The following is a 122638-nucleotide window of genomic DNA, read 5'->3' on the forward strand; positions in this document are numbered from 1 at the left end:
TGTTATTTCCTCCACTTTAACGTTATTCGTTAAGTTTTAAAGTCATAGAAAAACGTAAAAAAGGGTGAATTGATTCTCAAGCAGTGAACCATTATTCTCATAGAAACCGTGCTGTGTTTGGTTGCTTGTTTTGGGGGGATTGTAGGAGTTTCAAATGCATGAGATCTTCCCAAAAGCATGTTTGGTTGTCATTTACACCTTTGACCACTAGACAACTTCTAGACATCATTATTGGTTTTTATCTTAGGTGGCGCCTACGTGGCGGAGATGTTCCCTCCATAATCTTCTCCCCTTTTTTCACCAAAATGGAGAAATTTGTTCAGGGAATTAGGAGAAATTCTTGTCTTCTTCTTCTTCTCTCTCTTCCACCTATATTTTGATAATGACACCCTACTTCTTCCGCTAATTTCCTCGTGCAACCAAACACTACTCGCAAATCTCCCCCCTAATATTCTCTCCAATCTTCCAGTCTCTTCCATTATTTTCTAATTCTCTCTTACTTATTTTTCTCCTATTCTCCCAGCCATCTACAAGCAACCGAATAGAGCGGTCCGTTTAGGGGGAAATATCATTTCCCTTTCTTCTCTCGCACACTCATTTACTTGTCCGAGTTTCAGAAGATCTGAGAGAGCATTTTCGGAACAAGGAAGCTCTTCCATGGCATCACCCATTCAACAAGACAAGAAAAGTAACCGCTCTCTCGCTCTCTCTCTCTCTCTCTCTCTCTCTCTCTCTCTCTCTCTCTCTCTCTCTCACACACACACACACACACACACACACACACACACAGAATTTCGTTTGAATTACAGAGCTGATCAGAATTTCTGTAAACAGGAACAAACCCTAAGGCCCTGTTTGGATTGAAAGAAAGTCATTTCTGATGGCAATATTTATCTTGAGAAAATTTCCCCACGATTTAGAGGGAAATGATATGAATTTGGTTAATTTAGAGGGATATTATTACAAATTAAAGGTCACTCTATGTTAAAATTGAAAATGTTCGTTTCAAGCTATCTCTTTTTTTGTGTGTCAAAAAAGTAGGAAAATTTGGAATTATTTTTACTTTTCAAACTTTTCCAAAAATTTCTGCAATCCAAACAGGCCCTAGGGAAACACTTCGATTTTAACAGTTATTCAGATCTGAAATTCAACCAATTGAAATTGAAATTTTTGAAAGAACCCGTTTTCAATTTCTGGTGAGCGTCTTTGATTCTATATTCTCAAAGAGTCATATCAGTTAGTTACTTAAAATCGTAGAAGAAATTCAGAAATCTAGGGTTTAATGTCGATGATGTGACAAACTAGTTTGATTAGCAAGTGCATTGGATAGTTGAATCTGAAAAAAATTTCACAAAATTTTCCATTGTACTTGAATTTTTCTAAACCTTCGTTTCTTGTGCTGTAAATTTCACGCCTTTGTACGATCAGAATTTTTAGTTTTAATCTTAGGCCCTGTTTGGATTCCAGGATTTTTCTAGTAAAGTTTTGAAAGGAAAATATTTCTAAAATTCCCTACTTTTTTTAACACATGAAAAGAGATAACGTGAACCAGCTGTATTCAATTTTAACTTGGAAAGACCTTCAATTTGTGATATTATCCCTCCAAATTAACCATAGTAAAATAATTTCCGTGAAAGAAAAAAATTTCTCGGGAAATTTTTTTCCATCAGAAAGGTTTTTCTTGCAATTCAAAGAGGGGGCCTTATTGTCTTATATTTATAAACGAAAAGTAGAATTTTCTTTTACGCCACATGTGCCACGTGTAGGCCAACCCTAGAAAGAGGGGCCACACATGAGGGGGATTGTTAAAGTATAAAAGATTAAATAACGCCTTCTCCAACAGCTTAAGCTTTTGGAATAACTGGTTGCTTGACAGTTATTAGTGTGTATATATTTTACGGAGGAATGGCGGCATTTTTTTTCTGAGATTCGAAAATTGGATTTTCAGGATCTGTTAAATCAGTGGCAGTCATCGGTGGTGGAGTTAGGTATGTTTCTTTACATTTTAATGTTTTGGTTGATAATGTTGTTTTGGTTGATAATGTTGAATTTACACTTTACATTTTAAACTGGTATAGACTGTATTATGTTGATACTTGTGCAGGATACATGTGCATATGGATATGGAGTAGAAAATTTTGCAACATATGCACTTTATACATCTAATTTACAATAGAATTCTTGCAGATAATTAGGATCACCAGAGCAATGAGATATTTTCCCAATGCCGGCCATCCACAACAGGGCCCATTAGATCGAAAGACTCGAAATTTTGTTAGATCGATAATCGGTAAGGGGAAAAGAAAAAAAGTGAAATGATAAATGCGCCCCTTTTCATCAGTCGGGACACCCAGCTGTATTGTACATGTCAATCAGGTCACTTCATTCCTTCAAATGTCAAGTACATCAGCCCCTATGCAGTCATAGATACCAAGTAATGAAAAGGGGTACATCAGCCCCTATGCAGTCATAGAAAAAATTGTGATTCATTGTTAATGTGGAAGAAACAGTTATAGTTCTTTGAAATGAAGTGAAACAAAAAATTGAGAAATAAAATAATTAATTTTTTAATTTTCCAAATAGAAAAAAAAACAAAAAATAAATTATTAATTTTTGAATTAATCAATAAGAAAAAAACCCCTATAATGAAACATATGCGATTTCTGGTTACAATTTTTTTTGAATGATTTTTCTGGTTACAATGTTAAAATTTTAAATGTTTTTTTACTAGCAATGAATACAATGTTAAAATTTTTAATGGTTAAACCCCTTTTGTTGTTTCTATGTTTTAAATTTATAAATAATCTAGATTTAAAACTTCAAATTTTAAACTTTTTAAGAAAGTCACATTATGTTTCCTGTCCCCTCTTTTTGTGTATTCTTTGCTAGTAAGTTTAGTCACACCTCTAAAAATGACAAAGAGGAAAAAATGCACTTAAAATATTCCCCTTCCCCCTCTTTGGGTTACCAATGGTAGATCGGTATGGGCATGGTGCTTTACACTAATTGGCATAGGTGTACACTGTACACACACATGTAAGGGATTTGGTGCAAGTATGCACTTTTCACATTTAGTGTATGAGACTCTGAGGAGCCACTGACTTATCCCAAGGTTTATATTCACCGCTTTTGCTCGTGTTGAAGTTTTTTCTATGGATTTATTGCTATTGCGTATGATATAAGGATAGATTAGTCTTTTTTTTTATTTCACTTATAAGTGGCACATAAGAACTATTCTCAACGTTCTTCTAATAAAACGTAAGAGGAAATATTCTCAATGTTCTTCTAATAAAACATAAGAGAAAATTCGTGAGTTATACTCTCCCCGACCTTTCTCCTTCCCTTTTCTTTCATTTGTTCTCTTTTTTCTTTCTTTATTCTTGTTTCTTACCTCAATTTATGTTCTCTCTTTTTGTTATTTATATTCTAATATAGTACCGAAGCATTGATATCTTCTCATTCCCTTAAATCCACTCTCTCTCTCTCTCTCTATATATATATATATATATATATATATATATATATATATATATATATATATATATTATATGGGTTTTGCTAGCGTCCATCGCAAAAGGCATTTCGCAGGTGGTCTGTCGCATGTCAGACCAGCCACCTCATGAATGAAGCATCACCTTTTGTCTCCATTCATGAGGTGGGTGGTCTGACATGCGACTGACCACTCGCGAAATGCCTTTTGCGATGGACGCTAGCAATTCCCTATATATATATATATATATATATATATATATATATATATATATATAGAGGAAACTGTTGGTGAGCTTAAGCTCACCAAACTTATGGTGAGCTAGCTTGCCCAATCACATGGGGGCCCACTTTGTTAGGATGATCCAAACCATTCATTTGAAAGTCCCTTACATAGATGGGGGGTGTACCAAAAATCAGCTCCATAGGATCATCCTAACCCCTCCATTTGTGGAGGACAAAAATGGACAGACACAAATCTGCCCCATTTTTGTCCTCCACAAATGGAGGGGTTAGGATGATCCTATGGAGCTGATTTTTGGTACACCCCCTATCTATGATAAGGCCTTGCAAATGAATGGTTTGGATCACTCCCCAAAATGTGGGACCCATGTGATTGGGCAAGCTAGCTCACCAACAGTTTCCTCATATATATATATATATATATATATATATATATATATGTTTCTTTGACTGGTCTGTACATATGTTGTAGATAATTGGAAACCCTATACCTGTCTTTTGCTGATCGAACCATAGGATTTAGGTTTCTTCCTTCTTTGTGCATAGAAACTCGTGTGGTTATCTATGTGGGTGACCGTATTCCTATTTTTTTGGGTCAAATCAAAGAGGACTAGTGATAGGATATTATTTTATTGGCGATGTTGTTATTGAAAAACTGCGAAAGCTTGTCCGATGTTCCATTGAGAAGACTTTTGCTATCGAATATATTCCAGATAAATATTTGTCTCCATGTATTCTTACTCTTGGGTAAATACATTGTTCTCTTTTTTTTGTTCACCTGGGTTATACTTCATCTGGATTCTAGATACAATCAAAGGTTCCTCGTTCCTATTCTATGCGTCACATTGTCGTCAAACATCATTGTAATTCTTAAATTTCTTGATTTGGACTGCTATATTTTGGTTGTGATATGGGCCATTTGACGGTTGATAGGTAAACCTAACATACCCATTCTTACGGAGATGTCATACTTACAATTTACCATAGTAAAGTTAAACAATGCCGACTACTTTCTCCAGGCTAAATCTATAAAGGTAGCCTTGGATCCCGATCCCAGGGGAAAATTAAAGTTTTTGGCCGAGGAATGTTTAGATGAATCAGACTATAGTTATGAAGAGTGGTTGTGAGAGAATTATCATATTATGACTTGGTTATGGAATAGCATGAAACCACAAGCTAGTGCGAATGTGATGTTTTTACATGCTGCCAAAAAGTTTGAGACCTGGTGGAAATATTTCCTATGTTTATGAATTGTTTGAGAATATTTTCTTCTTGTAGTAGGGGAACAAGACCTTGGATAGGATAGAATGGAAGGAAATGATCCACGTAGAAGAACCCAACTAGAACCAGGATTAGAGCCGGGTAGATTCCTTTTACCTTCTTTATGAATTTTTTTCTAAAGGATTCATTTAGCAGACCCCAACTAGTTTGGGACAAAGGCCGAGTTGAGTTGAGTTGAGTAGAGTTGAGTAGGGGAACAAGACAATCAATGAGTAGTTGATGAGAGGACCATCCACAATGAGAAGACATCCAAGAGAAGTTTTGTCGATTCAAAGTGGCCTATTTATTTTATTTTATTTTATACATTTTGGTTAAGCCTTTGGAAGTTTGTATTACTGTTTTATAACCGTTAGAGGGTACCATGTGTCTATTTCTCATTAAAAGAGAGCACCCAAGTAGTTATACCCGTCTCTCCTCTTCTCTTGATGTGTGTCTTTTTATCCTAAGTGCTTGTTTCTTGATTCTGACATTTCTGAGATGATTTCCAGTGGGCTTGCTGCAGCATATAAGCTGAAATCACAGGGTCTGGGTGTCACCGTGTTTGAAGCTGAGGAAAGAGCTGGAGGGAAAATAAAAAGCTCTTCACAAGATGGTCTGATATGGGATGAAGGAGCAAATACCATGGTAGGTTTGGAATTAATCTAATGAGTTACTTATGCATTTGGTTGCAATGTTAAGCATTGAGCGACTTTTTAAGAGGAAACTTAATCAGAATGATTTTTTTTATCTTCAATTGTACATGATATTTAGCGTCATTTTAAGAAATTCTCTATCAAGACAATGATTCTTTTGTTAATGATCTATTTTTCTTTCTCATTTGTGCAGACTGAGAGTGAGATAGAGGTTGGTAGGCTGATTGATAATCTAGGGCTTCGGGGAAAGCAGCAGCTGGTAATGAGTTTTATTTGCATTTACAGAATATGAGGGCATAGCTTATGACTATTCATTCTACATTCTGCTTATCATCAAAATTTATTTGGGCCTTTTTTTATCTTCATAAGAAAGAGGGAGTACGATATGCTCCGTAATGTGTTACTAGGCTAAAGTTTAAATTAGCATTATCTGTGCAATTCTCTGACAAGGGATCATTATATTTTTACTGCAAAGGTTTGAGATACTCTCTATAACCTTCATGAATTATAATTTATCGCTTCCATGGATTGCATTTTGCAAATTCTCAAAATTTTCCGTGCCTCAATTCTTAATTCCACCAGGGCATAAATGGAGATGTTTTTAGAAACATCTCAGTATAAAAGTTCCAGTGTCTCATACCAAATTCCATGAAGTCATCAAAATGATGTACTGATGCTAATCTCAGGTCTTTTTTATTTATATATTTTTTTATTAGTAAGCAGAGATGAATATCCAACCTTAATGCCATTTCACCATAGCTCCATATATTATTTTCTCACTTGATATACTTGATTGTGGTTGTGAATCCAATCTTAATCATTTTAATGATAAATTATTAACACAAAAGTTCTACATCTAGCTATATTTATCACAGAATAGTTTCAGTGGTAACATGAAGGGCATAAATGGAGATGTTCTTAGAAACATCTCAGTATAAAAGTTCCAGTGTCTCATACCAAATTCCATGAAGTCATCAAAATGATATACTGATGCTAATCTCAGGTCTTTTTTATTTATATATATTTTTATTAGTAAGCAGAGATGAATATCCAACCTTAATGCCATTTCACCATAGCTTCATATATTATTTTCTCACTTGATATACTTGATTGTGGTTGTGAATCCAATCGTAATCATTTTAATGATAAATTATTAACACAAAAGTTCTTCATCTAGCTATATTTGTCACAGAATAGTTTCAGTGGTAACATGAAGGGATGATGTATTTTTGGAAAGAGGTTCTGTATCAGTTTTGTGATAGGACATTGTTGGAAGAAAGTTTAGTGGCCATTTGAAAGCAGTACACCAGTTTTCCAAACCCTGGCTTAAATGTGAGATGTGATCTTAGTTCAGGAAGATTTTTTCTGTTGGTGGGATCTTGTGTTGATGGAAATCTAAGATCAATAAGTGGTGATGCTTCAAGGCGCGTAATCGCTTTCCTTAAGACAGATTTCGCCCCCACCAATAGTGTGCAAAGAGGATCCGCGAATTGCCTCCAAGATACATTGAAGCCTTGTAGGAATATCCTACAAATGTTTGACGATGCTTTGCAATAGCGGAATCAAACCCAAAACGCCCTTTAAGAATTACAAGCCTTGGAGAAATTCACTAAAACTGTTTCTGCAGAAAAACAGTATTTCATGCACTGTTTTGTATACAACTCAATCTTTAAAAACAAGAGAACAGGGGATTTCAAGAGAGAAAAGATCCACCAATAATGTTAAAAGCATCCCTTCAAAGTACCCTTTAGATTGGTTTGTACAATGGCCATTAGATCGCACCTCTTCGCGATATAACTAATTTGGATCATCCATAAAGTGTCCATTGAGATTGAAATCATCCATGACTGTTGGAAAGCAAAAGGACACGAAGAGATTCAAATTTGGAAGTGAAAAGATGTGTTCATTTTCTCCTGTTGGAATATGTAACTTGCCTAAGGGCATTTAGGACTTTGTACATTCCTTTATGTTTTAGTATAAAGATATCACTAAGGGGGAGATTACACTAACTCATTCATTTCTCTCTCTAAACTTTCGGTTAACATGGTATCAGAGCCTTAGGGTTTTATGATCCCTAGGGTTCTCTATCAGCCTCCACCTTCTCCGCCACCCTCACATAGCCGAAACCCCCCTTGCCTCTCGTCGCGAAACCTTAACCCCAACTCCAGCCAAACTTTCATCTGAGGCACAACGGTATGCTGTCTTTTTCCTCTTGAGAATGAGTCGTTTCCTCTGAGCCGAAGGTATCAGCCCCCCCCGTCACCATCTTCTCTTTCCCTGCGCATACCCCCGGTCCTCTCTTTGCTCGCCCCCTTGCAGCCACCCGCACCTCCTGACCGGAAATTTTTTTCCAGGAACTAGGATTTGCACCCCCCCAAAATTTTCCTGGGAAATATTTTCTGACCCCCCCCCCCTCCCCCACAAATTCACTTTCCCGGAAATTAGTTTCCAGGGCTGCGATCGGCCCGGCCCTGAAATTTTTTTTTTCCAGCCCCCAATTCCTAGATTTGCAGGTAAGCCCCCCACCCTAAGTTTTTCAACCCACATCATTTTTCCTCCTCTTCCTTTCATCCCTTGGTAAAACCTAAAACCCTTTTCTCCCTCTTACTATGTGTTAGATCTTCATCTCCTATCCTACTTTGATTCTTGTTTGTCTTTGCGGCTCCTCTGTGTGCCCCATGGCTTCCCTCTTGTCAGGCTTCGTCGATGACCATCATTCTTGTAGCCGCGTCTAGCTTTCTTCGCGTGTCCTAGTTTGCCTACCTATTCAGTTATCTACTGTTATTCGTCTTGGTTTGGATTGTCTGTTTCTTTCTTGCTTGTTGTTATGGAGGAGGTGCTTGACAATCCTTCCACAGGAGTGGCTCCTGGTATTCGTCTGACACCCTCTTTGGCGTCTTCTTCGTCATCATCTCTCTCTGTGGATGGATCATTCCCATAGATCACTACTGTTAACTTGGATGGGGCAAACTACGTTAGTTGGAAAGCAGCCGTCGAGAAGTATCTTATTGCCTGTGGGAAAGCCCACGTCATTCGTCGTGATCCTCCTCCTACGACAGATCCCACCTTTGATCGATGGGAATAGGAGGATGCTCTTGTTTGTACCCTTCTGTGGCAGAGTATGGCCCCTTACGTCTCTGAGCCATTGATGCTTTTGCCTACTGCGAAACGGATATGGGATCATGTTACTCTTCTTTACTCTGGCGTGGCAAACATTAGTCGGATTTGCTCTACCTATTCTGAGTGGGTGCGTTTACGCCGTGGTGATCTCCCTCTTGCCACCCATTACAGCCACTTCGTTGGCCTATGTCAGTAGCTTGATGTTTACATGCCGCTTACCAGGGATCTCACAGAGGCTACCCGTCAGAGGGATCAGATCCGTGTTGTGCAGTACCTTGGGAGTTTGGGTCTCTAGTACATGCATCTTCGTCAGCAGATTATAGGTTCTGGCGATATTCCTTCCCTTATTGAGGTTTACTCCCGCGTCCAGCAGTGCTCTCCTGGTGATCCAGTGATATCTGTTCCTATTGATGGTTCTGCTCTCGCGACCTATGATGGCAGTACTCGTCCGCCTCGTGGTGGGGCCTCCTCTGGTCGTGGCCGTGGTGGTGGTCGTTCTTGTGGTGGCCGTGGCCGTTCTTTTTGCACTCACTGTCAGCGCGAGGGACATTATATTGACCATTGCTATACCCTGCATCCCGAGCTTCGTTAGGCACGCTCGGCTCACATGGGTGCTACTACTGCTTCTGCTTCAGATTCCGCTTCTTCTGCTTCTGTTCCTGCGCCAGCGGATTCCGCCTATACATTATCCCGTGTCGATTATGAGGAGTTCTAGCGTCTGAGGCTCAGTTCTCGTCCCCCCTCTGCAGGTTTCGCCCAGTCAGGTAGTTCACCCACTACCCTTCTATCTAGGTCAGGGTCATGGATCATTGACTCTGGCGCATCCAACTACCTGACTGGTAACTCTTCTCAGCTTCATTCTTTTCGCTCTTTCTGGTCTCCCTCTCAGTCTATCACCCTTGCTGATGGGTCCACTACACCTATCACTGGTGTTGGTCATATCTCCCCTCATCCTGCTCTTCCGTTATCTTCTGTTTTATGTGTACCAAAATCACCATTTAGTTTACTTTCAGTTAGCCAAATTACTAAATCTCTTCAGTGTTCTGTCTCATTTTTCCTATCTTACTGCTTATTTCAGGATCTCTCGACTGGGAAGACGATTGGAACGGGTCGTGAGGTAGATGGACTCTATCGTCTTGACTGCCGGCCGCCTACTGTCTTACATAGCTTTGTGGATACATTTCATTGGCATTGTCGCCTGGGGCATCTTTCACTTCAGCGGCTGCAGCAGACTTGTCTGGTTCCCGGACCTTTTTCTACTTTTCAGTGCGAGTCCTGTGAACTCGGGAAACACCGTCGTGTGTCGTTTCCGTCCCGGGTCATTAGTCGAGTGTCTAGTCCATTTGAATTAGTCTATTCTGATGTATCGGGACCCTCTAGGGTCGCGTCTAGTACTGGCTTTCAGTATTTTATTGTGTTTATTGATGACTTCTCACGCATGACCTGGTTATATTTACTGAAGAGTAGATCTGACGTGTTCTTTGCTTTCCGCACATTTCCTTATGAAATTAAGAATCAATATAATTGCAATATTAAATGTCTTCGTACTGACAATGCTAGAGAATACTTTTCTGATACTAATGGCTTTCAATCATATCTCTCCCAACATGGGATTCTACATCAGTCTTCATGTGCGTACACCTCTCAACAGAATGGTGTTGCCGAGAGGAAACTTCATTATTTGCTTGAAGTAGGTCGCACTCTTCTTTTTCAGATGAGTGTTCCTAAGGCATACTGGAGTGATGCCCTTCTCACGGCGTGTTTCTTAGCAAATCGCCTTCCTTCCTCTGTCTTAGAGGGTGCTTCTTGTTTCGAGATTTTATTTCCTGATAAGGAACAATTTCCTCTGACACCTCGTGTATTTGGATGCGTTTGTTTTGTACATCACCTTGGACCTGGCCGTGACAAACTCGATCCCCGGTCTGAGCGTTGTGTCTTTCTGGGGTATTCCCGTAAGCAGAAAGGCTATCGTTGCTATAGCCCTCGTCTGTGTCGCTGGTTTGTCTCAGCCGATGTTACGTTCTTTGAGTCTGAGGCATTCTTCCACCATGGCGCGACATCTTTCACCCCTTCTCTCGAGTCCGAGGTCTCGCTTCCCTTACCAGATCTACCTGCTTTTCTTCTGTCATCTCCTATTTCCGTGTAGCCAGCTTCTGCAGGTTCTACTTCTTCTGCCACGTTGGAGAAGCCAGCTCCACCTAAATTTACACAGCAGTATCAGCGGCGCCAAGTTACAGATAAGTCTCTTCTACCTCCTCTCGCACAATCATCTTCTGAGCCAATGATCCCTCTCTCCCGCTCTCAGGTATCTTCTCTTCTGCCTTCCTCTGTTGTTTCTGATTCTCCTATTGTATCTCGTACGAAATCCCGTTCTACTGCACATCCTATTTCGAATTTTGTTTCTTATGATAAGCTGACCAGTACCTTCCAGAGCTTTGTTTCCTCCTTGTCTTCTATGTCTTTACCACAGTCAGTGGCTGAGGCTATTGAATATCCTGGCTGGCGTGATGCTATGAACCTAGAAATGGGCGCTCTTCATAGTAATGATACATGGGATCTGGTTTCCCTACCCCCTGGTGCCCGTCCTGTTGGTTGTCGGTGGGTTTTCTCCATCAAATACCTCCCTGATGGTACTGTCGAGAGCTTAAAAGCACGGTTAGTCGCGAAAGGATACACTCAGACTTTTGGTGTTGACTACACTGAGACCTTCAGTCCAGTTGCGAAAATTCCCTCTGTACGTGTGCTCCTGTCTCTTCCTGTTAATCATAGCTGGCCCCTTCATCAGCTGGATGTGAAGAATGCCTTCCTCCATGGCGACTTGACTGAGGAGGTGTATATGGAGCAACCACTAGGGTTTGTTGCTCAGGGGGAGACTTCCTCCTACGTGTGTTGCCTATGCAAGTCACTCTATGGCCTCAAACAATCTCCGCGTGCGTGGTTTGGGAGATTCAGTGAGGCAGTCATGCGCTTTGGCATGAAACAATGTGCAGTGGATTACTCAGTTTTCAGTTATCACTCTTCAACTGGGTGTATTTTGTTGATAGTTTATGTGGATGACATAATCATCACAGGGAGCAATTAACAAGGTATACAACGTTTGAAAACCTTCTTGCAAAAGGAATTCTCTACTAAGGATTTGGGTCAGCTCAGGCATTTCTTGGGGATAGAGGTTGCTCGTTCTTCTAGAGGCTTGTTCCTTTCACAGAGAAAGTATGTCTTGGACTAAAAGAAACAGGCAATCTTGGAGTTAAACTAGCTTCTACACCCATGGATCCTAATGTGAAATTCGTTCCAGAAGAAGGAGTTGTTGGAGGATCCTGGCAGGTATCGCAGGCTTGTCGGTAAACTTATATATCTCACGGTTACTCGGCCAGATATTTCATATGCTGTTGGAGTTGTCAGTCAGTATATGAGCTCTCCACGTACTTCTCACTGGGTTGCGGTGATACAGATTCTCAAGTATTTGAAAGGGGCTTCAGGGAAGGGATTGATGTTCAAAAGACATGGCCATATGAAAGTTGAAGGCTTCTCTGATGCAGATTGGGCTGGATCCCCAGCAGATAGACGGTCCACCACTGGGTATTGTACATTTGTAGGTGGCAATCTTGTTTCATGGAAGAGTAAGAAGCAGGATGTTATAGCTAAGTCCAGTGCAGAGGCTGAATACAGGGCAATGGCACAGACAAGCACAGAACTTATTTGGCTACGTTCGCTTCTTTCTGAAATTGGCTTCATTTCATCTTCTCCTTCGCAGCTTTATTGTGACAACAAAGCTGCAATATACATTGCCAACAATCCAGTCTTCCATGAGCGCACCAAACATATTGAAGTGGATTGTCATTTTATCCGTCAAAGAATCCAGAAAAGAGAGATTTGTACTGTGTTTACTCGGTTAGGGAACCAATTAGCTGATATGTTTACAAAGTCCTTAAACAAGTCAAAATTGAGTGATATATGTAACAAGCTAGGAATGTATGATATCTACATTCCAGCTTGAGGGGGAGTGTTGGAATATGTAACTTGCCTAAGGGCATTTAGGACTTAGTACATTCCTTTATGTTTTAGTATAAGGATATGAGTCAGGGAGAGATTACACTAACTTATTCATTTTTTTTAAAGGTAACGAATTTTATTTGAAATCAGGGGACAAGATGTCCCACAAGTTGAAACAGTACATAGTGCATGGGCACCAAATGGCCCCAAAATCATACTGAATTACATCGCATTCTCATCCGCAGAAGGGTATACTACCCTTGGCTCCGTTAAGAAAACTCCCGCCTTAGCCAAAGCATCTGCGTTTGAGTTTGCAGATCGGTGCTTGTGGTTAAGCAGCGGTTTTAAAACCCGAATCAAATCTCTGATTTCGTCTATAATCTGATATAGACACCATGAACCGCCACATCTCCCTTGTGCCCTCTCTCTAAACTTTCGGTTAACATCTCCCAACGGATAGATTTTCGCACAGCTGCGGTCGCCCAGTTTACCTGCGGTCGCCCACCGATATACTTCTGGACGTTTTATTTATTTTTGATCCAAAGAACCGCGTGGGTCCACCGGCCATACCTGCCTGGAAATCATATACATTTGCAGATTCCAATCTGCGGTCGACCGGCCTTGTTTGAAAATCTGTTTTATTTCTCCTTTTATTTTGATAAAACACTTTCACATATTTGGAATTGACCCAAAACATTTTGAAAATATCTAACATTGTCTACGTTATTGTTAATGGCTTACCCTTTTCAAAGCAGTACGTATGACATCAGAGCCTTCCAATTCCAGAGAATTATTGCTGCAATACATTGATGCATGTGTTGTACTTCGTTTCCTCGGCCAATCCGCAGACATACGTAAACCATTCAGCCATTGTTCAACCTTTTATAGGTTTTTTCTCATACTTTCTTTAAAATGAAGTCATCACGGGTGGTTTAGATAGTATATACTAACTTCCGTGTAGAGAAAGTGAGTAAAAATATATTATGAAGTCATTTGAACTTCACTCATAGTCTTCTGTAACTCCATTCTCGGTATTGTGCAGGTCAGAGCGTGTCAAGCGAATGGTTGGATGTTTAAAGTTAGTGAGACTAAGTGATACCAAATTTAGAGTTTTCGGAAGAGATGTAGTTTAGGTTGCCATCTAATATTTTCTTGCCAGTCCATCACCTATTAGGTTGTTGTGAATAGTAAAAAAAAAAAAGAGTTGAACTTTGGTGAGTTCACTTGATTTGGGACTTGGGTCCAGTTCCAATGACATCTTATTATTTTCGTGAAATGTGGAAATTCTTGTCCTTATTTACTGTCAGTGTTTTTACAAATCAATTGCATACGTGGCAAGATTTGGCAAAAAACTCATGGAGGACCAAAAATCAAATTTTTTAGTTTTTTCTCTAGTGCTTGAGGCTCTAAGGGTTTGTTTGCTCAGACTTGCACTCTGCCATAAACTCCAAGGAATTTTCCTTACCCCCCCTCTCTCTCTCCAAATCATCAATTAGTTTCTCCTCTAGAGTTTAATGACAACAAACTGAGATCCTTGTAGTTGGCATATCATATTTGAATGCAAATTTACTCAAAATATCTCCCCAACTCTACACTATGAATCATTGCGGTATTTGTTCAAAATCACGCAAAATTTTAAGGAAGCATCTTGAAGAGGGTCACCGTCCATCTCACAGAGTTTTAATATTTAGATGCTGCGCTACACATTTATGAAATTTCATTTTTTTTTTTGTGAAGAAATCAATGAATTTGAGTAATATCTTTCTTATTGTAGCACCCAATTTCCATACTGAAGGGATGGTTCAGAAGTCACCATTCTGTTTTGGGGTTGCTGAAACCTAAGCAAGGCAGTCTTTCTGTCCACTGTGAAGGGAAAGCAAGAAGAGAAGAAAAAAGGGAAGGTTGGTTAGAGATGACACTAGAATATATGATAAAGACTATTCTTGGAGTCTTGCTCGGTTGGCGCGACTCAGCACTTGTAAATTAACAAGACACTGCCAACTCATCTGAATCATAGTTTTAAACTCCCCCGCATCATTGTGGACTCCCCTGAGTCGACTCCCTTTTACCTTGGCTGCGTTCCACGTTTTGCCCTTTAGAGTCAATAAAAACTCCTTTGACTCTCCCGAGTTATGACCGCGTCAACCGAGTTCTCAGTCGCGTCAACCGCTTTCTTGGCCGCATTCGCGCTGAGTCAATAAGGAATTTTCTTATCCGCATTTTGACCTGCATCCATGTTTTTAAACACTGATTTGAATGCTGTGAAACTACCAGTTACTCCAAAAGCTTAAGCTGATGAAGATGGCGTTGTTTAATCTTTTATACTTTAACACTCCCCCTCATGTGTGGCACCTCTTTCTAGGGTTGGCCTACTCATGGCACATGTGGCCCCTCTTTTGGGCTTGGCCATTGTATGTGGATTTGTTGGGAAGGAGTTACCATGCCCCAGCTCTGACACCATTTGTTGGGAATTTAACCGGGTGGAACTCACCCCTAAAAGCTAGCCGTTAGAAGGAGGGTGCCCATTCCCTTATAACCCATCCCCATCCATTTCACTTATCCGATGTGGGACTGTTTTCTTTTGCGTGGAACCCCAACAATCTCGCCCGATTGGCGACATGGAACTACGAGATCTTCTCCTAGGGAATTCCAACTTCCTCGGAGGCACACCGGCAACTCTGATACCATTTGTTGCGAAGGAGTTACCACACCCCAGCTCTGATACCATTTGTTGGGAATTTAACCAGGTAGAACTCACCCCTAAAAGCTAGCTGTTAGAAAGAGGGTGCCCATTCCCATATAACCCATCCCCATCCATTTCACTTATCCGATGTGGGACTATTTGCTTTTGCGTGGAACCCCAACAAGATTTTTGCTATCAAGGAGGTTTGAACTCAGGACCTTTGGCTCTGATATCATGTGAAACTACCCGTTTAGGAATTTTCTTACGTAATTTAGCCACTTTAGGAAATTAATGCTAGGATCATTTCCATGGGGCTGGTGTGAGCCGATCTTGACAACATTACTATGACCAGATGATCTTAATGTAACCCTTTCTCACAATCGTGCCTGTCCCTGGCGTACATCACTTGGTTTTTTGGTATGTTTTTTGAAGGAAGATCATTCAATTCTTTAGCCAGAATTTTTTTTTTTTTTGTGTTTATTTTTCACCAACGTGCAGATGCAAGAGTTTTTTCACTGTGTTTGGATTTTTTGTCTTCCACTCACTAACCCCTTTTTCAGGGAACGAAAGGGGATTTTATACTGAAAATAACAAGGTGATCTCTAACCAATGTGATTGCAACAGCAAAAAGGCGTGGGAGGTGGTCTAGCAAGAGGTTGGAGAACTCCCGTTCAGTTATGTTCCAACAAACCCTTCTGTCAGAAATGAACTTCACCTTGTCCTTCCAGCCGAAAAGTGCAACAATCACATATGGGAACTGATGCAAATATTAAGATTTATTTCCGCATTATTTAGTTTCTAGTATTTTATTTCCATGTTATTAGTTTCTAGGATTTTATTTTCCATGTTATTTTTAGGAATTCTTATTTTAGTAGGTTTATATCTTTTAGGTTGTTTATTTGCCTATATATAGGCAGGCCTCTTTACAACTTATTTTGTAACTTTTGATGATTATTGAATAAAGATTCTTCTCCCTCTAATTTCCTCTCTTCTTCTCTCCCAAGTCTTCTTCTCCCCTTTCTCTTCTATTATTCTTCTTCTCCTATTCTCTTCTATTCTTCTCCTTCTATTCTCTTCTTCCCCTATTCTTCTAATTCTATCCCCTTTCGTCTATTTCTCTCCCCTTTTCCCAGCTTTTCTTCGCTGTGCTACTTCAATTTGGTATCAGAGCAAAAAGATCCAAGTTGCAGAAGATCAATCTCCGAAGAACGAGCCGCAAATTGTCCGAAAATCCTCTAAAAGTTGCTACCGAGTCTCTGTTTGAGGACTGAAAATTGGTCACAAACAACCACTTTTCTCACAAACAGCCACTTTCCTCACAAACAGCCACTTTCAAACTCCCTATTTGCAGCCCTTTGTTCTGCCTCTATTTAAGCCGCACTAAAATCAGACCCTTAGCCTCTTCTTTAACCTCCTAACCCTCTTTAGCCTACCCCGTACCCATTATCAAAATTTCCTAAAACCAGTCCTACAGTCCCCTGAGCCTTTTTATTTTGATTAATCATAACCCAGCCATCACTAGTACTGTAAGAATAGACATCGTCGCTTGCGGATCCTCTAAGAACAGAATTGCGGAAATCATTGTTTTCCAGCCACTTTCTTTTTCTCCAGTCCACTTTCGCGAGGAAGAAGGTAAGTGAAGAAGTTTTTCTTTTTCCAAGTATCTGAGAATAAAGAAAAAGGCAAGTTTCCCCGGAGTCGTGTTAGAGAAGGAAACTCGAGCTGCTTTCTTTTTGAGTTATCAGTAAAAAGGCAAGTTGTTTCCTTGGTATCTCCATCTCCCTGCCAAATAGAAGATAAGGTCTATCTTAACCTTGCTTTAAAACGTATCTTCTTTGTGGTCAAAGTTACCTTTTGAAAAGAATTACTTTGTGGGAAGCAAACAAGTCACCGTATGCTTATCAATTAGAAAGAATAAAGAGGCAACTTTCTTTATTTGTGCTTTATTTGTTGTTACCTAGTGACTGACAGTTGTAGGTAGCAAAGCCAAATAAACAAAAAAAAAGAGAGGTTGCCTCAGTTGCACGTGTCATAAGAAAATAAACAAGGTAAGAAAAGTGGTCCCCACCTCTTAGGGATACGTGAAGGCAGATAGTAACTTGCCCGGTAAGTTACTGTTGGTAACGTGGTATATTGAGTTACCTTCATTGGCTCAAGAAAGTTACCTTGTTGGCTCAGGAAAGTTGCTTGATTAGATATGAAAGCCATATGGTATTTAATAAAGAAACCCCTCATATTAGTACTACTAGATTCAACCCCCTCTTTTCCCTTCAGGCAGCCCCCGCCCACAAAAAAATCAGAAAAAAAAACAGAAATAGAGTTTCTTTTCTCTCTCTAGAGTCTCTCTCCTCCCCCATCTCAATTTCTCTATGAATTTTACCAACTTCAGTCTTTTTTTCTTTTTTTCTTATCATTAAAATATATGGTAAGATGTAGTTCCACCGGTGCCATATCATCTTGGTTACACAAGCAGTCCTGCCTATAGGATATTTGACATTTCCGCAATAAAAAGGAAATTTCTTATTTTATCTCATGCATGGTTATACTATAAATGACAGACAACAAGCCATGCTTAAAATGTGTAATATTATGATTTGAGATGCTTGAACCTGACCTGTCTTGAACATTGAAGAGTGTTTCATTATATGCAGTTATTGCCAGAACTTTTCTGATACAATTGATTGTTTTTGTGCTTTACAGCCAATTTCACAGAACAAGCGCTATATTGTGAGAAATGGAATACCAGAACTGGTATTTTTGTTATCTGCATTCATAGTTCTGAATGAAGAATTTCTTGTATTTTTGTTGACGGACTAGTATGTCACTTTTTCAATCCATATGGTGCAACTCGGGTCGGGTTGGGTCTTGTTGAGGCCAACCCGAAACCGACCCGAGGAACCATTTACTCAACCCGAACCCAACCCGACCTGAGTTCCAACCAGATGAGGTTCGACCCGAGGAACCCTTTTTTCCAACCTGAACCTGACCTGACACGAGTTCAACCCGACCCAACCCGACTTTTTAAGCTTACTAAAATAAAAAATGTCGGGTTTCACTCAGGTTTGGTTGCCCAAGCCCTCAACCTGAACCCGAACCCGAACCCGACCCGATCCAATTTTTTTTTTGGGTTGAACCCGACCCGAGTTGCACCCGTTATTCTACATTTCTATCTTTGACAATTGCCTCCGCTCATTTTTGCTCATCAGATTCCATCAAATCCTGTTGCATTGATCAAGAGCAATTTTTTTTCTGCAAAGTCAAAGGTATGTTTTCTACATAATATTTGAGCTATAATTACTATATTAGACTGCTGGATGCTTTCTGCATTTTATTTAAGTTATAACTACTATACTAGACTGCTCGATAAATCATTTACCGCAGTAGTCTTCTAATCCTGCAATATACTTGTGCCTTGTTTCCTTTTTCGCCCAAGATACTTCAACTTTTACAGAACATAATGGCTTTTGTTGGTATCAATATGTAACATTGTCATAGCCAATTATTTATCTAAGAGAAGTGGACGATTTCAAGTAAAGTCTACTTTAACTAGACATCAATGATATGCTAAACACTAGTTATATCCCACATTGCTATTGTTTCACTGATTATATCAGGTAAAATCTACTTTAACAAAAATGTTTCTGTTATACTAAAGTCCCCTTTAACTAGCTGTAATGACCTGGTCTCACCAAGGGCGTATAAAGATACAAATCCTAATTAAATCTAGACCGTAAATCTTTCGATTAAAGATTAACGGCTAGATCTTCGATTTTGAGTTTTCGGACCGTAGGATATGTAAATTAGATATTGGATTGATCCCAATCTTTAAGATTCTTGTGTATTTCCCGCATTAGATTAAACAATCTAAAAAATCAACGGTCATAATGTATTTTCGTCACTTTTATTATAACCTATTTTTCGGGCATCAAATCTTGTCCATTCGACATGATTTTGGTCTCGATAGATAGGTATTTGGAATACCTATCCAACGGACCCAAATTTAGTGATTCAGATGTGATTTGAGCGAGTTATGACCTTTTTTCTATTAGGCTTAGGCATAGTTACGAGTTTTGTCTTATTAGGCAACTTTTAAGTTGTTTTATTTAAAAAAAGATAAATGTAAAAGTAACCTAATATAACCTAAATATTAATAATATATTGGAATAAGCTAGGAAACCCAATATTGATATTTTCATCCCTATTAAGTTAGTATTAGATTATAATTAGGAATCTAATAATTGGAATCCTTCTTTAAATAAGACTCTAGGCTACGTTTATAAATAAACCCATCTAGGGTTATTTTTAATCACCTAAAAATTTAAGGAAAAGGAAAAGAAAGAGAGGAGAAGAAAGGAGAAAGGAAGAAGAAAAGCTACGATTTTGCATCGATTTGTTTTTTGTCTTCGAGATCCTCATCTTCAAATCAGTGTGTCAGGACTCCGTGCGATCACCTAGACTTCAAAATCAAGGCAAGTGATGACTGACTTTTATAATATTAGTTACAATTATGATTTCTGTTTCCTATGCTTATTCGCATTCTTTTTGCAGCTATATAATTGAATTAACTGATTATCCCCGTAAAATTTCCTGTGGTAGGACTTTTTATTTTTAGACCATAATCTATATACACGGTGTTTTTATTTATTATTACTATTACTCCTCGTACTAAAAGTGCGAGAAGGTCATAGAACTATGTGTGGCTATTTACCGACGGGTTTGTGATTATTTCCATCGTGTATATACTTATGAGGAGATAGGTATGACCCATATACCTCGTCGAGATGACATGATACTTCTCGTAGTTTACCTATCTCCATATGTACTCTGTATGATTGACGCTCTCTTCTATGATTTCATGATTTGCCATCTTCAGTATATTCCATTGACATTCTCACATGCGTATTGATATTCTTTATCCTTAGCAATAAATCTTATAATTCTTATTGCTTTTCCTTATCACATGTGAATGCCATAAGAAACATCTTTATAATGCAGATTTTCATTCTTGTCACTTTTATTATCCAAGCCAGTCACATGAGCTTGCTGTTTGATTTAGATTATTTTCCAGACTTTGTAGGTGAGGAAAGTGAAGGAGTCTTTGCCGATGAACAGGTCTAGGTTGCACTTAAGTTGGGAGAGAGCACTCATAGGATTTCTTTTGGGGTTGAGATAAATCATGTAATAGACATTCAATTAATGGAGTAGAATTGTTTAGTTGTTGTTTCCCTTTTTAGGGTAGCGATTTGGATTTTGGGATTTTGAAAAAAAAATCATGTCTAAAAAAATTTGCCCCAAATCCGGGTCGTTACACTAGCAGTTATTGATATATTTTTGAGGAAGAACTTCACACGCCCCTTTGTAATCTGCCCATGTTCAACAAGATCTTAAAAAAGGAAAGGCAAATTCGAAGGCGTCTGTGGGAGGAGGAAAAACAAACGACGATCTCTTGTTTGGAAATTAGGTGCGAAGCCCTGGGCGTTGACCAGGATCGGGGGCGAGGGCCCCCAATAATGGAAGACAATAGGCGATTAATGCAGCTTAATGATTGCAGTAGTAATGTGAAGGGAAAGGGTATTTTGTTACCACTGGATCCTGACGAACCTGGGCTCCCAGAAGTGGAGGGTTTTATCGATTTCTTAGTGGTGGGAGATGTTCTTGGGATCTCTTATCAGGAGGATTTAGACAAGACCAGAGAAATGTTCCTTGGACTGCAAGCTAGAGTTGCAGAGGAAAAAGTAGATAGAGATAAGGCGGTTGAAACAGAACCTAAATTGTGAAGAATTAGAGATCTTAGTTCGAGAAGTTGCTACGATTTGCTGCTCTACATAGCCTGCCTTGCCTAGTAAAGATTTTAAGTAAGGTGAACCTGTAAGTTGTGGATATGTCTATCTGAATTCTGAGGGAACGCATTTAGTTAGGAAATTTCGGTTTGCTATAAGTAATAGAACCAGGTTTGAAGAGGAGGGCCACAGAAAGCAGGGTACTTAGTATGGGGGCGGGGGATTTATGATGTCGGTATCAGTCCTATAGGTTGGGGGAAGGGTAACTTGCTGTAAGGATTGTGTTACATGGTTTAGTCTCGGAGGTAGGTAATCCCAGATCCTTCGTGTGTTGAGAATAGTCTAAGTCCCTCTATAGCTTGAGAGACCATGGTCTTTCGCTAGATGAGGCCCTGTGGGTTGGGAGCTCTTCTTACTATTTTAGTCAAGAAAGGAATAGACAAGGGCCCAGAGGAAAGATTTATGCGTAGATTAGATTCAGGTGTCGCTCAAGAATCATCTGTAGTACAATCGAGGAAAGGAATAGTTGGTTCTTGTAACTTATTTTCCCTTTATATTGGTTTTGGGTATGCTCAAGTCAGTACAAACTAATATTTTGTATCGCAGGATAGGACTCTTGGTCCCGAATGCTTTATGGATATTAATGAAATTTGTCATCTTTAAAAAAAAACACATATAGCCTAAGAATGTAAAAGTTTGTTTCTGCAACATAACATATTCAGATAAATCGTGATAATTTTACTGGATCATTTTGGATACAAAGTTACAAACGCGAGGAAAGTTCAACTCTGGCCGGGGTAGGTATTACATAAAACTATTGATTGATATACATGCATACTGCCAACGGAATTAGGATGTTTATCATTGAAACCTTACACAGATAAGGCCATGATTGGAAATGTGCTAGGCCTAAACAGCTTCAGGTATGGCCCAACCCTGTGGAACGAAATATGATATAGGAGAAAAGTCACAAGGTCCATCCCTTAGAGGATCAGAAACATAAGGCCTATATTCTCCTCTTCAACATTTCCCAAGAAAATGGCCCAAGAGAATGCATTGTAATTGGTATAAGGTTTTGCTCCATACTAATTCTTCTAGACCAAGTGATGTAGGCTGGAAAGAGGAAATTAGAAGAAGAAGAAAGAAGAAGAATTAGTGGGAGAATAGAGAGAAGAATAGGAGAAGAGAAAGAGACGAACACAAGAGGGGAAGAAGAATTCTCAATAGTAATCAATAGCGAAGCCAAGCCGCCGCCTATAGGCGAAGGGACGAAAGCCCGGTTATTCATCCAAAAGTCCTCAATAATGTTTGCTTAATGCTTTAAATAGCCAATTTACAACCCAAAACAAATAGAAACCTACTAAAACTAAACTCTAAGAAATAGAAACCAACTAAAATAGGACTCTAACATGAAATGACTAAAATATCCCTAACTAATACTAATAATAACAAAAAAGGTCCCTAAGGAGCACAAATAATAATAAAAAGATCTCTACGGGGCTCCTCGAGGGCGGCCCCGCCTAGAATAAACGCGCAATGGGCGTTGATCTCCATCATTTCCCCCCTGCTGAAAAGAACTCTCCTTCGGAGAGGAAGAGAATGGTACTGCTCTAGGATGTCGGGATCTAGATGGCGAAGCTCGTCCTCTGTAAGCCAAGCAGCGTCTGAAGGAGGACGATCACGCCACTGAACAAGATAGTGTTGAAAACCACCATGGCGGGAGGAAACGATCTGATCGTCAAGTATAGCCTCGATCTGATCTGAAGGAAGTGGGGGCAATGGAGGAACCACTAGCACTGGTGCTGGAACAGAGGAGCAGGCAGTCCGACCTATAGAAACATCTGGAGGCATAGAAGGAGGCTCAAAGGTACCTCGATATGGGATTAGATTTTCAATATTGAAAACATGACTAATATTCATATCAGCAGGTAATTCAATTAAATAAGCATTCGGGCCATATTTACGAAGAATACGAAAAGGTCCGATGGGTCTAGCATGTAACTTTTTAAAAGAATGGAGAGGGTAACGTTCGGGACGAACACGAACCATTACATAGTCGCCTTCCTTAAATTCAAGGTTCCTACGATGTACATCAGCTGCTAGCTTATAGTCAACGTTACTAGTAGCAATCCTACGACGTATATTAGCATGAAGGTCATGGATGTGCTGGGCAAAAGAATCGACTGACTGAGAGGGACGGACATCAGGTGGTAAAGGTATAAGATCAACAGGCTGACGAGGGTTGACGCCATGAACACTCTCAAATGGGCTCTTTCCAGTAGTCCTATTGATGGAACTATTGTACGCAAACTCAGCAGTGGATAATAACAAATCCCATGTACCCAGGACGATCTCCAACCAAACGTCGCAACAAATCACCTAAACTACGATTAACTACCTCTGTTTGACCATCAGTTTGTGGGTGAAATGCTGAGGAAAATTTCAACTAGGTGCCAAAAAGGTTCCAAAGTGTCCGCCAAAAATAGCTAACAAACTTGACATCTTGATCTGACACAATGGAAATAGGAAGCCCATGAAGTTTGACAACTTCCTTAAAGAACAGCTTAGCTACTTGCACGACATCAACTGTTTTGCTACACGGAATGAAGTGTGCCATCCGTGAGAAACGATCCACCACAACCATGATAGAATCATGTCCTCGAGCCGTCCGAGGCAGACCAAGGACAAAGTCCATGCTGATATCTTGCCATGGAGAGTGGGGAATATGTAAAGGCGTGGACAATCCAGTATTTTGTTTCTTAGCCTTACCTAATTGACATGTGCGACACTGTGACACGATTCGCTCTACGTCTTTCTTTAAAGATGGCCAATAAAATCTATCCTCGACTAACGCGATCGTCTTATCACGGCCAAAGTGTCCTGCTAGGCCTCCATCATGCATTTCCCAAACTAAGAAATCGCGAAGGGATGTGCAGGGAATGCATAGCCTAGAACCTCGAAAGAGATAACCATTGTTTATCAAGAAATCAACATGTTCCCGACGGTTACCATCATGGACATCTTGAAAGATGATGCCAAAATCAGGACACGTAGGATATTCGTCCTTCAGTCTATCAAAACCTATGACTTTGACACTCATGGACTGTAAGACCATAACCTTACGACTTAAGGCATCGACTACTTTATTTTCAATTCCTGCCAGATGATTGAGTACAAAAGTATACTCTTGGAGAAATTCTATCCACTTAGCGTGACGTTGACTCAATTTCTTTTGTGAATGAAGGAATTTCAACGCTTCGTGGTCAGAACATAATACAATCACCTGGGGTAAAAGATAATACGTCTAATAGAACAATGCCCGTATAACAGCGTATAACTCTTTATCATATGTCGAATAACGCTGTTTAGCCTCGTTAAGTTTCTCGCTAAAATAGGCGACAAGATGTCTTTCTTGACTTAAAACACCTCCTATCCCTACTCCTGACGCATCACATGATATCTCAATGACTTTAGAAAAGTCAGGATGAACTAGGACAGGAGCTTCCACCATCTTCTGCTTGATATTTTGAAAAGCTTGTGTAGCAGAAGAGGTCCAACGGAACTCACCTTTCTTCATGCAGTCTGTTATTGGAGCCATAAGGGTACTAAAACCCTTAACAAATCTGATATAAAATGTGACCAATCCATGAAAACTTCGAACCTCAAAAAGTGTAGTAGGAACTGGCCAATCATTGATTGCTTGCACTTTTTCAGGGTCTGCAGATACCCCCTTTTCCGAGACAATAAAGCCTAAGAATATCACCTGGGTTTGCATAAAGGAGTGCTTCTTGAGATTTGCATAAAACTTAGATTCTTGAAGAACCTTAAGAACTTGCCTAAGGTGATTGAGATGTAATCCTTTTGATCGACTAAAGATCAAAATATCTTTGAAGTATACCACCACGAATTTGCCTAAGAACGGACGTAATATCTGTGTCATTACCCTCATGAATGTGCTCGGGGCATTAGATAAACCAAAGGGCATGACTAACCATTCGAATAATCCGTCTGGTGTCTTAAAGGCGGTTTTCCATTCGTCTCCTTGACGAATCCGAATTTGATGGTATCCACTACGAAAGTCGATCTTACTGTACCAATGCGACCCGGCTAATAAATCAAGCATATCCTCAAGATGGGGAATGGGAAATCTATACTTGATTGTGATTATATTTATGGCGCAACTATCCACGCACATTCTCCATGATCCGTCTTTCTTGGGTGTAAGTAATGCGGGTACAACACAGGGACTAAGGCTGTCTCGGATCACACCACGCTCTAGTAATTCCTCTACTTGTCGACGTAACTCTGCTCGCTCAAGAGGATTCATGCGATAGTGTGGAAGGTTGGGCAATTGAGAACCTGGAATCAGGTCAATCGCATGCTGAACATCCCTCATGGGTGGTACTTCTGCAAGGAGCTCATCAGGAATCACGTCGTGAAATTCCTGTAATATCTGGTTGACCTCAGGTGGGAGGTCAACAGGTTGCTCAGAAGAGAGCTGAAGAGTTCCTTCATCCACTAAAGCCAACATGTGTCTTGTCTCTTGACTTGCTCCTTCAAATTCTTTACGGTTCAGGATATGGAGACTCTTTTGTTTAGTTGGCTTTGAGGGTGGAGTAGGTTTAGAACTCTTAACTTTCTCGACAGGTAGCGTGGATTTTAACCTAATTGTTCTACCAAGGTGCTTGAAGACATATGAGTTTTCTCGCCTATGATGAAGTACGTTCATATCATAAAGCCAAGGGCGGCCGAGTAAGATGTTGGCAACATCCATGGGTAGGACATCACACCATATCTTATCTGAATAATCTCCCATTTTGATGGGGACAAGACACCTCTTTCAAACGGGTAAGGATGTCTTATCAACCCAAGCAACTTTGTACGGTTGAGGGTGAGGTTCAGGTGTGAATTTCATTTTAGAAACACCCCCTTGGGAGACTACATTCATGGAACTACCACCGTCGATGACGATTTTACACACTGTGCCTCCGCAGTCGAGATAAGTGTGAAAAATGTTAGTGCGCTGACAATCATCTTTTGCTGCTGGCATAGACAAAATGCAACGCACTACACCAACACGTGTGCCATCATGGGCGCCATCGAAGTCATCCTCATCTGTCGAGTCGACAGGATCAAGAGGTTCTACTTCTTGCTCGTCATCTTGGTCCTTGAAGGTATCACCATGCTCCTCCTGTATATTAAGGGTGCGATGTGGACAACGGGAGGCAATGTGACCTTTCTGGTGACAGTTAAAACACTCAGGACCTTGGGGTACTTGGCGAGAATTTGAAGCCACAGGTCCTTGACGAGAAGTAGGATTTACCGGTCCTTTATCCCGATTAGTGCTAACTGCTGGACCAAAGTTGTTGCTTCCTCTAGAAACGTTGGTGGTGTTTCTTGAAGCAACTGAGCCTGACTGACCGACTCTACCAGTCTGCTGTGAGGACCATGATCTATTCGTCTGGGTCTCTCTCATTTGGGACATTCCACCTCTGGGGTTGGAGTACTTAAAGTACTTTTCATAATCAAGAGCCCTATGAATGGCATCCTCCATGGTCTCTGGAGAATGAAGCTCAACCTCTTTCATAATATCAGGTCTCAACCCACGTCTGAACCTGGAGACAGTCATGGAAGACTCTTCCTTTATATTGCATTTTAGCGCTAGTTCTTCAAACTTAGTCAAGTACGCAGCGACCGTCAGGGTCGATTGCGACAAGTCTAATACTTTTCTCCTAAATTGAGACTGATAGAAAGGGGAACATACTTATTCCTTAGCATGGTCTTCATCTCATCCCAAGGGAAACCGTCTAGTTGTCCTCCAAGACTTAGATCCTTTTGAACAGATTGCCAATGACGCTTGGCTGATCCTACCAGCTTTATCTTACAAAATCGCACACGCTGGTGATCATTCATATTATACACTCAAAGAAGTCTTCTAGATCTGCTAACCAGTCAAGGAAGGCACCGGGATCCATCCTTCCATCAAAACTGGAAACTTCAAGTCTGACCTGTTTAAAGACATCATGTTGGTCATATTTGTTCCGATCTAGAGGTCGTTGATCGACACGACGATCCTGATATCTAGCCTGAGGATTAGGCTGATCATAATGGTATTGATTGTCTCTATGGAATTGTGCCTCTTCAACATAATCATCAGCGGTTTGGTTGACAAAGTGTTGTCTACCATTGTGACCTTGCAAGTTGACTGCTCTAAGGTTGACTTCTCTTGCTATAGGTTGTTGGCCCTGGGGAATAGGAAGAAGGGGGCCTCTTGGAACTACGGGGTGTTCAACAGTATTGTCTGATCGGCCTATATGAAACTCAGGTCCATACACATGAGTGGCTGGCCTGTCACCTAACTGACTCTCTGCAGGGCGGTTGTCCCTAACGATTCTCATTTGCCTAAGTTCTTCTAGAATTTGTCGCACCGAAGCTTCGCTTGCTGTAGTTCTTCTCTCTATTCGTACTTGTGAATCCCTTAGAGTGTTCATTTCGTCCTCCAATGATTTAACGCGATCTTCCATTTTGGTTTGTGACCGTGTTTGTATGCTCATGAACTACGGGTAAGGAAAGAATGGGGTTTTGCTGATATACGACGCAAAATACTAAAATTAATGCAACTAAACTATGCTAATGTAATGCAAGGAAACAAGTACGTAATAAAGGAAACTACTTAAGGTTTGTGTAAAAATAGGGTTCGAAAAATCAAGGTAAAAGAGGGTTTAATGTGGAGGAAACAAGGGTTTGATGAGAATAAGGTGAATATGGGCCCTAAGTGCAAATTTAATAACGATCTACTAATAGGAATATTAAATCTTGATTTCAGTAAAGAAGATGCGTACCTCGGAAGCCTACGAGTAACCTAAGAAGTCCTGATGGTCGGCTTGACAACAGATCTGTCGCAGATCGTCAATCGGGTGTGCGAAAGCTGATGATCGGATGAAGGGCGCGACCAACGGTCGAGATTGCTCCTGAATCTGGGCCGATGCCTGCTGTCCGCTGCTGAAAATATGCTGGCTATGCTCCAAAAGTTGTCACGAACAACTTTCGTGTTGAGGCTGCGGACAAATTTCAAGCGGAAATAGCCCGAAAGTAGAGAGAGAAACTAAGTAGAAGGGCAGAGAGAGTGTAAAGAGAGAAAACAAGAGGCTATATCTCTTTCTTTTTTTTTTTTTTTTTTTGGGGAGAGGGTGCCTAAAGATAAAAGAGGGGGGGTTAAATTGGTTTGTACGAATTAGAGGGAGTGTCTAGGGGAAGTAGGGGGGGGTATGATAAAAGTTCTCTTCTTTTTGGCTGCTACTCATTCACGTGACAGATTGTCACTTCAAAATAAAACAAGAAAAAGAGGGGGTGTCCAAGAAGAAAGTGAGGGATGACAACTTAGGTATGAATTAAAAGAAAGGGTGTGTAAGGGAGGAAGGGGAGCTACTTCAGCTTTCTATGCAAAAGTAAACTTTCTTTTTCTGTTTGCTATTGACGGCCAAGTGAGATACGCCTACTGTGCTTGTGACTTACGGTAACTTTCTTACTTTCACGTGTCACTTTCACACATAAAAAAAAACTTTCCAGTAGTAGAGCTCCACACGCCACTTGCTAAAAAAATGGGGTGGAAATATGAATACAGTGTAGTAACTTTCCAAAAGAGGTAATCCAGAAACTTCAACAAGAATGACTCTGTTGCAGAGGCAATGCTTTCCGGTGAGGTTCCTTCTCCGATATGCAATAAAGATGACAAAATTAGGGTTAGTGAAGACGGCCAAAGGGCTGGGATTAACTAACAGGTAGTAAGGCTCGGATGTAAGAGGCAATCAAGGCAACAAGGGTTTTAGGTTGGGTAAAAGAGGGTTTTGAAGATGATGAAAAAAGGTTGCAAGGGGATGGTAATCACAGAAAAATGGTTGTTCTTAGATGTATTGGGCTGTTATGGTGGGCGGGTTTGTACCAAAGATGGGACTGGGTTTAATTAGGGTCTTGGGTATTAGGGATAAAAATTTCTGGGCATGTGTTTGCTGTTGGGTGGAAAATAAGCAGGGTTTCAAGAGGTTGAGGTTGGAGCTTGGTGGGCTGGAATTTATGGAAAAGCTGAGATTAAAGGGGTAAAGGAGAAGCAATTTTTGGGTCTTCAAAGAGGGTTAGTGGGCAGTCAAGATGAGTCGTTTCTGCAGATTTTCTACGCTTTGGACTGATAGCAATCGACCAATAAAACTTGGATCTTTTGCTCTGATACCAATTTGATGTAGGCTGGAAAGAGGAAATTAGAAGAAGAAAGAAGAAGAATTAGTGGGAGAATAGAGAGAAGAATAGGAGAAGAGAAAGAGACGAACACAAGAGGGGAAGAAGAATTCTCAATAGTAATCAATATTCATCCAAAAGTCCTCAATAATGTTTGCTTAAGGCTTTAAATAGCCAATTTACAACCCAAAACAAATAGAAACCTACTAAAACTAAACTCTAAGAAATAGAAACCAACTAAAATAGGAATCTAACATGAAATGACTAAAATATCCCTAACTAATACTAATAATAACAAAAAAGGTCCCTAAGGAGCACAAATAATAATAAAAGGATCTCTACGGGGCTCCTCGAGGGCGGCCCCGCCTAGAATAAACGCGCAATGGGCGTTGATCTCCATCACCAAGAAAATTAAAACAGATGTGTCTTGGCTTCTTGAATGCTAACTTGGTGTTATTTCCACACTCCAATAAATAATGTGCTGCTTATGGTGCTCCAAAAAGGTGGTAGAAAAAGTTCAAGGTTGTTGCAGCCTAAGTGTCATAAATCATGATGTACAAAGAACAGAAGTGGGGAGGTGACTTGAATCTCTGTTCGCTTTTCTCATTCTTGTTACTCCTACCTTTTGGTGGGTGATGCGATCGCATGAAACACTTCTCCCAGCATCAGAAGCATCTTGTACCTAATATGCTAGCACGCTTGACTTAGGAAAACCCTATTTTGGATTTGGGGAATTCTGGTCTTTTCCCCATAAATCATGGTATATTCAGATATGATAATATCTTCGAATGCTGAAAGAGTTTCTTGGCCATTGCGAACAGTTATCCCAGATTTCTTTGGATGTATTAAGATTTTATATTTTTCAGGTTTATATCAGGGAAAAATGATAAAATAAAAGTATTTCAAAATATATAAATGAAGAAAAATAAAAAAGATAAAAATATCGTGATATTATCGCGACAAATGAAAATATCGCTATATTTTTTAGATTCTCGGAATTATATCCGAATTTTGATGTTTCATTAAAATAGGGAAATGATATCTGCGCCAAGTGTTTCAATAAACATGCGCTCCACTTGTTTGTCGTGTAGTATTTAAAGGGTTTAAAGAGTTTTTTGAGAACTGTAATATCCTCTGAAATCCCTTTAAATACTACACAACAAACAAGTGGAGCGTTTGTTTATCGAAACACCTTGGCGCATATATCATTTCCCTTAAAATATCGCGATAAATCTCTATATCTTGAAAATGTTGGAGATATTTGTGTCATAGCTTGTACCTAATATGTTAGCATGTCTGACTTAGCAAAACCCTATTTTGGATTTGGGGAATTCGGGTCTTTTCCCCATAAATTATGGTGTATTCGGATATGGTAATATCTTGGCCATAGAAGACCTATTTTCATTGCTTAGGGACATATTCCTTGGCTAGCTTCTACTCACACGGTGGTTGGGGTGATTATTTATTTATTTATTTATTTTTTGGAGGGGGGAGGGGATGATGGATGAAATTGATATGTGCATCTTTGCTTGCAGTAGGAAAAAGAAAGAAATGCATACCATACCGACACATAAAAGATGTCCTATAAAACTTAGAATCTGTGCGAGATAATAAATTGAGTGGAACTGGAACCCTAAAGAGGTGGCAACTCAGTGGTATCTCAGTCTCTGAAGAGTTCTTATTATGGAGGATTTCGATCGATGTTACATGCAAGGTTTAAAATTTTGGTGTCGGTTTTGGTTTTGGACATAGCCGAAACCGAAATTTCAGCCGAAATATCGAAATTTTGGTTAGAAAAAACAAATTTCATTGTATTTTTTTTGAATGGTAAACAAATTTCATTGTTGTGCTGAACTTACGGCAGAAATTTCAGATTTATGTACTTTCGGTGTCGGTCTCAGCCGAAATCCATAACTGTGAGTGAAATTTAAAACCATGGTTGCATGTATTCTTCATTCTTCTGAATGGGCGACGCACGCATGTCAGTCAAATATCTGATTCCAGTACTTAAGGATTCACTGGGACACTTCTAGATCTCTTTTTTCTTCTTTTCTCTAAATACTACTACATCAAATTTACAATTACCACATATTTTGAATTTTGAGTTTTATCTTATACATTAGTAGGTTTTTTTACATGGAAATAAAACATTATATGTACTTAACCCACCAAATTCCAATATATTACTTGCTATAACCATATTATCCTGTAAAAGAACTAAAATTAGAAATGGTTAAAATATATAGGTGACTCCGCAAATCGTTTTTTCGGTGTTGTTGTTGAGGTTAGCTGAATCCAACACTTGGTACCTGTGTCAAATTCTGACACTCGTACCCATACCCATGCGATATAGAATTTGATTGAGAAGCATGTCTACACTTTGCAACTTGCATTTATAGGAGATGATGCATGACTAGTATTTCCATGGTTTTAATTTTCTACCGAAAGCATAATGAAATGACTGCAATGTTTCCATTTCTATCCCTCTCGAAATGCGTAACGAAATTGAAATGATACTGAAACCAAAACCGTAACGGTATTGATGGTATACTATACCAGTATGTTTTACATAATTATATCTATATCAATTTTATGTGAAATGTGATATCTGCATTATCTATCTATATATGTGAATTACATGTGAAATGTGGTATATACTGGATTATTAGACATTATGAGTGGTTTTTTTATTTGTGTAATAGTTTTTTTAGTATGTATTTGTGCTTATTCTACACTTCCTGAAGTTTCATCTTACATGTCCATTATTTGTATTCTTTTCCACATTTTTTTTTGTGATTTTACAGGATTTCCACCAAAATTTCGATTTCCGTAACAACTGAAAAATATATTGAAATTCAAACGTGAAACCTTTGAGTATTGTCAATCGTTTGCATCTTAGAGCTCCTCATCATATCTTGATGTGATACTGAAAATTTTACAATTTCCCATGAAAATGAATAGGACTGAAAATGAAAAGGATTGCCCACTGTAAGATAAATGCCAAGAATACACTTAACACTTACGATTTGCAAACAGAATGTTACAACTTACAGCTGGTGGTAACACTGACAAACTGAGCTTATGTAAAGTACTGGTGAATATTGGCATTTTTGGAACCTTTACCAGTGGTTTATATGCTAAAGTTGTACCAATCTTGTGGGATTGGACACGAAAACAACTTGGACAGCCGCTGGTTTATATTACGTAACACTCCAAAAAAATTGGTAGCCATTCAATTTCTTAGATTGCATCTCCATATATCATCTTTGCATTTGTGCATGCAGTTACAGATAATTTTGGAGCCATTGTTGTGGAGACGTTCCGATGCAAAAAGAAATTTCTCAAAGGTGTCTAGTGAACATTTACATGAAAGGTGATTAAGCAATCCATCTATATTAGAAATATTTCCCTTTACTATTCAATCTATGTTCTTTTCAACATGATAAAATTTATGGTTGAAGTTTGAACACCTATCGGGATCAATCCTAACAATCAGGTGGGCAATCACCATCGGGATCAATCCTAACAATCAAATTTTGGGTCGCACACGAAAACATGCATGTTTAATTGAGCCCATTGATCTTGTAGACCATCATAGGGAGACCCACATGCTCTTGGTCAGCTCAAGGATACGACAATTTATGTATCCCAGTTTTCCCGGTTCCCCAAAAAACACTCGTGCGACTGCACATTCCAAATAATTGTTTACATCTAACTTGACTGTTGTAATTTGTAGTCCCATGTAGTTTTTGCCTCATCTCTAGGCTACATATCAATTCCTTTCATCTCCTCCTTTGTAGGTACGATACCCTTTTGAAAACAAGAATTTCCACCCCTCCTTACCCATGCCGATTTCTTCATTCTCTTGTCAACTGTCCTTCCTATAGTTGTTGCCCAACCCACCTAACCAATCCTAAAGATGAATGCGTCCTTGTCGTAGGCAAGGTTTTAAATTTCGACCGAAATCGAAATTGGGTTTTAATCGAAACGTTACAAAATTTCGATCAAAATTTCGATTGAAATTTCATTTTTCCCAAAATTTCGGCGAAATTTAAGGGATAACTCCAAAAAATCTGTTTTTTATTTATTATTTGATATTATCCTGAAATTTCAGCCGAAATTACCGAAATTCCGAAATTTCAGTAATTTCGACGAAATTTCGTACGGGATAAAATATTAGCTAAATTTATTTCGATGGATTTGGAACGAAATTTTGAAATTTCGGCTGAAATTTTGGTTTCGGTGAGGACCGAAACGCATTCCGAAACCGAAATTTAAAACCTTGGTCGTAGGTAATGACAGCTCTCCTACTTCCATTTTGAATTCTCAAGTCCTAACCCCTCATTGGTCCTTAGATTGATCCCATCATTCCCTCGACTTCTCTTGTGCCAGCTAACCCTTTGTTGGAACTGGACCCTCCATTTGATCTTCTCGAACCTACTTCATTTTAGCAAAAGTTTGGTGAGTCCCCCAAAATTTATCCTGCATCGTGACAAACCCTCACCCTCCATCGTCACAACTCATCTTCAACCGGCCATTATTGATTCACTTCGTTTGACAGGGGCACTCCAGCTTGGATAAAAACTAGAGCTAACTCTGGCCTGATCTGGTGTTTTATGTCCTCGCTTAAATCCACCAAGTGAGACTTGTGATTGATTATGAGCACTTACCACTGAAATTTGAAACGACACATTGGAATTGATTTTTTTCTTTGCAAATTCCAGATTCCGGGCATCTCTTCCAGATCGATTTCTGCCATAGGCATCAAACACTGCAACTCAACTCAACTCAACGAAGCCTTTGTCCCAAACTAGTTGGGGTCGGCTAAATGAATCCTTTAGAAAAATTTCATGAAGAAGGTGAAAGGAATCTACCTGGCTCTAATCCTGGCTCTAGTTGGGTTCTACGTGGATCATTTTCTTCCATTCTATCCTATCCAAGGTCATGTTGTCTGTTATGTTCCTAGCTATCAAGTCTTTCCTCACTGTTTCTACCCAAGTTGTTTTCGGTCTGCCCCTACCTCTTTTTACTTAATCAATTTGGCACGAGTCGCCTCTTCTCACCGGAGCATCCAAAGGCCTACGTTGGATATGTCCAAACCATTTTAAGCGGTGCTCTCTCATCTTCTCCTCAATTGCTGCCACCCCCACCTTTTACGAATGTCTTCATTTTTAGTTCTACGGGAAAAAAATTTGGGATGCCATGCATGCAAGAGAATGCCATAAATGGAACCAATAATCTCGAATGTAATCCTTTGAGTAGCAGACCATTTACTAATCCCAAGAAAAGAGCTCCCTAAATATCCTTGCTTGATCTCAATGCTAACACGAAAAAGCATTTAGTCTTCCTGATTTGGTGTATTCTCTCCTCACTTGAATCCACCAAGTGAGACTTGGAATCAATTGTGAGCACTTACCACTGAAGTTTGAAATCACACTCTGGAAGATGCCGGATCATTCTCCACCATAGACATGAAACACTCTAAAGAGAATTTTGTTAGCATGCCGTAAATGGAACCAATAATCTCGAATGTAATCCTTTGAGTACCAGACCGTTTACTAATCCTAACAAAAGGACTCCCTGAACATCCTTGCTTGATCTCAATGCTCCAAGTGTCTCCATCTCTGATGGTAACACAAGAAAGTATTTTGGTCTCCCATCCTTCTCATGGAATAGCAGTCACCTTATCCCATAACTTACCTGTCTACAACCTTATCTCCTTATTGTCCTTCCCAGTGTATAAAAACGCGAATGTGACGCGGAACGCAGCCGAAGAAAATCCTAGTTGACTTAGCATGATGCGGTCGAGTAATCGGTTGATGCGGCTGAGAACTCGGTTGACGTGGTCATAATATAGGAGAGTCAAAGGAGTTTCTATTGACTTGTAGGGCAAAACGTGGAATGAGGCCAAGGTAAATGGGAGTCAACTCTGGGGTGTCCAGGATGACGCAGGGGAGTTTTAAAACTATGTTCCTTCAAGAATGAGTAACTCCGATCATGCAATTCGACAAAAAATTTCTCCTTGTTATAGAGTTATCATCCACCCTCACTTAAGTATTCCCTTTGCTGAGAAGAAGAGAATGGAGAGAATTGGTGAGTTGGAGAGAAGCCCCCCCCACGTATATATTTATATAAAGAGAGAGAGGGAGGGTACAAGGACTAAATTGTCCTTAGGCATATTACACACTTCTTTACGCACATCTAACACTCCCCCTCAAGCTTAGCCTTACTTAATGGCTTGGTAAACATATCAGCCAGCTGATCCACTGATCTAGTAAAAATTGTACATATCCTTCCCTTCTGGATTCTGACAAATGAAATGACAATCCACTTGAATGTGTTTAGTCTGCTCATAAAAGACCGGATTTGTAGCAATGTGAATGGCGGCCTTATTGTCACAATGCAACGGAGAAGGAGAGGGGGGAGTGAGACCAATCTCTGATAAAAGGGAGCACATCCAGATGAGTTCTCCACTCATGTGAGCCATGGCCCTATATTCGGCTTCAGCACTGGATTTAGGTATGACATCTTGTTTTTTGCTTCGCCATGACACCAAACTATCTCCTACGAAGGTACAATATCCAGTGGTAGATCTCCTGTCAGCTGGTGATTTTGCCCAATTGGCATCAATGAACCCTTTTATCTTATCATGGCCATGCTTTTTAAACAATAAGCCTCTTCCCGGAGCACCTTTCAACTACCTGATAATTTGATGCATTGCTGCAGAGTGAGAGGTACGTGGAGAGCTCATATACTGACTGATTATCCCTACAACAAAAGATATGTATGGACGGGTAACTGTGAGATCTATGAGCTTTCCAACCAACCTCCTGTACATGCCATGCCAGGGTCTTTTAGCAACTCTCCTTCCTCTGGACAAAGTTTTACATTTGCGTCCATGGGCACAACAACTGGTTTCACCCCAAGAGAACATGTCTCATCTAGTAACTCCAAGCCCAAGAAAATATCTCAGGCGACCCAGATCTTTGGTGGCAAACTCTTTCTGTAAGGACTTCAACTTCTATATACCAACTGAGTCACTGCTAGTAAATGATAATATCATCAACGTATACATTCAGAAGAACACACCCAGTAACAGATAGATGACTAAAGACGGAATGATCAACAACACATTGTTTCATGCCAAACCGCATGACAACATCACTGAATCTCCCAAACCATTCTCTAGGAAATTGTTTTAGCCTTTTAGGCCATAGAGAGATTTTCACAAGCGACAAACTGAGGAGGACCTCTCCCCCTGAGCAACATACCCAGGAGGTTGCTCCATGTATACCTCCTCAGTGAGGTCACCATGAAGAAAGATGTTCTTCTCATCGAGCTGATAGAGAGGGCAACCATGATTAACAACCAATGAGAGCAATAGGCAAACAGATGGAATTTTGGTGACACGAGAGAAAGTCTCAGTATAGTCGACTCCAAAGGTCTGGGTATACCCCCTCGCAACTAGGTACACCTTGAGGTGCTCAATTGTCCCATCTGACAAGTATTTGATGGAGAAAACTCATCGTCATCCCATAGGCTAAGCACCTGAAGGAAGAGAGACCAAATCCCAAGTCTGATTGGTCGTAAGGGCATCCATCTCAAGGTTCATAGCAGTGTGCCATCCAGGATGAGCAAGGGCCTCTGCCACATATTGCGACAAGGAAACATAAGACAAAGAAGAGACAAATTGACGAAAAAAAGAGTGAGATTATCGTAAGAAACAAAATGAGAAATAGGATGCGCAGTAGAATGAGAATGAGTACGGGAAGCAATATGAGAGTCAACAGGAATATCAGAAGAGGAAAGAGGAAGTACCTGAGATGGAGGTTCCGGTATCTCTGGATGAGAAGAGTAGGATGATGCTGATAGACACTTGCAGAGAAGTAGGAGGAGAATCGAAGTCACCTGCAATGGAGATGAAGGGGAATCAACAGGATCAGGGAGGACAGGAAGAGGAAGAGGAACCTGAGGGGCGGAAGCAATCGAACTACTCTAAGCGGGAGCAGCAAAAAAAGAGACAGACTCAAAGAAGGTGACATCGGCTGAAACAAAGAGCTGGCGAAGCCTAGGACTATAACCTATGAAGCACGGGTGCTTCAAAATGGCCCGCGTACCCGTATCGGGTGCGTATCCGACACGGGTGCGCTCGGGTGCGTCCCGGGTGCGTGTCGGGTGCGCACCCGATTCAAAAACCCTTTTTAAAAATTTTTTGACGGTCGGGTGCGTGTCGGGTGCGCTTGGGGTGCGCACCCCGACGCACCCGACACGTTTTTAAGTGTTTTAAAACAAAAAGAAAAAGAAAAAGAGGAGGGCTGCCAATAACAATTTTTTTTGGGGGGGGTTTAAATTATAAAAGCCCTTTTTTCCATTTTGGTGAATGGTGATGTTATGGTTATTTGATTGCTTTCCTATTTTTAAAATTTTTTTTTAATAAAAAATATTATTATATTCAACGCACCCGAACGCACCCGCACCCAAGTTTTTTGGAAAATCACATACCCACGTACCCGTGTCGTGTCGCACCCGCACCCCGCACCCGCACCCGTGCTTCATAGACTATAACAACGATAACCTTTCTGGGTATGAGAGTAGCCTAGAAAGACACAGCGCTTCGCCCAATGGTCAAATTTATCTAGATCTGGAGTACAGTTATGAACAAAACAAACACAACAAAAGACCCATGGAGTAAGAGCAAAGGGTTCACAGTGAGGATGTAAGACTGAAAAAGAAGATCTACCATCAAGGACAGAGGAGGGAAGACGATTAGACAAGAAACAAGAGGTAAGGATTGCATCGCTCCAATAGGCTTTAGGGACCTGCATTTGAAAGAGAATGGTGTGGGCTATATCAAGGAAATACCTAAGTTTCTGCTTGGCTACACCATTCTGCTGAGAAGTGTAAATGTAAGAGGACTTATGGACAATGCCATGAGTGGATAAGAAACCCTGAAAGCTATTAGAGGCAGAAAAGTATTCATGAGCATAATCAGTGCACAAACATTTAAGAAGGCAATTATATTGTGTAGTAATCTCGGCATGGAAAGTACGAAAAGCAGTAAACACCTAAGAGCGATCCTTAAGAAGAAAGAGGCGGGTCATACGTGAGAAATCATCAACAAAAATGATGAAGTAATGATACCCAAGAAGAGACATAGCCTGGGAAGGACCCCAGACATCGGAATGTACAAGTTCAAATGGACTAGAGATGCGACGAACCACCTTGGATGGGAAGGACACACGATGGTGCTTCCCAAGCTCACAGGACTCACACTGAAAGGACTGAAGAGGGCTAGAAAGAACAGAGGGGAGAAATCATCAACAAAAATAATGAAGTAACGCTAACCAAGAAGAGACATAGCTCGGGAAGGACCTCGGACATCAGAATGTACTAGCTCAAATGGATTAGAGACGGATTAACCACGCTGGACGGGAAGGACACACGATGGTGCTTCCCAAGCTCATAGGACTCACACTGAAAGGACTTAAGAGGGCCAGAAAGAACAGAGGATTGCTGGATTCTTTGAATGGAGGGATGGTTGAGACGGCAATGCTACTGATAGGCATCAACAGAACTATGCATTAGGGCACGAGGAGGGTCATAGTCTAGGTGATAGAGACCATTCACCGCACGACCCAAAGCAATTGTCTTCCCAGTCGAAAGATCCTGAAAAACATAATGAGAGGGGAAGAAAGAGACATAACAGTTAAGACTCTTAGTAAGTTGGCTAACAGAAAGTAAATTAAAGGGCGACTTAGGAACACTAAGTACCAAAGACAAGGTAAGACAAGAGTGAGGGGAAATAGTACCAATACCATAGATGGGTGCAGTGGTCCCATCGGCCAGAGTAACAATAGAGGCTGGATGAAGGGGTTTAAACCAACTAGGGGAATCAGGGTTATTCGTCATATGATTGGATACCCTGGAATCAATAATCCAATAGCTAGAGGTAGTAAGGAGCGAAGGAGGTCAACTACTGGGCTGGGCAGAAGGCGCAGCAGGTGGCTGGCAGTGCGCACGCAAGCGTAAAAACTCATCATAGTTGTCCTTGGAGATGCAGACATAGTCGTCATGGGTGTTTGGGCCGGCGGGGGAGGAAGTAGAGGACCAGGAAGGCGAACAGAGGTGATGTGAACAGAACAGACCGGACGGAGCTCCGGATGTAAGGCATAGCACGTACCCACAATATGGTCCACTACTTGAGAGTGAGTGCTGAGAGGGCGTCCACGCCCACTGGCAACACGGCCACCCCTAGAATCATGGTCATGATCACGGCTAGGACGATCACCACCATCATACGGGCCAAGAATAGAATCCTCAAGAGAAGGGTCCTGAGATCCACGGCTCTGCATACAGTACGACGAATGAGAAAAGATCTCTAGGATGGATGAAGTGGACTTGTCAAGAGCGACATAAGTCATATGTGGGTGGAGGAGTTGCACGGACCTCATGGGTCGTGCCGAGAGAGGGATCCACACTGACTGGAGGATCCATAGAGGCAAAGAGAGAAGAATACTCGTACCCATAACGGCAGAAGAGCCAACAAAGAAGTGAGAATCACACGACGGGCCCGGTCATGATACCTAGGCTCCGATGAAGAGACATAGCAGAACGATAAATATGATAACTAGTCAGGAGAAGAAAAGAGTCTAGGAGAGAAATCGGAAGCACACCACCTCAGACATTTCATCAAACACATGGCAGGCACCGTGGCTCCGGAGAAGAGACATAGTACGACAATCAAGGAGAAGAAACAATCAAGGAGACCAGAGCTGCGGGAAGAAATTAAAAGGGACCTAAAAAGATTTAGGCCATTGAACAGAAGGGGATTAAACCCCGAGTGGGAAAGGGTTTGAAGTATGTTTGGATCTAAGTTGTAAATATCGTTTCGTTTCGGCCGAAACGGACCGAAATTTCGGTTTCGGTCCAGAATCCGAAACGAAGGATTTCGTTTTGGATTTCGGTCCGTTTCTGTCGTTTCAGTCCGTTTCTGACGTAACAGACGAAATACTTTGTTTCGCCCGAAAAAGCCTGAAAATGCAGAAAAGTTTGAAAAAATTACACTGTTTGCCATTATAGCCGTTGGGGGTTTTTTTTGACGATTTTACCCTCATTTTACGACCTTTTATGACCATTTTATAGCCGTTGGAAGGGTATTTGTCGTCTTTTCGCATCCACAAGCCTATATATACCCCTTTAACCATTGTTTTTCCACACTCTTCTCTTTCACCCTTCTCTTACAAACTTCATTTATAATTTCCTACCAACTAAGATCTACTCTAATCTTCTTCTAAGCTCTTCAAGCTTCTCTAATCTTCTTCTAATTTCACTTTTACACTCTTTCCCACCATCTAAGATCAAGATCAAGATCATTTCTCTAAGGGGGGAGCAAAGCTTGAAAACTACATACAAGACAAGGCTTCTACATACAAGACAAAGGGCTTATCTCTTTGATCTCTTCCTCTTCCGAAGGCTCCAACTTGGAAGGATTCTTCATTCTCTACTATATTTTCTCTCATCCAACAAAAGGCTTCAATTTCAGGGAAGTGAAACTTTCTTTTCTTTTATTTCCTTGTTCTCTTTTTTTCATTTAAAATTAAAATACAATGAGTTCGGGACCTTCTGGAGGAGCCTCATCTATTGGTTCCGCACCCACTAGATCGGATGACCCGGCATGGGTTGGCCTAGTGTTTCCGGGTCAACGAAACTTTGTTCAGTGCACTTTTTGTGATAAAATCATAAAGGGTGGAGGTATAACATGGCTTAAACAACATCTAGCGGGTGTTCTTGGCGAAGTAGCGGTTGTAAAAAAGTCAATGCCGATGTAAAATGGAGAATAGGACAGCTGTTAGAGTAGACGAAAAAAGAAAGGGCTAAGAAAAGTGTAACTAAAGCAGAGGTAGGTGGCTTTTATGGCATACCAGAAGACGAGGATGAGGAGGAGGAGGAGGAGGAGGAGGAGGAGGAGGAAGAAGAAAACATTGACAGTAGGAGACCACCTCCGCCTAGATGTAAGGGGAAGGAAACTATTGTAGAACTGAGTGGGGCAAAGATGAAGAAGTAGGGTATTGTAGGGGGTGATGATAATTTTTTTGCGCCACGAACAAAACTTGGATCCCAGCCAAGCACTAAGAGTGCTTTGGCAACGAAAGAAACCACTAATCGGGCAAATATGGCGGTTGACATGCTTTGCTACGATGCAAACCTGCCTTTTAATGTTGCCAATTCACCATATTGGCAACCGATGTTTGATGCCGTAAATGCCGTAGGGTCAGGTTACAAGGCACCCAGTTATCATGATTTTAGGGGGGGGGCATATTAAAAGGAACTGTTGAGGACGTAAACAACTACTTAGCGGAAGTTAAATTTTCATGGAAATTCAGTGGCTGCAGCATTATGGCTGATGGATGGACATACACCAAACAACGTGCCTTGAGTAACTTTTTGCTTTATTATACTAAAGGTGTAGTTTTCCTAAGAACTATTAATGCATCCGGCATAATGAAGAATGCTGATGCATTGTTTAAGATTTTTGATGATATTTTTTTAGAAGTAGGTTCGGACAATGTAGTCCAATTTAAAACCGATAGTGAGCCGAGTTATAAAGCTGCAGGGAAGAGATTAGAAATCAAATATGGCACCTTTTTCTGGACCCCATGTGTAGCTCATTACTTAGATTTAATCTTAGAGCACTTGGGCAAAAGCTGATGTGTTTCCTCTTATAGGAAGCACAATTGAGAAGGCTTGAAAGATTACGAGGTTTATCTACAACCACGCAGTGCTACTGAACTTGATGAGAAAGAATTTCACAGGTGAGAGGGACTTTTGTCGTCTTACGTGTACCAGATTTGCTACAAATTTCATTAGCATACAAAGTCTGGTGCTTCATAGGACAACCCTTCAACAAATGTTCGTGTCTGACAAGTATGGTGCTAGTAGGTATGTCCGACATCAATTGAGTGAAGAGATAGTTGGTACTATGTTGGACAAAGAATTTTGGGACCAGTGTAAGTACATTTTAAACATCAGCGAGCCTTTAGTGAGAGTACTACGCTTAGTAGATCGGCAAGACAAACCAGCTATGGGTTACTTGTATGAGGTTATGGATAGGGCCAAAGAAAACATCAAGGCTAGGTTAAGGAACAAAAAATCCGATTATATGCTCATTTGGAGGATTATTGACTAACGATGGGATAAACAACTTCACAGTCCCCTCCACACAGAGGGATATTTTCTAAACCTTGCTCTCTTTTTCAGTCCAACTTTCTCCAAGCATAATGAAGTGTCACCAGAGGCTTGATGGAGTATGTTAGTCGATTGGTAGCTAATGAAGAAGCGCAGGACACCATCACCAGTCAAATTGAGTGCTATCGGGAGTCTTTCGGTATGTTTGGAACTAAGTTGGCAATCCACAACCGAGGAAAGTTGGGACCAGGTATATTTATTGATTTATTGATTTAATTAAGTTTATTTCATTTAAACTCTCTATATGTAAATGATTAACTATTAATTGGTTTTGTACAGTTGCATGGTGGTATCAGTTTGGAAATGGCGTCCCGGAATTACAGAGTTTCACCGTCAGAATTCTTAGCCAAACCTGTAGTGTGACTGGATGTGAAAGGAACTAGAGCACCTTTGAACACATCCACTCGGCAAGGAGAAACAGGTTGGAGCATGGCCGATTGAATGACCCGGTGTTTGTGCATTACAATCTTAAGTTTCGAGAAAGGTATGCTGCTATTTCATTGAAGTTAATGTTCTCAGATCTCACCACTTGTCTTGAAGCTTTAAATTTTAAAGTCATTTGTGTTGGACATTATTTTCAGGGACTTAAAGAGAAAATCTTCTACCACTAGCAACCCACTGTGTATAGATCACCTAGGTGTTATGATGGATTGGGTTGCATAAGATCAAGATGTTATTTTTACCCCAGAAGATATTGGTTTGGAAAACATTGAAGCTCCAACTGCTGGGGCTGACGATGACACAATCCTTGAAGATTCTCCTTTTGGAGTTGGTGGTGCATGTGGCGACGACGATGAGGGCTACCAGTCGGTTGAGTATGATGATCCTCAACCACCCTATTCACCATGATGTAGCGAGCTATGTATTAGAGACATGATGTGAGATGTGATTTAGAGATGAATTTTCTTTTTTGTGTTGTATTTTCTTGTTTTTTATGTATTGAACTTGTCTTAGTGTGCTTGAATTTTTTCAAGGAATAAAATTGATGTCTTTTTACATATTTGGTTCATTTAACTGTTTCTTATAATTTTCTAACAATTTCTGATTTTTTTGGATTTTTTCCATATTTTTAACTATTTAAAAAAAAAAAATTCCCTCCTGAAACGAGGAATTAAACGGTCGAAACACCGAAGCGTACCATTTCGGTCGCCAATACGAAACGGATTTTACAACTTTGGTTTGGATTGACAGCAAAAGTTATCCTATATAAAAATAATACTCTCCTGATGACTGGGAGGAATGGGAGGAGTGGAACCCCAAGACCGGGGGACTAGACTTGCAAGAGGTGCAGGTACATGAACTTCAAATGGCGTATGGTGTGTAGACGATGTAATGGCAAAAACTATTGAGCTACAGTCGCCATTACCAAAGGAGAATCTCCCACTCGTTGGCGTTGGGAGGATACAAAAGTTTGGCTAGACTCTGGAAAGACGTCACTCACATATAAAAACGGAACCCCAATTATTCTGGTCTCTGGAGAAGAAATTGATGAGAGGAAAAGAATTCTGAAATCATGTCTAATTGGGAGGATTAATCAAGAAGAATGGAATCTGGACGATCTATGGAATTGGGCGAAGTGGTTTTGGGATATCCAATCTCTCCTGAAACCTTCCATACTTTCCTCTAGTGAGGTTCTATTTATGTTTGAAGAAGAGAGTATGGCCTTCACACTATTGCACTTGGGGGGGAAATGCATTTGGTAGCTATTTATCTTCCCTTAAATCCTGGAACAAGACTTATCAACAGGGGTCCAGAACAGCCTGGGTTAAATTTCTTGGTATCCCTCTTCATGCATGGGCCATCTCAACAGTTGAAGCTCTGGGGACGTTTTTTGCTGAGGTGCTTGAAACAGACATGAAAGGGGATCACTCTGACTATATGAGATTCGCGTCGGCAAAAATTCTTGCACTAGAGTGGAAGCTTCGCCATTCTTTTATAGAGCTCCAGATACAGGGTTCACTATTCAAAATCATAGTTACCAGCGCGGGAAATGAATTCGGGAAACGAAGCGTGAAACGGAAACGGGAAACGCATGAAAAAAATATAGGGGAAACGAGAAACGAGAAAAAATAGAAAATCGTACGAGAAACGTCTTGGGAAATGATGTGTTTTTTCCAAAATGATTTTCGTAAGTTCCACACATGTTTCCTATATGTTTCATATGCACTTTCTACGAGTGTTGCATACGTTTATCACGCGTTTACACATTATTTACGTAAGTTTTTCCATATGTTTCCCATGTGTTTCAGAAACATTTCTTCAGTTTTGTATCATATTTTGGAAACGTTTCCGAAACGTGTTTCCCTCAGTTTAGGGGAAACGAGTTTCCCAACCGTGAGAAATGCGTCTTATGGGAAACAGGTTTCCCACCTGCCCAAGGAGTTTCCGGCAACTATGTTCAAAATAGGCGTTGAGGTGTTCTCTCCCCAAATCACTGAGAAAGATGAGATACGAGTCCCTGAGAGAGAAGCAGGCACAGATTGGGCAGCCCCCCCTCAATCCCCTGACAACAATCGACCATCCTCAAGCTGCCCGGAGGTGCAGCATCAAGACAAGATCTTAAGGGATTATAGATTGCCGGTTTCTCCCTCCGAGGATCTGCCGGCAGGGGAAAAGGCAACTATGGAGAAGACAACAGCTAGACCCTCGACCACGTGGCAACATCCTACTGAGCCCCAAGCTATTCCAGACACCTCTTCCTCAATGTGGACCCACCAATTTTCAAATTTCAAATTTCAAAACCCCCAGACAGAACCGGTCAAAGCTGTCTTTGGACTGGAGCTCTCCAGTCATACCTGGAAGACAGCTTTTCACAAGACAAAGAGGAGTGATTTGACTGGTGTACCTATGGTGAGTCTACAAGAAAAAGTTATAAAGGCCTTACGCATCCTGAAACAAGGTATGAAAAAGGCAGGTGCCCCTAGGAATAAAAGAAAGGGCTATCTGCATAATGGGAGTCCTACTAGATTGGGGCAGTTTTTTCATCAATCACGAGGGGAGACTTGTGCCAAGGAAGCTACTACCAAACGGGCAATACTTGACACCTGGAAAATGGGTACCATCCTTTTGGGCGGTAATCATTTGGAGATCCTTGGATAAAACTTTAGTATAGCTCTGGGGAGTCCTAAACTCTGCTCCCTATGAAGCTAGGACTTGGAAACACAAGTTAAGAGAGTTTCTTGGAAGCTTGGGAGGTAAAATCTTGTACTTCAAAATAAACAGAATAGGGATAAGGATTTGAGTATGATAGATGGCCCAGTCATACTAGTCAAGATTTCCACTGAAGAGTAGGGAACTATCTTAGGGTTGAGGTTTAAATGTAGCCCTATTGGAGATCAGGTTCAATCAATCAAATCAATCTACGAATGATGACCCCATCTGAACACGTGGCTGGTTCGGGTTTGGGGTCTCCTCATGGCCATTCTATGATGGTATTATGGACTCGAAACAATCCGGAGCTATATGAAGAGTGATTAGTAAGAGGTTTTACCCAATTTTAAGTAATTTTGGGACCTGACGGTTATATTAATGAGTAACTCTGCAAAGGTAAGGATACTCGCACGCTGGGCAGAGCAAAGGACATTTGCTTTGATAAGATTGGAGAATGAGTTACGTGCAATAGGGGCAATGCAGAAAACGAAAAAACTAATGAAGAATATGGGGAGTGCTTCGGCGCATTTAATGTTCTCTCATGATAGCAAGAGTGCCTTCCCTATTTGGTTAATCAACTTTCTCTTAATTTATTTTGAGACGGTTCTTCTCCTGGATAGAATCGATATGGAAAATCAGCCTTTGCCTTTGCCTTTGCCTTTGCTTTCTCCTTCCTCTGGTCCATCTTCTTCTTCTCTCAGCAGAAAGAGGAAGCTGCCGGTGGACTTGCTAGAAATGGAAATTTCCCTAAAAGTCCTAACAAGGATGGAATATGTAGAGGAATATGCTTCATCACACTCCCCTACTCCAAAAGAAGTCACCAAGGGCCTCCTAAAGCAGCAATGGAAAGCATTCAAGGAGGAAGCTAATGGGATGCGAGAGGTGCTCTTTAGGCTCACCGACAATTGGACACTCAAAGAATCGCAATCCCCTTTGCACAAGCACCCCTTATTCCTCAAGCTTTTGAAGGAAGAGCTGGCTTCCCGGCGCCTTCGGTGGGAGGAGGACAAGAAGAGGGTGATGACTAATTTAGAGGCTATGATTGCTAGGAAGAAAGCCTCAGTGATGCAGGCTCCATCGGAAAAGGAGCTTTCACTCCTATTGTTGGATGAGGAGGTCTTTTTCTCTGAAGTGACAAGCCCAATTTTGGACTTGAAGAATTATCAATCTATTCGCCTTCAGGAGGTAAGTGCTGATTTGGACTTTTGTGAGGATAGCTAGAGGTGGTTTTGACGTTGTTTTCCTTGGTCTTTGCTCGTTCAGATGGATAAGGAGGTTTTATGGGCCCTTTTGTCTCTGGCCTTACGCTGACTTGAGGTATTGTTGATATGGGAGTTAACAAAAGTAATGGGAATTGACCTGTACAAAGGACTGACTTGTTATAGAAGGATTTTTTTGGTAACATAGTAAAAGCTGCCTAGGGCATGGCAGAGGAAAATGTAAAAGGTCTTTATACTTGAAATTGTTTTGCTAAGGTTCACCTGTTTGGTTCTGGGTATGCCCAGTCCAGTCTCATTGGTAGTCCCCAGTGCTTTTCCAGTATCAATGAAATGTGTCATCTTTCAAAAAAAAAAGAGAAGAGAATGGGGAGAATTGGTGAGTTGGAGAGAACTCCCCCTCACTTATGTATTTATATAAAAAGAGAGAGGGTACAAAGACTAAATTGCCCTTAGGCATATTACACATTTCCTTCCTGACCCATTTCCCTCCTCATACTGGAACCGTCTATAAAGTTTGTGATCTTCTTGCCAGCACAGGAGACAATCTCCCTCTCTTTCTTCAGTAAAAACGTTCTGGTGCCATATGATACAATTTTCTTCTTTCATTCCTCCCTATCTTGTAATTTTTTTTTTCGAATGGTAAACCTCTATCTTGTTTCTCTGCTTTTTTCAGATGATGAGGTGTTCCTCCTCCGACCAGCATGCCGTACAACACTGTATGTGCCCAAAATTAATGTACCTGCAGTAGGAGTCCCCTGCTAGCCGCTCGGCATACTCTGGATTTGACCGACCCTCACATCTTGCCTTCCTCTTTCTAGACACACTTGCCACTCGTTCACTTCACATTCGTGTTCAGGCTTCCCTCCATGCCTGTTCATTTTAACTGATTGTAATCAATGATATGTTGGAAGCTCCTTTTCCCATTACCTCTATTGTATTGATTTCCGTGTTTTCATATGGGAAAAATTGGAGGTCATCTTCCTCCTAGATGGGCATAGGCACATAGCTACTAAATATTAACTGATGTGGAAAGAAAAGAACTTTCTACTGTACAGTCGAAGTATAAAATTGAAGCATTATAATATGGTAGTTATTAGTTCGTGGATTTTCAATTTTGTAGCTGCACTACTATTATGATGGAAAATTGGAGGTAATCATTTGGTTCAAAAGTAATGTGGACTCCTGATATTCAAATAGGTTTTTGCAGTTGATTGATCAGACCAGTTCATGAAAAATCCTTTCACTAGTAATCGTATATTGCTTGTAAATCATTAAAATACTAAGCAGTTTTCCTCATTCCTTTCGGAATGGGGAGAAGAGATCTTCCTGCATAAACTTACTCATGTGTTTTCAATTTGCTGTTTCTCTCTGCAGCGTGGGAAACTTTTTTCAGCGCCATTTTGGGAAAGAGGTGTGCTTTGCCATCGTGATAATTTGCATTATGTTGGAACATGATTCTTACTATATTCTCTTTTTGCTTGGTCTAATGGCTCCATTTGAACCATTTCAGAGTCAAAATCTTGAATACTTTACTTTACACAATTGATGGTAATTTCTATTTCCTTCCTGGTTGCTTTTTATTGATGCATAAAGGTTGTTGATTATCTCATTGACCCTTTTGTTGCGGGGACAAGTGGCGGAGATCCCGAATCGCTGTCTGTGAGTAATTTGTTCATGTCTCTCGATTGAAACTTCGACGTTCTATATTTAGAATATAAATGTGCTTGTTTAGGCATTAACTATATAACTTTCTCATACCACTTTAATAAAGAAGCTTTAAAAAAATATCAAGCCATTGATTGAACTGTTGAAAGTAGGTCATTTCGGTAGGCATACGAGCAAAGAGTTTCATTATTTACCATGTCAAGGTTAAAAGAAATATGTTTTAAATTACTCTTTTTGATACTGTTGCGGATCTTTTTCTCATTGATTCCTTTATTGTGTTCTATTCTGTCATGATGTGTAGAGTTGCTTCTTGTTTATTTTCCTTCTGGGAAGACTACCTAATCATCTTCTCATTGATTTTAAACAGATGCCCTTTGCATTCCCTGAGCTATGGCATCTAGAAAAAAGGTAAGGCCATGCAACTTGTTTACACCAATTATTCCGTGTTCCAGCCAAAAAATTCTTCCTTTGCTAGAAAGTTTCTTATTTTCATTAGGCCTAATTGGATTTTTTGATGTTATTTTATTCCAGGCTATATATTTCATTCTAGTTGAACTGTTGAACCTGTTACCAGTTTATGGTCCCTTTAATTTGGTGTTCTTGATGTTAAAAGTTGTTTTATGAGGTGTTGGAATTGTACCCCACCTATTCTATCTTTTTACCCATAGGAAATATTTTGCTGGTACTCATGTCAAGACGAACTGTCATAAGTACCCTTAATCAATCCATAGAAAGGACTCTTAAAGAAAAGGAAGCCATCGAGTGGTTGAGGATGAAATCCATTGGATGATAGGTGAGGAAATAATAACTATTAGTAGATTTAAGGGTGGATTGGATCTTCTCTATACAGAGTTACTGATCAGAGTTACTGATCTCTATGCAGTTTTTAACCATAAGTCTTGATCCATTAAGAATCATTCCATTCTTGTGTGCAAAACTAAATTGATAAGCAGGTGAGAAACATGTGAACATCGTTGGGTTTAATTTATGTAAGGGATAATTACATTTACACCCCCTCTAGTTTCTTACACATCCACTTCAACCCCTATAGTTTAAAAAGTGACAAAGACATCCCCTCTAGTTTCATTTTGTTTAAGGTTTGCCCCCATAGCTGAAGGTTTGTCCATAGATTGAAGGGTTAGGATGATCCGATGGAGCTGATTTTTTGGGCACACCCTATCTATGTCAGGACCCATCAAATGAACGCTTTGGATCATCCAAATAATGTGGGCCCATACCCGAATCCAAAGCGTTTGGTAGTGTTTGGATTCGGGTATGGGCCCACATTATTTGGATGATCCAAAGCGTTCATTTGATGGGTCCTGACATAGATAGGGTGTGCCCAAAAAATCAGTTCCATCGGATCATCATAACCCTTCAATCTATGGACGAACCTTCAGCTGAGGGGGCAAACCTTAAACAAAACGAAACTAGAGGGGATGTCTTTATCACTTTTTAAACTATAGGAGTTGAAGTGGATGTGTCAGAAACTAGAGGGGGTGTAAATGTAATTATCCCTTTATGTAATTTGGAAATGGTACATTGGAAACATGTGAACATGCAAAGGAGTTTCAAGATGAGGTGTCCCTTTGGTTTTCCTTGATTTATTGCACGTGAAACATGCATGGAATGGGAGATCATAGTCCCCCTCTTTAATGGTGTTTACACTCTTCATTTGTCTTCTTTTATAAAATGATCGGCATGAGTGTACATCATTGTCCTATCTGCTGAAATCTATTTTTTTTTTTTTTAAAAAAAAATTTATTGAAAGGGGAATGCACTATCCCTGTCATTTGCATCTCTCTTGTTCAGTAAAAAAAATCTCCATAATTATATCTTTTCAAAACAGAGAACATCCACTAAGAAAATCCACAACAAACTAACAGTGTCATGTGAAACCAACAGTAAGATAGAGGACCTCACCAGAAAAACCCAATCCTGGGAGCATTCCCCTACATGCATGATAGCCTTAAAAGCTGTTCTCAAGGGCCCTTCTTGATTAGGATGGACCTGAACTTAGAAACATTGTCTCTGATGAATTGTAGGCTCTAGATTCTTGTCAGACAAGACCTGTTTTTCGAGTTCTGATGTGGTGGGTGGGCTGTTGGACAATGAGCCGCTTGATCCTGCATAACACCTTCTTCCTCGTCATCATGATTAGTGCCTGCTTGGTATGGTTTTCCCCAAGGTTGCAACTTGGGTTGGGTTTAGAATTCATGGGTCTCTGGTCGGGTTGGTTTTCAGGTTGAAAAACCCGACCAAATCTCGGGTCGGGTCGGATTTTAAGAAAAAAACTTGAAACCTGACCCGACTCATGATAGTTCCCTGGGTAAGGAAATTCTTCTCTTTCTCTGGTTTTCCGATATGGATTCTTGAAGATCGAGTGAGAAAAATCCCAATTATTTTCTGGTTTTTCTTTGTAGGTTCTGACAGAAGCTATTGTCAAGGGATTAGGGTTTCAAGCGAAGGTTTTGCAGATCTCGGGTTTTGATCTGAGGGACACATTGGTGGGGCAATCAGTGGTTTTTGCATTCGATATTGAGGTTGGTAACATGGTTTTACCATTTAAACTTATGGAGAATGTAATTGGTAGGAATTTGTTTATTTTCCAATATTTCGGGTAGAAGAATTGGTTTTCGGCGACGGGAAAAGCTTGGCGGAGACCTTTATCGGAGGTGTGAGTTTTTCTCGTCTTGGCTCCATTTTAGCTCCCTTCCTGATGGAAATTTGGATTCAATACGAGGATGAAATGAAGCTTTCTTTGCTGGTGAGTTTCTCTTTTGTTTTGATTAGGGTTTTGTTCATGTAAGAGAAATTTTGGTGGGGGCCAGCTCGGATTAGTAGATCTTGATCCTGACGTTATGAAGCATTTTTTTAATCAAGATTGTATGTATTTAGGTCCTAGCAGATGGTCCATATCATTGATTGTAACGATCAATGATCTACTGTGATTTGGACCGTTCATCTTTTGATCATATCCATGTCATTACAATTGAATGATTCGAATCATTTATTGTTAAGATCGGGCAATCTCTGTGAAATCCCACATCGGAAAGGGAGGAAAGGTTGCTGGGCTATATATGTGGATTACTTCTTTCCCTGTGTAGACGCGTTTTCTGCGGAAAAACAATACCGGGGAGGGCTGCAACCGGACAATATCTACACAGTGGGATCGGGGCGTGGAAAAACAATGGGTCTTAGCCATGAGTGGAACCACCGAATGGTTCAACCGCACACGCGGTGTGGGCAATGGGCTATAGGGCGCATAGTGGCGCTTTTTTAGGCGCACTTTGGCGCTTTATTGACGCATAGCGATTGGAGCCTTTCATTTTCCTTATTATAATAGTCCCACATCGGAAGCGGAGAGAGAAAGTTCTTGGGTTATATGTGTAGACTCCCATTCCCTGTGTAGACTCGTTTTAAAACCGGCGAGGGCTGCGGCCTAGAACCGGACAATATCTACACGGTTGGTCGGGGCGTTACAAATATGGTATCAGAGCCGTACCTCTAGTACGATGTGCAAACGAGGATGTTGGGCCCTTTAAGGGGGGTGGATTATAATAGTCCCACATCGGAAGCGGAGAGAGAAAGTTCCTGGGTTATATGTGTAGACCCCCATTCACTGTGTAGACGCGTTTTAAAACCGGGGAGGGCTGCAGCCTAGAACCGGACAATATCTACACGGTTGGTCGGGGCGTTACAATCTACCTTATTGATTAAGAGTTAATACCATTGCCTAATGGGCCCCACTTTGGATTTATCTAGCTTGCAGTGATCTGCTGATCATAACCATCAGGTTAGGAGAGCCTACAAAGTTTGACAATCATGAATTTTTTTTTCTAAGATTTGCCAACCCTGTTTTGGGTAAAAATATTTCATATTGAAAAACCTGACCCAACCTGAAAAACTATCTCGGGTAGGGTCAGACACATGAATCTCTGGTTTTCCAATAAAAAAGCCAAGCCAACCCTACCCGATATAATTTCTAGGGTAGGGTAGGGTTCTTGAAAACCTCATCTGCCTGACCTCAGTTACAATCCTAGTTTTCACCTTGTGCACAAAAAACCTATCAGATTCTATATGTATCTATGCATGGGTGACTACTATTAAAGTGATTCCTATTTTGGTATCATGTGAAGGAGGAATTGTGACCTAGTGACTGGGTGTTGTCCAATTCAAGGTAAGCATTGTTGCCTCTGTGGAGGTTTTATGAAGTTATGCATGCCATAGACAATGTAAAACACATATACATGGAATCTAGAAAAGTGTAGAGCCTTCATGCTGTTCATGTGGCCTGAATATTGCCTTTATGGTGTTTGGGTTGCTTGAAAAGTGCCTCCTTAATGTGTGTAGGCTTGAGTGATCCTCTTGCTGTCTTTGTGTACAGTAGTTAGTGTGCTCTGCTAATTCATGACTATGCTGTCTCCATGTGTTGTAGCTAGTGTGCTGATTTGTGGTTGTGTTGTTATCTTGTGGAGCACCTAATGTGTTGCCCTAATTTTTTATTGTGCTGCCCTGATTTGTGATTATGCTGCCTTTGTGTGGAATATCTAATGTGCTAACGGCTAACCTAATTTGTGATTGTGTTGCCTTTTTGTGGAGTAGCTAGTATGCTGTCCTAATTTGTGATTGTAGTAGGCAAGTGTTACCGGCAGTAGCAAATCTGGCATGTTTTGATGCTCTAGCCGTAATACCTTCCCAGTAATTAATATTGGATTCCTACACGTGGCTAGGTACACAGATTAAGATGCTCTCTAAAACCATTTTGGTGAAGAGAGCTTCATTTTGGTAGCCAATGACAGACAAATCACTTTTATGTAATTTACCTGGCAAATAATGGCCCTTATGTTGCACAATTCTGCATGTGTTTGCACAATTCGATCAAATGTTTAATTTTAAAAAAATAGAAATAGTTTATCAACTGCAAAGTTATTGTCACAAACAAATATTAATCTTGTAAAATGTTTACAGCTCAGAGTTTTGTTATATATAAATTGCTTTGGACTTGTTCACTTTCCTACTTGATTGAATGTGTTATGGATTTACATTCAGGTTTGGTTCAGTCATAGTGGGGGCTATTAGATCTAAATTATCTGGTAAAAAAGAAGAAAAAGAAGAAAAGAAAGGTTATTCGGGAAGGAGGAACCGTCAACGGGGTTCATTTTCATTTCAGGGAGGTATGCAGGTAAGCCTTCTTACGAGCGAAGAAACTTTTTTTCATGTCAAGAGATTTTCATGTATCTCGTATCTTCTAGCCATCTTAACATTTGGCACATCTTTGGCTCAGGTGTTGTCAATCCCCATCGAAGTTTTTTGTTTCATGCTTCTGCCATTATCTCAGAATGTATGGCAAAATAAGCTCACGGTTCTTTCTTTCCTACTTGGGTATGTTGATGGGGGCGATTAGTTTTCTGGGAAGAGAAAGAGAGTAAAAGGAAATGAAGGGAACAAGAAAGGAATCAAGATCAAGAAACAAATCAAGATCCATAAGGCAATCAAGATCAAGATCAAGAAAGGGGAAAGATTCCAATAGAAGGGGAGCGGTTTATAAACCCAACCGGAAAGGATGAAGAAAGAAAAGGAGAAAATGGCAGAAAAGAGAAATGAGACTATAAAGAAAGAGAAGAGATGAAAGAGGGGAGTGGGAGAAAGGATGTAAGAAGTGAGGAAGATGGGAAGAGTGATGGTAGAAGCTAGGATGAAGAAGATGAATAAAAGAAAGAAAGATAAGAGTTTAGGGGACATAAACTGACCTAATATGAAGCATCATACTACAGAAAATGCATCACCCAATCAACATAAGAAATCATCAATTTTCATTCACATTCAATTGTTTTCAAGGCCAAAAGGCTTTTCATATTTATAGGCTATGCAAGCCCTACAAAATTTGGAAAAAAAATGATTCCTAATACTTGTTGCCAATCAACTCCTAGTCTAATTACTACTCCTATTGGACTCAAACTAGTTACTCTCTATTGAAATAAAACTATTACATAGACTATCCATACTATACGTAAACTTGGACTCTTCAAACCTATCAGGACTCCAAACTCACCATGGAAACTAACCCTCTTCAAGTCCCACAAATACAAAGATGTGCTTCGATGTACTCCTTGTACTTTGATAACTTAAGTAAAAACCCTCTTCTTCCATTTCCTTAGATTTGTAGGCACCCGTTCATGCTCTCTTGATTAAATAATAGAAATTCGGTAGGTATCTAAACCCTATGATTAGTAACTCTGTTGAGCACAGATCGACATAAGTGTCATCTTGGAACTCCACATCTTCTCTTGTCGCAGAGTATCATTTTTTCCTAGGATCATATTTAGATAGTATTTATGTGCTAACTTTTGACAGAACCAACTCTGAAGCATTATGGCAGCTTTTAGAATTCCTAAGTTACTTAAGCGAATCGCATACTGTTGTAATTGTCATTGGATCGCCAGTGCGACTTTTGTTCATTGCTTCAAGACGAGTGATTGTCGTGCCTCTTGTATGCTTGTTTTGCCATATAAATCGACCAATTCTTCCGGATCCTTGGCTAGCAGATAGTTTCATCATATGAGCTTTGGCTGTCTCCTCTTGATTCATTCTAGCTCAAATTATTTTAAATTCCTAAGAAGTCATCAGTTCTAAATTTTCTGAAAATTGATCCATCATATCATTCTAACGAATAATAGGTGGGTTTCTCATTATGCGTTGCTTCTTATTCAATGTTAGCCACCACTCTAAAGCACACATCACTGAAGTTATCTTGGTAATGTAAATCATTTGCTCATCCCAGGGGTTATGCTGCTGTAAATTCATCTCCAATGCTTCTACCCTGTTAATATTATCTAATCTCCATGAAGAAGAAGAAGAAGAGATGAGGGAGAAAGGGAGAGAGCTTGTCCATAAACGTCTCACATAATATATATATATACATATAAGTGTGTATACATGAAAGACCATAATACCTTCTAAAACTCCCCCTCAAGCTGGAGTGTATATATCATACAAGCCCAAATTGTTACAAATATCTCCCAATTTAGACTTCCCCAATGGTTTAGTAAACACATCTGCCAATTGATCTCCAGATCGAGTGAAAGTGGTACTAATCTCTCCACTTTGAAACATCTCACGTACAAGTGATAGTCTACTTTAATTTGCTTCGTCCTCTCATAAAACCCCAGATTGGAAGCGATATGAAGTGCTGCTCTATTGTCACAATGCAAAGATGCTGGAGATGAAGAAGGAATACCAATCACCATCAGAAGTACACTCAGCTAGATAACTCTCCACATGTATGAGCCATAGCTCGATACTCAGCCTCATCACTACATCTGATCTAGCCACTATATCTTATTTCTTACTACGCCAAGACAAGATTTCCTCCCATAAAGATACAATAACTTGTAGTTGATCTCCTATAACTTGTAGTCGATCTCCTATCTGCTGGAAATCCTGCCCAATTTGCATTAGTAAACCCCTTTATCCGGAGGTGATTATGCTTTCTGAATAACAAGCCTCCTCCAGGAGCACCTTTCAAATACTTCACTATTTGTAGGACGGCTCCCCAATGCAAAGTACGACAACTCATAAACTGACTAACTACTCCCACTGCATATGATATGTTGGGGCGAGTCACAATCAAGTGAATCAATTTACCCACCAGCCTCCTATACCTACCAGGGTCAACAACTCCCCTTGATCATGAAGAAGCTTTACGTTGAGATCCATAGAAACCTCAGTTGGCTTTGTTCCTAACGAGCCCATCTCCTCTAATATATCAAGAACGTACTCCTCTGTGACAAGGAAAGAACACCACGGGTGTATGTCGCTTCTATACCCAGAAAGTACCGAAGGCGTCCCAAGTCTTTTGTAAAAAACTCCGTCTGAAGAAACCTCTTAAGTTGGCTTGACTCGTCATCCCCAGTAATCACAATTTCATCCACATACACAGTAAAAAAGATATAGCCATCACCAGAATGAACACTAAATACAGAGGTAAAAATATGATTATGATTTCATTTATTTTTTTAATTTCGACCGAAATGTCTAAAATTTCGGTGCCAATTTCGGCAATTTCGGTTTAGATTCCAGCTATTTCGGTGGAAATTTCATAAATTTCGTTGGAAATTATAATATTTCGGTGTACATTTTTAAAATTTTGGCGACATTTCAGCGGAATTTCCGAATATCGGTGAAATTTTGGCGAAATCTTGTAAAGAAACGACTTCATGTGAATTTCATTTCGGTTTGTGCCGAAACGAAATGTTTCGGCCGAAATTTAAAACCATGCTTCTTCCTAGCCCTGTTGAGTCCCCTGTTGCTTCTCGGACTCGTTCACATTCCTCTGCCCACCCTATCTCCCATTTTGTTTCATATGATCGTGTTTGTCCCTCTCATATGAGTTTTCTTTCCTCTTCATCATCAACTGCTCTCCTTAAATTTGTTGAAGAGGCACTAGCTCATCTAGGTTGGCGTTCTACCGTGAAGGCTGAAATGGAGGTACTCTATTCTAATCATACATGGGATTTGGTTACGTTGCCTAAGGGTGCCCAAGCAATTGGTTGTTGTTAGGTATTCTCTGTGAAATATCTACCAGATGGGTACAGTGGATCGGTTGAAAGCCCGTTTGGTGCGTAACTCAGAGCTTTGGTGTGGACTATACATAGACCTTTTCTCCTGTCGCCAAGTTTCCATCAATTCGTGTGCTTATCTCCTTGGTCGTTAATCAAGCTTGGCATCTCTATCAATTGGATGTTAAGAACGCCTTCCTACATGGTGACCTCTTTGAAGAGGTGTATATGGACAAAACCCATGGGTTTGTTGCTTAGGGGGAGATTCATTCTCTATACCGTCTTCGGAAGGCGCTATATGGACTGAAGCAGTCCCCACGAGCTTGGTTTGGCAAATTCAGCAAGGTTGGTAGGCAGTTTGGTACCAGATAGTGTGCAATTTATCGTACATTCCAAGCTTGTTACAAGCATCCTTTAACCTAGCTGGCCCTAATGGTTTAGTGAATACATCGGCAAACTGATCTACTAATCGAGTGAACATAGTGCATATCTCCCCTTTTTGAATTCTCTGACGAATGAAGTGGCAGTCTACCTCAATGTGTTTGGTTCTTTCATGAAAGACGAGGTTAGTGGCAATATAAATCGCAGACTTGTTATCACAATAAAATTTTGCTAGATCTGAAGATGGAAGACTAATCTCGGATAGAAGAGAGCGTAACCAAATCAATTCCCCACTGGTATATGACATAGCCCTATACTCTGCTTCTGCACTGGATTTGGACACGATATCTTGCTTCTTGCTTCTCCAAGACACCATGTTAGCTCCAACGAAGGTACAATAACCGGTTGTAGATCTCCTGTTTGCTAGAGATCCTGCCCAATCTGCATCAGTAAACCTTTCAATTCTTTCATGACCATTTCTCTTGAAGCACAGTCTTTTTCCTGGATTACCCTTCAAGTACCTGATGATCTGAGTGACTGCTGCCCAGACGTGCGAGGTGAATTCATAAATTGAGTAACAACTCCCACAGCATATGAGATATCAGGACGAGTAACTGTCAAATAAATTAGCTTCCCAACAAGTCTCCTGTATCTTCCTGGATTATCCATCATATCTCCCCGATCTGGAAGGAGTTTGACATTAGGATCCATAGGTGTGGATGCAGGTTTTACTCCCATAGAGCCCGTTTCCTCCAATATTTCGAAAGTATACTTTCTTTGTGACAGAGAAAGCCCATAACGAGAACGCGCTACCTCGATGCCAAGAAAATATCTGAGGAATCCCAAATCTTGGTAGAAAATTCTCCCTGGAGGAAACCCTTTAATCTCCTTATACCAACCTGGTCATTTCCTGTGATGACAATGTCATTCACCTACACTATCAAGAAGATGTACCCTGCAGTGGACTGATAGCTGAAAACCGAGTGATCAACTGCGCACTGTTTCATGCCAAATCATAGAATTGCATCACTGAACCTCCCAAACCATGCCCTTGGAGATTGCTTCAGCCCATAAATTGCTTTCTGAAGGTGACAAACAGAGGAACCCATCTCCCCCTGAGCAACATACCCAGGAGGTTATTCCATATATACCTCCTCCACCAGATCACCATGAAGGAAAACATTCTTCACATCTAATTGATATAATGGCCAACCACGATTCACGACAATTGAGATGATAACACGCACGGAAGGTATCTTAGCCACAGGGGAGAATGTTTCTTGATAATCGACTCCAAATGTCTGAGTATACCCTTTGACCAATAGACGTGCTTTGAGGCGCTCAATGGTCCCATCTGGAAGGTATTTGATAGAAAATACCCATCGACATCCAACAGGCTGTGCTCTATAAGGGAGAGGAACAAGCTGCCACGTTTTATTAGAATTGAGTGCAGCCATCTTGGCATCCATCGCAGCCCGCGCCAACCAGGATGGGCAAGAGCATCTGAAACTGTCTTAGGCAAAGAAACAGAAGAAACACTCGAAACAAATGAACGAAATGAAGGTGAGAGATGCTCATAAGAAACAAAATGAGATATTGGATGTGCAGTAGTACGAGATCGAGTGCGCGAAGCAATAGGTGAATCAGATGTAGGAGGAGGAGTACTTGAGGTAGATGTACCCGACTGAGGACGGCGATCAGTGGATTGAGATGATGGCTGGCCTGGAGGAAAAGCAGTCAAGCGTGGTCTTCGAGTGTACACTTTATGGACAGGTTTTGAAACCTCCTCTCTAGTCTCCATATCAGTTGTTGCTGAAGGCGTCACTATAAGTGGCTGGACAGGACTTGAGGACAGCGGGACAATCAAAGTCGGTTCCTCAATCGGACTCAGAGAAGGAGGAAAATTAGAAGTATCCTAAAAAAATGTCACATCTGCAGAGATAAATGTCTTCCGCAAGGGAGGACTATGACACTTGTATCCTTTTGAGTACGAGAGTAACCCAAAAACCAGTTTATCATGATTGGAACCGAAGTTGTGGATGAAACATGTACTGCCAAAGACACGAGGTAGCAAGGGAAAAAGATCACCTAAAGGATAGAGAACAGAGAATGGTGTACTACCAGACAGGATAGAAGAAGGAAGACGATTCACGAGAAAACAAGCCGTAAGAGCTGCATCTCCCCAATAAATCTTAGGAACTCTCATCTGAAACATGAGTGTACGAGTAATATCTAATAAGTACCTTAACTTTCTCTCAACAACACCATTATGTTGCGAAGTGTAAGCACATGAAGATTGATGTATAATGCCTCTCGTGAAGCAAGAAAATGACTAAATCCATTACTTGTAGAAAAATACTCTTTCGCATTATCAGTTTGAAAATAAGAAATGGAACACTTAAACTGATTTTCAATTTCAAAGTAAAATAATTGAAATGCATTGAATACTTCAGATTTATTTTTCAACAAAAATAACCATGTAGTACGAGAATAATCATCAACGAAGTTAACAAAGTAGCAAAAGCCATATAAAGAAGTAGTCCGTGCAGGGCCCCAAACATCTGAATGAACAAGCTCAAATGGACGCTACGATCTACGACTACCACGCGAAGGGAAGGACACACGATGGTGTTTTCCCAACTCACAAGACTCACATGACAAGGACTCAACAGAACTAGTAATAAAAGGAGATTTGCGAAACTTCTCTGCAGGAGGGTGACCCAACCTTACGGCCCAATCCAATCCTCGTCCCAGTCTTCAGGTCCTGAAATGTACAATAAGATGGAAAGAAGGAAACAGAACAATTTAGAGATTTGGTTAATTGGCAAACATATAACAAAGTGACAGGAAATGAAGAAACATGCAAGACGGAAGATAAATGAATACCATTAGAGATGGATACCATACCCGCCCAGAGACAGGGGATTGGGTTCCATCTGCTAATGTAACAGTAGGTGGGAGGCTAGAGACATCTGATTGGAAAGACAAAAGAATATGAGAGTTACCAGTCATGTGATGAGAGGCCCCTGAATCAATGAGCCATGATCCAGAGGTAGAACTAGAAAGAAAACAATACGAGCTACCTGGTTGAGCGAATGTGGCCAGAGGCTGCTTGCCTTTATCACGGATACATAGAAGTTCCTCATAGTCAACACGATTAACAACCATAGTCACTGGAAGACGATGCAGCAGGAGCAGGGTGGGGAGGATGGATGTCATTAGAAGCAGCTACCAAAGCAGTAGAATTACGCCAGCGACGGAGCTCTGGATGTAGATCGTAACAATAGTCAATATTGTGGCCATCCATATGACAATGGGTAAACAACGAGACCCACGACCACGACCTCCCCCTAAATCACGACCACGACCACGACCAACACTATCATAGCCACGGCCCCGACCATCACGACCACGACCAAACCTACCAGAACCACGTCCTTGATCAGCACTAGTGTAAGTAGCAAGTGCAGACCCATCAATATGCGGAGCACTGATCGGAGTAGCCCTCATACGCTGTACACGAGAGAATGTGTCAGCAAGAGACGGAAGAGAGCCAGAGCCGACAATCTGTTGGCGTAGCTGAAGATAGTCTGGGCCCAGAGAGTCAAGATAGCGAACAACACGTAAATCCTCTTGACACTTGGCAAGGACGACAGGATCAACTGTGGACGGCATAAGTAGGTCAAGCTGCTAACAAAGAGCCACATACGAACTATAATGATTTGCATTGGTCATCTCCCCACGATTGAAAACAAGCCAGTCTGAGAAAAGATCACACATCCGTGTGACGTTATCTGCGCCAGAGTACAAAGTTGCCGCATGATCCCAAACCTCCTTAGAGGAATCAAGATACATGATATTGGTAGCCACCTGGGGTTCCATAACACTTCACAAAAAGGAACGAATCACAGCATTCTCCTGTTCCCATCTCGCAAAGGAGGGATCTTTGGTGGCGGGGGAGGCGCTCTCAATAAAGCAAACTTTACCCCGACCAAGGAGATATGTACGAACTGCCCTCCGCCAAGGAGAATAATTTTGCCCATTAAGCTTTATGGAGGTCATCTGAAGAGGCGCCTCCACAGAAGTATAAGAAGTAATAGATGAATGGGATGAATGGGGGGGATTGGCCTCATCACCAGTAGGCTGCGATGATGAATCTTCTGAAGCCATAAGAACTACTAAGTACTAACTACAACAATCTGCAATTGTAATAATAATGGCGAGAACCTCCTATCAACAAATACCACCAACAAGGGAACAACTTGTAAACATCGGCCAACCACCAATCGCCAATCACCAAATCCGACCAATAAAGCACTGGAAGTACACCTAGAGCAGCACGATGTCTCGAGGGACATACCCAAACAACCCAAAATCAACAAGGACCAAACAAATGCTACCAACAATTCCACCACCAAGTACAGAGAACAACAAGAAGCACCACTAACCATCAACCAACAAGTATCAATAAACCATCACGGATAGACATCAATAAGGCCACCAATAATCATCTGTTCCAATAAGCATCAACACCAACACCATAATCATCACTCCAACGACAAATCCACAGCAACAACTGATCACAATCAAATCACAAACAAATCACCAACAACCGTACCCACATATGCTTTTTATATCATGAGTACCACATATGCTTTTTATATCATAAGTCTGAAGTAGACTAAAGGCAGTTTAGGGACTGATTTGGAGAGAAGAATGGATTAGGGATATTGTTTAAAGGTTCAAAGTAGGGTTAATGATGGGACAACACCTTAGGGTAGACAGGGTGGGAAAAAAAATGAAGTAGGGTTGGAAAGAATCGGGTGCAAGTGATATTCGAGGAGAGAAGGGGGTGCGAGTGATATTGGAGAACAGATAAGGGGGTGCGAGTGATGTTGGAGGAGAGATAGTGGGGTGCGAGTGACGTAGGGTTGGAAATAGGAGGGGTGCAAGTGGATTAGGGTTAGGATTAGAATGGATTAGGGTTAGGTTTAGGTTTAGGGTTGATTCCTTGAAGGGTGAGTGATCCAATCTTCAACCTTGGTGCTTTGATACCATGTTTGATGGTTACATGGTGTTGTGAGAAGAAGAAATCAATCAGAAAAAAATATAAAAGACACAGAGAGAGAGAGAGAGGCGTGAAGAGAAGAGACTATCGTGAGAAGTCTCTCTCACCCCACACGATAATATATATATATATATATATATATATATATATATATATATATATATATATATGTGTGTGTGTGTGTGTGTGTGTGTGTGTGTGTGTGTGTGTGTGTGTGTGTGTGTGTGTGTGCACAAATGACAAGAATACCCTTTTTGGTGGTGCATCTAACAATTACAAATGACCAAAATTCCCTTATCAGTTAAGATTTTCGTAATAAACATATGTGCCCCATTTAGTCACCTAAAATTTAGAGAAATCAAGTGATATCAGAGGGGAAAGACAATGGTACCCCTTCTATAACTTAGGGGACTTAAAAAGACACCTGCATGACTTAAATTTAGAATATGGGCCCTAGAATGGTCACCATCATACGCTGATCATATAGCCACAATGCATAGTATTGCATATGCCTGATTGTGGTTTTCCATCATACATAGCTTCTAATTATTTGGTGTCATTAATACATTAGTTTCAAATTGGAGATGCACACTAGCATACTTCCTCTGCATATATTGTGATCATTAATCTGACCTGTGACAAAAGAATCTGATGACAAGGTGTTAGAACCGGCATTAGTGAATCGAATATATAATGCAGTAGTCATGTAGCTGCCCTTAATGAATACAATAAAAATCTCTTAATGTGGTCTGGAATACATGTAAAATAAAACTAACTACGAAATCCAACAGTCCTGCTTGGAGTGGGTTGGGGATTGCTCCGGCCGACCTATTTGATGTACGAATTTCAATCCATAGCTGGCCTTAGCCCTATCATCTGAAGAATTCCTGCTAGAGAAACAATAGATCAGAGTCTTTTTGATAAGACGGTATTCTCATCAATATAACCTATTCACTTTCTATATCCCCCAAGTATGGAGACACAATTTGCAGAAAGAGTTGTCTACCATTTGGTTGGCTTAATATGTTACTTGACATTAGGTTGTAAACGTAGCCTAAGGTTGCTTATACTTCCATTTCCAGTGTGTTTATCTGGTTGTGATTTACAAAGATTCTTGCTAAATATATCCTTTTTTCATGTATGCTGGTTTCATAATTTTTGAAATCTCTGCTCTTTGCAGACACTCATTGACATATTATGCAAAGAGCTAGGCAATGATAATTTGAAACTGAAGTCCAAGGTTCTTTCATTATCTTATAACCATGATGGAAATTTGCTTAACAATTGGTCCATTTCTTTCACCACAAGCCATCCCAAGCGGAAGGACCTCTCTCTCGATCAATATTTTGATGCAGTCATAATGACGGTATGTAAAACCTGTTGTATAAATCAATTCAATTAATATATATTGCTTCTCTTTTCAGTCTTTTGAAATAGTGGAATGGTTTATATTTTAAGATTTTGAGATAGTATGGTGATTTAGGTTTAGATCCATTAAATTTGATCTGAAAAAGTGATACTAAATAAGGCTCAGTTAGAATTGCACATTTTACTTGCTACTTCGATCTTGGTTGTTTGTAAAAGTGGTACTAAATAAGGCTCGAGTTAGAATTGCACATTTGGCTTGTTACTTTAATCTTTGTTCTTTGTATAACCAACTTATTCTTGCATTTATATTTCAACATCTACTTGTGGAAATTATATCATTGTTGATTTATATGACGTTTGTGTATTTATAATTTTATTTACTTTTTTTTTCAGGCACCACTTTGTGATGCTAAGGAAATAAAAATTACAAAAAGAGGAAATCCTTTTGTCCTTGATTTTCTTCCAAAGGTATGTATTGTAGTATCTTAAATGCAACAATTATTCCACATGCTTCTTAGTGGTGTTGCTTTTCTTTCTTATTTTGTGAAACCTATTCTTATTGTGGTTTCTTTTAATTGCCCAAGTTTAGTTTTCCTTTTGGTATTCTAGTTTGGAGTTGAGGTTGTAGTATGTCGTGACTACTTGTATAAGAGACCAAATAATTTATAGTTGGAGAAACTAGTGTATGAGAAATTCTTTCCTTCATTGCCAAGCCAATAATGAAATTCTTTCCTTCATTGAAGGCAGTAGAAATTGTTTCATTTGCCATTAATCTATCATACAATAACGTCAGACAATTTTTCATGTAACACTCAAGTTATCATGAAATAGGGAGAACTGTAATAAAGTGATGCAAGAATCAATAGTATGTTTCATTGACGCTGTTGGGTCGATTTAGTGCCCCTCGCCGGTACTTTAAATTTACAAAATTTCTGTCTGTCATTTGGTGCGGTACTTGGAATTTTTAGAAAATATAATGGTTTCTTACGTCATATTGGATAGGGCCCACTATACCAAGTGTTTAAATCGATTTAAGTGACTTATACTGTCACGACAAATAGGTCCATCACTAATGGCATTCATTTAATTAAGTGTAGTGGCTTAATATGGATAAAAGAAGTTTATAGGATTGAGAGAACAAACACATGCACAGTTATCTCTTCTCTCTTCTCCTTCTCATATTTATTCTTTTCTATTTTTTTAAATTTCTGGTTCTCTTAGTTTTTTTAACATGGTATCAAAGAAGGTTCTTATCTAAATCTATATAAGAACCCTAAGTTGTAAAATCCGTTTCGTTTTGGCGACCGAAACGGTACGCTTCGGTGTCTCAGCTGTTTCGTTCCGCGTTTCGGTCGAAATTTTTCGTTCCGCTTTCCGGAGGGAATTTGTTTTTAAAAAAAAGTTAAAAATATGGAAAAAATCCAAAAAAATCAGAAATTGTTAGAAAATTATAAGAAACAATTAAGTGAACCAAATATGTAAAAAGACATCAATTTTATTCCTTAAAAAAGTTCAAGCAGACTCACAAGTGTCAATGAAGTTTGTAAGAGAAGGGTGAAAGAGAAGAGTGGAAAAACAATGGTTAAAGGGGTATATATAGGCTTGTGGATGCGAAAAGACGGAAAATACCCTTCCAACGGCTATAAAACGGTCATAAAATGAGGGTAGAATCGTCAAAAAACACCCCCAACGGCTATAATGGCACACAGTGTAATTTTTTCAAACTTTTCTGCATTTTCAGGTATTTTTAGGCGAAACAAGGTATTTCGGCCGTTTCTGACCGAAACGGTCCGAAATCCGGAACGAAACGAAATATTGGTGCGTTTCATTCCGGATTCCAGACCGAAACCGAAATTTTGGTGCGTTTCGTACGAAATGAAACGATATTTACAACTTAGCTAGGATCAGACTTCGAGGGTTCCTTTCATCCGATAATCGAAGATGAAGATGTAAGGCAACATAATATTACATGGAGAAAGTTTAAGGTGTGAATTCGCCCTTTGTTCCATGCCGACTTTGTTATCTTTGGTTGAGATCTTTTTTTTTCTTGTGGTTTATGGAAGAAGGATCAAGCAATGTTTCGAATCGTAAATCGTAATAGGCGTGGAATCTTATCACATCGTAAATTGTAAGATTTGAATATATATATATATATATATATATATATATATATATGAGGAAATTGTTGGTGCGCTTAAGCTCACCAAGCTTATGGTGCGCTTAAGCACCCAATCACATGGGTCCCACATTTTCTGTGGTGATCCAAACCATTCATTTGCAAGGCCCTATCGTAGATAGGGGTTGTACCAAAAATCAGCTCCATAGGATCATCCTAACCCCTCCATTTGTGGAGGACAAAAATGGGCAGATTTGTGGACAAACAATGTCTGTCCATTTTGACCTCCACAAATGGATGGGTTAGGATGATTCTATGGAGCTGATTTTTGGTACACCCCCCATCTATGTAAGGGCCTTTCAAATGAATGCTTTGGATCATCCTAACAAAGTGCCCCCCCATGTGATTGGGCGCTTAAGCGCGCCCTAAGCTTGGTGAGCTTAAGGGCACCAACAGTTTCCTCTCTATATATATATATATAGAGGAAAAGGATTGTACGCTCGAGCGTACCAAGCTTATGGTACGCTCGAGTGCCCAATCACATGTGTCCCACATTTTTTGTGGTGATCCAAAGCATTCATTTGCAAGGCCCTATTATAGATAGGGTGTGTACCAAAAATCAGCTCCATTGAATCATCCTAACCCTTTCAAAAGTGGAGGGCAAAAATGGGCAGACTTGTGGACAAACAGTGTCTGTGCATTTTGACCTGCACAAATGGATGGGTTAGGATGATCCTATGGAGCTGATTTTTGGTACACATCCCATCTTATGTAAGGGCCTTGCAAATGAATGCTTTGGATCATCCTAACAAAGTGGGCCCACATGTGATTGGGCACTCAAGCGTACCATAAGCTTGGTACGCTCGAGTGTACAATCCTTTTCCTCATATATATATATATATATATATATATATATATATATGAGAATAGAGTTCCTAAGGTGTCACCTCATATAGCTTATATGAGGTGGCGCTCACAAAACATAAGGGGCCCACTTTGTTTGGATGATCCAAAGCATTCATATGATAGGCCCTCACATAGATAGGGTGTTCCCAAAAAATCAACTTCATAGGATCATCCTAACCCTTCCATTTGTGGAGGTTGAAATGGATGGGTATAAACCTCCATAAATTTGCCCATAAAAACCTCCATAAATGGAAGGGTTAGGATGATCCTATGGACCTGATTTTTTGTAGGCACCATATCCATCTAAGGGCCTTTCAAATGAGTGGTTTTGATTACCCTAAAAATGTGGGCCCCTTATGTTTTGTGAGCGCCACCTCATATAAGCTATATGAGGTGACACCTTAGGAACTCTATTCTCTCTCTCTCTCTCTCTCTCTCTCTATATATATATATATATATATATATATATATATATATATATATATATATCGAGAGAGAGAGAGAGAACGGTTGCTGCACTCGAGCACAGAAACAGGGGGGTGGGGCCATTGGGGGGTGATCCTAACCATTCATTTGGAAGGCCCCTTCATGGATGGGGGGCCTACCAAAAATCAGTTCCATTGGATCACCAATGGGTGTCCATTTGTGGGGCCAAAAATGGACAGATACTGTTTGTCCACAAATCTGCCCATTTTGGCCCCACAAATGGACACCCTAAGGTGATCCAATGGAGCTGATTTTTGGTGGACACTCTACCCATGAAAGGGCCCATCAAATGAATGCTTTGGATCCCACCAAAAATGTGGCCCACCCCTGTTTTTGCGCTCGAGCGCCAACTCTATCCTCATATATATATATATATATATATATATATATATATATATATGAGGAAAAGGATTGTACGCTCGAGCGTACCAAGCTTATGGTACGCTCGAGTGCCCAATCACATGTGGGCCGACTTTGTTAGGATGATCCAAAGCATTCATTTGAAAGGCCCTTACATAGATGAGAGGTGTACCAAAAATCAGCTCTATAGGATCATCCTAACCCATCCATTTGAGGAGGTCAAAATGGACAGACACTGTTTGTCCACAAATCTGCCCATTTCCTCCACTTTTTGAGGAGTTAGGATGATTCAATGGAGCTGATTTTTGGTACACACCCTATCTATGATAGGGCCTTTCAAATGAATGCTTTGGATCACCACAAAAAATGTGGGACCCATGTGATTGGGCACTCGAGCGTACCATAAGCTTGGTACGCTCGAGCGTACAATCCTTTTCCTCTCTCTCTCTATATATATATATATATAACAAAATTTTTAAACAAATCAGCGAATATTAAATTAAGTATTCATTTTTCATCCAAATCCATTAATTTAAATAGAAACTACCGTGTTTAGGTATTCAATATCGTATTATGAATTCTTTCACAATAAACTTGTTACATACTAATCATCTATTTCTCATCCAAGCTCATGCACATTGGATAATAGTCTTAAAATAATAAAATATACAAGATCATATCAATTCTCCAAGTCTTAAATGTCAAACTGATGTCCTGACGAACATGCATCTTGACTAGTTCAATTCGTTCGAACTCCTCTTTCTTCTTCCTTCTCAAGACTAGGTTTTTGAATGCTGCTTCTATTACACAAGGGAAAGGGGCCTTTCTAATGAAAGACCTCTTTTCCTTTATGCCTCTTTTTCTTTATGCAAAACTTAATTAGGATAAATTACATGAATTGTACAATACACGATCGAATCGTAAGGTTCAATTGAAAATCGCAAGATTCATACAAATTAAGACTCAATTATAGGATTAAAATCAAAATACATAAGATTTGATTGGAGTCGTAAGATTTGAATCTTAAATCTTATGATTTTCAAAATCGGCTAAACTCACTGAAAGAAACTATTTAGAGGAGGCAGTCTGCAGGAACATTTATTGGTAGCAGGAAGAAGTTTGGACAAATAACTGAAATGATTAAAGAACCAGTAGAAGAGGATCCATCCCATGATGATTGAGAATGTGAGAATCTTACAACTATGTCTTGGCTTCTTAAAAGAAACCTTCTTTTAAGAAGATTGAGAAGGATATATGGGATGTTATAGCCAGAACTACTCTCAACGAGAAGTTTTAGCTTGGATCTATCAGTTGCATAGGGAGATTGCATCAAGGTGCTTTATCTATCGAAGAGTACTTTGGACTCAAGCAAAAGTGGGAAGAACTTGATTATTGCTAGCCCATAGCCACCACAACTGAAGATATAAAGAAGCAAACAGAACAATATAGGATCTTGTAGTTCCTTGCTGGTTTAAATCCAGATATATGAAACGGCATTGTATTCTTCTACATATTGATTTACGTGTTGGCAATGCGGGCTTGTAAGGAACAAGTAATTTGTTCTTATGGGTTCGTTGGAGAACTTTTAGGAGCTTAAAGTGGCTAAACTTTCGATTAAAGTCATTCTTGATACCTACCAAAAAAGTCATTCTTGCCAATCGAAATCACATTAAACATTTAGAAATTGATCAAATCTTACAAGGGTTTTCACATGCAAGTTAAAGTAGGACAGGTTTCACCTGATAGTGTGCGTGTCAACCTCAACTCAATCGTTGTAGTATGTCTGAGAGGGGGAGAAATAGCAACAGCCATGATCTGTCCAAGGACTGTTTCAATTGCCTGTATGATATAGAATGGAAGGGAAAGTTGTGAGAGTGGTAGGAAAAGAAGAAGGAGCTGCAAGGAAGCAGCCCGAAGGGGAAGAGAATGTGAAGGAACTGCTATGACTGCAGTTTCAGCAATGAGAGAAGACAGCAAGGGGACTGGTAGGAAAGGGGACTAGTAAGAAGGGAAATTATGGCTCGATCTGCTTATGTAAGACAACCAATAGAAAAGGTGAAACAACAGCTAAGATGACAGGCTATTAGATAGGGGAAAAAGGGTCAGATGTGCTGATCTGAGAGAGAATAGAAGGGAGAGAATCGGATGTCAGGTTCACTAGGTTGCATGGATGAGTTCGAATAGCAAGCGAGTCAGCGAGTGAGGAAGGAAGATGGAGGAGAGGAGAAAGAAGACTGCCGGTTGCTGCTTTGATATTTAGTGGCTGCAACTGACATCAACAAGGGGGCTGGGACTACAAGAAGAGCGGGAGAAGAGAAAGAGGAGAGAAAAAGGAAAGAGAAAGAAGAGAGGGGATGCCTCACCTTGCGGCCCTTCAAAAGGGAGGCGGCTGCTTCACAAAAGTCCAATTGTTCCTTTTCCCTCTAGGTCTCTCCTCTTTATATTATTGCTGGGATTTGTTAAGTGGTGGGCCCCTTTGTGACCATCAGTGGAATAAATTGTCACTTAAACATTTTTAACTTACGTAGCTTAAGTGATTTAAGTGACTCAAGTGGGCCATGGTTTGGAATATGGGTAGATCATGGTGATGAGATGTTGGCCCTAGCTATTATGAACAGCACTCCCCCCCCCCCCCCCCCCCCCCCCTCGCCTCCCTCCACACCCACCCACGCACCCCACATCTAGGATGGCAAAAAATTGAAATAATATCAAAATAGAAAGTGTCCCAAAATGGAAATTGGTCTATTTTAGAAACTATCCTAAAATAGAAAGTCCTCAGGGCTGGATCCCATTAGTTCCCTTGTATAGGAAAAACTCGACTCCATCGAGTAAATGTATGCTACATGTTAAAACATGACCTCACGATTTCGTCGAATCTATATTGCATCTTACCATGAACACGATGAGGAAATTCTAGAATGTGTCTAAATGATGTGGAATGACAGGTGAATCTCTAATGCTCTGTTTGGTTGCTTGTAAAAGCAAATCAGTCAATGGGGAGATTGAGAGCAAATCTAACAGACGTTGTTTGGTTTCGCCTAGATTTGCGAAGATTTGCCAGCGATTTTCTCAGTCGTAATAAAAATCAAAAGATACGATTTGCCTGAGAATTTCTCCCCTTTTTCTTCGATTTGGAGAAATTTATTGAGGGAGTTTTCAGGGTGCCACGTCACCCGACAAGGGCCCGACATCTCCGGTGGTCAAACTCCCCAATTTAGCTAAATTCCTTACCAAACACCCTTCGACAAATCAATAGAATTACATTCCTTGCTATTATCCTCAAAAAAAGGCAACCAAACAGAGCATAAAGTAAGTAGACGAGTGACTCCAATCGCTAATTGGTTATGTTGAGAAATGTCATCACTAGAATTCTCATGCTGAAGAGATGGTCTCCCCTGAGTGTATCAACAATCACAACAAACTTCTCACTATGTATATGTAGTTGGTCCAACACCTCTTGCAGTACATCCTTGATATGATGAACGAGATCTTCGGCTTCAACACTACACTGACAAGAGAAGAAGGGGAAGTGACGAAGAATAGAAGTAGGGAAGGGGAAGAGATTAGAAGAAAGAAGAGAGAAGACAAGAAATTAGAGCGGAGAAATAGAAGAATAAGAGGTGGAGAAGAAGAATAAGAGAAGAAGAGAAGGGGAAGAAGAAGACGGATAGGGGAGAATCTTTGTTCTCAATTTATTAATTCATCATCAAAATCTAAAAACCCTAATACAAGAGGCCTATCTATAGGCAATTAAAATACCTTGAAATAAAGTAGCATGGAAAATAAAATCCAAAAAAACTAGAACCTGGAAATAAAAATCCTAGAAACTCTATGAGATGGAAATAAAAATCCTAAAAGCTCTAATGGCAAATATGCCACTTATTGGGGCTGGAATACATATCATTCTCCCCTTGTTGAAAACACCTGGATCAAATATATAAATGACCCACTCTAGTAGTAGAAGTAAAAGATCGTCGATGTCATACATCCACCTAATAGAGATTGCCCTAAGCAATCCATCCCTGCAAGCGGCGGGATGTGGAAATAGTAATCCTGATCAGCCCAATCATCTGCTAGAACATACAGGTGAACTCGCTCGTGCTTGATGTAACATCCATAGGTAGTACCATATCCACATGAATAATATCTATCAATATCTCCTTGGTGCCTGCACAAAGTCCTGCAATCTGCTCAATCGGGCAATCCTCCACAATATGCTCTCGATCATCCGTCTCTGGTAGTGGCTCATTGGTCACGATACTCGCCCCTAACTCACGACTGTGCTCTGTCGACTCTATTAATGGGTCAGCCTCGTGTGGCCAGCCCCAATATCTGCCTCGACTGTGGAAGTGTCAAGCTCACTTTTTAGATGCTCGGCTGTCGACCCTGAGGGAGTCTCGAAATCATCATACTCATCGACATCGGCCTCATCAACAATAGCATCTGACGAACCACTGAAAATAACCGTGTCTAGCTCTAAGACAATGGCCTCTGGTAGACAACTAGCATCATCAACAAGATAAGAAGGAAATGGGTAGGCTGAGCATGAATTCCTGATGGTCATGGCCTCCCTGGGAACCTTAAGCCCAAGATGCTTGTTAATGCGATTCAAGGTTGCTTTCATATCAGCTATCATGTCTGAGTGCTGATCCAAAGTAGCTTGAGTGCGTCATTCCGAGTCTCCTCGGGGTTGGACTTGTCTTTGCCTCTGATGATATCGATAATAAGCCTTTCGAGCATATACCATGGCGAACTCATCATGATCAAAACAAGGCATGCCTAAGTCACTGCGCTCTCACAAGAAGTATCTCCATTTCACCTTAGCATCTCTGCATACTGTATCCTTGACTCGGCGAATGGTTATTTGGTGATCATAACCATAGTACTTATAGTATGCATCAAGAACCTTGATCCATTCTAGGCATGCATTCCCAAAATGTCCATAAGGATAGTAGTAGTCATCATAACCATAGAAATATGGAACCTGTGGTGCAGAAAAATATTGACCCTCGTATCCATTAAAATATGGAACAACTGGTGGAGCCATTGAGATCGGTATCGACAAATGAAATCAACCGTCTAATCCGTCTGTCATGTCGAAAGAAACAGAATGCTTTTTGTGGATTGTCGATTGGATGTCGGGAAGGTATTGATCGAAAGATGGAACACAACCGACGGCTAAGAGTTCACCTGGAACTGTGCTGATGGTCAATGTCTACTGCTGAAACAGAGATGGATGAATTGTGCTTGCAGAGTGGAACAACTTCCGTGTAGAAGTCGCGGGCAAATTTCGAGTGAAAATAGCCCGAAAGAAGATAGAAAAAGTAGAGAGAAAGTGTGTGGGGAGGAGAGAGAGTGTAGAGAGAAACAATGCTGTATAAAGGAAAAAATCACGTTGAGAAAAAGTGAGAGAGAAGGCAAAGAGACCTAATCTAGAGAGAGTGAAGTGCGAGAGTGTAGGGAGAGACAGTGAAATGTGAGAGAAAAGAGAGTGGAGAGAACAAATGAAAGAGGGAGTAATAGATTCGATTGGATCTGTTACTAGACTATTAAAAGGGGTTGCCCTGGAAAAAAAGGGGGGGGTCAAATTGTGTGTAGAGAATGAGTGGTGGGGTGTCAAGGGTAGAATGGGGGGTAAGTCTTTTTTTTTTTTTCTGTTTTGAAGTGGTCACGTGCAGAACTAAGAAAAGTGGAGTGGTATTGTAGAAGGGGGGGGGGGGGGGGGGGGGGTATAACAGATGGTGGCCAAGGGTAGAATAGGGGTGGTATTGCCTTATTTTATTTCACTTCTTTAGTGGTCTTGTGACCCACTGAACAAGTAAGGGAAGGGGGTTACCAGTTATTGGCTATAACAGGTAAGTATGGAAAAAAGAAAAGAAACAAGCAACCGGACCCTTTTAGTAACCTTACCTTCTTAGTGACCTGCAGCCAGAGATCATTAAAAGGAGAGTTTACTAACATTGATATCTATCAAAAGGAAAGGTGCTTCCTTATTCCTGATGTTTCCTTCCTTAACACGACACTAGAATACGAGTTTCCTTGAGATGAAACTTGGTGGTGGTGATGCTGGAAAACTATCAAACCAACTCAATCAGTCCGGAGAACATGAATCGTAAGGTGAGGAAGTTGATGTGGGGGCAGTTGTCGCGACGGCGGATGAAGGTGCAAGGTATGATTCAATGGGGATGTTGGGTGAAATCAAAAGCTAAAATTATCAGCAAAAAGGGAGGGGGAGGGGGAGGGGGGTTGTTCTGGATGGATATTAGGAGGCTGAAATATGGGCTGAAAATAGATGGTTTGAGGGTGTCAATCGGTGGCAGAAGATGAAGGCTAGAGTTCGGATTAGGGTTAGGGTTTGAAAAGAGTTTGGCTGAAAGATGGTACGTTTTGGGAGATGACGTACAGGTGAGATTTCTGAGTTGGTAAGAGGCTGAGAGGTTCTGAGGTTTGGGTGAGATAATGGGGCTGGTTTTAGGCTGGACAGCACCGAGGGTTGTTTCGATAGCAGTTTTTTTTTTCTTTTTTTCGGCACGGTTCTATATTTCGGAGACACGGATAAAATCATCAGAACTCCTTGGATCTTCCGCCTCTGATACCAAATTGATGTGGCCCAAGGTTGGAAAAGTTGAGGGTAGAGGGGAAAAGAGAAGAATGGGAAGAGACGAAGAATAGAAGTAGGGAAGGGGAGGAGATTAGAAGTGTAATGACCACACTTTTTAATTTCCCTTTATTATTATTACTATTCTTAATAATAATATTAATTACTAATATTGATAATTATATCTTTTAAAATTCGTGTGAACTTTTTTATCGTCGGATTTCAGCATACTATAAATAGTAAATTTCGTTTTTACTATAAATAGTAAATTCCGATTTTTACTATATATAGTAAATCCCGTTTTTACTATATATAGTAAGTTCGTTTTTACTATAAATAGTAAAATCCGTTTTTACTATAAATAGTAAGTGGGTCCCACATGTTTTAAATTACTTTAATTGATCTTAGATTGATAACTACACCCTTTTACAATAGTTTAAACAAAGAAGGACTCTTGCTTTATTAGAAGTAGACTATGATTAGGAAACCCAACATGTGGGTTCATAAAAACAACCCACCATGGGTTTTCTAAACCCATGGACGCCCCCTTCTCCCCAAAAAAACGATTTGGAGAGAGACCGTGAGAGAGAAAGAGAGAAGAATAGAAGAAGAAGAAGGAGAGATTCGATCTTCAGTTTGATTTTCATCTTCGAGTAAGTGTCCGAAAAACCCTTTTTTCATATTCCTTGTTCGAATTGTGTGTTTGCTTTTATTTGTTCTTGATTTTTCAAAACAAGGGTTTTAGTGGTGTTTCTTGATTGATCATGATTCTTTTGGATCAAGAAAAGAGTTTTCAATTTTCTTTTACGGTTTTAAATGTAGAAATCCTCTTTTCTTATATAAATTATTATTGGGTATGATCTAATATGTTGGAGAGTTTTTTTTTTGTTACTTTAATCCATGTGTGTCATGTTTGTGAAGATTTGTCACCTTTTTAATAAAAAAAAGCATAAAAACAGTAGTTTTATGGGCTGTTTTGAGTAGATTTTTCTATAGATATATTATATAACTTATATAAGTAGTCTTATATGATGTTTATGATATGTATGAGATGTGAATAAGCCCAAAAGTGCTGATTTCCAAGAAAATCAGCAAGAACGAATGGTTTTATGGGCTGTTTTGTGTAAACTTTTCTATATACTTGTTATCTAATTTATATATATTATTGTTCATGAAATATATGGTATATATATACAATTTGTAAGCTTAGAGTGCTGTTTTTAACTAAAAATCAGCACCTAAAAGTGGTGAATATTTGTTTTAATCATGGTTTTCGAAAAATCAGATTTATGTGTGTTAAATCTATATGCTATATCAACTACTTCATTAAAAATCAGCACTATACGTGTGTTTTGATGCAATATACCAATTGGTTTTAAGGAAAACAGCCATTTATATGTTTTTAGATGATAATAGAGTATGAATTTTAGGGAAAAACCTAGGTTGCCAGAGCTGGAATCGAAAGCGGGAATCAAAACGGGAATCGAAGGCTCCCAGGGAAGAATCCTGCTCAAGGTTGCCAGAGCGGGAATCGAAACGGGAATCGAAGGCTCCGAGGGAAGAATCCTGCTTCCTTGGGAAAAACATCGCTTGTGATGTGTTTAATGTAATGCACTTATCGTTTTTATAAAAACAGCCCTATGTAGATACGTTTCAGATTTTTAAGATGATTTCTTAAAAATCAGCCCTTTATATGTGATATATATAGTGTATAATTATTTATAATAAGAATATTGTATTTATATATGATAATGAATCGTATCAAGATTATTTTGTTAGAAATAAACCTTATGTGTCACATGATGAATTTTATGTTTTATCTTTAGAAAAATCATTACCCAAGATTTATAAATTTAAAGTTTTGATGAGCCTGATAGGGAAAAAGATATAAATATGATATAATTAAGAAAGGCATCTTTTAAGGTAAAAGGTTATACTTAGATTTAAGTATTAGGAATAGTTTAGAAGTAGATTTATCAAGTAAAAACAAAAAGGTTGAGACGAACGAATTAAAATAAAGAGAAACTTTTAGCCTTGACCAATCTAATTGACACCTTGACATATAATATCTACAGGCTCACTTCGTGATTGATACATAGAGCTTTTCATCTCAATTCACCCTCGAAAATTCAAGGCAAGTGATAGTGGCTTTCATGGTAACAGTTACATAAATGGTCTTGTTATTATGATTGCATTTCATATGATTATATTCTTTTCTAAATGGCTAAACTGGATAGCAAGCTCTGTTTTGATAAATTGTTGAAAATATGGTAGTACACTAACCATGGAGGGGAAAGTAAAAGAAATACCCCTCATGACAGAGAGGGAAAGAGGTACGTATAAAAAGCATTTATTCACATATAGGATACTATGGGAGGGAGGCCCATGGGAGACCCCCTTGGAGCCAACCTTGGGCGAGATGCCAAAAGCCACTCCGAGGAGAGCATACGACATTGGGTTGGCAATGCATTCAGGTCTACCTAGGTTACACCCAAATATGGGTGGGGGCCTAGATGGTCAAGATCAATAACGGCATATAAATGCCATGAAATGATAAATAACGGAAAAGGAAAATGAATGAAAGGGGGGTTTGAAATGCCGTATGGTCTTGGGGTAGTCTCATGCATTTTTATTTTGCATCTTTGCATTTTTAAGTTTGGTCCCTATTTCTATTTCTATTTCTAGTTCTAGTTCTTGTTCTGTTTTTATCTTTACTTTAATGAATGGTTGTTTTCCTTATGCTAACCCTCTAAATCATAAGAAATAATTTCATAATGCAATCTCATTTAGTGGCTCTTACTTTGCGAGCCATTAGGGGATCTTGTTCAGCTTGTTGCTGACTTTGTCACCACCCACAGGTTCTCTAGGTGTTAGCGATGGAGCTTCTGTTGCGCAGAAATACACACTATAAATGTCAAGGGATTGAGAGCAATAAATGTCAAGGGATTGAGAGCTGGTTAGAGTGCCGAGCTATATTCAGTTAGAATGTTTTAGTTTGAGTTACAGTTCAGCTTTATTTTAAATTCAATGGTATTTTTAGTATTGGGTTTTAATATTGTAATGGACCATAAATTTCATAATGATATAAGATTTGTTCATTTTATTTGGTGAATTTTTCTCATAGGATAAAATTGGTTAGTCAGCTTGTTTCCCTTTTTGGGGTAGCAATTTGGGTTTTGGGCTTTGGCAAAGAAAAAAAAAATCATGTCAAAAAATTTACCCCAAATCCGGGTCGTTACAAGAAGAAAGAAGAGAGAAGACACGAAATTAGAGGGGAGAGATAGAAGAGTAAGAGGTGGAGAAGAATAAGAGAAGAAGAGGAGGGATTGGGGAGAATCTTTGTTCTCAATTCATTAATTCATCGTTAAAATTTAAAAACCCTAATATAAGAGGCCGATCTATAGGCAATTAAAATGCCTTGAAATAAAGTAACATGGAAAATAAAATCCCTAAAAACTAAAACCTTGAAATAAAAATCCTAGAAACTCAATGAGATGGGAATAAATATCCTAAAAGCTCTAATGGGAAAATATGCCACTTATTGGGCTTGCAATATGCATCACCAGAGTAGGACAAGGGGTACCGTACAAAAGGTGAGGATTGGGGTGTCCCTAAATGGCCTCAAATAGTGATTTGTAAGTGGGATGATTGGTGGAACTATTATATACAAATTTTGTTTGGGGAATAACCAAGTCCCATCGACGAGGTCTCATTAGCCATAAATCTCAGCAAATTCCCAAGACTGCGATTGACTACTTTTGTCTCTGTCCATCCATTTGGGGATGATAAGCATTGCTAAACTGAAGTATAACCCTCATTATGCTCTAGAAAGTTCTCCAAAAATGAATCAAGAGCGTCCTAGCTGCACAAAAATGCGTGAAATGAGATATCTCGGAGACCTTAACAATAGTGGCAAAGATGGACGCATTCCTACAATCGGCTTTGATCAAAGATGCAATAAGGTACTCGAATATTCCAATAGACAGACTTATCCTGCATTGAATCACACCGCATCCGGATTGGAGCCTACACCTTTGACTGAGAGGTAAAGCCGTTGGACTAAATAATGGAACTCTGAAGTATTGGTCCTCAAGAGATCTAAAAGGAGACCTCTGACAAGTCATCTCAAATCGATACCGACTCAAAAATAATGCTAGTCTTATCGAGGAGTCTACACTCATTATCAATAAAGATGTCGACACATCCTTCGATGGTCTAAGTTCATCCCTTACGGGAATTAACTTAATTTCCTTCTCGTATTTAACGAAGGAATACATGTTCTTTCACTATGATGTGTGGTCTTAGGATCGAATTGACAAGGACAACTAGTAGAATATGACACACCTCTAATAGTGCTACATCACACCAAACTGAATCCATACACATTTCCAATGGAAAAGTTTACTAGACATTGGGTACCTACTAACTGAGACCTTGACCCCGTCTTTGACCCATGTGATGTCATATGGGTGGGAAGATTTGCAGTATTATTATCAATCGTGGACGTACTAAGAACTTGGTCTCGACCATGATGGTAGAGTGGTTGCAACTTAACCCGTTGTACAACTCAACTCAACTCAACTCAACTAAGCCTTTGTCCCAAACTAGTTGGGGTCGGCTTCCCACCCATTGTACAAGTGGTATGAAAAATATTTTTTTCCTCAACCATTCGTTCGTACCTAGAACCTGAGGAGGTACTACTCCACGGCAAATCACACAAACTGTCCCCTCATGGTTCTCATCTACGATAGCCTCATCATGCTCTTCTTGAAGCTCACCTATTGTCAAGTGTTCTTATCATGGGAACCGTGTTCTTCCTCCAGCTATCTATGGTTTTCGCTATGTTTGTCTGAGGATTGAATGTCCTAAGTGGACAATCAGATGATCTATTACCTGGTTCGCTACACTTAGAAAATTTAAAGGTGATGGTGGGTAGTTTGGGTCTTAGAAGACCATGTCTTGCACTCGTTCACCTACTGGGAATTTCATAACATTGCTTGCGGGGTTCAGTCAACTAGTCACTGAATCTCTAGTGGTCGAACTAGAGGGGCCTCTATCAATGTCTCGTCACTGGAATTGATGGGCTATCTTCTTAGCATTTAGGACCAATTGGAAGGCATCATCAACAGTAAGAAGGGTGTGAAGGCAGACCTACTCCTGGATCTGAAATTGCAGCCCATTGATGTATTGAGAAGTAGCTTGCTTGTCATCTTCATCCTAGGCATTACATTCTGTCCAGAGATGGAACCTTTCCGTGGATTCCCTCATGGATCAAGTAAGAAGGGTGTGAAGGGAGACCTACTCCTGGATCTGAAATTGCAGCCCATTGATGTATTGAGAAGTAGCTTGGTTGTCATCTTCAGCCTAGGCATTTCGGTCTGTCCAGAGATGGAACCGTCCCGTGTATTCCCTCATGGGTCAAGCTCCTTGCTTAAAGCTGAGTAATCTCATATAGAGGGTGTCCCTAAAATAGGATGGCAGGTAAATTACCTTTAATCTTTTCTTTCATATTAGCACAACTACTAATCTTGGCCCTTCCTCTTTGAGTTCTAGTTTGGACTTGTTTCTACCAAACAAAGGCAGCTCCCTTGAGTTTAATGGTAACAAATCTAATCTTATTATCTTCTGTTAGTTCTTTGCACTCAAAGAATTGGTTGATGCTATTTATCCACTCAAGAAATTTGTCAGTGTAGAGATGACCCTTAAAATCCCCAACATTTAAATCGAATTGTATAGTCTCTAGATCCCTTCAAGGCTCGCACTATCCTATCCTCAAGGTGGGGTCGGGGCCCATCGTAACGCCAAATTGGCTCCTCATAAGGCTCAAATGCATCTTTAGGATCAGATCAACCTTCAGAGGAGTTATCTAGACCTAAATCTCCTCTACCGGCCTCACCTGACATTGGTGGATGGGATGGAAGTGTAGGCCTAAGTGGCATGGTCCATTTGGGAGGTCTTAGCCCTAGGTGCTCATTGATCCGAGTCGGTGCTAATATCGGCCTACATATTCGAGTGCCGATTCAGTGTGGGCCTCACCAAGAATTGGTGGATGGGGAGGAAGTGTGGGCCTAAGTGGCTTGGTCTTTTCGGGAGGTCTTAGCCTTGGGTGCTCATTTATCTGAGTCGGTCCTAATATCGGCCTACATATTGGAGTGCTGTCAACGTGGTCAGCTTTTTCTGTCACTATGCCCCTTGAGGCTGAGGTCGACATGGGCCCCGATGTGGAGCATTGCATTGGCCCTATTAATCATTGCCCGAAGGGATAGATTCAACATTGAGGACAACCCTGAAGACTCAACCAACCCCTAACTAAAGCTATGACAACCCTAGGATGTAAGGGACATCAAATTCTTCATACACGTATTGGTATACTTGCATCCGTCTTCCACCCTTTCGCTTCCCCATCATGGATTATTGTTTCTGGTGCTTCCGACCATATGACAAATATGTCCTCTGTTGTTACAAAATATACATTGTTCTGGTAGAGAAAAATTAAATGTTGCAGATGGATCTCCCTCGTTCATTTCTAGAAATGGAGATGTTTCTCTAGAAATGGAAAACAGAGTTATTGAGAGAAGGAATCACTTCTTGAAGTCACCCACACTCTTCTTTTTAGGTTTGAATGATTTTTTTTCAATGGTAAAATTTATAGGATGTTCCGTTACCGAGAAAAAAAACACAATGAAGTTTTTTTTTGTGTGAATGTTCCGAAATTTTTTTGGTGTTGTGTTCTTACCATTACTTTTCTTATAAATCATACGCCTTCATAGGTCCTTGGATTCAGAACTACTACGGAATTGCTCCTTCCTGGTCAGGAATTATTTGCTATTCCTCCCAAAGTGCTTGGATGTCTTTGATTTTTCCGAATTCAAAAAGGGTTTTGTTCCAACATTATTAGCTATTCCTTCCAAAGTTCTTGGATGTCTTTGATTTGTCTGAATTCAAAAAGGGTTTTGTTCCAAACTTGATCCAAAAGCTCATAATTGTGTTTTTCTTGGCTATTCTTCAACTCAAAAGGAGCATATGTTATTGAAAAACAAGGTGACAACCCAGGGGGGAGGGGTGAATTGGCTAATTAAAAATTTGAAGTTTAATTAAGTAGATTATTAAAATCAATTTACCAATTAAGCCTAAACAAGTCTAACCCTTAATCAATCAATAATAAACATAAGTAAAGGGAAAGATTACCAAACACCCAAGTGCAAAGAGAAGGAGAAGAGAAGGCATCCACAAGGCACAAGATTTATAGTGGTTCTGTCACGACTTGACCTACTCCACTCTTCCAAGTTTTCCTCCTTGGGATTCTTCACTAACCAATAAGATTCTTTAACGGGCGAATCTTAAAGCTGTACACCAACTCCTTCAACTTCCAAGGGATCACACCCTTTCGCACGAAGCCTTTCCGAGGACGCCTTCCTCTTACAAATGATTTACCTTTCTTTCCGGGCCAAATCGGAGACCCTCAATTATAGAAGGAAGAAATAAAATGAAAGAACTGTCAATGCCTCTTAGATAGGCGGATTAGAAACTTTAATAGTTCACAAACTCTCCAAGGAATAGATACAAATGTAAAGCTTATGGAGATCCTCTTGATAGAATGTAAAAATATAAGTTCAAAGAGGTTTAACCTTTCATTTAAAAGTTTTGGTTCAAGAAGATGTGATTTGATCTTTCAAAAGGTTGTTTAGAAAGGTTTTGATAGTGTATATATAGCCCACAAGGAAATATGACTGTTTGGGGGTAAAACTGTAAATTACAGGGTTGAAAAAGTCAACATGCGAAAGCCCCAATGGATCTATTTCCATGTCGCGGCGGTCGACAGAGGCACGACGGTCGCCCGCCCTTATTGGGCTCTCTATATGAAATTCAAATTTCATACCGGCGTGGTCGACCGGCCCTATGGCGGTTGCCTGGCGAAGGCAATCTGTTTGAATAAAAATTCTGCTCAAAAAACACTATCGCGGTCGACCAGTCCCATGGAGGTCGACTGCCCAAGCCATACTGGATTGTTTTTGTCTGAAACAAAAACGTATCCGCGGTCGCCCGGCTTACCCCGGTTGACCGGCCCGATAATTTTCGAGATGCTCTGGAATTCCAGTTAGCATCCCGCGGTCGCCTGGCATAGCCCGGTCGACTAGCCCTGAGTAAAATTCCATTTTAACTTTAAAAACCTGGGGCTTTTGGGCTATGGTCTTTGGGCTTAAGTCCAAGGTTTTCTAACATATTTCTAGGTGTGTGTTGATGGTTTTCAAAAATATAAAATGTTAAGTATGAAAACCATTTTGAAAACCTTTTGAGAGTGCATTTAAATATAAAATCAAGAGGACTCCAAATACATTCTAATAGTGTATACCATTGAGTATTCTTGGAATGTCTTGGCTCCTTTGCACTTCCTTGGACTTCTTCATCTTGAGAGTGAACTTCTTGAACGTTGTCTTAGCTCTTGTGATTTCCTCCAATCTTCAATGAATGATGAGAGGTGCATGAGGAGTCACCAATGACTTGTTCAACTCCACTCTTCTTCTTAACACTTGTTAGGAACTTGTAGGATCTTCATGTTGAGCTACTTTACTTGAGCATCTTCAAATGATGATGCCTCCAATGTAGGAGCAAGCTCTTCGTTCCTTGCTTTCTTGATCCACAAGCCATGTGTTGTGAAGAGTTGTGTAATAGCGATTATGACATGAATTTCCTGTATATGACCCAACAACTCAAAGCAACATATTAGTCCATAAAAGCTACTCAATTTGAGTTTGCTAATCATCAAAACAAGAAGGTAAGATGAATGATTAACCCATGGGAACCCTTGGGCTAACTGTTATCATTCACTTTCTCATCGTCGCTTTGTCTCAGGATGTCACTTTCCATGAATCTGTTCCTTTCTTTTCTTCTTGTAGTGCCTCTCTTCAAGTGAGAGAGTTTGTGAAGAGAAGGCAGATTCATATTCTATGATTCTTTTTCCTCCTGTTCTTGTTCCACTGTTTGTCATTGATTCTATATCTTCACATTTTTCCCATTTCGTCTGTTGTCTCTCCCATTTCTCTCTTTCTGCTTCCTTCTACTCTCTTCTTGAAACTCCAAAGGTGTTTCCAATTGAGGCTTCCAAGGTACTCTATTGATCCCACTTAGTAGAAAGAATTGATTATCAAATTTGTTTGCAATAGGATAGCCATTTACCATCCATGGTTGGTCATGGTGGGTTTCAATGATGCACATGGAAGTGAGTGATCTTTTCTGGAGCTTGCCAAATGACCACAACTCCTTCCCATTGCATGTAATGGTCCAGCAAATCTAGGGATCCTGCCACCAGAAAGACTGCAAGCCAGGCAGTGCTTCTAGAAACCACAATTTTGTAAGTGAGTGCCCAAATCCATCGCTGCTGGAAATTCACCAGAATAACACTACTGAATGCTTGGAGAGCAGTTCCAAAGATCCAATGAAAAACCTCCATAGGATCTCCGATAGACTGACCTTGTTGTGACTTGTGAAGTTAATTCTCAATCCACTAAGACAGACATGTGCAATTGGATTCTAAAAACTACAAAAGCATGATTCATATACGACTCCTTCCCCTACCGTGGTTTTACCGATTATGAGAGCAAGTGTGCTACTTGGCATGGAACACTATATTGAATCTCTCAAAGTGTTTCATATATGTTGTTTCTTGATATGCGCACGTAGTAGATCAATTGCTTACCTAGAGTCTAGACATTTAAAAATCAGTCTGAATTAATGGAAGTTGTAATTTTTCTATTAAACTGTCTTTGATCATGAATGGCATACTAATGAACAACTTCATTGTTAATTCTTCTTATTCCCATCCAATTGTCTGGATTCGCTATTCCACTATAGTACATTGTTGTCACATAAACTAACCATCTGGTATCTTCTTTTGTGCTCCATAAGGTAAGTTATTTGCCGCTATCAGTTATAATTACCTCTTACAAGAAGGAGAATGTTAAAAGGCCACTTGAAGGATTTGGAGTCCTTGTTCCTTCCAAAGAGCAAGAAAATGGATTCAAAACCCTTGGTAAGTCCTGGCTACAAGTGGAATTAGATGGACAACTAATTTTCTTATCTGAATTAGTTCTTTTTCCTTTGAGCACATCATAACATATAACTTATTTCCCGCAAGTTTGAAATGAGGCTTTATCCCAAGCAGGTACACTCTTTTCTTCCATGATGTTTCCAGACCGGGCTCCAAGTGATCAATATCTGTATACAACTTTCATTGGAGGAAGTCGGAATAGGGACCTAGCAAAAGCTTCATTGTATGGGAAACATCAATGCTTGTGTTTTGTAATTATCATTCAAAAAATTATCATATTGTGTTTTTTTCATTTTTCTATTATCTGGCACAATTTCATTCTCACCCTCTTGATATCTAGTTTCTCTTGTCATTTTCATAATGTATCTAGGCACGACTTGCTGCCAGTTGTGACTTCTGACCTTAGGAAGCTGTTGGGTGCGGAGGGACACCCAACTTTTGTGAAGTAAGAAGTCGATATCCACATCATTATATGTATCTCATAAAGTTAACCACATATTCTGGTTATTCAGCATTCATATTATCATTTCTTTTGGGCGATGATATTTTCACTCCCCTGCAGTACGCATGTGCCCCCCTTGACGTCAAAAGGCGTTAAAGTTGCCCGGGGGGGGGGAGGGCGCGTACTGCAGGGGGGTGAAAATATCATCTCCCTTTCTTTTTTTCCAGTACATGTCTATTGATTGGAGTAATGCTTGTTTATACTCTACTGCAGGCATGTCTATTGGAGTAATGCTTTTCCTTTATATAGTCATGACTATGGAACAGTTATAAAAGCTATTGACGAGATGGAAAAAGGTCTTCCGGGGTTCTTCTATGCTGGTGGGTCAGAAAATTTAAATTTATTTAATTGAGCTAGTTTATTGCGTAACAACATTGCTGTTGTAGGTGCACCAAGATGGTATGATACAGAAACCCATATATGTACATAGCTTCCGATACAACGCTGCATTTTGCAAAGTCCCTGATATGGGTATGTGAATGGGTATTCTTTTCATAGTTGCCAGGGTGGGAAATAGATTCAAGAAGCGAAACAGGAAACAGAAACAGGAAACGCAAGAAAAAGATATAGGGGAAACAAGAAACGGGAAAATAATAAAAAATCGGACGAGAAACGTCTTAGGAAACACATTAGAAACGTTTCGGAAACGATAGAGAAATGTGATTGAAAACTGTGGGTCCCTGCGGGAAATTCAGGCAAGGCTCCTCCCGATGGTCGTTGGGCTGATTCCTCCTGGAGTCCTCGCTACTACACTCGGGTGTGTGTTTTGTTATTGTTCTCTTGTTTCCTTTTGATTAGGGGTGTGTTTGTGTCTGCTTTTCGTGTGAATGTGGGATTAAGATCCGAATTTCACGGGAAAAGGGAGGTTCTCCGAGTCGCCACCTAGGTTAGGGCCTAGGAGCCATGATCTGCATTTCTAATGAATTTGGGATAAGAATCTCAATTTCACAAGAAAGGCGATAACCAAAGTAGTCATCTAGTTTGGGGCCTAGGCTCCTAATTAACTCTATTTTCGACATGGTCTATTCAGAAATCTGAGTAAGGGATATGGTTACATGAGGGGAAGTTGTTAGGCACCCCTCATGCCCGGGAAAACCCGGTCTCTTGCCTTGAATTGGTGTGTATGGAAAAACTTTAGCAAAATTGATTTTAAACTCTTTTTACGGTTAAGCTTATTCTTAAGTTGGTTTTTTAAACAAGAGGAAAGATAAAAGGTAAGGAAAATGATTCTTTTGCTCCCAAATATAAGGAAAATGGGATTTGTGTTATATGACTTGGGGCAAAAGGATCCCCAAATCTTATAACTACCCTTATTTTGATTATTGAATGTAAGTGCGTTAAGCGGTAAGGAAAGCAATAAATAAGAGAAGCTGAAGGTAAATGATAGAAGGTAAAGAAAATTCTTTAAGTTAAGCCTTTACGGAAAGTAATGCTCAAAAGATTAAGATTGGCCATACAACACCTCGTCGTTTGGCACCTGGAAGCAATGGCATCCTCAATTTGATTTATTACTGACTGCAGAGAAGAGAAGTTAAAGACAAGTCCTTTGGAAAAGGAGAAAAGGGTGAAACTTATGAAAAAGTAAAGAAGTTCCTTTAACTTAACGGATAGTAATACTCAAAAGAGAGATCGGCCATACAACACCTCGCCATTTGGCACCTGGAAGCAGGGGCATCCTCAATTTAATTGATTACTAACTGCAGAGAGCAGAAGTTACAGAAAAGTCTTTTGGAAAGGGAGGGGATTTATACTATAGGGTTTGGGGCCAGAGGATCCCCATACCCTGTAGCTACCCACTACTGAGTCTGTGATGAAAAACTAGAAAGCTGTAAATGACAGAAAGTAAATGACTGAAAATAAAGAAAAAGAGTTCGGTTCTTTCCATTTGTCCAACACCTTAGGAGCATAGAGCTCTCTTTATCTCTCACGACCTATGGTGGGGCCCGAGATAGAGTGGTGGGATAAGGAGAAAGAAAAGAACCCTATCTGAGAAAAAAGGAGGGGATTTAGGCTATAGGGTTTGGGGCAAAATGGATCCGCAAACCCCGTAGCTACCAACTGTCGAGTTTGTAATGGAAAGTACAGATGGCTCTGTAAATATACCCAGTCTATATGTTGGTGCTACTCCAAATCCTCAAAAATTCGGCAAAACTCCGATGTACAGTGTTATATCAGCAAGGATTTCGACAGAAACTGGGTAGGATTAGTTTCTGGAAATCTCTCCGAGCTTCTCTAACTTTCTCTCTCTAGGATTTTCTAAGACCAAAGGGGAGGGGTGTGAATATCAAAGAGGGTGGGGTGTAAGGCTAAAAGGGTGTTGATATAAAAAAGGCGGAGTGAAAATAAGAGCAAGGGTGTAAAGGGGGTGAAGAGGAGTGAGAATGGGATGATAAAGGAGGAGAGGCCTCCCTTTGATAGACTTTCCATGGAAAGCCTCACCCTTCGATTTTGGGTGGCCCCCTGCGAGGGTTCCAAAATCGAAGGGGTGGGTCACGGGTTCCCGATTTTGGCTCTTGGGTCCCTGGTTTTGCAATTTTGGGTTCCCGATCGCAGGTTCTGGGTTGTTGCTTGCTGACTGGTGACTCTTGGTTCCAAAATGGTTTTTTCTAGTAGCCGAGCGTGATTTCTACTTCCCAAAATGTGGCTTCTATTGATAGAAAGTGGTTTTCGGGTCCTTGGAAGTTGATTCCGGGTTCACGGTTGTTGGTTCTAGTTTGTGGGTTGCTGTACAAGTGGCTTTTTGCTCTAGGAAGGTTGTTCCTGGTAGCCAAAGTGGTTTCTGGTGACCACAAGGTGATTCTGTTTCCCAGAAATGGCCCGTTGGAGCTTCTGCTAGAGTTTTGGTGATTGGATCTTCAGGATCTTGTGTTGCCGTAAAAGGAAGGTGCCGAGCTATCGGTCTTATCCTTGGGACCTCTGTTTGACCAATTCAGGGCTTATTCGGAAGGTTTTGGTGAACTCGGATGGTCTTGGATGCGGGCTTGGTTTTCGGTTGTCTTGGTTATTGGGTGTCTTTGTGTTCTTGAAAACCTAGAGAAATATTGGAGAGATATCGAGAGAAAGACATAGAGAAGCTTCGGGACTCATCATAGGATTCATCATCACAGCAACCTATCATTAGTCCGGTCCTGACAAAATGGGGTGTCTACAAAAACGCATGTGAAACACAGAAAATATGAAATATATGCTTTTGTAGATTTAAATTTATTTTAGTTTAAATTTCTATTTGGATATTTCTTACTTTTAGTTTTTATTATGGTATATGTTGTTGTTTTCCTTTTTAATATCTATTTTATATATATTTTTTGTTTGTTTTTTATTGATTTTCTTAAGTTTCACTCATATTTCTAATTTTCGTAAGTTTCACACATATTTTCCACACGTTTCACATACATTTTCTACAGGTTTTCCATATGTTTCTCACGTGTTTCATTTAAGTTTCTTATATCTTTCTCATGCATTTTGGAAACGAGCTTCCCACCTTTTAGGGGAAACGAGTTTTCTACCTTTCCTAAACGCGTTTTAGGGGAAACGAGTTTCCCACATGCCCAAGGAGTTTCCAACTATGATTCTATTCCTATCACAAACATCAATGACCAAAGAATAATGTATGAAAAGTGAGGGAACCGGTGTCGAAACCATGGAAATATGTGGCCAAAAAGGTATCTTTACTCCTAAATTCGAAAAAGGTATCATGTTGTCTCTTGTATATCTCTATCACAGCATATCCATTGAGAATAGTCGTGTATTACATACCCACTTATAAGGGGTATTTCTGATTTTCCATGTAATCCACACACACATATATAAATACATTTTCGTATGGAAGAGGGGTTATATGACTCTCTCATTCTTTGGCCTCCATCTTCTTCTCTTCTCTTCTCTTATTCTACCATGGAAGATAGGATACCTCTAACATGGTATCAGAGAATAGGTCCCGAGTTCAAACCTCCTCCATAATAAAAATCCACATGGAATGGCTAACCCAAAAAAAGTGCCACATGTGCCATGTGTAGGCCATCCCTAAAAGGAGGGGCCACAGTAGGGGGAGTGTTCAAGTGTAAATGATTAAATAACGACTTCTCCGACGTCTTAAGCTTTTGGAGTGATTGGTTGTTTTCACATGGTATCACATGCTAGCAATGAAACCCCTTTATTAAATCTGTTGCTACACCTATGGATCCAAACGACAAGCTTTCTCTTGTTCACGGGGAGTTGTTAGAGGATCCAGGTAGATACAGATGCCTAGTTGGAAAACTGATCTATCTCACTGTGACTCGTCCAGACATCTCTTTTGCAGTCTGTTAACATGTCTTTAGGTCTTTATTGTAATGCCCAAGGGCATACTTGTCTTTGTACTTCACTCTTTATTATTTATATTACATGAGTGAGGGGGAGAACCTTAACTCAATCTTTTCTCTCAATCTTTACTTTCTCTCTTTTCTCTACCTCTCTCAACATGGTATCAGAGCTCTAGGGCATGGATGCCTAGGGCCATTTTTTTTTTTTCTTTTCTTTTCTTCTCTTTCCTTCTTTCTTCCTTTCTTTTTCTTCCCTAACCCTAATCTCAACCTCCATCTTCTCCATCAACCTCAACCTCCATCTTCTCCATCCCTAACCATAACCCCTCCATTCTTTGCTACAGTACCCGCTAGAGTAAATCGCTACAGTACCCGCTACAGTACCTGCTACAGTACTGCCACAGTACCCGCTACAGTACTGCTACAGTAAATCGCTACAGTTCCTGCTACAGTACCCCCTTTTCCCCACACTTCCTTGCCCTAATCTGATTCATCATAATCTCTTCTTCCTTTTTTGGGTCATAGCTATGCCCTAGATTTTCTTGTTCGGCTTGATCACTATCTTCATGTTGTTGTTCTGGATTTGTACTTACATCATTGCGATGTTTGTGGTTCGGAGTTGTCTCGACTTTGTCTTCATGTCGTGCGGCTGTCTCATTCCTCCCTTATGCATATGTTGTCCTCACGAAGCCGCGGTCTATTAGCTTGCTTATAGTCTTCATCCTTGTCTCTACTTGCTCATTGTTGGTCCTCTTCAGTCTTCTTCCCGATCTCTTATGGAAGATACACCTAGTATTGAGGACCCTACTATTCGTACTCCAGCTATGGCTACTAGTTCCCAGCCGCGTCAGGCTGCGTCGTCGTCTTTGTCTTCGGTGGATGCGTCATTCCCACCGATTACCACTTCCCGTCTTGATGGATCCAACTATTTGACTTGGAAGATTGCTATGGAGATATATCTGAAGGCCCGACGAAAGATTTCTATTATTCGTCGTGATCGTCCTAAGACTGACCCTACCTTTGATGATTGGGATGTAGATGATGCCCTTGTTCGTACACTTCTATGGCAGAGTATGACCCCTGCCATTGCTAGCACCATGATGGATCTCCCTACTGCCAGAAAGGTATGGGAGCACACTGCGGCATTATATTCTGGTGAGGGGAATGTCGCCCGTCTCTGCGACACTTACTCGCGCTGGATGGGTCACTGGCGCGGTGATCCTACAGTCCATGATTACTACAGACAGTTTGTCTCCTATTGCCAGCAGCTGGATGCTCTTATGCTTCTCACCACTGATCTTACCACGGCAGCCAGACAGCGGAATCAGCTCCGTGTTGTTCATTTCCTTTAGGGTCTTGGACCAGAGTTCGCTCATCTTCGACAGCACATCCTTGGGTCTGGAACTGTACCCACTCTTCAGGAGGTATTTTTACGAGCTCAGCAGTGTGCACTTGGCATTACTGTTCCTACTCCCGTGGATGTCTCGACTATTGCTGCTTATGGTGCTGCTGACCACCCTTCCCGAGGAGGAGGCACTTGTGGTCGCGGCCGTGGTCGCGATACTAGCCGACGCGGACGTGGCGGCGGCCAAGAGGGTGGCCGTGGAGGTCGAGCTCGGCCCTATTGTACTCATTGTAGGCGTGAGGGTCACTATCACAAGACATGCTTTGATCTCCATCCTGAGCTGCGTCACACTCCAAATCCTCGTCAGGGCCGTACTGCACATCTTGCCCTTCCAGATTCGACTGCTCCTATTGACAGCCCCTCACAAACACCACTGGCTACTCAGACCGATCAGATGGTCGTCTCTCGTGCCGATTATGATGAGCTACAGTGTTTCAGATCTGCCAGCCGCCCTTCTACTGTTGGTCTTGTTCATTCAAGTAGTTCTCCTGCTTCGTTCCTCTCTAGTTCTAGGTCCTGGATTATTGATTCGGGAGCATCTCATCACATGACAGGTACCCAGTCATCCTTACATGATTTTCATCATATTGTTTCACGTTATACTACTCTTGCTGATGGGAGTACCTCTCCTATCACTGTTGTTGGCAGTTGTTCCCCTTCACCAGGCATTACATTATCATCTGTGCTATGTGTCCCTAAGTCACCTTTCAGTTTACTTTCTGTTAGTCAATTAACAAAGCATCTTCATTGTTCTATCTCATTTTTTCCTTCATATTGTCTTTTCAGGATCTCTCGACTGGGAGGACGATTGGCTCGGGCCGTGAGGTGGATGGCATTTATCGTCACGACTGCACTCCATCCCTTCCGATTCTACATGGCTCGGTCGATGAATACCAGTGGCACTGCCGTCTAGGTCACTCGTCTATGGAGCGTTTACGCAGGATTCTCTTCGTTTCTTCTTCATCTGTTAGGTCTTTTCAGTGTGAGGCCTGTGAACTTAGGAAGCATCATCGTGTGCCATTTCCCTCTAGGACTATTAGTCGGGCTTCACACCCTCTTGCTCTTGTTCATTCTGATGTATGGGGTCCTGCGATGACTACCTCTTTATTTGGATTTCGCTATTTTGTGGTCTTTATTGATGACTATTCACGTATGACATGGACTTATTTAATAAAAGATCGTTCTGAAGTTTTTTCTGTGTTTTGTGGTTTCTATGCTGAAGTTAGTAATCAATTCTCATGTGATATCCAATGTCTTCGCACTGACAATGCAAAGGAATATTTCTCTTACTCTAATGATTTTCAGGAATTCCTCTCTTCGCGAGGCATTCTTCATCAGTCCTCCTGTGCTCATACCTCTCAGCAGAATGGAGTGGCTGAGAGGAAGCTTCGCTCATTGTTAGATGGGGCACGGACACTACTCTTTCAGATGCGGGTCCCTAAGACCTATTGGGCTCATGCTGTACTCACAGCATGCTACCTGGTGAATAGGCTTCCCTCTTCGGTCCTTGGCGGCGCCTCTTCGTTCTCGATTCTCCGTCCTACCTCTGACCCTTTCCCTCTTACACCTCGAGTTTTTGGCTGTGTCTGTTTTGTCCACGTTCTTGGGTCAGGATTAGATAAGTTGGATCCTCGGGCCGAACGGTGTATCTTTGTAGGTTACTCTCGGACCCAGAAGGGTTATCGTTGCTACAGCGCCCGCCTGCGACGATCCTTTGTCTCGGCGGATGTTACATTCTTTGAGACTCAGTCATTTTTTAGTCCGTCCATCTTGTTGGATCCCTCCCCTTCTCCGCTTCAGGAGGATTCCTCGCATACTCCTATTCTTCCTCTTCCGGTTCTTCCTGATCCCATCCCTGTTTCTACACTTCCGGTGTCTAGTTCCTTCCCTACAGTTGATTCTACTGTTATGCCGACGTCAGAGCCTTGTGCAGCCCCTCTACCTCCACCATTGAAGCAGTACCAGCATCGGGCCAAATCTGCCGCTCATTCAGCCCCGCCCGAGCCATCACCATCTCAGCAGAAGATCCCCACTTCTAAAGTACATTCTGACTCTCCCATTGCCTCTCGCACTCGGTCTCGCAGTACTGCTCATCCCATTTCCTCTTTTGTGTCTTATGACTTTCTCACCCCTGTATTTCGCAGTTTTGTTTTGTCTTTGTCCTCTCTTTCTCTACCTAAGACTCTACAGGAGGCACTTGATCATCGAGGATCTTGAGATGCAGGCCAATCAGACATGAAATTTGGTCCCTCTCCCATATGGTGCTCGCCCAGTTGATTGTCGCTGGGTTTATGCAGTCAAGCACCTTCCTGATGGCACAGTTGAGCGCCTTAAGGCTCGACTTGTTGCAAAAGGGTACACGCAGACATATGGGATTGATTATAGCGAGACTTTTTCACCAGTTGCGAAAATTCCTTCTATCCGTGTCCTGCTATCCCTTGCTGTGAATCATGGCTGGCATCTTCATCAGTTGGATGTAAAGAATGCCTTTCTTCATGGTGATTTGGAGGAAGAGGTCTATATGGAGCAACCTCCTGGATATGTTGCTCAGGAGGAGAGATCTTCTCTTGTTTGCCGTTTGAGGAAATCCATTTATGGTCTCAAACAATCTCCGAAAGCCTGGTTTGGGAAGTTCAGTGCTACACTTATTCACTTTGGCATAAAGCGGTGCGCAGTTGATCACTCCGTCTTCAGTTTTCAGTCTCAGGCTGGTTGTGTTCTGTTGATAGTATATGTCGATGATATCATTATCACTGGTAGCAATACAGGTGGCATTCAGAGGTTCAAATCCTTCCTTCAGACAGAGTTCTCTACTAAGGATTTGGGTCGTCTTCGGTATTTCCTGGGCATTGAGGTTGCCTATTCGACCAGGGGTATCTACCTCTCACAGAGGAAGTATGTTCTGGATCTTCTTGATGAGACAGGTTGTTTGGGAGTCAAGCCTGCCTCAACTCCTATGGACCAGAATATGAAATTACTCCCTGAGGAGGGAGTCCTGTTAGAAGATCCAGGGCGATACAGACGCTTAGTTGGTAAGCTCATTTATCTTACCGTTACACTTCCAGATATTACCTTTGCAGTTAGTGCTGTTAGTCAGCATATGAGCTCACCTCGCACTTCACACTGGGTGGCTGTACTTCAGATATTGAGATATCTGAAGAGTTCGCCAGGTAAAGGGTTTTTATTTCAAAGGCATGGGCACCAGAGAATTGAAGGATACACTGATGCAGACTGGGCAGGATCTCCGGCTGATAGGAGGTCTACTACAGGATATTGCACCTTTATTGGAGGTAATCTTGTTTCATGGAGAAGTAAGAAACAAGATGTCGTGTCTAAATCCAGTGCCGAGGCAGAATATAGAGCTATGTCTCATACTAGTGGCGAACTCATGTGGCTACGTTCCTTACTTTCAGAGATTGGATTTTCTCCTCCTCCTTCTTTTCCAGCTCAGTTATGCTGTGACAACAAATCCACCATTTACATTGCCACGAATCTAGTCTTCCATGAGAGAACCAAACATATTGAAGTGGAATGTCATTTCATTACAGATTTGATTCAGCGAGGCTACATAGCTCCTGTGTTTACCAGATCTACAGATCAATTAGCAGACATGTTCATGAAGCCTCTAAGTAGAGCTAAGTTAGTTGATAATTGTAACAAGCTACGAATGTTAGATATCTACATTCCAGCTTGAGGGGGAGTGTTAACAGGTCTTTAGGTCTTTATTGTAATGCCCAAGGACATACTTGTCTTTGTACTTCACTCTTTATTATTTATATTACATGAGTGAGGGGGAGAACCCTAACTCAACACAGTCAATGTAGTCAGTCAGTTCATGAGTACACAATGGACACCTCACTGGTCAATAGTAACTCAGATTGTGAGGTACATGAAGAAATCTCTTAGTAAAGGATTGTTCTTCAGAAAGCATAGCCACATGAGGATTAAGGGGTATTCAGATGCAGACTGGGCAGGATCTCCTGCAGATAGGACGTCTACTACTAGTTAATGTACTTCATTGGAGGTAATTTGGTGCCGTGGAAAAGCAAGAAGCTGCATGTAGTATCCGGGTCAAGTGTAGAGGTAGAATATAGAGTCATGGCCTATGCAGGATGCGAGTTAATATGGTTGAGGTCATTTATGTCAGAGATTGGTTTGCCTTACTCAGGACCTGCTTTACTTCATTGTGATAACAAGTCTGCTATTCATATAGCATTAAATCCAGTCTTCCATGAGAGGACAAGGCACAGAGGTGGATTGTCACTTTATCCTTCAGAAGATTTAAAAAGGGGAGATCTTCACTGTTTTCATAAGGTCAAATGATCTGATAGCAGATACGTTCACCAAACCTGTAAGCAGAGCAAGACTGAGTACTTATGTAACAAGCTGGGAATGTGTGATAGATACACTCCAGCTTGAGGGAGAGTGTTGAGAATAGGCGTATATTCCATACTTACTTATAAGGGGTATCTTTTCATGTAATCCACACACACATATAAATACATTTTCGTGTGGGAGAGGGGTTACACGACTCTCTCATTGTTTTCTCCTCGATCTTCTTCTCTTCTCTTCTCTTATTCTAACATGGAAGATAGGATACCTCTAACAATATCCACATGGGAACTTAGGCCTAATGGAAGAATAGGCAATGAGTGTTGTCACAATTTTTCCCTTACCAATGTGAGGAAGCTTCTCATTTGAATTTGATACTTCAAACTATGGTATTAAGTAGTTTTTAGTTTTTTACACATAACAGGATTATTCTTGGAATGTTACAATTTTCGATTAGAATACAATTGTTAATCAATGACTGTGTTAACAAAAAATCCCTTGTATTTTCTTAAGTAGTTGTTTTGTAATGGTGTATATACCATTTTGGATTAGAATACAAAGGTTAAACGACCATGTTAACCACATTCCCTTGTATTTCCTTAAAACGGTTGTTTTGGAATGGTGTATATTATTGTTTAATATTTATATACATGCACACACAAGTGTGTGTGTGCACGTGCGTGCGTGCATTTTGCAATTTGTTCGCTATTACTCATTGTAAGATATGAATGGCCAACATTTTCAAAAAAAGAAAAGAAAAAAAAGATACGAATGGCCAAAAGTTTCTCGTTAGAAAATATTCTTAAAGGTCCCTAAATTTCATACCAAACTTTTGCCGATGAAACTACCCTTAAATCAATTCTAAAATCAATTTTTTTTATTCAAAAAATTTGTTTACTCTGTTTTTCATATTATAACCAATTGTAATATTTTTTTTGGAATGGACAATACCAATTGTAATAGTTTTTTTGAAGGGTACCAATTGTAATATTTATTAGGATACAATTTTTTTTAAAAAAAAGGGCAAAAGACATCATGCTTTATAGTTACTTGAAGAGCTTTTTTGTGTCAAAAAAAAGAGGTTAATATCTATTGTATATTCACATTAGTATTTAAGGACTTATTGAAAATAAACTTTTTTGCTAAATCATGATCATCAATAACTAATTAAGATGTTTTGATGAAACTATCATCAAAATGTTTCGATGAAACTCTTTGCCACATGTTCATTAAGTGGGTATTCATATATTGATTTTTATTTCGCATTGTTGGTGGTGTTTCCTTTGCAGGTAACCATAGGGATGGATTGTCAGTGGGCAAGGCAATAGCTTCAGGTTGCAAAGCAGCCGACCTTGTAATCTCCTATCTCGACTCTTCTGATAACAAGGTATTCAGTGATACCTCATTGGGAAAATAACAACAATACTAAACTATTTTCGCTTGGTAACACCTCTCCATCTCTTCTTTTCCTTGTTGTTGCCTCTAATCTTAAACATAGCAATGGTAATGTGGCATGCATAAGTATAGGAAATCTGTATTTAGGGTCACAATCAGGTTCAAGGAGAAATGCATGTTAAATGTATGCAGAAAATTTATATTTTTTTCTTTCCTCAATGAATAGGCAAATTTTTTTGGGTTAGTAAAACTACTTGGAGTCCCCATTGGTTGCTAGTTGTCTTGAAGCTGATATGCTGTAGGAAGCTTAATTGAGTCAACATTAGATTATGAAGATTCACCAATATAATTCTCTTGTCAATTTGATAATGTGGTTCAAATTTAGTTCATTAATTTGATTGGCGGATGTTTGCTAATCCAGTTCTATATTTGTCGTTTATTTTTGTTTGAAAAATAATCAAAATCTACTTGGTCTTTGAACTAAATACTAGAACTTAGTAGAAATCTACTTATGTCTGGAAATTATTTGTTTAAGTCGGAAAGTATTTATTTAAGGTTTTTAATAAATGTATTTTACCATTATGCCTGTGTATTTTCCAAGTTTTCAACACTGCGCAAGGAAATGGTTTTTAAGGTACAAAGGTTATGTCCATATGGAAAGGAAAACACTCATTTCTTGTGTCATGGATTTAAATTTCGGTTCAGGTTTCGGTTTCAGCCTCTGCCGAAACCAAAATTTCGGCCCAAATCAAAAAATATTATTAGTTTTGGCCTAAATTTTGAAATAATTCTTTTTTTTTTAAAAAAAGAACAATTTCTCGAAATTTTGAATTTCAGCTGAAATTTCCGAAATTTCAGCCAAAATTTCAGAAATTTTGGCGTCCAAAATTTCGGATTTCAAAAAATATCGGTTTCGGTCCCGATCGAAATCCGAAATTAAATACAAAATTTTGGATTTCGGCCGAAATTTAAAACCATGGATTAAATTTTCCATATGAAAACGCTTTGAATGTGGCTTATCTTTTCATTTGGAAAGAAATATTGAGCGACATATGCATGTGGGGTCCATTGGTTTTTGGTAAATAGTATATAAATTGGGCAACTGATATATTTGGCCCCGTTCCTTCCCAGGGTCACCCTTTAAGTGTATTTATTACTGCACTTTTTACACTACAGGTGGGTGGGCAGGGGAAGAAAACGGGTGGATGTATCATTTCCGATGGTTACCATATATGTGGGTTTTACTATTTTTTTACCATTATGCCCTTTGTGTAGGCTCGTTTATTTTTTCACTTATGCCCTCTAGGTGGCCCCACTAGTATGCAACTACTACGGGCTCAACCCAACTAGTAGATCATTGATTAGTATAATGTAGGCTCTATCTAAGTCGGGCCTCACTATCTAAGTCAGGGCACAACATATTAAATCTTCCCCATTTGATGGTCCAAATTGTTTGGTTGCTCCAAACCAGTCATTTGTTAGGCCCTGACTTAGATAGGATGTGCCCATAAAATCTTCCCATATGATGGTCCTGTCTCTCTCTCTCTCTCTCTCTCTCTCTCTCTCTCTCTCTCTCTCTCTCCACAAAGAGCAGGATACGGTGTTGTTTCAAAGAGAGAAAAAATGAGAAAAATAAAACTGTTGATAGGATAGCTTAAATATTATCTACATTGGGAATAGTTTTACTTTCATGTCAAATAAGGAAGGAACCCATCATGGATGGCCTTAATGGTATTATTGTAATAAAGCATACTTAATAGATATATAAATTTGGGGATGTATATATATATACCAGTGGAGGCGAAAATGCACAAGGCGAGAAAAAGACTTGCTTTGGAAGAAGGACAAATAGTTCTTACAAATTAAAACACGGCTAATTTTTCTTATAGTCAAAGTGGACACCTGAAGAATTGTATAATTAAAATCATCTGATAAAATAAAGCTGAATATTTGAAGAACCAAACTGCTTGTACAATAAGTTTTGAATAGAAAATGAGAAGGTGATGGGTACACTTAGAAATAAAAGATCATAAAAATTTTCAAAAAAAAAATCCTGATTTCTTAATTTCACTTTGTATAAAAAGAATAACCGACGGCATGTGTGTGCCAACAGCTGAATATAAAGGCCCATAGATCTCCTTCCAATTTCAAGTTGCGAGCAAGAAGAATTAAGGCCAAAGACAATGACAAATAATAATTTTTAAAAAAATGAGTTACATTTTAATTTGATTCCATTGAGTATAGATAAGCGGTATCACTCTGGTCACTTTACTACAGCATGACAGAAATAAAAATATTTGGACCCTCCAATCATTCATTTCCTGATTCATGCACAATTCTGTGGTTGTATCATGAAATGCAATAGTATTAGAAAATGTTGGAGAGGAATATAGTAGCTAAGAGAGGAAATTCATGAGTAGCCAGCACAAAATCAAAAGAAACTCAAATCAAGCTTGATTCTCCATTTCCTGATTGATGCCCAAGACTGTCGTTGTTTCATGAATAGGAAGTATTAAAAAATGATACAGGAAAGTGACCTGAAAAGAGATCAGCATAGGAGAAAGAACATTCCAAAGTGACAAATACCAAAGCAAAATAAATGGGAAATAGTGAATTCTTTTTAAAAATCTAATCTAAAAATATGAAAAGCCTCTTACATATCTGAGATCTACCTACTAAGAAAGAAAAGAAGAAATAATGAAGGAAAGAGCAGCTAATATTAAATGGGTGCCTTGAGAAACCTCGAAAGACCATGTTACATAACCATTTGATAGAAAAAGAAAAAGAAAAAGAAAAAAGCAACAAAACTAAGGAAGAAAACTGTGAGTATTGAGTACTTGATCAATTCTTCTTTTGCTAACACAAGAACAATTTAATAACTACAGAATTTGTTAACCCTTACCTTGTAAATTTGTTAAAGATGGAGAGGGGGGCTGTTTATAGCAAAAATTGTGGGCTCATTTATTATCATAACCCTTAACGATGGTATCATATGCTCAAGCTTAGGGTATACACCACCTCTAATCTAATCAGGCACATGCCCATTGATTCAATTAGCTCACAAACCAAACATATCATGAATAGACTGATATTTTTGAACACCGGTTGGGGTCCGGTCAAATCCCTGCTTGCCCTTCAAAAACAAAGAATGATAAACAAAATGTATCATGTGCAAATGAAATTGGAGGTAAATGAAATTGGATGCTCAAATTGCCTTCCATAAAATCTGATTCAGCGGGTTTGAAATCCTCAGCCAAACAAAGAAAACCCTTTTTAACAGCCAGAAGAGAAAAAACCCATAAACCCTCTTTTGACAGAGAGGTGGGTGGGCAGAGAGATGGAGACAGAAGGAAACCTCTAGGAAAAGGTCAGGAGAAATTTTTTTAGAAAACATGGGTCAAAGAGGAGAGAGAGATTACGGCCAATTAAGTGCGTAAAAGATAGGCAGAATTTGGGGGAAAACTCATTAAAAAGAACGATTACTATATAGCATGCAAGGTAATCTGGCGGTGAATCTTTCCTTTCTATTTGGGCTTTAGGCAATAAGCGTGGAATAGGAACGTAGGGAGAGAAAATACCGGAAAGAAAACACCGGAATATCAGAATAACGATTTTTTTTTTTTTGAGTTCTTTTGGAAAATTCTAAGTGCCATGTCATATCAAAGAACAGCAGATGTGCAAGTGTTATTTGAATTTTCACTACCATGTGTGCAGTTATTCTTAGAGAATGTAAAGGCCAATGTCAATATGAAAGAATACCAGCATGATGAGTTTTCAAGTAGAACCATCCCATTTCAGTCATTAGAGAGAGCTGATGTTGATACACATGGATGAATTATTTTTCCTCATCCATGGCTGTCAATGGTCACAACTTCAAAACCCAGCCATTACTTTTTAGACATCCGAAACAAATGAGCAAAGGAAAATCGAGTTTCCATGAGCTCGGTAAGACCTGAAAACAATTATCAAGTGAACATTTTGGTAATTATTTGCAGGAGGAAGGTGTGTGAAATGGACTTCACACTTTCATTTCCACTGATGTTAATTCAATGGGCCTCACTACGACTTCCCTAGGATACAAATATGATTCTACATTAGTTGATCCTAACATTGATTGAAGAACCCAAAAATGAAAGATCTGGTATATAGAAGCAATCGTTCACATCCCCCCGATGTACAGATCCCCCAAATATGATTTAGGTTGAAGGTCATCTAAGGAGTGGCCTAAAACCATACACGGGTCAAACATTATGACCACTTATACCATTTTTCCAATGCAATAAATCACCAAGCTTTAACTATGCAGAAAAAGACCAAAATGTAGGTTCATGATAGAAACTCTGAATGCATGCCTGTATCTAATATTATGCTGAGTATGTTCTTGCAATTTCTTTAAAGAGTTAAAAGAAGGCACTTTCTCAAGGCCAACAAGATCTAGGGCATCGATGGATCTTCTGGACCCTTTCAGAGAGAGAGAGAGAGAGAGGAGGAGGAGGGAGGGAAGGTTGCTGAAAAGAGATGGGGGTCGGGCATACACGGCGCCGTTCCGGAGAATGGGCAGTATGGGTTAGGGTATGGAAGGTACAGAGAAATCAGAAGTTTCTGGAGAGAGAGAGAGAGAGAGAGAGAGATTTCTCGGCCTAGGATAGAAACAATTGAGGGTTGTATTTTCCTTCCTTTTAACAGGGGTTCTAGAGAGAGGTTGAGCGAACGAGTGTGAGAGAGAGAGAGAGAGAGAGAGAGAGATGCGAGATTCACTCTCCCAAAAAATCTCGTGAGATTTTCGGGAGTGTAGGAGAGAAACGAAATAGAAGATATATTATATAGGGAAAAGGTTTATGAGGTATCGCTCAGTCTGAGCAACCCACTAAATATAGGGGGCGAGGTTTCTGAGCTATAGGTCATCCTGAGCAACCCACTATAAATACACCATCTCCATGTTGTTTGACTCATCCAACCCATTCATTCCATAGAACCTCACATATATAGGGTGTTCCTAAGAAACCATCACCATACAATCATCCTAACCATTCGATCTATAGAAGCCCATTTTCTAGCAATCCATTTTAAACCTATGCAAATCATAATCCTAACCATAACCGGAAATCCAAATCCAAATCATAACCTATAGAATGAATGGGTTGGATGAGTCAAACAACTAAGGGAGATGGTGTATTTAGTGGGCTGCTCAGGCTGAGCTATAGCTCATAAACCTTTTCCTATATATATATATATATATATATATATATATATATATATATATATATATATAGAGAGAGAGAGAGAGAGAGAGAGAGAGAGAGAGAGAGAGAAAGAAGGGTTCTTGAGGTAGCGGTAGTAGTAGCTTATATGAGGTAGCGCTCACAAAACATTGGGGGCCCACTTTGTTTGGATGATCCAAAGCATTCATTTGATAGGCCCTCACATAGATAGGGTGCCCACAAAAAATCAGGTCCATAGGATCATCCTAACTCTTCCATTTGTAGACGTTTAGATTTATGGAGGTTTATACCCATCCATTTTAACCTCGTCAAATGGAAAGGTTAGGATGATCCTATGAAGTTGGTTTTTTGTGGGCACCCTATCTATGTGAGGGCCTATCAAATGAATAATTTGGATCATCCAAACAAAGTGCCCCCCCTATGTTTTGTGAGCGGTACCTCATATAAGCTACCGCTACCTCTACCTCAGGAACCCTTTTCTCATATATATATATATATCGAGAGAGAGAGAGAGAGGGGAATTTCTACCATATAGAGTAGATAACTTATCTACTCTGTCTGCCCAAAATACAAGGGGCCCATGTTTTTTGGATGATCCAATGCATTCATTTGATGGGCCCTAACATTGATATGATGTGCCCAAAAAAACAGCTCCATAGGATCATCCGAACCCTTCGAACTATGAAGGTAAAAAATGGACAGATTTGAGGAGATTTATACCCATCCATTTTAACCTCCACAAATCGAAGGGTTGGGATGATCCTATAAAACTGATTTTTTGGGCATAGCCAATCTATGTCAGGCCCACCAAATAAATCTTTACATCACCCAAAAAAATGTGGACTCCCGCTGTATTTGGGGCTGACGGAGTAAAATGTGGGCCTCCACTATAGGAAAGAAGTCCCACCGATGCAACAAAAAGAAAAAACAAAGAAGCAAAACCAAAAATTAAAAAATTAAAACATTAACACAGGCTTCTGCGCCAAGTCCTTAATCCAAAATGGGAAACATGGTAATCTTCAAGACCACGCCGAGTCCTTAATCCAAAATGGGAAACATTGTAATCTGCAAGACAATCAGCTAACTTAACGAATTGCCTTCTCTGTAGATATGGGACAAACAACAGTCCAAATCCCTCAAAAGATCGATAAGTGCTCTAAAAAGATGTCTAAATCTCCATCGGGGAGCAGTCTACACACAAAGCAAGCAAATAGTGTTAAGCAAATCTCCTTCAATCCTCCCACATATACATCGATTAAAGGAATTCATCTAACTGCACCCATATAGCGCGAACTTCTGCCTCCACAACATCAAAATTTGGCAATGGCCTGCATAAGAAATAACAACATGAGGATTGGAGTTGAAGAGATCTACCCCAATGCCAGTTTGAACAAGTTGCATCACCCTGTCAGTTGTGTGTGTTCGTGTGCGTGCGTGTTTAGTGTGTGTGTGTGTGTGTGTGTGTGTGTGTGTGTGTGTGTGTGTTACTCTGCACTAATATGAATCCAATCATCCATTCTATCTTGAGCAGACATGTCGGCAGATCGGTTAGTTTTGACAGTCCGCTCTGATATTTCAATAATAATCCGATAAATAAGATTCCCAATCAAGTTAACTTTATTATTAAACATTTGATCATTTATATACTTTCACTTTTTTTAGTGGTGACGATTTTATTAAAAAGAACAAAAAAAATGGCCAACATAGTAAAAAAATACTACAAAGATGAAGAAAACAAAGAACAACAAAATGCGAAAGCCTTTAGAGGGAAGATAGTAAAAAATCTCAATCTCACAATAATCAACCCACGAGCGCCTAAGGAGGTCCCGACTCACTATTAGTCAACAAATGAACATGAGGAAAAGCCTTAAGGGTCGTTTGGATACGCGGATTTTAGAATCCAGGTTTTAGTTTGACAACAGTGTAAAAGAGGGATCATAATCAACTTGTTGTATGCTGTCCTGACTGTGTTTCTTGGATTTTAAGTAAGAAAACTAGGTTTTAGGAATCTCTCCCGCATCCTGCGATTTCTAAAGCCTAGAAACATGGGATGATCAGCTGCTCTCTCGCTGACGGAAAGAAGGGCAAGAAATCAGAAAACGACTGCTGCTCTGCTTCTTCTCTTGTCTCTCATCTACAATTTTGAAGAAATCCTGGATTCTAAAATCTGTGTATCCAAACGGCCCCTTAGTGATCCTCAACCTTGTTAAGGATCTCTACAATGGCCTCAAGTAGGTGAGAACGTCACCCACCCATCTAATGGAGTTAAGGAAATCACCCTCAACAAGTAAAGATAAGCAAAGTCCTTCCAACGAGCCAAATACCACTCAATAAAGCATGTACCTCAGCCTCATTGAAATCCTTCTCTCCATAGGACCAGAAATGGTTCATTTGACCATGCTCACGGAGGCCACCAACTCCCACCGAACACAGATTTCCATTACTCGTTCGGGGCTTAAAAGGTGAGGGAAGGAGTCCATCTAGGATGAAGATGAACCTTTCTGAAACAGCTTGAAAAGATTTCCTCCCAAGAACTACAAAACACTGAGACACCACAAAATATGGGAAGAGATGTTGTTTGCTAGGCACCCGTAGAGAAAATTTGTTGTTCAATACTTGTGTGTCCATAAAATTTTTACTGGAGAGTAGCTAATCAGGAGAAATATTTGTGATAACCATGATTGTGGTTTTTGTGTTTCCCAAGTGGAAACTGCTCTCATATCTTCATTCTCTGCCTTGGGGTGGCTTAGACTTAGAGTTTCTTCTTTGGTATATTAATGTAAATCTGGATGAATCTATCTGTCTTTCAAATTTTGTCCCTTTGAAAATAGTGTTATTAAAATCCCAACAACAAGACCTTTGATTGTTATGACTGATGGGAAATTCAATTTCCACAAGTTTGTGGATAATGTGAATATTTTTGGAACGAAAAAAACAACAAGGTTGCCAAAAGGACATGCTTATGAGATATCATTGAAGGATTTCACTGAGAAAGCATGGTCTTTCTTAGGGGACCAAATCAACTCACCCACAAAGTTGGCAATTCAGCATTGGAGACATAATGATTGCTAATCCATGAAGACCCAAGAATTCTGCAGAGACTAAGAGAAATCCCCTCCACCAAAAGAGGAGTGATGGCCCAACATGATCCATTCCCTTCCACGTAGTTGGCAACCAAAGATCTATGATTTTCTTTTGATGGGTAAGCTGGGGTTAGGCAAGGACCCTCACCAAAATAATAAAAGAACAAGAGAAATACAGAGAAAAAGAGAAATAAAAGTTACAAACAGGGCTAAGAAGTCCCCTCCCTGTCATAGGGCCTAGCCTTATGTATAACCTGCCCCCCTGATGTATAAATCCCGGCTCTGTGACGGGGGGGCAAGGGAATCGAGAGACTCTTGCAAGGGCAGATTATCTTAGAGAGAAAATCCAGGCCGAGTTTCCTTCCCTCAAGAGATGAGAGATGCACCATGATTGGAAGGTGGTGGATCTCTTGATTTCTTTCTGTAATTGGGTTTTCTTCCATGGAGGTTTTGAGTGGCCAAGAATGATGCCACCGCAAATTTAGAATCAGACTCTCTCCACACCTTTTGAGCTCCCATGGAGGTTTCAAGGTCAATCCCATGCTTGATGGCGAGAAGCTCTAATTCGAATATCTATTCCCTTTCTACATTTGCCGAAAACATAGCAAGAGCCATACCTTGAGAGTCTTGGGGGATCTCGCCAATGCTGCCCCCATCCTCGTCTAGGACCGAATTAGAATTAATTTTTAGTTCACCCTCCCACCGTTTTTGCCATGAGCAAGAATTTTCAAACTTGAGGATAAGGATGAACTTGTAAGCAATTGTTGCCATTGATAAGTTTCTGATGGTGTGTTATTGATTTTGGATTTCACTTCTAGCAGAATGGTATTGAGGAGCTGGGTCTTGTGGGAGGTAGATGTTGAGGGAGAAGAAGAGGAGAAGAGAATGAGAGGAAAAGAGTGAGTTGGAGAGATGCTCCCCCTCACTAATGTATTTATATTAAAGAGAAAGAGTACAAAGACCACGATGCCCTTAGGCAGATACATACACCTTCTAACACTCCCCTCAAGCTAGACTGTGTGTGTGTAGTAAATTCCCAACTTGTTACAAATATCGCTCAACTTTGCCTTTCTTAAGGAATTGGTAAACATATCAGCCAGCTGATCCACTGATCTAGTACAAACTGTGCATATCTCGCACTTTTGGATACTCTGAATGATGAAATGGAAATCCACCTCAATGTGTTTAGCCTGCACATGGAAGACTATATTTGTAGAAATATGAATTGCGGCCCTATTATCACAATACAACTGAGAAGCAGGGGAAGGAGCGATACTGATCTCCAACAAAAGGGAGCGGAACCAGATCAATTCTCCACTCGTGTGAGACTTGGCCCTATATTCCGCTTCTGCACTGGATTTTGCTATGACATCTAGTTTCTTGCTTCGCTATAACACCAAGTTACTGAAGAAAGGTTATCCCCTTCCGGCAAGATCGCTATGTCCAGCGGAAAGTAGAATCGCATAGAACATTAAATTTTCTTTTTGATCTTGCTATTGCCCAAGATCCCAGAGTCTATATTAGTTATTATTGTTAGTTAAACATCAGTAAATACCTCTTTAAAGAAGAAATCATGAAACCGCACTGCTTGATCTACTCCTCGAACGGGTGCGATCGTTCTGAATACCGCGAACCCCGCAAGTTGAACTGATGGATTCTTTTCTTTGCACCGTTGATAGTGGATGTGAATAACACTTATTCACTTGTATAAGGTCTGACTTAATTAGTACCTTTGTTGTGGAGATTAGAAAATCAAATTGGACTCCTTTCTCTTTTCAACTTTGGTGTGAAATTTCAATCAATTGGAGAAGAGATGAAGAGAGGGAGTGCAAACACTTTTCCAAAGGGGGAAAAACGGGGGATGAATTTCCAAGGTGACCAACTCTGGAAAGCGTCCAACCCTTTCCCCACTTTTATCACAAAGAGTTTGGTAGTCACCCCCATTTTGCTACGCTTTAGAAAGCGAAAATGTTTAGTTGGTCTGTAAAATCCCAAGTCAAGTCTTCTGCATTAGGTTAAGCATTCTTATATTTTAGGGTGAATTTCATCTTATTTTAAGTGTTTTAATGTTGGTTCACAATCCCGAAGGTCTCTAGGGGTTCCATTAGTCTCCAGATGATGATATCTTATGTTTCCAATTGTGGACCCCGATCCGAGGATGATGAGGGAACGAGTCCCTACATCCTAGAGATCTCCACATGAAAGAGAGCTCTACCAAGGAATTCTCGAAATGGTGCCACCTTCATAGCATAGCACGAGTGACGATATAAAAAGAAAGAGATACCTCTTGATCCGGAGCCAAGGCTCGAAACCAAGACGCACCTAAAATAACTCAGAGTTGCCATCCATGGATAGGCCATGGAACCCCAAAATAAATCCTCTGTGTAATGGATAACTATGTATGGGTTCGTACCTGATTACAAATGGAGAAGGTCCGAAGAGCACCCCCAATTCGTCCGAGTGCAAGCACTTGGTCTCTTATGCCATTTATTATTAAATCCAAAGAGTTTGGGGCAAAATCATGTCAAATGAGAACAAATATTCCCGAGTGGACGTCTACCTAATCATGCATGACTCGGGATGAAATAATAAGCACATACAAGATAAAAATAAAAGATGTGTCACCTAAGCATAGCTAGGTTATGAGTGACATGCCTAATTGGTGTCTAAGTTCTGATAGACAAATACATGCATGCTACAGCTAAAGGTATAAGGTATGTGCATGAAAGTAAGAAAACACAGCAAAACACACAACACAATTTAATTCTATACACGATTCGACACGACGAATCCTACAACTCTAATGCAATACTTGACTCTGACCAGAATGGCCATCTACCCTGGCTGCTCTACGTATCCCGGCCTCGGGAAGAATCAAAATCAACGTAGTTCAATGACCTATTCTAAACTACGATGCCTAACCATCTAGAACCGCCATCCTAGACTCGATTCATTAGACTCGACTGATTTTTAAAGCTTTTTGTACAATTACTTAAGTTCATGTGAATTGTAATTTTTAGGACTCTCTATATGCCCTAACTAATGCAAGTTGATTAGTTTTAAGCTAATGCAGGTGGGCCCTACATCCTATGCATAACTAGGCTGTGCATCCTAAAGAAAATCATGGGCTGACTATATGCTTCCTAGTCTAGCCATCGGTTCGACTAAATGTCTAACCGACCAGGACTCGAGGCCTCCTAACTCTAAGGACACTCGCACGACAAGACACACAAAATCAACACAAACAAGATAGACTCCTAACTCTAAAACACCCCAAACAGCTAGGACAGACTCCTAACTCTAGGGGAAGATCTTTTTGAAAAGGTTTTGAAGAAGTTTTGTATTTTTGGAAACTTTGAAATGTTTATTTTTAAAGGTTTGGCTGGACCTGGGATAAAAATCCCAAGCTGCACTACATACCCTATGGCAAGGGATCAAGCCAACGTAATTCGGAAACGATCTCTCCTAATTACCACTAAAAAGCTTAACACTCCAAATGATTTAAAGCTTTTGATATTTTTTAAAGTTTTCATATGTTTTTGAATTTTAAGATATTTCAAGTGTTTTTGTTTTGAATTTTAAAGTGTTCAAGTGTTTTTTAGATTTTTAAAACGTTTTCACTCTTTTGGTCAAAGACGCAAAGGGAACACACAAAGCAACAAACTAGGGCAAAACCCTAAAGCTACGGGGAAACCCCGAACAAGCAAACTAGTGTCAAAGACACTTGAACTAAAGCACAAACAAGTAACTAAAATCCAAAGTAAAAGAGAAAGGATAAGGTCTCTTAACAAATCAAACTCGAACAAGACTAAGCTAGCCTCTAAGGATAAACCTCTAAACCAAGCGACACTAAAGAGGGGTTACAAATTGAGGTACAAGTAGGAGATGTTTTATAAATGAGACACTGTATGCCTCTTATGGGTACCTTTTTATTAAACCAGGGTACACTCCCTAAGGGTAAGCTTTAAATGAGGATTATCTCCAAACGAGAACTACCTAGCGAGATAAATCATGTCTCCTAAAATGGATGACTCTAGATGCCCATTTCATTGCCCTTCATAACGAATAGAGAACCCAAAGGTTTCAAGGTAGCTAAAGTCTAAGACAATTTTCTAAATGAAGGGAAAATAATACTTGGACTTGGTAAGTCCCCTAGAATGATGGGCTTAGGCTAACACCTTCATCGCCCTTTTACAATGCAACTAATTTCTATACAATTCCTAGACTATCAGACAAAATCCTAAACTAAAGGACGGAATCTTAAATTTGAAAAAAACATGACCATAAGGAAAAGAGATCCTTTACCTTGTGAATGTTCTAAGGCAGGAAGAAAAGGATAAGGGATTGAGACAAATCAAATATGAACAATGATTGGAGTAAAGTCTCTTCAACATGAAGGAGCCAAAGCATTTATATTTCACACCTATATTGACATAATAACACCAATGTTGTTCTACAAACATAAGGATGGTGCAGACATGATGATTCTTCAATAACCTTCGTCAAGACAAAATTGCCTAAAGATTGACCTGCTCTTAACTTGAGCTATCATTGACATTTTCTAAACATGGGCATAAGCTCAGAACCTGCTGAACTAAAACAGACCTATTCCCATGGATTATAAAGGAATGTACTTATAACCCCAAAGCTTGCTAGATCAAGCAATTGCATCACACAAAATATGAGAAAAATTATCCAAATACAACATTCTAAAGTATCCACAGTCAGCCGCGAATTATGAGTATAGGTCAGAAATTGAATCTCAAGTTATGACATCAATTTTCAAAGAGAAAAGATAGCATAAACACCCATGACTGCTTGCAATTTTCGACTAAAGTTTTTTTTTTTTTTTTTTAAATAAAGTAAAATATAAACAAGAAATAAATGCTTACTAAAACATGGCTACATCCACATCATCAATCAAAAGAATATAATTGCTTCACAATTCATTTCCTAAATAAACAACAGGGCACTCACTCATATATATTTTTTATATTTCTAAAGTGAACGCAAATCAGCATATACAAAGAGTGAGAAGGCTGCCAATATCATAAGAGAGAGGGCTACCATTATCAAAGGGTGAGAGCTGCCAAGATCGAATGAGTGAGGGCTGCCATTTTTAAATGGGGGAGGGCTGCCATTATAAAGTGGGTTTGATGGCTGCCGTTATAAAAAGGATGCGAGGGCTGTCTATATCAAAAAGGGATGTAGGCTGTCCAATATAAAAAACGAATGTGTTGGATGCCGTTATCAATTAGTGTGATTGCCAAAAACAAGAGTGAGGGCTGATAAAGTAATGAGACTATTTACTAAATTCTCATATTCCTAATAATCACATAGACACAGTGAAGCTACCAAAACTTTACTGCTAATCTGCCAATATTAACATTACCCTGTATAAATAACTGTCTTGTCTCAATTCCTTTTCCAATTTTTGACCATGACAACCGTTGAGCATATCCACTCACAAAACCAATGCAAGCAAAGATAAAAGAATGAACTATTTTATTGTGCCACTGAGTTGTAAACTAAAGCTCAATATTATGATGAATTTTAAATCTGTAAACATAACTACTACCTAGTATTATCTTTTAAGATTACATAGCAAGCAACATACACACTAGCACATAGAATTATTATCTTATTAATCATTTTCTATTCCAATCATCTTTTATGAAAACACTCACACAAGGCTATAATCCAAATATCTATAGCATTAATTATCTAAACACTCCCTGCTTAGTTAATAAAGAGCATAAATCTTACCACCATTATGTTGCAGACGTGCCTAAAATTCAAAGTCTACTGATTTTTTTTCTCACAGATATTACATCATACATAAAACATGCACACAAAATGAAAACACGTATCTATCATTTATGTTTCCTAAACTACACCATTTGAGATTAAAGTAATGAAAACAGTATATACTCATTTGTGTTATGATAATAAAACCAAAGGAAGTCTAAACTCTAATTGAAAAGGAAAATAATACTAATAAAAACAGTAAAATTCCTAATAAAATAATTTTGTAATAAATTTCACTAAATTCACCAGAAAAGCTACCATTTTTTTTTATAAAAAATAGTAAAGACAAGATCAAATACCTCTTTTTCTTCTTTTTACTTGTCCTCGAGACGACTAAAATTTTGATAAATCTTCAGACCTCTTACTAAATTTTCTGTCCCTTTTAGCTTTCGGAATTCCGATCTTTACAATCAGAGCCTATATTGTATGGATCTGAACATTACTTTATACAACCCGAGCTTGCTTTCCACGGATCAGCCGGAGTTTAACCAGAATTTGGCCGGAGTTCAGATACATCAACCGGAAAATAACGAACTCCTCTACTCTCTTTCTTTTTCGAGCAGCTAGGGTTTCAAAGCTAAATTTTAAGGTTTTGAAGTTAAAATGAGGAAGAAATAGTACAGATCTCAGGTTTGCAGACAATACAAAGGAGAAATAGACATTACAAGGCTTGAAAGAAGAAGAATAAAGTGATCAATCACTTGGCTAGAACTCGGCCGGAATTAATGGAGTTCGCCGAAGTTAGAATCGAGAAATCTAATCGAAGAAGAGATAAACTAGGTTAGGGTTTTAAAAGATGTAAGCTTGGGGTTTGTGCAAAGGAAAGGAAGAACAGTGAGAAATAAGGAAGAGGATAAGAAGAGTGCAACGTTCGGAGCTTGATCGGAGCTCCGGCGAGCTTGCCGAGGAAGATGATCGGAAAAAATGAGGGATTGGGAACGAGATCTACTTTCTCTATCTTGGAATTCTCTCTCCTTCTCTCTCTAAAAATATCTCTAGAAAATCCTCTCCTTTTAAATGAGCACCCCAACCTTCTATTTATAGAAAACTTTGCTAATTTTTTACACCCATTAGTTGTCTCAAACACCCCCTATTGCAATATATTTTAACTGTGCTTTTACGAAACTGGGTAGTCCACAAGAAAAGTCCTAATAGAAAATAATGAAATAAATTCTCACCTTTAATTACCCAGGGATGACCCTCTACAGCAAGATACATTAACCCTTCGGCCAGTTTTTTCCAGCACTTCAGACGTTTGTACAAATTTTCGAACGTTCGTCTCTCTCAAGTCTATTTTGCAGGGATGGAGCCTCCAGACCCTGGCAAAAACACTCCAAATCAGTCCATTTCAGACCCTCTGGACGGATGGCCAATGCAAAAATCCCCTTCGGCCAGTTTTTTCCAGCACTTCGCCAACCTACCCGGCAAAACCCTTTCACCGATCAACCCTACCAACTCCCTCCTTAATGAAGCAATGGCCCTCCAATCTGGATATTGGCCAAACGAAAAGCCCCTGAATGAGGAAACCACAAAGGGCATCAAACCTGGTGCAGCAAAGTTAGATATTTTCAAACAAATCCAACGTCTGAAAAGCAAGCAGAAGTCTCCAAATGAAAATTTGGTGGATTATGACCCCAATACTCATTTCAAGAATGGCACTAGAGTCCATAAGAGAATCCTAAAAAATCCCAGCCCCCTTGCCACTACCAAAATCCACAAAAACCCAGATAAGAAAAACACTGAATATCGTAAATCTTCTCTGAGCTCGAAACCAATACCAGCTCCACCACTTCCAACCCTTGCCTCATACCTGCCCAACCTTCCAGTCAGAGAAGGCGACGGAATATCGCCCCTTACCATTTTGGGAAAAGACTTATCCCCTGGTAAAAGTTTTTTCAAAAATAGTATGGTTTCACCTAACACCAGTCCTATGTCTAGTCATAGAACCAAAAACCATGCCCTCGACCATACTAGCCATCTAGATACAGATCCTACCCATGAGGTCCAACCAGTCAGCTTCTCACCTAACACTAGCCCTGTCCTAAACCAAAGACTAGCAGAGGCAGCAAGAGTAGAAAAGTTGCTGGCGGGAAACCCCAATTCAAATTTTGATTCCCGTTGGATCCTAACTCTCCCAGGTTCATACTCCTGCCAATCTGAAAATTCAAAATCCAATTTCCCGCCCTTAATCCAGACTCTGAACCCAAACCAGGAGAACTCCACTAAAAGTCCCACAGCTCCCAGCTCAATCCCTCCAAATCTTAATGCCTGGCGATCTCTGTTTACTCCTCAAAATACGTCATCTGATTCAAACCTGAACCATATTACTCTGGCAAAAAACTCAAATGGGAGGAAAATGGCTAAAGATGAGGAAGAAATCGAAGGAAGCAAGCGCTGGGAAAACTGCCTCATTGGCTATTTCATGGGCAAAAGACCATATTTTGTGGCCCTCCAAGAAAACCTCAGGCGCAAGTGGAAATTGAGGGGGGATTTCCAAATCTTTACCTTGAATAAAGGTTTCTTCATTTTCAAGTTCAGCTGCTCTGAGGATTGCACCCAAGTTCTTGAAACAAGCCAATCCTATGCTGGGAGACCCCTAATCCTCAGGAAATGGACTTATGGTGTCCCCTTTGAAAAACTGGATCTCAAATCTGTCCCTGTGTGGATCCGCCTACCAGACCTCCACCTGCAATTTTGGAACATATCTGGGTTAAGTAAGATTGGAAGCATAATAGGCACTCCATTGTATATGGATTCCCTTACTACTGAAGCCACCAGGCTTACTTATGCTAGGATCTATGTCGAGGTTGAAGTCGGAGATGACCTCCCCGATCATGTCCTCATCAAAACATCCAGAGGCATCCAAGAACAACCAGTAACTTATGAGTGGAAACCTTCTGCCTGCCTTCATTGCCAAACCTTTTCCCACTCTGAAAAAACTTGCCCACAAATTATGAAAGCAAAAGCCCCTCCTCCCAAACAGGAGTGGCGACCCGTTAACCCAAAAAACCAACCCATGGAAACCACTACTACCCCAACTGAATCAGGGAACCCTGTAAATACTGATGATTTTGCTACTCATAAACTGGTAAATCATCCCAAGCCAATCCAGCCCAAATCTGCTATCCAGGTCTCCCTGAAAAACAATTTCAGCATTCTAGAAAATGAAAGCCTGATTGAAATCCCAACTGAAAAACCCCCTCCACCAGGAAAAAATGCCCCACCAGATGATCCCCCCATCACCCTTCCCTCTGATAGGAGACTTGTCCTATTCCAGTTCACTGAACCATCTCCCCCTTCTTTTCTACCTTCATCCCCCAGTTCCCCACCCCATAGCCCAGAAATCCATCCTTTCAGAGCTGAAACAGACACCAACTCTGACTGGACCAGAGACCTTTCTCCCTCTGAACCCATTGCTCCCCTAAATGTTGAATATCCTCCAAATCCTACACCCAAATGTCTTGCTGAAATCTCGACCCCAAATACCAACCTCACTCAACTAAATGATGATTAAATTTGGAGTTTGGAATATTAGAGGCCTAGGGGCCTCTTCAAAGAGAAATGCTGTTAAAAATATGATTCAGTCCGAAAATCTTTCCCTTCTGAGCATTACTGAAACCAGAGCCACTCAAGAGTTTCTTCTCCTTTACACCCAGGAAATGTTTCCAAATTGGAATGTGGTTACCAACTATAGCCATGCTCCAAATGGGAGAATCTGGGTCTGTTGGAACCCTGCTGAAATTTCTTTTAACCAGACTCATGTCTCTGATCAGCACATCCATGGGAACTTGTGGATCCCCCAGCACCAAAAGCACATCCACATCACTGCTATTTATGCTCACAATCATGGGAGAGAAAGAAGGAGACTTTGGGAAACATTAGAAGCCATGAATAACAATGGGACTCCCTGGATCTCCCTTGGGGATTTCAATGTTATCAGGTATATTCATGAAAAATTTGGAGGCGCGGATCCTGTTAGAACTGACATTGAAGAGTTTAACAACTGCATCATCAACTGCTCTCTTACCGACCTCAAATCCTTAGGCCAAACTCTTTCTTGGTCCAATAGCTCAAAAACTGGAGATTACAAGCTGAGGCGCCTAGATCGGGCCATTGTAAATGACGATTGGCTTGAACATTTCCCATCCTCCTACGCCAATTTCAATAGTCCTTTGATCTCCGATCACTCCCCCATTATTATTCATCTCCTTGATCATAAAAATCCCTCCCCTAAACCTTTCCGATTCTACTCAATGTGGTTAGAAGACCTCTCCCTATTTGAAATTGTTGAGCGGGCCTGGGATTCCAAAGTCAGAGGCACTCCCATGTTTCGGATTACCCGGAAGCTTCAGCTGGTAAAGCTTGCTATTAAGAGCTGGAATAAGGACATCTTCGGAAGGATTGATGTTAAACTTCCTCGCATCAGAAAAGACCTGGAGGATAGTCAAGCAAAAGTTCATGCTGACCCGGGAAATATCCTTCTTAGAGATCAGATGAATCAAATTAAAGAAGACTATCGCAGAGTTGCTAGTCAAGAAGAAAGCATGTTAAGACAGAGATCTAGAATAAACTGGCTGACATTGGGTGACTCTAACTCTCGCTTCTTTCATGCAGCAATTAACTCTGCTGGTAACAGATCAAGTATTCATGGCACCATGAATGAAGAAGGGGAAATAGTTACTGACCCAAAAGATGTGGAAGACACTTTTATAAACTACTTTGCTGGCATCCTAAATTCCCCTGGTCCTAGTCCTTCCCATGACTCTGTTCCCGATCCCTTAAGAATTCTTCCCCCTGACACAGCTCAATGGCTAACTAGGCCTGTCCAGAGAGATGAAGTTGATGAGGTCATTAGATGCTGTGATGGGAGCAAAAGTCCAGGTCCTGACGGATTTAATGGGGACTTCTACAAGGCCTTTTGGTATCTCATTGGAAAGGAGGTTAGTGATGCTGTCATCGACTTCTTCAACAAAGGTAAGCTTCTCAAATCGGTGAATAATACCTTCATTAGCCTCATTCCTAAATCTATGGATGCTAGCACCCCTAATCAATACCGCCCCATCTCTCTGTGCAACTTTCTCTATAAAATCATCTCCAAAATCCTTGCTATGAGACTTCGGCCTTTCCTTGGTGAGATTGTGAGCCCAAATCAGTCTGCTTTTGTGAAAGGAAGAACCATCCAAGAAAATATCCTCCTTTCTAATGATATTATTCACAATTTCCACCGAACTTCTTCTAGACCTGCAATGTGCCTAAAGTTGGATCTGAAGAAAGCTTTTGATAATGTCTGCCACTCTTCTCTAATCAAGTTCATGCTGAAAATTGGTTTCAACGATATCTGGTGCAATTGGATCTTCCAATGTATCTCCAGCCCTACCTTCTCTATCTTAATGAATGGCTCTCCAAAAGGGTACTTCTCATCCTCTAATGGGATCCGACAAGGAGACCCGCTATCCCCCCTGCTGTTCTGCATCGTTATGGAGATGTTCTCCTCGATTCTGAATGAAGCTCAATGCTCAAAGCTTATCTCTTCCCCTTTTGTCAGAGGAGATCTTAGCATAAATCATCTGCTATTTGCCGATGATGTAATGCTCTTCTCAAAAGTGACTCTTGATGCTGCTAGGGGGATCAATTCCTGTCTTCAAAAGTTTACTGAATGTTCAGGTCTCGCTGTCAATTTCCTTAAAAGTGAAATTTTCTTTACTGGAGTTGAATCCAATCTAAAAGGCCAGGTCTGCACTGAATTAGGAATCCCTGAAGGTCACCTGCCTGTCAAATATCTTGGCCTTCCTCTCACTCCCTCAAGATTGTCTGCAAGGGATTGCCAGCCTCTTATTTCTAAAATAAGAAAAAGGATCTCTATATGGTGTAACCGTTCTCTCTCCAGAGCAGGGCGCCTAGAACTGATCTCATCTGTACTCAATGCCTTTCAACTATACTGGACAGCAGCCTTTCGCATCCCCCAGAGCTCTATTGATGAAATTGAAAGAATATTCCAAAATTTCCTTTGGTCTGGAGCTGATCTTCCAAACAAAATGCATCCAATATCCTGGGACCAAGTCTGCTACCCTAAGGTTGAAGGCGGGATTGGTATTCGGAAAATAAATGATCTTAATGTGGCCGGGCAAATGAAAATGTTCTGGAATCTTGTAGTGGGGAAAAAATCTCCATGGTCTGACTGGATTCACAAAAAATATATCAGAAACCAGAACATTTGGTTTATGAAAATGCCAAAAAGTCCCTCTTGGGGATTCCGAGGGATCCTCCAATCTAGGCCTCTGGTGGAAAAACTAGTTTGCTACTCTATTGGGAATGGTTCTAAAATTGATTTTTGGAAGCAGCCGTGGCACCCTGATGGTATCATCTCTAACCTGTCCTCTGTACGATACCTCTCCGATTGTATCAACAGTAATGCAACTGTTATGGATCTCCTTCATGATGGCGAATGGGACCCGATTCTCCATCTCCCCCATCTGAAAGCTCTAAAAGACATCATTGACAGAGGGATTCTAAATTTCGGAGACGAAAACCTCCCTATTTGGAAACCAACCGACAATGGTGAATTCTCGATCAAAAGTGCCTGGAACTCTGTTAGACTCAAGAAGCCAAAGCCTCCATGGTGCTCTACTGTGTGGTTCTCTGGTGCTATTCCCAGACACGCCTTCACTTGTTGGCTGGCAATGTGGGGAAGGCTTCTCACTGCCGATAGGCTAATAAAATTTGGGATCCGAGCGTCCCCTTTCTGCCCCCTGTGCATTCAAGGGTCCGAAAGCATTAATCACTTGTTTTTCCAATGCTCATACTCCAAATGGATTTGGGAGACCATTCAGAGGCAATTAAATATCCGAAGAAGATGTAAAGGTGTTGCTGGAGAAGTAGACTGGATTAGGGAGCAGTTTGGAGGTAAAGGGCAGCTTAGCACTGCAGTTAAGCTTCTGTTCCAAGCCACAATCTACAATATCTGGTATGAGAGAAACAACAGAACTCACGGCAAGCAAAGTATCCACAAGCATCAGGCCCTTCATAATATCATCCAAGAAGTCAAAATAAAACTCATTGCCCTCGAGCGAAATGACCCCATGGATGCTCGGAATGTTGATTGTGCTAGACTTTTCAACCTCCCTTGTTTCAAGGCTCAGAAAGTTCAGAAACACTGTACTTGGACAAAACCCCCCATTGGAACTGTCAAAATTAACACTGACGCCTCCCTTACTGCAGATATTGCGGGAGTGGGAGCGGTTATAAGGAATCATGAAGGTAGAAGCATCAAGATGTTCTCCCTCAAGGTTCGCACTGGAAGTATCCACCTGCTAGAATTACAAGCAATCCTCCAAGGCCTCCTGCTTGCAAGAAAACACAACATGACCAACATCTGGATGGAATCTGACTCCCTTGTTGCTGTAAATGTGGTTCTCAAAAAATTTAAATGCCCTTGGAAAGGGATTCCTACCCTTGCCAAGATCTATAAAGGTTTGGCTGAGACAAATTCATGGTGCATAAGTCATATTTGGCGTGAAGCTAATTCTGCTGCCGATTTCTTATCCAAACCAGATTGTGCTGTTAATGGAGATGACCTGAACACTGACTCTGCTCCTCCCCTCCTTCTTGACCTCATGGCGTTGGACTCTATGGGATCCACATACACTCGGTTGTAATTTTTTCCTATGAGCAGGGCTCCTTTAAATTGGTGCGGTTTTGGTTGGGGGTTTGTTTCCACCCTTTTGCCTTCATGTTTTTTTTGTTTTGTGTGGGAGCATGTTCCCAGATTGTTGGCTTTTCAGCCCCCGTAGCTTGTAATTGTCTTTCTTTAATGATATCTGGTGGGGGTCTTGCCTAACCCCAGCTTACTCATCAAAAAAAAAAAGATACATTAACCCGGCCTACCTCTAAACCGGATAAAATACCCCCCTTCTACTATACTATTTTACATTGTCTTACGAACTACGCTCATCTCACTGGGCATACATCGGCGGATTTCAACGAAATTTTAGAGGGGCCTACTTGAATCCCTAACCTACCCTAGATGAAATTTGGGATACTAAATCATTGATTTAGAAGGATTTTGTTCAAGCACACCTAATTAGGGTTCGGTCAAAATGGGGTGTCTACACCAATCGAGTGTGAGAACTTGCTATTTTAAAAATTTCTCAGGGTTTTTCCCATTTTTATCATTCTCCGCATCTTAGAGGTATTTTGGTCATTCCCAATGTGTCAGAGATTATCCCGAAAGATTGTCTGAGAAATCATGAAGGATTTTGAGTATTTTGGAAAACCTGCTATTTTTAGAATTTCTCAGGGTTTTTCCCATTTTTATTATTCTCTGCATCTTAGGGATATTTTGGTCATTCCCAATGTGTCTGAGAATATCCCGAAAGATTGTCTGAGAAATCATGAATGATTTCGAGGGAAACCTGCTATTTTTAGAATTTCTCAAGGTTTCTATCTTTTTTGGAAATTTTATGTTCTAGGGGGCATTTCCAAGAAATTCCAAATGGTCCTGTTTGATCTCCTCTATCATCTAAGTGAACTTTATTACTTTCTATTTTTGAAGTTTCCCTCCCGTAAACTTCACCCTTAAAGGGGTATTCCGGTTCAAGGGTATTTTGGTCACTTTTTGATATGTGTAGATCAAACGAGGTCATTTTGGGCAAAAATAATTTTTCCAAGGGGTGAATGAGGTTCAACCATGTGTGTAGGACCCACCATGGGCATCACATGGTGTGGGCCCACCATTATAAATTTTGAATTATTATTTGAAATGGGTTGGATTTCATGAAAGATGAGAAAGAGAAGGGGCTAATATGATCAGATCACTAAAACGGCCATAATTTTTAACCACTAGCCCAAAAAATTTGTAGTTATACTTGTTGGAAACATCTCGAGAAGGGCTATAACTTTCTAGTTTACAACTTTCAGTGATTCTTCCACGAAACAAGTAAAAAATGAGCTTTAAAATCAGGCAGTGCTATTTGGACGGGAGTTCCAGTCCACTAAAATTGTCATAAATCTTCAACCGATTGGCCAAATTTAAAGTGTAAATATGCGTTGAAAAGATCTTTCAAGGGGCTAATACTTTGTAGCTTATGACTTTTCGTGATTCTTACGTTAAATAGGTCAAAATCGGGCTTTAAAGTTGGGCAGTGCTTTTTGGACGGGAATCTCCAAAAGAATATTTGGAAAATATGCTTTCTTATGAAGAAGTTTCTAGAAAAGTCATTAGAAATCTTCTTTAATACAAAATAGAATGTCTTGAAGATTAAGATAGCTTTTTGTGATGAATTTAGAAACACAAACAATTAAGTAACAAGAGGGAAAAGTAAGCTAGTGGAGAGAATTAGAAAGAAAACATGAATGACAATTCTCACATGGGAAGTTGCTATACTAGTTTTTGCCATAGCTTTCTCTACAAAAGAGATTGAACCAACCATTTTAGCACTCTTGGAAAAACGTCCAGCCATCCCTCTCTCCCAAAAAAATTTGTCCTCCTCTTGTGGTGGAATAATTGGCCATATTTCTTTGAAAAAAGTATATCTCCTTTATCTTCTTTCAATTGTTATTCGAAGCGGCTCTTTTCTACGGCAACTTTGGGTTTTCTTTCTGCGTATCAAAGGGCTGGACAAAGCGTATATCTCGGATTACCATCCCTAGAGACTTTGGATTTGTGATCAAAGGTTAGTATCTTAAACTCTTTTTGGTTAAAAACTAGTAACATGTTTATGAGTATTCCTTTCTTGTTCTTTCATGTTTCTTGTGAAAAATTCATGGAATTTCGTTTTGCATAATCATAATAAGATTCATGATAGGCCAATTTATGTTATTATTGATTTTAATGGAAGAAAATCGTTTTTACATGAAGAAAATAAGATGTTCAATGAATTATGATTTTAATTGGGTTTTGAATCGATTTTTCAAAGCAATTTGTTTAAAATCAAGGGTTTTTCGCGAAGTTATATTTTCTGAGTGTTAATCAAGTTAAAATAACATTGAAAATCCAAATTAGTGGAAGAAAAACCGGTTTGTGTAGAAATATGCATGTTCTACGAATTAGGGTTTCAAGTGGGTTTTAAGTCAATTTTCAAAGCAACTAGTTTGAAACCAAGGGTTTTTCACGAAGTTATATTTTCTGAGTTTAATTTGAATTAAAAGAGCATAAAAAATCCAAAAACTTCAGTGGAATTCTTTCATCTAGATAGTTTTAAAATTCGTTCAAAAAATACCTAGAAAAAGGATATTTGATGAATAAAAATTCGTTTGCATGTCAAAATAATTCAAAATTTGACACAATTTTGTTCTCAGTAGCTTTTAATTTTCGAAGATCATAGGGAAAGTTTGAAAGGATTTCATGTTTATTTGTTGTTTTTCTTGGATTTTTTGATAAAAAAAACTAATATTTTCTACATGTACAAAGGAGTTGTTACCAAATGAACTCTTCGGAAGTTGAAATTTTGTAATAAAGTGAATTGGCTCAAAATAGCTAACCAGCCTTAGATCTTTCCTAAATTCTAGATGTTATGAACCCTTAAAATACGAAAAATCATTAACTTAGTAACTTGGGTTTGATCTAACCCATATTCAAATCAATTTTGGAATCGTTGGATCACGGTCCCACCTCGTAGGAGTCCTTAGAGCCCCTTTAGGAATACTTACGTCACATCGTATTCTAGGTCTTACAGAGTCCTAGAGTTAGGAGTCCAGTCAGCCTCATCACGCCTGGTTGCTATTGATAGCAACTGAGACATAGATTAGGTTTCACTAGTTAACCCATTTTTCCTATAGAATATGCCCAGTTAACTTAGGATGTAGGGCCCACCTGCATTAGTCTAGGGAGCGTCTTGCACTTAGATAGGATCATATAGCATCTTAGATGGAGTCCTAGGATAATTAAACGTAATCAACTTGAACTAATTAATTTCTCTCAAAATTGTTGAAACAGTCTGTCCATTCTAGATCGGTGTCCTATATGAGTTAGGCATGTAGCTTAGTTTAGGCCACCGAACTACGTCGACTCTGATCCCACTGAGGCTTGGGTACGTAGGCAACTTGGATGTTTGAATGGCATACCAAACACGAGTCGACCCTACACACATTTTAGTAGAGTTACAGGATTTTATTTTATTTCTTTATCATTTTTCAACCCTAAATTAAAGTGATTAAATCACTTAGGATTTTTCTAAAATTAGAACTTCAGGAGGACTTTCACATAGATTGAATCTGAACAAATTAAGAAAATCAAAAGACATATCTAGGAATCACATTGAAATTAGATCATCTAGGATACATGTCCCATAGTTTGCATATTATGAGAGTTTAAATGAGCATTTTAAAGAAATTTAAATGAGTTATTCATTGGAATTGAAGACCGAATTATCGGGCATGAATGGTGCATATGGTGGTAATCCGCCATACCTTTCATTCTCGTAATTAGGTAACAAATCTAGATTTCTGGGATGACAGATCATTTCAGTGTCACTTATGGGTCCTAGGTCCTTTACCTAGGTGGCGACTCTGGTCATTCTCTGTTGTGTGAAATTCAGATTTCTTTTGTGATCCCAAGTTCACGAAAAGATGATTTATATCGAGAATAAAAAGCACACGCCATTCGCGTGGGTACGAGAGACCAAAAGAGAGGCGGGTAGTGCTCCTCTCGCGGGATCGGGTCCCGCAGACTGGCGACTCTGGTGAGGACCACCTAACTTCATTAAAATTTCAAAAGGATAACTCATTTGAATTTAGTTTAATTGGCTCATAAAAACTCTATCTTATATGCTTGGAAGATTAGTTTGTCTATTTTGCTCTGTTAGTTCATAAAAACTCTATCTTATATGCTTGGTAAATTCGTTACCTGATTACGAGAATGGAAGGTATGGAAAATTACCACCACATTCACCATTCTTGCCCGATAATCTGGTTTTCAATTCCAAAGGTTAACTCTCTTGACTTTCTTTTAAAAGGCTCATTTAAACTC

The 122638-nt window shown here is 40.1% G+C and overlaps 1 protein-coding gene and 2 long non-coding RNA genes across 7 annotated transcripts; 2 read left to right on the plus strand and 1 right to left on the minus strand.

The window, feature by feature from the left end:
* The first annotated feature begins 427 nt into the window (after nt 1–427).
* HEMG2 (Flavin containing amine oxidoreductase family) lies at nt 428–96929 on the plus strand. Of its 5 annotated transcripts, none has more exons than XM_077371030.1 (19): nt 428–688; nt 1949–1988; nt 5502–5637; nt 5839–5904; nt 18142–18192; nt 18648–18704; nt 32738–32826; nt 48443–48479; nt 48662–48727; nt 49101–49141; nt 53786–53918; nt 63924–64109; nt 64505–64579; nt 84484–84607; nt 84740–84848; nt 84996–85070; nt 85341–85447; nt 85514–85598; nt 96455–96592. In XM_077371030.1, exons 1-18 carry the CDS (start codon nt 658–660, stop codon nt 85555–85557), a joined length of 1467 nt encoding a protein of 488 aa, XP_077227145.1. In that variant the 5' UTR covers nt 428–657; the 3' UTR covers nt 85558–85598; nt 96455–96592. The 5 variants fall into 5 exon arrangements, with proteins under 5 accessions (XP_077227145.1, XP_077227146.1, XP_077227144.1 ...); XM_077371029.1 differs by lacking the exon at nt 85514–85598 and adding an exon at nt 2188–2376 and having other exon boundaries at nt 429–688; nt 96455–96929; XM_077371032.1 differs by lacking the exon at nt 85514–85598 and adding an exon at nt 2188–2290 and having other exon boundaries at nt 430–688; nt 96455–96929.
* On the plus strand, nt 42047–43651 carry LOC143860415 (uncharacterized). The gene is made up of 3 exons (XR_013239706.1): nt 42047–42888; nt 42978–43182; nt 43280–43651. It is a non-coding gene; the product is annotated as an uncharacterized LOC143860415 (long non-coding RNA).
* A 5801-nt stretch (nt 96930–102730) lies between the features above and the next one.
* On the minus strand, nt 102731–110057 carry LOC143860095 (uncharacterized). The gene is made up of 2 exons (XR_013239588.1): nt 109933–110057; nt 102731–103110 (listed from the first exon to the last, which is right to left on the minus strand). It is a non-coding gene; the product is annotated as an uncharacterized LOC143860095 (long non-coding RNA).
* Between the last annotated feature and the right edge of the window lie 12581 nt (nt 110058–122638).

Source organism: Tasmannia lanceolata, unplaced genomic scaffold, assembly GCF_043159265.1.
Source record: "Tasmannia lanceolata isolate RefF3 unplaced genomic scaffold, GAP_Taslan_0.1 ptg000037l, whole genome shotgun sequence".
In the NCBI taxonomy this organism is placed as follows: domain Eukaryota; kingdom Viridiplantae; phylum Streptophyta; class Magnoliopsida; order Canellales; family Winteraceae; genus Tasmannia; species Tasmannia lanceolata.

Bases quoted from the DNA above. Each gene is read 5' to 3' on its own strand.
- HEMG2 (XM_077371028.1), top strand. From the start codon at position 658: ATGGCATCACCCATTCAACAAGACAAGAAAA. The intron at 689-1,948 runs GTAACCGCTCTC...TTGGATTTTCAG, and splicing joins CATTCAACAAGACAAGAAAA to GATCTGTTAAATCAGTGGCA. The intron at 64,580-84,483 runs GTATGTATTGTA...GTGCTCCATAAG, and splicing joins TCCTTGATTTTCTTCCAAAG to GTAAGTTATTTGCCGCTATC.